Source organism: Schistocerca serialis, unplaced genomic scaffold (assembly GCF_023864345.2).
Source record: "Schistocerca serialis cubense isolate TAMUIC-IGC-003099 unplaced genomic scaffold, iqSchSeri2.2 HiC_scaffold_1402, whole genome shotgun sequence".
Taxonomy (NCBI): domain Eukaryota; kingdom Metazoa; phylum Arthropoda; class Insecta; order Orthoptera; family Acrididae; genus Schistocerca; species Schistocerca serialis.
In genome coordinates this window covers 2,785,210-2,929,388 of record NW_026047628.1, presented here as the reverse complement: position 1 = coordinate 2,929,388, position 144,179 = coordinate 2,785,210, and the positions used below count along the sequence as shown (strand labels likewise).

Genomic DNA, 144,179 nt, shown 5'->3' with positions numbered 1-144,179 from the left:
ATGATTTCCTTGCAGTTGAAGATATGGACTTGAACTTTTGGCCAAGCTTCATGCTTGTGCTAGACATAATGCAGCCGGATTTGCAATGATCCAGGCCATATGGTCGCCCTGCAGTATCTCTTCAAATTAGGCAGTGTCAGCACAAACGGTAAAATTTACCAAAGTTTCAAGCCAATTACTAAAAAATAGTTGGCCTGAATCTGCTTGTGAATAGTATCACCTAAAAGAGAAACTCTTGCTCTACAAGACTGACATTTGTTTTTTTTTGCAACGCGACCATTAAGTACTCATTAACTCACATCAAAGTTGTTATATTTTGTATGCGCGATGCACTAATTTTTCTTCATTTCTAGGAATTTGAATCTTAATAGTCGCTTAGAATTACTGATATAATTGGATATTTCATTCGTGTTTTATTCAGTGATTGGCCAGTGAGAGATGTCAGAAGTTAATGAAGAAGAAGAATCGTTGGCCCCCTGTTCAATTGGAAAAGATGCTGCTGCATCGAAGTGCCATGTTATCTTCTATGCTAAGAAGACTGGATTCAAAGCGTTTAGTGATTTCACAGAATGTGACCAGAAATTGCTTGTTTCGCGTTCAGAAGCCAAACTTGACGAAAATTCCATCATTTGCTTCCACCATGAAGCCCTCTTCCTACATGAATATCAAGCGATGCAAAAGAAATGTTGCAATCCATTCAAGAAGAGGAATCACAATGTAAAAGCTGGACTTAGACTGCTTGATAATGAAACAGCTGCCAAACTTTGCCTGTTAAAGAAAAAAGAAGTGATTGATATAAAACCTGGTCAGAAGCTTTGCCCTCGCTGCATGTCGGCACTGAACCAAAAGCTAGAAGATTCATCATCACTATCAACCCAATCTGAACAAGATTTCACAACGGATGAAACTGAACCAGCCATCAACAAAAGTTTATCATTTATTGGTGCTTCACCATTGAAAAGAAGACAACTAAGTAAAAGAGATAAGCAAAGCTATGCAAAAAGAAAGATCTTGGATGCACAAAGTTTAATTGGGAATCAAATTGCTGCTGCTGTAGGAATCAATTACGATGAACAGCCAAGTTCAAGTAAAAGTCGCCCATGCAATAATTGTGCAGATCTTGATAATCTTATAGAAGAGTTGAAAGAAAAATGTAAAGTGTCAAATCGTAGGACAAAAGTTCAAATATTGACCTTGGTTCCAAGAAGCTGGACAATTAAAGATACGACAACAGCATTTAATGTATCAGAAAGAATGGTAAAGCAAGCGAGAAAACTGAAGAATGAGCAAGGTGTTCTAGCTTTTCCAGCAAATCGGCAAGGAAGGAAGCTTTCAGATGAAGTTGTTCAGAAAGTACATGACTTTTTTCAAGATGACGAATTCAGCAGACTTTGTCCAGGGAAGAAAGACTGTGTGCCTGTGAGAATTTCAGGAACAAAGGTGTACAAGCAAAAGCGGTTGTTGCTTTGCAATTTGAAGGAAATGTACGTGTCTTATCAGAAGCAAAATGGACCAGAAATTGGCTTCTCAAAGTTTTGCGAGCTTAGACCAAAATGGTGTGTTACAGTTGGCTCTGCTGGAATGCACTCAGTTTGTGTCTGTACAATACACCAAAATGTCAAGCTTATGCTCACTGGTGCATCAATCAATGAAGACTACAAGGAAATTCTTAGCAAAGCTGTTTGCAGCTTGGAAAACAAGGATTGTATGCTTCATCGTTGTGAAAACTGCCCTGGTCCAGAAGGTGTAGAAGCAGTTATTGCAACATATTTTGAAGATAATGACCCTGAAGAACTGATTGAGTACAAACAATGGATTCATACCGACAGGGATACTTTAGAAACAAAGCAGCTTTCAACAGAAGAGTATGTTGAAGATATTGCAGCAAAAATTTGGAACCTGTCTTGTCATCACTACATTGCCAAGCATCAAAGCCAGCACCTGAAAGCTCTCAAAACTGATTTGAAAGAAGGCGAATTCATAATACTAATGGATTTTGCTGAAAACTATTCATTTATTGTTCAAGATGCAGTGCAAGGCTTTCACTGGGAAAACAGTCAAGCAACAGTTCATCCATTTGTAGTCTACTACTGTGAAAACGAAGAGGTGCAATGTGTGAATCTTTGTGTTATTAGTGACTGCCTTCGACACGATACGATTACTGTCCATGTTTACATTGGAAAAGTAATCAATTACCTGAAGATGCAATTTTCCAAAATAAGCCACATCCACTACTTCAGTGATGGTTCAGCTGCACAATATAAGAATTTCAAGAATTTTCTCAACTTATGCTATCACAAAGAAGATTTTGAAATAACAGCAGAATGGAATTTCTTTGGAACAAGCCATGGAAAGTCGCCTTGTGATGGCATTGGAGGCACAACAAAACGGTTGGCAGCAAGAGCAAGTTTGCAACGTCCATATGAAAACCAGATTCTAACACCCAAAGATCTTTTCAACTTCTGCAATGATAATATCAATGGAATCAAATTCTTTTTCATCAGCAAAGAGGAAGTTGAAGAAGAAAAAGCTTCTCAAGAAGAAAGATTCCTGCAAGGGCACACTCTAGCTGGCACAAGAGAAAACCACCATTTTTTGCCCATTGATATGACGACAATTAAGGTCAGTAGAGTTTCTAATGATGCGACATCTTTTTTGGCCAAAATTAGTGCTGCTGAAGTAGTAGTTCAAGTCATGGATCTTCAGCCTGGGCAGTATGTTGCTTGCATTTATGAAAAGAAATGGTGGATTGGAAACATCGTTGAAATCTCAGTCGAACAGAAAGATGCTTTCATAAGCTTTATGCATCCTCATGGTCCTGCAAGTTCATTTTATTGGCCCTTAAGACGTGATACTTGCTGGATTCCAGAACAACTTATCATTGGTGTTATTCCAGCTCCATCAGTGACATCATCTGGTCGGCAATACAGTTTTCCTGAAAGCATTCTCTTGCAAATCAACGATGCTTCCAGAATGATGAAGTAACTGAGGAAGACAGGCTTGGGAACCTGCATAAAGAAACCCACAATCAGGCTTGGGATCCTGTGGTAAAGACACCCTGTAATCAGGCTTGGGAACCTGCAGTAAAGATACCCACCCGTGGCTGTTACTGCATGGCTATCGGGCGTGGCCCCTATGGCGATGGGGATGCTGGTTTTATTGTGATAACCAGTAATGGCTCAGCCATCATGGACCAACGCAGGGCACTGCGCACACAAAATATAAGATACTTTGACCTGAGTAAATAAGCACTTAATGGAAGCGTTGCAAAAGAAAAATATATCCATCTCGTAGAGCAAGAGTTTCTCTTTCAGATGATACTATTCACAATTAAATCCAGGCTGACTATTTTGTAGTAATGGGCTTTGAACTTTGGTAAATAAAGCCATTTGCGCTGACACTGCCAAATTTGAAGAGATTTTGCAAGGCGACTATAAAGCCTGGGTAGTTGGAAATCCAGCTGTATTATGTCCAGCACAAAGATAAGACTTGGTAAAAAGTTCAAGTCCATATCTTTATCTGCAAGGAAATTATTGCAGTCTGAATATTGGTCAAAATTTGTCGCATTAAGTCACGACAGAATTAGGGGTACACTTTGAGTCGACTTGTTTGACCGGATTTTGCATCAGTAATCTTATAATTAATTTCGTTTGAATCAGCACAAAAAACTGTACAGGGTCTCATCTTACTAACCATTCTTATGAATTGGTTTCAATTTTATGAGACCCCAAAAATGGCATTTTGTCTGATGTCGCGCGCATGCGAACTTACTACCCTTCAGACAAGGGGGTGTAGATCAGCAAGTATTGCAGCTAGAGGCTTGAAATCTTGAGAAACTTAATTTAGCACTTGACTAGTGCTACAGATAAAATTTGAAGAAAATTGGAGACATGATGGTGGGAAGGTTTAGACCACTTGGCATGGAATGACCCAGTTACAACATAAGGAAACTGGAAGAGTTTGGCGGCTTTGTGGAGAGTTTCCAAACTGCTGTCCGAAAGTGATTGATAACTTATACATTTTAACTCATCTGTCACAGTGACGCAGTAGCTGATGGATCCACGTTCCGTTTCGACTGACTCCTCATATTGGAGTCATGTACGTGATCACTGTTTTGGTGCTATCCATCCCCAGAAGGTTTTGTGCCTCCACCAAACCTCTTTCTCCAACTCGAACAAGCGATGTCAGTCAATCATTATGTGGTAACCAACAGCGTACCAGTGGATGGATGGGGTGGAAAAGACACCCCTAATGAACTGAAATAATAAGTATCACAGTTGATACTGTGAGCAATTTTAGAAATTTTACAGTAATTTCAACACTGACCAATGATGTGACAGCATGTTTTCCAATTTCGGTATCATAGATAAACCACACCTTCCCCACTTTTCAGGTATCATTGCGAATGTGGATAGATGACTATACACTACATCCATTCATTGTTAATTCTCAAACACATACATCATCAAAGTATATCAGACAGCATTCTACATATTTCTAACTCTTCGAACATAGTGTTTAATTTACGATCTATCTTGATGCTGATGGGAGTCATAGAGTATTCTCGCAGTCTTAGGGTAAAATTAGAGACTGGATGACCCCGCCCCCCTCACACTGTCATTGACCAATCAACCCTGCAGCACAGTTACCGATTTAATCTGCAATCGACCACAAGTAGACGACTACATTCAACTTCTCATGAGTGAATGGAGCCTGCCGAGTACTCGCCCATCAAAGTGCGCAAGATTTCACGAGATGCGCCGATGTCGAGAAAGTTACCATTCATTGTCGATGTATAGTAACAGATTTGAAAGTGTTGTGATGTAATACCAGATTCTGAAGAAGAACAAGAACAGTTAACATATGAGTTGCTAGATTTGTTACTGGCAGTAGTAGGGCACCTTTGTGTCACCCCACTCTCCATTGTTGCCAGATGTATCCAAGATGGCGGTGATAAAGACATCAAAGATGGCGGCTGTGCCATCATCCAAGATCGCGGATTTGGTGGGAAGAGAGGTGAATTGGGCTACCGTCACTAACCTAACCCCCCTCCACTTCCCTCCCCCAGAAAATGGTAGGAAGCTCAAATTCCATCAGGACAATGGAACACACCTCTACTGACCTAAGAAAATCGCGAGAAAATATGTCACTTGGCTACCTCCACTAACCTCTCTGACTGCCACCTCCTCCTAGGGACTGGAGGGAAATTTGAATTCTAAGAAAATGGTAGGCAAGAAGGGGCACTTGAGATACCTCCACTAACCTAAGACATCAGACGGCCACCTCTTCATAGAAACTGGCAGGAAGTTTAGAAGGAGGATAAGGTCAATTGGGCCATCTCTACTAACCTAAGAAAATGGCAGGAATGAAAGGACAGCTGTGCTCCCTCCACTAACCTAAGTCATCTGACCACCACCTCATCCTAGGAAATGGCAGGAAGAGGATTTGATGTGTGCTGGACATGAGTCTTTATTTTGTATGCACTATTTATGTAAATAATTAGAGGCAGTACCACCATCAAGTGTAGTTCCATAGGGTCCAGAGTCCAACTGACCTAGTAAACTGTATTGCCACCAGAGGGCGCTGAGGTCCATACCATGATGTCATTTAAGATGGTGGGGAAGATGGAAAGAAACAGTGTGGTCGCCATTGGATCTGGAGTCCAACTGATCTAGTACACAGTACCAAAACCAGAGGGCACTGTTGTCCATTCCGTGATGTAACCCAAGATGGCGGTCTGGAGGGGAAAATGACTCAGCGTGTGCTGGGCAGCACAGGAAGGAGTGTACTTTATTTACTTTGAACAGTCTGTTTAAGTATTGGATTTGAGATAGTATATTCATCACATTGATACAAAACACACACTCTGATATTCTCGGTGTCACACCACACTGGCTACAGACCTGTAAACTACTCCTAAAGTACGGAAATAATGCTCTGCAGTCACGCAAGCAACTCCTAAATTACCTAAAAATTTCAGTACACACCAGACAGACATGCAAATTCCTCCTAAATAATGCTGTATAATTTGATGTGCAGACACGAAATTAACTCGTATACTGTCCAAATAATCCATAGCACAGCGTACAGACCTGCTCGTAAAATAATGCATCAAACACACAAACAACGCGCACAGCCACTGCCCGCCATCCCCTGTCCAGTAGACCCCACAGGAGGCTACTGCACGTACTCCCAGAAGCCAAGCCACGCACAGGTGCCCATTCGGGTCCCTCAAGCATGAGGCGGTGGCATCCCTTTCATACTTGACACCTGAGAAATTCCTCTTGAAATACGTGATCACCTAGGCACTGTTGCTGACGCGACCGGACAGGGGCGAAGACCTATGTGCAGGCCGACACCACAGCGAGTCACTGCTGGATGCAGGCCAGTGTGAGCCATATTCTCACGCTGCTGCTACCTACGGCAAGCAGGTGAAAGTTGGGTGTATTTTCGGGTGTACTATTAGAGTTCTTTGAGTATTACACTGATGTCGCAGAACTCCAAGGTGTGCTCAAGGTGGTTCCATATGCAAGACGCCCTTTGGCAGCACATATGTTTACCATTGTTGATACGATACCTGCGGATATGGATGTCACAGAATAACAGAGGGTGCATTGTTCCTAGTCATCCTAATGGGGCATGTGAGGCGCATCTTGTCATGCATGCGTACCCCGTGTGGCACAGGCATCGCGTGAAATGTTTGTCCTGCTCTCAATACACTCTCAGAAACATTAAACGTTGTCACTGCTATAAGCCTGTGCATGATCCCGAAAACGCCATTAATCATACAAGCATTCTTGTTGTTTGGAAAGAGAGCACTCTCTATACACAGACTGGGGGAAATCAGAACAATAATGCAAACAGAATTCGAAGCAATGTCTTACAGAAGAGAAAAAAATTGCCTGAAGTTTTAGTATCCTACAGCTACAGGTCGAAGATATCCTAATGCCACAGTGGCAGATGAGTGATGGAATTCCCGCCAGAGATGGATGATCTGCTTCAAATTGTCTTTGCTTTCTGAGAACTTTCTGTATGTACCTAGCCTCTATCTTGTTCAAATCTGTTTGCAGGTGCTCCTACTTCCCAGCACAAAGGTAGTGTTGTGAATGAATAGAGCATTATGATTGTATTTTGTACAGATCACCATATTGCACTGACAATTGAACCCTGCAAAGTGGCCTACAAATCGTCAAACATGGAAAGACTCGTACTCTTCCGAAACCTAGCTGCTACAGTAAAATTGCAACGTGATTTTATTCACTTCCCATACATCTTGCAACTGCTCCCATTTCTGCAGCTTTCCGCATGTAATCGTTCCAATTTAAGTCGGAACTGAGCAGAAGTCGGAGAAAGACGTACCAACCAGTGTAGAAACAGAACGACCTGAGTTAGGGCAACGAGAGCAGGTTTAGACCATTCGGCGGAAATGCGCGCAATGTAAACTACATACAAGTACTACAGATCCGCGTCCATTCAAATCAATCAGCCCAACATGCTATCATCGTTATTCTCTACCCTCCAACATAGAAAAATTACAAGCTATATTAGAACAAATAAGCCCTCGGTCATTAGTATTAAGTCAAAATTGACCAGGTTTCGACGTTACTATGAGCGTCGTCTTCAGAATTAAACTAACTGTTCTAAATCATGATAGGTATATAAAGCATTAATAAACTAAAGTGTGTACTGACTGGAAAGAGATGCAGTACTTACAAGTCACATTCTAAAAAAAAATCTAAGCCGGAAATGCGATGTCATGAAAAGTTGTAAATAAGATAAGGTGGCGAGCCGGTAAGGGCTGCTCGTACCTGCAACCCGTGCTCACTCAGGTGTCATGTTCTAGAACAGTTAGTTTAATTCTGAAGACGACGCTCATAGTAACGTCGAAACCTGGTCAATTTTGACTTAATATTTGTGACCGAGGGCTTATTTGTTCTGATATAATTCTGACACGGTCACTGAACCTTAGCAGCTCTGTTCAAAGTTTTTTTTATAAAATTACGAACTATAAACGCTCATCCCACTTAGAAGTCATCTATGCACCGATGCGGGTGCAATGACGCATAGCTGCGGCCCAGCCCAGCGTGGAGAAACAGATTTCGCAACGTTTCCCCAGAACAACGAAGCGTGCAGCCAGCGAACCGTTCCTAACGGTTTACCAAGTCCCTGACCGATTATACATCTCAAACTATTATTGCTACTAACGCTTATTAAATATACAGGCGCTGCAAAGTTCGACCAGCTATACTCTAGATGAACGATCTTATCCCGCAGACTATGCTAAGTCGCATGAGACACTCCCTGCGGTCCTGGTTCAAGCACTGTTTTGTAACACGCTTTTGTACAATGGCAAACATTTCGTTTTTCTGCCACGACTTCGAGGCCAGTATCAGGTTCTAAACTGACATTAAGAAGTCCTGATCTACGGCCTTTCGCAGGAAATCAGACGTTGCACGGTGTAAATCATACTCTTATGACGGATAGCATAACATGCCACACACCGGTTGATTTTAAATAAAAGACATTACAACATAAGCAAACTGCAACAGTTTTACTACGTTGACATAGGTCTCGAAACTACAGTCCGAAGGTGATTCACAAGCTCTACATATATACTCGTCTCTCACACTGACGGAATAGCTGCTGACTCTGCATTCCTTTTCTACTGATTCCTCATATTACACTCATGTACGCGATCGATGTTTCGGTGCTATCCATCCCAGAAGTTGCTGTCCATTCAGCAAAACTTTGTCGCCAACTCAAAGAAGCAATATCAGTCAATCATTATGTGGTAAGCAGTGCACAGATGGGATGGAAAAGACACCATCCATATACTCTATAATAAGCGTCACAGTTGATAGGGCAAACAATTTTGCAGTAACTTCAACACCACCCAGTGATGTGACAGCATGTTTCCCAATCCATTATCATAGATAAACCACCCCTTCTCCACTTTGCGAGTATCAGTGCGAACATGGATAGGTGACTGTGCAGTACATCCATTCCGTGTTCATTCTCAAATAAATAAATAATCTAAGTATACCTGACAATGCTCCAAATATTTCTATCACCTCGAGCATAGTGTTTAATTTACGATCTATCTCTCTACGCATGGGAGTCACAGAGAATTCTCGCTGTCTTAAGGTAAAATTAGAGAGTGAAAGACACTCCTCAAATTGTTACTGACCAACCTGCAATGCAACACCGTTAGCAAATTAATCTGCAACTGATCAGAAGAAGACCGCTACTCTCTACCTCTCGTGAACGAATCGAGCTTTCAGAGTCCTCACCCATCTCGAGATGCGTCCATGTCGAGGAGTTTAGTACTCATTATCGATGTATAGTAACAGATTTCAAAGTGCCGTGATGTAATAGCGAACAGTTAAGAAGAACAAGAAAGAAATGATTTTTATAAGTGATGGACCTCCAGACGGATGGAGTTCGACGCGTTTTTACATAAATAAACCAAGCTATCAACAATAAAGTACTGTTCTAGAGTCTAGGATCGGTACCTGGAAGGTATTGGTAAGAGAGAACATAAACGCATGCACTCCTAAGGATACAACGTTCTACACTTAAAACAGGCCTATAATGTTAGATCACGTGCGTTTCCGAACTATAAGATGTATGGGATGTTGCGTTGTTAATATTCCTTTGTGATAAATATATTTCAAGCACATGACAAACATCCTCCTTCCAGGTTTCTCTACAGAAAACTATGTTATCGAACTGTAAAACACTTGCTCTGCATGATACGAGCACAATGTAGCGTTCTGGAGACGTATAGTGTCCACTGTTCACATCCGAAATTATAGCGTTCAGAAATTATATGATCCCTGCATCAGACCTATATAAAATGATCGTTGGTAGCAGGGCATACATCCTGCAAGGAAACAAATAGAAGCATAGCAGTAGCGTCCGACATTTGAAAATTACAAGTCATTCCATCACTAACTCTGTAAACAGCACATCTCTCAGGCAAATGTGTACCTGGGGATTGCAGCGCCTCACAGGCTCCTATCGCTAATTTAGTTATGACGCTGAAGTCTCGATTTTACACCCAATATGCGATAGGGGGATGGAATACAATCACATAAATCAAAGTTCGTTTAGAGCTATGTTTCCAATTTGATCACACATGAGAGGGAAGTCCTCTTATGAGCGACATGTTTACCGTTAACAATCGCAAGTAGACAGTGCTTTAAATGGCATGCAGAACATGTGGTTGTATACAAGTAGAACGTGGGCTATCTCACGTGAGTGATGCATGCGGACAGAACACTGGAAAAAAATTGGCCTGCAGCAACTTTTCCTTCTCTAGAATGAACCAGTCAACCATTAAATCATACCTCGTTACAGCTCTATCTCAATCGATCAGCCTACCCACTCTCTGTTACCCTTTAAGCCAGATGCAGGTAAGTTTAGATGTGAATTATTCTCTGTCCTCCTGAAAAGCATCAAATACAGTAGTCAACTCGCACATATCACTGGTACGTCAATAGTCATACAGTATAATACTACCTCGATGGAAAATAATTTATTACCTCCATGATTCCCCTCGTTTCGATATCGATGTTTTCCTGGATTCCTCGCTGCATACGTGTTCCCATGTACAAAGTGTTCAGCGCAAACCAGAATATAGGCAAGTACTTCCTCAATTTCACATCATTGCAGTCTATATTCTGTCAATTTATACACAGACATACAGAAAACAGAGCAAACGCTTGGATTATCTCATGGAATAGACGACAGCACCCTCTGGTGGTGGAACTGTGTACTAGGACAGTTTGACTCTGGACTCCATGGCAACCACACTGTTTGCTTCCATTTTCCCCCACCATCTTGGAACACATCACTGAACAGACAACACTGCCCTCTGGTGGCAGTACGGTGTACTAGGTCAGTTGGACTCTGGACCTCATGGCAACTGCACTTGATGGTGGTACTGCCTCTAATTGTTTACATAAATAGTGCAAAAAAAAATAAAGATTTATGTCCAGCACATGTCGAGTCCTCTTCCTGTCTTTTCCTAGGTCTAGGTGGTGGTCGGATGACTTAGGTTAGTGAAGATAGCAAACCTGTCCTTTCTGTCCTGCCATTTTTTTAGGTTAGTAGAGATAGCCCAATTGACCTATTTTCCGTCCAAACTCCCCACCAGTTCCTAGGAAGGGCACTCCGAGTAACTCACGGACTTCGAACATGATCGGGTAATTGGGTGTCACTTGTGTCATACATCTGTATGCGAGATTTACACACTCCTAAACAACCATAGGTCCACTGTTTCGAATGATAGTGAAGTGGAAGCATGAAGGGACACGTACAGCACAAAAAGGTATTGCCAAACTCGTCTATTGACTTACAGAGACTGCCAACAGTTAAAGAGGGTCATAATTTGTAATAGGCAGACATCTATCCTGACCATCACACAGGAATTCCAAACTGCATCAGGATCCACTCCTAGACAGTTAGGAGGGAGGTGAGAAAACTTTGATTTCATGGTCGAGTGGCTACTCATAAGCCACACATCACGCCGGTATATGACAAACGACGCCTCGCTTGGTGTAAGGAGCATAAACATTGGACGATTGAACAGTAGAAAAACGTTGTGTGTAGTGACGAATCACGGTACAAAATGTAGCAATCCGGTGTCAGGTTGTGGGTATGGCGAATGCCCAGTGAACGTCATCTATCAGTATCTGTAGTACCAACAGTTTAATTCGGAGGCGGTGATGTCACGGTGTGGTCTTGTTTTTCATGGAGAGGGCTGCCACCCCTTGTTGTATTGCGTGGCACTATCACAGCACAGGCCTACATTGATGTTTTAAGCACCTTCTTGCTTTCCACTGTTGAAGAGGAGTTCGGCGATGGCGACTGCATCTTTCAACTCGATCGAGCACCTGTTCATAATGGACGGCCTGTGGCGGAGTGGTTACACGGCAATAACTTCCCTGTAATGGACTGGCCTGTATGGAGTCCTGACCTGAAACCTACAGAACACCTTCGGGATGTATTGGAACGCCGACTTCGTGCCAGGCCTCACTGACCGACATCGATACCCCTCCTCAGTGCAGTGCGATTCCCCAAGAAACCTTAGAGCACCTCATGGAACGTATGCCTGCCAAAGTGGAAACTGTGATCAAGGCTAAGGGTGAGCCAACACCATACTGAATTCCAGCATTACCGTTGGAGGGCGCCACGAACTTGTAAGTCATTTTCAGCCATGTGTCCGGATACTTTTGATCACATTGTGTACGTTGCCTAAATCATTTTGCAATCGTATCTGATCCTGTAATGACTTTACTAGACGGTAAACGACAGCATGATCTGCAAACAAATGCTGCTCAGATTGTCTCCAAACTCGCTTGTAAAGATTAGGAACAGCAGAGCGCCTACAATACTTCCCTGGGGACGACAGATATCACTTTTGTTTCACTCGATGACTTTCTGTGACTTACTGCTGAGTGTGACCTTTCTGATATAGGGAACCACGAATCCAGTTGCATGACAGAGACGGTACTCGTGAGGCACGTGGAGTGACTAGAAGCTGCGAGTGAGGAATGGTGTGAACGCCTCCTCCAACTCTAAAAATGTGGAATCAATATGAGATCCTCTTGCATGATTGGTACGTATGGATCTATCATATCAGCATACTCTGAAAGGAACCTAATTGATCTACAGTCCGGACCGGAAGACTTGTCAGTACTACGTGATTTAAATTGCTTTGCTACACCAGAGATATCTGCTCCTAAGTTACTCATCTTGGCAGCAGTTCTTGATTCGAACTGTAGAATATTTACCTCGTCTTCTTTGGTCAAGGATTTTCTGAAAACCGTAACATTAGCTTCGATGTAACGCAGTGAAGGTATTGATTGTGTACTGTCGTTTGTGTACTTTCCATACGACCAGTATCTCTTTGGATTTACTGCTGGGTTTCGAAACAGAGTTTTGTTGTGGAAAGCATCACGCATTGAAGATGGTGTTGAATTTCGAGCTTCTGCAAAACGTCGCTAATTTTGGGGATTTTGCGTTCTTTTAAATTTGGTATGCTTTTTACTTTGCTTTTGTCGTAGTGTTCACATCTATTCCTTGAACAATGTAGAATGAATACCATATTACACATCCGCCTGGCTAGCCGCGCCGTCTAACGCGCTGCTTCCTGAGCAGGAAGGCGTGGCGGTTCCTGTCAAGAATCCACCTGGCGGATTAGAGACGAGGTCCGGTGTGCCAGCCAGCCTGTATATGGTTTTTAAGGCGGTTTTCCATCTGCCTAAGCGAATACGGGCTGGTTCCCCTTATTCCACCTCAGTTACACTATGTCGGTGATTGCTGCGCAAACACTGTCTCCACATAAGTGTACACCATAATTACTCTACCACGAAAACATTGGGGTTACACTCGCCTGGTATGTGACGGTCCTGGGGGAGTCCACTGGGTGTCAAACCGCACAGTAACTTTGGGTTCAGTGTGGGGTGGCGGTGGGGTGAGTGAACTGCTGTAGCCTGTTGTGGGGTTGTGAACCACTGAGGGCTACGGCTCTGTCGATTCTAGGTCACCAGTTCTACACATACATACATACATACATACCATATTTCACTAATTTACTAGCGTAACTGTCTGTGTTTGCAATTGCTAAATATGCAAGGGAATAGTAAATACGTCCTCCCCACATGAACCATGGATCTTGCCGTTGGTGGGAGGCTTGCGTGCCTCAGCGATACAGATGGCCATACTGTAGGTGCAATCACAATGGAGGGGTATCTGTTGACAGGCCAGATAAACGTGTGGTTCCTGAAGAGGGGCAGCAGCCTTTTCAGTAATTGCAGGGGCAACAGTCTGGATGATTGGCTGATCTGGTCTCGTAACACTAACCAAAACGGCCTTGCTGTGCTGGTACTGCGAATGGCTGAAAGCAAGGGGAAACTACAGCTGTAGTTTTTCCTGAGGGCAAGCAGCTTTACTGTATGGTTAAATGATGATGGCGCCCTCTTGGGTAAAATATTCCGGAGGTAAAATAGTCCCCCATTCGGATCTCCGGATGGGGACAACTCAGAAGGCTGCCGTTATCAGGAGAAAGAAAACTGGCGTTCTATGGAAAGGAGAGTGGAATGTCAGCTCCTTTAATCGGGCAGGTAGGTTAAAGAATTTAAAAAGGGAAATGGATACGTTAAAGTTAGATATAGTAGTGGGAATTAGTGAAGTTCGGTGGCAGGAGAAACAAGACTTTTGGTCAGGTGAATACAGGATTTATAAATACAAAATCAATTAGGGGTAATGCAGGAGTAGGTTTAATAATGAATAAAAAATAGGAGTGCTGGTCAGCTACTACAAACAGCATAGTGAACGCATTATCATGGCCAATACAGACACGAAGCCCATGCCTACTACAGTAGTACAAGTTTATACGCCAACTAGCTCTGCAGATGATGAACAAATTGATGAAATGTATTATGAGATAAAAGAAATTATTCATGTAGAGAAGGGAGATGAAAATTTAATAGTCATGGGTGACTGGAATTCGAGAGTAGGAAAAGGGAGAGAAGGAAACATAGTAGGTGAACATGGATTGGGGGTAAGAAATGCAAGAGGAAGCCACCTGGTAGAATTTTGCACAGAGCATAACTTAATCATAGCTAACACTTGGTTCAAGAATCATAAAAAAAGGTTGTATACATGGAAGAATCCTGGAGATACTAGAAGGTATCAGATAGATTATATAATGGTAAGACAGAGATTTAGGAACCAGGTTTTAAATTGTAAGACATTTCCAGAGGCAGATGTAGACTCTGAACACAATCTATTGGTTATGAACTGTAGATTAAAACTGAAGAAACTGCAAAAAGGTGGGAATTTAAGCAGATGGGACCTGGATAAACTGACTAAACCAGAGGTTGTACAGAGTTTCAGGGAGAGCATAAGGGAACAATTGACAGGAATGGGGGAAAGAAATGCAGTAGAAGAAAAATGGGTAGCTCTGAGGGATGAAGTAGTGAAGGCAGCAGAGGATCAAGTAGGTAAAAAGATGAGGGCTAGTAGAAATCCTTGGGTAACAGAAGAAGTATTGAATTGAAGTGATGAAAGAAGAAAATATAAAAATGCATTAAATGAAGCAGGCAAAAAGGAATCTCAAAAATGAGATCGACAGGAAGTGCAAAATGGCTAAGCAGGTATGGCTAGAGGACAAATGTAAGGATGTAGAGGCTTATCTCACTAGGGTAAGATAGATATTACCTACAGGAAAATTAAAGAGACCTTTGGAGAAAAGAGAACCACTTGTATGAATATCAAGAGCTCAGATGGAAACACAGTTCTATGCAAAGAAGGGATAGCAGAAAGGTGGAAGGAGTACATAGAGGGTCTATACAAGGGCGAAGTATTTGTGGACAATATTATGGAAATGGAAGAGGATGTAGATGGATATGAAATGGGAGGTACGATACTGTGTGAAGAGTTTGACAGAGCACTGAAAGACCTAAGTTGAAAGAAGGCCCCGGGAGTAGACAATATTCCATTAGAACCACTGACGGCCATGGGAGAGCCAGTCCTGACAATACTCTACCATCTGGTGGGCAAGATGTATGAGACAGGCGAAACTCCCTCAGACTTCAAGAAGAATATAATAATTCCAATCCCAAAGAAAGCAGGTGTTGACAGATGTGAAAATTATCGAACTATCAGTTTAATAAGTCACAGCTGCAAAATACTAACGCGAATTCTTTACAGACGAATGGAAAAACTGGTAGAAGCCGACCTCAGGAAAGATCAGTTTGGATTCCGTAGAAATATTGGAACACGTGAGGCAATACTGACCTTACGACTTACCTTAGAAGAAAGATTATGGAAAGGCAAACCTACGCTTCTAGCATTTGTAGACTTAGAGAGAGCTTTTCACAATGTTGACTGGAATACTCTCTTTCAAATTCTAAAGGTGGCAGGGGTGAAATACAGGGAGCGAAAGGCTATTTACAAGTTGTACAGAAACCAGATGGCAGTTATAAGAGTCGAGGGGCATGAAAGGGAAGCAGTGGTTGGGAAGGGAGTGAGACAGGGTTGTAGCCTCTCCCCGATGTTATTCAATCTGTATATTGAGAAAGCAGTAAAGGAAACAAAAGAAAAATTCGGAGTAGGTATCAAAATCCATGGAGAAGAAATAAAAACTTTAAGGTTCGCCGATGACATTGTAATTCGGTCAGAAACAGCAAAGGACTTGGAAGAGCAGTTGAAGGGAATGGACAGTGTCTTGAAAGGAGGATATAAGATGAACATCAACAAAAGGAAAACGAGGATAATGGAATGTAATCGAATTAAGTCGGGTAATGCTGAGGGAATTAGATTAGGAAATGAGGCACTTAAAGTAGTAAAGGAGTTATGCTATTTGGGGAGCAAAATAACTGATGATGGTCGAAGTAGAGAAGATATAAAATGTAGACTGGCAATGGCAAGGAAAGCGTTTCTGAAGAAGAGAAATTTGTTAACATCGAGTATAGATTTAAGTGTCAGGAAGTCTTTTCTGAAAGTATTTGTATGGAGTGTAGCCATGTATGGAAGTGAAACATGGGCGATAAATAGTTTGGTCAAGAAGAGAATAGAAGCTTTCGAAATGTGGTTCTACAGAAGAATGAGGAGGTATTGAATAGAATTGGGGAGAAGAGAAGTCTGTGGCGCAACTCGACAAGAAGAAGGGACCGGTTGGTAGGACATGTTCTGAGACATCAAGGGACCACAAATTTAGCACTGGAGGGCAGCGTGGATGGTAAAAATCGTAGAGAGAGACCAAGAGATGAGTACACTAAGCAGATTCAGAAGGATGTAGGATGCGGTAAGTACTGGGAGATGAAGCAGCTTGCACAGGATAGGGTAGCATGGAGAGCTGCATCAAACCTGTCTCAGGACTGAAGACCACAACAACAACAACATGTATGTCCTAGTTTCCTTCCCCATCTTCTCTCCTTCCCCTCTCTGTATCCCTCTCCTCCTTCCCTCTCTCTTTGTTCATGATCTCCTCCCCCTATCTCTGTCCATCACCTCAGCCCCACTGCCTATACATCTCTTATCCTATCCTTTTCCACCTACCTCATTTCTCTGGCCATATCCTCCCTTCACTTCTTTCTATCCATTTCCTCCCCTTTTTTTCTGTTCACCACTTCCTCCCGTGTCTCTGACCATATTTATTGTTGTTGCAAACGGAACATTGGTTGGGAATATAAGTCAAAATGAATGGGTAAATCGGTTGGAATGTTTAGAACACGGGGTTTGAGAGAGACCTTCCACCTGCTGGACGTGTGAGGATAGTAACTTCATTGGCAGTATTTGGCATAGTTTTAACCTATGAACAGGTAGGATTATAAAGTTAGCCATAAACACGACTTTCCTCTTTTCTGTTAAAAACAACTGCAAAAGGGAAAACCAACCGCACATTTTCACGGCACTGCTTAGCAGGTTCCTTCTCGGATCCGGTATAACAGAAAGTGTTTATTTTATAACATTCCCATACTTGCTGGGGTTTACTATGCGCGCTGATTGTCAGTCAGCCAGTCATATGGTCGAGAAGGGATTTTACCACCTACATGTTATCTAAAGTGTGTGTGGACTGAAACAGTCCAGTTTCAGTTATATTATGAATTAACTGATATGAACGAAAGAGGAATTCATTTGTTTCGCAGTGATTTGTTTGTGTTTTTAACGTATTTTGGTGACGAGTGATATATTTTAACTTTCCGTCCGGAGGGAAAACGAATTGCAGCGATGGCCTACCGACTCTTCAGTGCGCCACGTACCCATGGGAAAATCACGGCACTTCAAGCATTGTCTGTGACAAGTGCTTTTGTATTTGACTTGTGAAGTAGTCGAAAAATAATTTACGTTAAAACCTCCTTCGTAGATAATATTGGCCCCATTTGGAAGGAACTGCTGTAGGCCTACATTTATGTATTAAGCAACAAATGCTTCGCTGGAGGTTCATGGACAGAAACCACCGATGCCAGTATCTTTGCTGGCGGTAGGTGTCTGTTGCGGTAATTTGACCTTTCCGCACGCACAACACAATCCTGGCGCTTCGTGTCGAAATCTCAAACAGTTACAGTGTTGACAAACACTGTCGATTGTCCCGAAGTCGACCAGTTCATCCGCGGCGTAATCGACTGTTCGATCATACCTGCACGCGAAACGTTCAGTTCTAGTTGCTTTGTTCGGCCGTCTGTTTTCCCCACGTTCCAAATTATTTTGTGTGTTAACTCCAACTGAACCAGTCCAACTCGACTAAACTTGTTGTTTCGAAGTCATAATGGATCGCGCTTGACGAAGTCGTATTCGATTTGCTCCAAGACGCTGTCTGCACTCTTCGTTATCCTATCTGACTAGAGGATAAACTAGGTGGTCTGCGTTGCGCTACACCCCCAGATATTTCGTCGGCTCACTCGCAGCATTTTTTTCCAAAGAAATTAACCACGAACTGAACTCAATTGATTATATGCAACACACCAAATTACTACGAACTGACACACCAAAAGTATGATCACCATTGATAACACACTGAAATATTGGTTTGCCGGCCGGAGTGGCCGAGCGGTTCTAGGCGCGTCAGTCTGGAACCGCGCGACCGCTACGGTCGCAGGTTCGAATCCTGCCTCGGGCATGGATGTGTGTGATGTCCTTAGGTTAGTTAGGTTTAAGTAGTTCTCAGTTCTAGGGGACTGATGACCTCAGCTGTTAAGTCCCATAGTGCTCATAGCCATCTGAACCATTTTTTTGAAATATCGGTTTCAATTGCATTCTTTTCTCAATATTTAATGCGAAATTTGTTGCTGTTGTGAAAACATGTGACAGCGGAACTGTCAAACTGAACGTCAAATTTTTTTAAATTGACATTTTCAGTAAAAAATACCATTCCACTTTTCTTTCATGTAAACCTTTTTCCGAAAATTGCGAAAAACAAGTCGCCCAAATCGGTCGAGCCTTTCTCAAGTGAGGACCTTTCATACTTGCGGCAACTGAGTTTTAGTCACATAAATTCAGTGTTAATCTCTCAATTGGCACCAGTAACATTCATTTGAATTTATTCCATATCCGGCCTATACTTCTATCGTCAGTTTTGGAGGACTGCCGCGTATGAGAGCATCGAGCGAACGTTTACCTGCTTTTTCATTTACTCGTAGATGAAGTTCGCGGTTATTCTTGGTGGATTTGAATGTTACAGTATTCAGTCTCAGTGCGACCTCGCGACCACTGATCCCTGTATCCGTCGTGATGCTCCCTATTTGCTCAGAATTTCTTGTACCTAAGCCTTCGAGTGCGCTCCTGAACTAACTGTTCAAAACAATTTTCAGAGAAAACATTTTTTAAGGTTTCGGACGACGTTGCGTGCCTACCACCAACTTTAAAAATGTATTTTCACCAACATACCTAACATACTTCGAAGTCATCGACAACTGTAATTGTGTAAGTGGGTACATATTCGAGATGATACGTTTTCTGAATCGTTCAGCAACTGTACCATCTGAGGCGGGGAAGTAGGTGTGAAAGTGTATTATCGGGGCGAATGACGAAGTAGTTTTGAGAGTGTATGACAATTGGTTTTGGGTCGACTTGCTGTTGAACAGTAATCGTTACATGTTGTGATACTGGTGGCTACTATACTCTGATAATCATAACAATAAACCTCATGTAGACATTACACCATCTATTCTTCCGCGTTTGCTAGAATCTCATGGGATTCGTTGCACGTGGAGCTGAAGCCAACCTGTGTCCAGTAAAGTACGATCATAAGGATATGTTTTATGCTGTGTTACACTCACATATACTGAGCGATAAAGCGGCACAACAGCTTTACCGGCGCATTAAACATGGACACCACTGGCCAACCAGCGGTACAACTAACCGGCAATGATGTGAGCAGTTGCAGTGCAGACTTTAAAAGAGACGAGGAAAGAAAGAATATAGCTTCAAATGTCTTTTAATTTTTAAGGAGAGTGAAATTATGCTCGGCCAAACTCCAGCACTACCGCACGCTTCTTTGACCAGACCGAAAGCATGAAATGCTCTCTTCCTCACGTACCATAGTATTCTAATTACAAACAAGAGTGATGAAAATTCCTAACTTAAACAGAGGGTAATTGTTGCGAGCGAGCTATGTATAATGCACAATCGTACTGCAGGGATTTCACCGTACTGTTGAATACTGAAGCCACTGAAGGAATTAATTAACTACAGTTAGTCGTCTGGTAATCTCTTTGCGCCGGCCGGAGTGGCCGAGCGGTTCTAGGCGCTACAGTCTGGAACCACGCGACCGTTACAGTCGCAGGTTCGAATCCTGCCTCGGGCATGGATGAGTGTGATGTCCTTAGGTTAGTTAGTTTGAAGTAGTTCTAAGTTCTAGGGGACTGATGACCTCAGAAGTTAAGTCCCATAGTGCTCAAAGCCATTTAAATCTCTTTGCTCCTTTCTAATCCGAATCCGAGAAATGCGTTTCAGTTCTGGAACCGTCATCTGCTACGTTCATAACGTGTCAGTCAACAACAGAATCCACGAAGCCACCCAGGTGCGGCATTTTCTTTTCTTCTTTTATGGCATGCCCTTCTATGCCCCGCCAGTCTTCGGCAGTGACGTGTGAAAAAGCTGCGTGCGCTAGTTCCAGGACGACTGGCAGTTTAACAGTCTCGTTATTACTCACGATAAATCTCTTCACTTGGCTCCAGATCAGTTCTGCTTGCTTCCCAATGCAATGGCATAGCGGAAAATGCAAAAATGCATGGGGTGGTCGATGCTGCGAAAACGATTGATTTCCATGTTTCTGCGAGACTTATGACCCTGGTTCGTGTGAGACTACATCTGAGGTATAAAGTAATGGACATAGTCCAAAGAAATAGTATTTGATTTTTAATTTCTGTCCTAACATATTGTAATACATTCTTAATTTAAGCAACCTTTATTAACAATTTTTCATAAAATATCGGTAATTAACAATTTATATTTGAAATGAAAACAGGAATTTCGCCTGCAATTTGTAATTTGAAACAAGAAGGCGTGCATTATTCATGCAAAATGATGATGAAATTTACAAGAGTAAGTATTTCAAATTGAACGATAAAGAAAGGAAAATAAGGATTGCCAAGGCGAGATTTGAAATTTAGAAATTTGTGGTAAGGTTCTATGTGACCCGACTGCTGAGCTCATCGGTCCCTAAGCTTACACACTAATTAATGTAACTTAAAATAACTTACGCTAAAAGCGACACACACAACCATCCGTGAGCGAAGATTCGAACCTCGGAAGGCGGGGAGCCGCGCGAACCGTGGCAAGACGCCCCTAGACCACGCGGCTACACCGGGCAGCACGAGATTTGAACCAGCGCTCCATGAACGAATACGAGACTTTCTGTCTACCATGCTACCGATTTTGCTATACATCGAGAGTGTATTTAAATCTCAATAATGTCATATATAGACCCTCGGAAAACTTCATAACCGATTTCTTCCTGCAAATTTATGAGAAAAAAAAACATTGAGAGCAACATATTTCTCGGCACCTTTTAACCGTGTTCCACACGCGTGTTTCATTACGGAGCAGGAAGCAGCTTCAGCCATCTTCATATTGCGTATTAACAGCGCGACAATCAGAGCACAACAGTACAGACACTGTGAGTGTGTACACAAGTTTTTAAATGAAACCTACATAACTAGAGCGTGATTAAGAAAAACTTTGATGGCTGTTAATACATTAGTATGTCTTACAGTTTCATCTAACATAACTTAGTAATAATATATCTAATATATAAGTAGGACCTACTTCCAAGTGCGTAACAACACCATAGAGTAAATATCTCTCTACGCATGTTGTCAACATTAAACCAGGATTGCCACGTGTTTTCGGGACTTCGCTGCGCGTGCGTGCTTACTGCAGCGTTTGAAGTTTATAACAGCAAGAGTTTTTGTTGTGTTTCACCGTTTGTTGATAGTGTGATAGCGATGGTGAATTACTGTTGTTGCTACGGATGCAAAGAAAACTATGTGAAAGGAGGGATAGTAACTTTTCATGGATACATATCATGTAGCTCGAATTATAGTTATCATGTATATACACTGTATATGTTTAAAAATTTCGAGACGCATTATAATTAAGGCTTGATTCTGTAGACTACTGGAGCAGAAAGGGAATGGTTAGTTGTTTCAGCAAATAGTATCATCCATGCATTTATCAGTGACTTGTCGATTATGTATATAGATTAGTCAGTCTACTATTTATTTAGTAAACCGGGAGCAAGTACGTAAAATGCGTTAAATAAATACTTCAAAGTGTCACCAGTAAGGAAAATTGCTTTAGGTCGCAAAAGCGAGAAAATAAATATGCAGAAATAGCAGAAAAAAGGACGAATTAGCAGGGATATAATCGCTAATGTGTGGCAAATTCGGTGTTTTTCGGACACTTACAAAAGTACTAGCGTACTGTCAAGACGTTTTGCAAGACTATCACTGCAAAAATGTACTTCAGGCTATGTAATATTATAAAGCGCCGTATCATACCGAAAACTACCAAAAATCGAGTGGCTCTGAACTGTGACACCTATCGCAAAGAAGCAGAATGTAATATCACTTGCCCTTAAAAGCTACGTAGCTGGTTTATCCCCGGCATCAAATGGATATTGTTAAAATGTCTGCGCAACATATATAAATAATCCACGACACGTACGAAAAGAATCCGTCTGCACTAGGGATGTAGTGACATTCTAAATATACAGCGCGCTATACGGACAAACAGACGACGTCCCGAGAACACGTGACCAGCCCGGCAATGTATGTTGACAACACAAAATCTGTTCTGCGCACGTGAATGCTCACTCCAGAGATATTTACTCTATGAACAACACCAGTGTACGTGTGCTACTGATTCTGACCAATCATCGCTTTTGTGTTTTTTGACATCAGGTTTATTCTTAGGATGGACAGACTATAGTCAGTATGCGTTACACGTTGTGGTACTGAACCGATATACCTGACCGTCTGGCGGGACTGGATGGGGGTTCGGAATGTGTAGATCACACAAACCAGCCCGTTAAAAGGAGACCTCCCCCGGAAGGCGATGCACTGTCCATTTAAGGACACATTCAGCCTTTACTAGGATGATTGGGCAGCAGGAAGGCGGATTCTCGCCTCCACGTCGTATCTGCGAAACCGGACTTCTGCGGTATCGCGCCAGGAATAGCGTCTGTAACCGACAGAAGCGCCAGCGTCAGATCCACGCGGCAGCTGGTGGATGGCGTCACCGCTTCCTGGTCGCGATTTTACCAGGAAGTGCTCTCCTCCATCCTCCTGGACTCTTTGGGTCTGCTTGTCCGGTTCACTGTCCAGCCTCATCAGTATCGACGCTAAACTTCCAGACTCCGCTGCTCCTGTGCCAGGGGTCGCTCCAGCGCACCCCGTCGGGTCTCGACCGGCGGTCCGGCGTCTCGGCGTCCCTCCTCTGTGAGGGCCCAGACAATAATAGATGGTCTTATAGATCTTATAAATAAATTTTCCCCGAGCCAATCAAGTCTCACCTTTACTCTGATAATAATGGAAGCAGGAGAAATGAATTAAAATTCATGCCCCAGCCGGGACTCGAATCCGAGTGTTACTAGGCAGAGTACCAACCATTACACCACTGCAGCACTATGGTCAACAGTGCTGCACGATCTACCCAAGTAGAGCGCCCTCCCCAACACAAATTTCAAATCCTCAGCTTATTTTCCCGCTACAGTTTGAGTATTGCCAGGGCTCTCTGGCATCGGTATAGCACCCCATCATTGGACGCGAGAGGGAAGTCCTATACAACAGGTGATCCTCTAGACCTTATAATTAAATTTTTCCCCGAGACATTTCTCACCTTTACTATGATAATGTAGGGGGACAATGAGCTGAAAATATGAATTGGAGTTTGTGTTGGGGAGGGCACTGGACTTGTGTAGCTCGTGCAGCAATCTTGGCCGTAGTGCTGCAGTGGTGTAATGATCAGCATTTTTGCCTACCAAGCCAGAAGACCCGGATTCGAATTCCAGCCGGTGCACAAATTTTAATTCATTTCTCCTGCTTCCATCGTTATCGTAAATGAAAGATGGGTCTGCAGCTCCCAACACTTTTGCTGTTCTACTGACCGCTTTTTCATCAAAGATTTCTCTCGCTTGATATTTTCAGAAAATAAAAACACGTTCAGATAGTGACATTTGATGTTAGCTTTTGTAGAAGCAGACCAATAATGGTCGCGCACACCAATTCTGCATTCTGGTCGCTTCTCAGATGAATGGACATTTCTCTATGGCAACCCCACAATAGTGAAGAAGGCTTTCGGAGAGGGTGCATAAATTTACTTCCCGCCAGGCTATAGAAACCCATTTCAGGTCTTGACACGATTGCAAAGTTGTATCACGGCGCCGGCCTAGGCACTACAGTCCGAAACCGCGTGACCGCTACGGTCGCAGGTTCGAATCCTGCCTCAGGCATGGATTTGTGTGATGTCCTTGGGTTAGTTAGGTTGAAGTAGTTTTAAGTTCTAGGGGACTGATGACCTCAGAAGTTAAGTCCCATAGTGCTAAGAGCTATTTGCACCATTTTTTTCTATCACGGAACAGCCAAGGTGTAGTATTCCTGGCTTTTCAGCCATCATATTCGGTTCCAAGAAGCTTTTCTTAGAGTAGTTGAGAAGGCAGCAGTTGCAAGATGACGTAGTGCGGTGTGAGGTGCCGATGATGTTTGGTTTGTGGGCACTCAACTGCGCCCTACAAAATCCCAGTTGTTATACAGTCCAATTTTTTCAAAGTCCGTTTTAGCCACTGCCATAAATTACCCAGTGCCCGAGCAGAGAAAATCTCCAACCCGGCCGGGAATCGAACCCGGCAGCCCGTGGTCCCGAGGCAGCAACACTAGCCCCTGGACCACGATGAGGTATTGATGACAAATTGTATATTATATACTGGAGTCGTCAGAAAGATCAACTAAATTGTGGTCCTTCTCCGCGGTTGACTGCTAGATTGCGCCGGCCGCGGTAGTCTTGCGGTTCTAGGCGCTGCAGTCCGGAACCGCGGGACTGCTACGGTCGCAGGTTCGAATCCTGCCTCGGGCATGGATGTGTGTGATGTCCTTAGGTTAGTTAGGTTTAAGTAGTTCTAAGTTCTAGGGGACTGATGACCTAAGATGTTAAGTCCCATAGTGCTCAGAGCCATTTGACTGCTGGATTCGGAAGTTGCGCTGCAAAATGGTAATCTGCTGTTATTAATATTTGAAAAATTAAACACCGTATTTATTTGAATTTCAAATCAAAGTGTCTCCCAATAGCGTGCTATCATTCCATTACTTCACAAGTATTAATAACCAGTGAATAATAAAGAACTGCAAAACGAAAAGGCAGACGAAGCACTTCGGTGATCTTCGGATCGCGACTAACTTGGATGGCGGGCGAGGTGGTTCGGCTGTAAGATCAGAGCTCGTTCGGCAGTCTCGGAGGACGGACATGTTGTCCGCCTCGGTGTCACTTAAGACTTAATTTGCAGTGTCTAGTTTGTAAACGCGAGAGCTAGTTTGGCAGTGTCGGAGGACAGACGTGTTGTCCGCCGAAGTAACAGTTAAGACTTTGTTTGCAGTATATGGTTATTTGGACACATAGTTGAGAAAAGTGTGATACTAATTACAGAAATATGCAGTCCAGTAATTTGCTGAGGAATAAAAATTCACTTGCGACTCTAAAAAGGACTGTGCAGTTTCTCGTGTTCTGCTAATGAAAAGCGAGTGACGTCCTGTATAAACAAACTGATGGCAAATTTAATCGTTTATTAAGCGATAGTTCCTCACTAAGAGTTTCTTACAGCCTCAAAATGACGGATTCACAACCTACATGCCGTTTTCTGCGCAGGGAACGACGACTGTTGAAGAAAAATTTTGTGGTAAGGTCTGATGGGACCAAACTACTAACGTCATCGGTCCCTAAGCCTACAAACTACTTAATCTAATTTAAACTAACTTACGCCGCGGACGACACACACAAACACACCCATGCCCGAGGGAGGACTCGAACCTCCGACGGGGCGAGCCGCACGGACCGTGGCAAGGCGCCTGAGACCGCGCGGCTACCCCGCGCGGCCACGACTGTAGAAGATTGCAGGTTGGTGAACGTCTGTTACAATTTATGCATTCCAATCAGGGGGTGGAAGCAAATAAGCACCTCGTGTGTACCGCAGCCTTAGTACAAACGAGATCAGTGACATGTCATCTGTGGTAACACAGATGACATGTCACTGATGAGAAAAATGTTTTGAGGGAAGGGGTTTATCATACGCACGTATATGTCAGCCAATCTCTATCCCTCCCTCTCTCTCTTTTTCAACTTGCCGTGAAGTTTGTGAAGATATGGAAACGCATTCCTAGCTGTATGGCTTCGAAAGGACCACTTCCTGCCCTACTTCGTGCACTGACTGTGCCTGAATCATCAATTTCCTTTCCTATTACAGGTGTAATTCTACCACGTCTCCATGGTCACCAAAAAAGTTGCTGCTAAGTAATGGTACATTGAGGATGGAGAAAGTCTGTAATTACTTTGTGTTTTAATTCATAGTAGCTGCTGGATCAAAATGGTGTCTGTTGTTCCGGACACGTGTGAAAGAAAAGATACCTCATAATTAAGTCGAGGATGCCCAATGATCTCATGAGTGCGGATGCATACCACGCTCGGCCTGTTACGGGAATCAGCGAAATGGCGCGAGTAATGAAGACGATGGGCAAGGGACATTGAATTGGTAGTGTGTGGATGGGTTGAAAATTTGGGTCTGCTGGGAGGTGTGCCATGGTAGTCCGTGCAGTTGTGATGGCCCCTGTGCCAGGATGGCGCAGTGGTCAGCGTATCTGCCAAGTGATCGGGAGACCCGGTTGCAAATACCTGTCCGGCACAAATTTTCAACTTTCCCCATTGATTTAAATCAATGTCCAGTCGCAGCCAATGTTTGTAATTCCTTTCTGTCTTAGCGAATAAGTGTAGCGTACTGCGTAAAAATAGGCTAAGTCCACTACTGCTCGATTACACCATAGGCGGCAAATTGCTGGGAACAGTGTCGACAAGAAAGTACACAAGAGTAGCCGTGAAGACGGACTCGTAGGCTGATCACCGCACAAAACAGGAATCAGGCAAAGCAGGTGGCAGACTGAGATTCACTACACAGTCTTAAGATGTAACTGATTCACAAAACACGCAGCTTACTCGTTCGACTGACTCCACAGTAGTCTCCATTAGCATGGCCTCCTCGACGAGTAGGATTAACAGAAGAGTGGCGAATTTCTTCACGGTATTGTTTACTCGGCGGGACAACTTCGCAGAAATGCTCAACAGACTCAAGTGCCACACGTTGAATAAGATACATTGTACATCATGGACATGATTGCTATTGAGATTTCTAAAGGTGACGTTTCAAGAAACATAGGACAACATATTACTTTCTCCCACGTATGTCTCCCGAAATGACCAGGACTAGTAACTTAGGGATATAAGATGTCATACAGAGCTTTATCGACAGGAAGTTTTCCCTAGCGCCAGTCGTCAAGACACTAGAGATGTAAGGCTGGGTGGCACGGGCGGGGAGGGGGGGGGGGGGGAGGGGGGGGAGGAGGAAGAGGGTGGAGATGTACCAGACTTACTCTCCGCCTCACACAGCTTTAGTGAACTAGGAAGTTTCGGTAAGGATGCTGTCTCTAAAATTTCGTGTCCGCAGCTCGTGGTCCAGTGGCTAGCGTTGTTGCCTCTGGATCACGGGCTCCCGGGTTCGATTCGCGGCCGGGTTTGGGATTTTCTCCGCTCGCGGACGGGGGGGGGGGGGGGGGGTTCCGACTTGTCCTGATCATTGCATCATCATTATCATTCATGAAAGTGGCCACATTTGACTGAGCAAAGGTTGGGAATTTCTACGGGCGCTAATAACCTCGCAGTTGAGCGCCCCACAAACGAAACATCATTTTCATCATCATCTCATCTAGAATTTTGTATAGTTCATACTGTCAGCAGACACTCCATACATAAACGAGTTTTCCCTTTCCTTCTTTCCGATAGGCTTTTTCGTAGTATTAATCTTGAATGCATCAGCTTTCCTGTCGTTCCCGTAAGTCTGCATTAGTTTTATTATCAATGTAGCACATATTTCTCTCCTTTTATTTCAGCCTTGGTTTTCTTTAATCTTTACCTGCATAAGGTAGGGCTCGAACTCACATGTTTAAAGAACTTGTTTATTGAATCTACAGGGCACAGCAAAATTCACTGACTACTGAGAACAGAAATTGCAGGTGAAATCTCACAGCGAACAGAGACTGTGCCATACACGGAAGGTTTGGACAGTAGCTGAGGACCAAAAAGGAAACCCCTAAACAAGGAGGATGTAGTCTTCAGGCACACTGATATTTACACTTTAAAATGATGCTAGACTATTTGTTTTTTTAATTTGAGTGAAAAGGAAACTGATGTTGCGACAGTAAGATAATACCGAAATTTTTGTGTCATCACATACGATACCTGTACAGATTGTAGAAAGATACAAATTGTTTACACTGTATCTGTCCAAAAGTAGCCAATGACCAGTGAAAGAAAGCCCCACAGATTTCCCAGAAAATTCGCGCACACAGTATACCTGTCTGTAACTAGTTGGCATAAATTATGGTGGTATAATCTTCCAAAACGCAGGAAACTATGACATACCTAACGCCTTTTCGGTTGATATTCACAACGGTCACGAGCTAGATTAACCTCTAATCTAAAACGTAAAGATTTACACGGACGACCCAAAACTGTAATGACAACTTCACTGTGGATGACTCGTGCTATTGCGCGCACGTGGTGTGGTAGGGAAATGTGCTAAACTGAGTAGAGATGCGTTACTCCAAGTATGGGATGGGTAACTTTTGAGGAAGCCTACTGACGTGGTCGACTTTTTCAAACAACACACTGTTGTGGCCTGGGGCCTGTGTTCAACCAGTGGCGTCGTCAGTTACGACTGTATTGGGCGTAGGGTCACTGGGACTGGATCGTGGATCAACGGGAATGTGTCACCTGGTCGGATGAATTCCGATTCCTGTTACAGCAGGTCGGTGGTCGAAACATGCATGATAATTTCCATCGATTTAAAGGCACTAAACATGTCGGTTATCTGTCCATCATTTCATTGAAAATTCACGTAAAATAATGTGAAACGGAAAAATGAGACTGGTCAGCTCCGGGGTCTGTGACCTTGTCGTCCTGGATGAAAATTGACGTGAAGGTAGCTTAAGACCTGTGCTTAAAAGTTAAATGGAAATCAGGCAGCTGGAAACTGCGGCTAGTCGCTGGAGAGGGGTGCCGGCGGTGCGGAAGCAGAAGTGGGTCCACAGCTGTCAGCTGTATCCACGTCAGCACCACTCAGTGATAGTCTACGGCCGGCCACCATAGTCATTGTGACTGAAATGTGCTCATAAAACTGACGAGTGTGCAGGCTAGAGATGTTAATGAGATAATTAACTTAATGAGGTAAAATATCTACATACATTTCATGGTAGTGCGGATGGAGAAAGTGGCTTGAGGCCACCTGAGGCATAGCTCCCAGCCACAGGCGCTGCTTGCATCCGCCCCTGCCACAGAATGCCGAGGCGCACTACGTTTTGTTATCGTATCCACTTTCCCTCCGAAAACATATGACTTTCTTAGCAGCTGTCCCATCGTCCACAAGTATCTGGGATAGGAAGGTGGTTCAGCCAGCAGCACACTCTCCTTGAGAATATGGGCAATGAGATGAGTACCACAGCTGCACTGGGAGGCAGTCTGGCTTATGTATGTGGAACAGTTGGGTAAGTCTGTTGTGGCCATTACATAGTGAGCACACTACGATGGTTTCTCTCTGAGAGGCTCGGAGAGAAGTATGCTACAGCCCGGTGGACCCTCCAATCCCGCACAAGTTGTAGATGGTTGTGACAGTCTGCTATTCTATACATCAGGTTTCAAGAATCTGATGTCGCAGCTGAAATTGCAGGGCTGTGCCTGCTACTCCGAGTTCAAATTTGTCCTTTGTGCTTGCTTCTGATGTGTGAATAAGTTCATTTATTGGAGTGCCCACATGGCTCAGTGTCCAGATAAATGTTAGGGTGCTTCCGAAGCTGTGGAGGCCAAGTAATAGGTGCTCGATGTTGGCATTCAGAAAGTTTCTGGGTCAGATCAGGGGAACGCTACCAACCAAGAAGTCTCTTGTTACAAGAGGTTTGACATATTGTGGAGCCCGTGATGTCACTACCAACAATATTTGCATAAAAGCAATAACATGAGATAATATTCAAACTAATTCACATTTTGCCACAAAAAAATCACGCACACACACACACACACACACACACACACACACGCACACACACACACACACACACACACACACACACACACGCACACACAGAAAGATGGTGCCCCTCTACACGCCCTCCCTCCCTCCTTCCATCCCTATCCCAACACCCTGTTCCACGCTCAGCCTTTACAGCTCCCACAATCACTCAGTCAGTCATGCAGCAAGTGAGCAGGAACATGTGCAGAATTCTATTGTGTAGCTGATGTGCAGTTAAATCAACCTACTGTTGATAAAAACCTATGCTCTGCATATCTAGTACGCAGAGGACAACACATGAATACATAAAAAGGGCAAAAAAAACAAATTTAGGTGTAATGAACACAACCATGAAGTTGTAAATAACTAGATAACTGAAACTAGGCCCCAAGAATCAGTACAGACCTCTTACTGAAATATGTATAGTTAAATGGTTTTCTTATCTGTTACAGGTGGCAGACGATGCCTACCATGAATAGCCGAAAAATATTTGGTACACATAAATAAATGACTCATTTGCAAAAGACGAATTCTTTTCTTGTCTTTATGATGTATCATAATTGTATACGATGTCCATCACTCGTCATTACTAACTTGAAAAGAAACAGCTAACTTATACTGCTCTTCACATCTACGTCAGAGCAGTGAATTAATTTTCCTAGCAGCATATACACTCAAGCGCAAAAGAAATTAGTATAGGCATGCGTATTCAAATACAGAGACATTTAAACAAGCAGAATACGGGACTGCGGCCTATACAAGACAACAAGTGTCTGGCGCAGTTGTTAGATCGGTTACTGCTGCCACAATGGCAGGTTACCTACATTGAAGTGAGCTTGAACGTTGTGCTAAGGTCGGCGCACGAGCGATGGGACGCAGCATCTCCGAGGTAGCGGTGACGTGGGGATTTTGTCGTACGACGATTTCACGAGTGCACTGTGAATATGAGGAATCCGGTAAAACATCAAATCTCCGACGTCGCTGCAGCCGGAAAAAGATCCTGCAAGAACGGGACCAACGACGACTGAAGAGAATCGTCCAACGTGACAGAAGTGCAATCCTTCCGTAAATTGCTGCAGATTTCACTGATGGGCCAGCAATATGTGTCAGCGTGCAAAACATTAAACAAAACATCATCGATACGGACTTTCGAAGCCGAAGGCCCACTCGTGTGCCGTTGATGACTGCGCGACACAAAGCTTTACTCATAGCTTGGGCCTGTCAACATTGAGTGTTGGTGACTGGAAACATGTTGCCTCGTCGCGCTAGTCTCCTTTCAAATTGTCTCAAGCGGATGGACGTGTACGAGTATGGAGAGGACGTCATGAATGCATGGACCCTGTACTTAAGCAGAGGACTGTTGAAGCTTGTGGACGCTCTATAATGGTGTGGGTCGTGTACAGCTGGAGTGATATGGTACCCCTGATACATCTAGATAGGAGTCTGGCAGGTGACACGTGCGTAAGCATCCTGTCTGATCACCTTCATCCGTTCATGTCCGTTGTGCATTCCGACGTACTTTGCCAATTCCAGCAGGACAATGCGACATCCCTCGCTCCCAGAATTGTTACAGATTGGCTCCAGGATCACTGTTCTGCGTCTAAACACTTCCGCTGGGCACAAAACTCTCCAGACATGTAGGTTCTTGAGCGTATCTAGGATGCCTTGCAACGTGCTGTCCAGAAGAGATCTCCATCGGCACGTACTCTTACGTATTTATGGACAGCCCTGCAGGATTCGTGGTGTCAGTTCCCTCCATTTCTGCGGGCTCGCGGGGTCCCTACACGGTATTAGGCACGTGTGTCAGATTCTTTCGCTCTTCGGTGTAATATGTTGATCATTAATCATTGTTATGAAGAAATTAACGTTTTCTACGAGGGTAGTTACGTACAGTCTGACTCAGTCCGCATTTCAGTTGTAAACAACGGCAGGAGTGGCGGTTTTTGCGTCGGAATAGCAAACCAGTATTGTAGCTGTCCCCCACAAGTCTGTTGTCGGAACTCGCTGTCACCCTAGGAGCGTGTGGCAGACAAGCGACTACTTTTGTGTGAAGACTGTGTGCCGGCAGCTGGTCACTCTCGCGCCACACACGATCGTGGCTGTGGTCCGGACGAGCGACGTCGCATTTCCTGTGGTTCAGTCATCCTGCGGCAGACTTCCGCTGCGCTCGCCGTTATATTGTGGCTGCGCTCCCAGCGATGCGCGCAGCTTGTGTTTGCTGCGAGCTACCAGCAGAAGACGATGAATGCAACGGCCGTAGTTCCTTCGCTGCTGGCTCTGTTCTTGGCTAATGGGACCTCGGTGCTGGACTGTCTCTGCAGTCACATCAACAACTCGAATGATCAAGGCAGACGCTGGAGAATGAGGGGTAGTCGGGGTGAATATCAACTATGGTGGCAACACTGCCAACATACGTGTAAGTAATTTTTCGTGCAGTGCGCATTCGCATGACTTGAGACTCGGCTTGGCTTCCACATGCTGCTGTGAAGGAAGACCATACGTTTTCAGTCTAACTGTGTCAATGACTATGTTTATTACGGGCACATTGCACTTCATGTTCAACCTAACATCTTAGGTCACTGTACTTTGTCCATCATTTCGCGAGCGAGGAGATATCGTGAAGTACGATCGGCGAAGGCCGTAAATTAACCATTTACATCCCTTAACTGAGTCCAAAACGTTTTCCAGATATTTCGGAAAAGCTGGAAATGGAAGGTTCCCTAATGTAAACAATAGGTTCTGTATTAACAAAGCATGATCGTGCAGAGGTTGTGACGTACCTTGTCATAATCAAGAATTTTCTTTAATCATGTTTTCTATAATTATGCAGACATCGGAATAGTCAGCAGCAAGTTGCGTGAAATAAATTAAATTTCTTAACTGGTTTCAGGCGCTTAGAGCTCTTCAACAAAATGTTATAACTATCACATTATTTTTTTTCGAACATCAACAACAAGATACAAGCAGCCTATTGCTGACGTCATTGTGTGGCCATTTTTGTATAGGCAGGATGAACCACATGAACACAGCAACATGTTGCGTGCATGTTATCGTTGACGCTCGCAAATAATGCGGTAGTTGTAACCTTTTGATGAACGGCTCTAAGTGCCTGAAACCAGTTAAGGAATTAAATTTCTTTTACACAGCTTGCTGCCGATTATTTCGATACACACAACTTCAGTTTCTGAAGATGGATCAAACACTAAATAATTTTGGGGATTCAGACATGACAGTACAGAACAACTCAAAATTAACGTAGAGCCTGAGAGAGTGCTCTAACTATTCAATGCTTAGTGATACATCGATAAGAATGACAGAGACCGAGACAGTAAGTACAAATTATCGATCGTTGCGCAAGCACAGTGAATCGCAGTCCGGTGCACGTGAGATGATGCGGTAAGTGGAATGTTCCGTCTGATAAGAGACAATGGCGGACGGCATTCTGCGTGCCAGAAATTAACAATCGTCATTTTGCCAGCATGGTGCAGAGAACGTGTGGTTAGTGACAGAAGAGCCAGTGGCGGCTGATGCCTAAAGTGTCGGGTACGGGGTTCTCTAGTTTTACTGCGTTGTGCAATTTACCTTTCCCAATAATTTAATTTTCTAAATTATTTAAAATATTTGTGTAGCTCTAAAGTTTCCGGAAAATGTGGGTGACTACGTTAGTAGCGTTCAATTGACAGTAGCGGTATATTTATAGAGAAAATCCATTCTCCTTTCCTTTTTCGTGGTGGATCTATGACTCTCCTCTTGAAATCTTGAAGCCTGTGAATAATTTCACTTCCCACAGAAAGCACAGCAGAAGCAGACAGCCTATCTTCACCCGTGGTACTCCTAACAAACGCTTAGATCTGCGACAGACCGGGGAAACATCTCTCTACTTCACACGTTGTCATTGGGATAGTAGCTGCTAATTTAAGCAATTTCATGACGTCTCCAAAAGGTTGTTGCAGGTTATTTAAAAAAAAAAAAAGAAAAAAAACTTGATAAGGGCTATTACACATTCGATTTCTTAAAAACTAATCTCCGCCCGAACAGGCCATGAAAGCCCAATCCGCGTCCAATAACGCCCACAGGACACGGATATAGGGGGGGGGGGGGGGGGCATGTGGTCAGCACACCGCTGGCCCAGCCGTATGTTAGTTTCCGACACTCGAGCCGATACTTCTGTATCAAGTAGCTCCTCAGTTTGCCTTACAAGGGCTGAGTGCACCACGCTCGCCATCAGCGCTCGGAAGACCGGGTGGTCACCCATCCAAGTGCTAGCGCAGCCCAATAGCGCTTAATTTCTGTGATCTGCGACAAGTTCGTTGGCTGTTTATAAGTTAGCTTTATTTGAAAAATGAATAGGACTGCACAACAACAGAAATAATTCTTTCGGGAAAATTATTTTTCAGTGAAAGGAAGAAGTAAATTAGAGGCCAATAAGTAGTTCGAGCATTCAAATCTCTGACTGCCGTTCTGAATTTGTACGTCACATATCGTGCTTCTCCTCTGCTACATTCCTTATTATACACATCTCCTCGCATTTTCTTTTTGCTACATTTGGTTCTTCCTCGATTATGATATCAACAACATTGTCTCTAATTTTCAAAATTTCATTTTCAAATGATTCTGTTGCTTGCTTTATTGAAACGGGATAACTGGTGCGCTTTTGTAATTGTCTGTACTAGATGTCCTCGCGTGGGACGTTCATACATATTATAAAAATGGATATATTTCTAATAGAAAATTGGAAAAATGAATAACTAGACAACGCTGGGTTTGTCGACTAGGAATGTTACACATCCCCTTCCTTCTTTTATTTCCAAAATTGGCCTGTTCTCGAAGACAACTGACAAGTTTGGAAATGAGAAAATTTTGCCCCAAATTAAAAAAAAAATTGAAGCTTCCAATCTCTTAGTAGCTCTCCTACTCTCTCATTCATGGAAATACGTTAAACAAAAACTATGAAATTGTTGTTGCTAAAATATCATCCCAATTAACCAAAACCATTGACTTACTACTGCTATACTTTCTCATCTGAATTCAATCAAAAAACCTTAACTAAACGCACATCACATCATGAACTTCTTCTTAATACAAAATATCGTTTATGATCTTCAGCATAGAGCTATTCTTTAAATTTTCTGTAGTCTTGGTATTCAGCACCTTGGCAATTAAATCTCTTTATAAACACTCGCTACACTTATTGATGTCTATATATCATAGGAAATAAACAATACATGTTATCGGTGCAGTGCCGTCCAGCTTTACACAAAACATGTTTTTCATCTAATATCAGCGCACTGACGCCCACTTTCACCTGACAACACTCACATTCTTATTTTTTACTTTATCTAATATGGGTTCAGTCGTATCTGCTTTCACCTAATAATACCGACACCTTTTTTTACTTTTGCCAGTACTAGGTCTTCTATATATATCGTTTACTATCACATAATTCATAAATACTCAGCATCATGTAAGTGTCCTGTATAAAATTCATACATATATGTTACACAGTTTTACAGTATACACAATGTTGCTTTGAAGTAATACAATACTATTTACAAATTCTCTGTTACTGCTGTGCCGACTACAGGGCTTTCATTTGAATTGTTTCCTCGTGTGGCTGGTGTTCCTAACCTTGACTCATTGGTCAGTGCACTCTCGCACCACCTGTTAATACCCGTATACTGCCATTACGCATCAGGCGTGACTCATCCCAGTCAGCACTCAAGTTTATACCGGCCCACGGCGCACCACTATCTTGAAAATGGAAATGATTTGAGAATAGCTCTCATTTTACACTTCAGGTTTTATTTTCATTTCATTCGATAACTTAATTAGGCATTCAAACAAGATTCACAGGTCTTTTGAGAGAACTGAAGATACTATATATCGTGATAACATAAAAAATAGCGAAGCAAATCCTGTTACTTTAATTTGCTCGTAGTTTATTATGGACTTTGCTGCTCAAACATGTAAAAACTATAGAAACATTTCTCATGTGCTATATGCATTTGTACCTCAGTACTTATTATTGTCTGTGTCCTATGTGAGACTCATGTTAGCTGTGAAGGTACCATTTCTGTGTCATGATACAATTAATAATAATGCTTCGGCGGAAATACCTAGCCTACTAATACCTAAATGTGTGGCCGACTTGTCTGGTCGATCCTAAACTCTTTCATTTTAACTGTGGCTCGACTCATCCTAGCCCATATATATATATATATACATATATATATATTTTACAGCGGAAACCTCATCACTGCTTGTAATCACTTTGTTTGTTCTAATTGTATCCACTTACTTGGTTTGGCGCAGTTCTCTTCCTCTGCAACAGCTGCAAGCTAGCTAAAGGAAGAAGTATAGGAGATTGTTTTCTCTGTATAGAGGCATATGTAATTCCTTTGTGTTTCATAAAATGTATGAAAAGTTTCTGTACGCAGTTTGTAGGGTGTTCTTCTGCCTGTATGGATGATGATTTTAGGTCTTACAGCCTGGGTCTGTACTTGTTTTGCAGACTTTATGCTGCCTGTTATCTTTTGTGATACATAAGTATAGTCTATGGTTGAATGCTTAACTATTCGATTAGTACGTCTTTTGCCTTTTTTTATCTTTTGAATATAGAGGAAGGATAGATGGCCGATATTAGTTTAGAATGATGAAGAAGGAAGAACTAATAGCGTGAAAAGAAAGAAAGTAAACTGTTAGTTAACTTGGGTACCTGGTAGGCGTCAGATACCTAGCAATGCAAAGAGTGCTATTGCCCCTGAGGTTACTATTCGTAATATATTTTCATTTCGCTGATTGACATTTCCTCTAATAATTGTTGTGGCGCTTCATTCACAACTCTCTCAAATTCAAACACGTGATCTACCCCCATAAGATGCTTTTTAGAACTGAACTCAGAGCTTCGTCTCTCATAGAAGAATGCAGTATACCTTTGATCATTTTTTGCTGGCGGCCTGTCACAGAAAGTGGCTGTCATGTCTATGTTTATTGATATCTTGAAGACACTAAACTTCGGTTCAGGACCTTCTAGTACCTCACTCCTATCCATTTGTGGTATAATGGCATTTTCATTATCAAACCTGTTGATAACTACTTCCTCCCTCGGTCTGTTTTGTGTGTTTCAAGACCGGTATTGATTCAAGAATGCTTGAACAAATCTTTTATATATTTTACATGTTTTACTGACCTCTGTACCCCATAATTTTGCTTCTCCTTCTAGCCTATTGTCCACGAATTGGATTTCCTGCTGTTCTGTCATGTTGTCAGCTATGATGCCCTCAAACTGACGAATGAAAGCGACAGGACGTATAGTATCTTTACTAGAAAAGTCATGCAATTTGTAAGCATTGGCATTACTGACTACTTCTTTAATATGAACAACACACTTAGATTTTTTTCATTCAGTCCACGTTTCGAGTTTCTGTTTTAACGCAACTTCCACATCACGTATGTTTTTACTCATCTCTCTTAGTTGAGGTATGTTTTCTACCTTCTGTTCCGTTTCTGTCAAACGACCCTGAATCATATTTGTATTGCCATTACAAACAAATTATATTCGTGATACTTTACGGCTAAGGACGGCATTTCCGTCCTTTAAGTCTCTGGCCTGTTTGTTTTGCCTTACGTGCTAAATTTGGTTTGTTTTACACTGATCATTACTTAATTTAATGACTTCATCCCTAACTGGCAATACAATTGAGCTTGTATGAGACAATTTATTTTCGCTGCTTCATCATCAGGTTATGATTAACCTCTTGCTTACACTTATCTAATTTTGACCCCATTCTTTACTCTCATGCTCCATTTTTTTTCACAAGTCCCTATTCTAGTTTCATGAGAATCAACTCTGGTCTCAAAGTATTTAAACTTACTATTAATTTCTGCTGAGTCCTTGTTTCTTGCTTATATTTGATCAGCAAGTAATTTTGCCCTTCCTTTAATTCATTTGAATCCTTTATTATTTCTTTTTGTCCAGATACTAACTCTTTTAACATTTCAGCCAGACTTTTATTATTATCTTGTGTAGGCAATGTATCAGCTGATGCTGTTCCATAACATAATCTACTTGTTGATTCATTAGCAATGATGGTGTCAGAGTCATCACCTCTCATATCACCATTCACCTTACTTAACTAAGTATCAACATTCATGTCATCCACATCAGAATCCACCTCTCTAATTCCACTATTGCTACTACCTGTAATTGTGTTTTCTTAGAAAACTTCTGTTTCTACATCAGATGATTCTGGTAAATAGCTACCATCCGTACGATTTCGTATACTTTCCTCTTTACCTATATTACTAATTTCATTTGGCATGCCCTGTAATTGGCTTGCCTCTTCGATTTCATTACCCTGATGCTGCACTGCCCCTCTACTTCTAAGATTGTACTGCATTTTGCTTTCCCCGACATTTTGTTATTAAGGAAATGATTACGAAATCATTTAACATTATTCTCAAAAATCCCTATGGTTGTTAATACTAGCTTCCTCTCGCTAGATGTAATGTGATTAGCATACACGCTACCTTCTTCTCCGGCGCAATGCTGTTGCTCGCCACATTGTCATTGTCACGTTGGGTGTCTTTGGTTGCCGTAGTCGACCACAGACGGCTATCCTTGCCGTTCGCCGGTCTCTGACGCTGGACGGCAGCTGATGGAGGCCACAGGGATTGCTTCCGAGTCATTCGCCTCGCCTGCTGTACGCTGCTCTGCTAACTGATCCCCGAAGCGCTGATTCTCGTAGTGGTGAAATAAAACGTAATCCGTTTGGACAGCGTACGGACTTATGACTTTACACTTCGATTTGCGATTCCGCGTTTTCACTTTCAAGTGTGTGATGCTGGTTAATTAGCGGCATTTATCGATTTTGTTTTGTAACAGTTCAAAGAAACTTACAAGAGTTCAAACAAGATATAATTTCACAGTTCACACAGTGTCGCTTTTCATCTTTTTCACTGTTCCTACACTATTAGTTTGGGCGTTCTATGATAATCATTACAGTTCACTGTTCTCACTAAGATTTTCACATCTCAGCCGGTTCACACTTCTCGTTAATGGATAGTAGCCTCTTCTTTAAATACAGTTTCCCGGCAAGGGATGCAATGTATAAAAATTGTATGTTGTCGTATTGGAAGTCAGATCTGCAAGCTGGAGAGATGTGTAGAGATTGAATAAGAGTCCCTAGCCGTTCTTTCCTCCGACGGCCGGAGTGGCCGAGCGGTTCTAGGCACTACAGTCTGGAACCGCGAGACCGCTCCGGTCGCAGGTTCGAATCGTGCCTCGGGCATGGATGTGTGTGATGTCCTTAGGTTAGTCAGGTTTAAGTAGTTCTAAGTTCTAGGGGACTGATGACCTCAGAAGTTAAGTCCCATAGTGCTCAGAGCCATTTTTCGTTCTTTCCACCAGCCTGTCGTCTTCTAAAGTTGGGTCCCCAGCGCAGAAGACAGCTCGTCAGTCGTCAGATTTTCTTTGGCGGAGGCTGCTATGCTGTCATCTCGAACTCGATTTTTTTTTCTTCTTTTTGGATGCCACTACCCCAGGTTAGTCTCTGTATCTACAGAGGGCCAGAGCTGTAGTACCGACAATGATGGTAATAGTACGGTAACTTTTCAGACAACTTCCGATATAGAATACGAAACAGAATACACGTCCGGCTCTGAAGAACACTCGTAGCACAGTGACTAGTGCAGCCGAAGTACTTCGTCTCCCAGGCGTGCCGAAGCGACCTGAAGGCGTCCGAAGCGCTTCACTTGTAATACCATTACTCTTATGTTTCTCAAAACTAGTGAAATATAATAAACAAAAACGGTAGGCTCGTAGAGGAAACATGAGAGATTGTCATTCTGAAAACTGGGTTAAATACAATGAAAAGTTTTGAAGCCAAAATGTGCCGACCAATCGGAAGAAAGTTCAGTACAACTGACGGATTCTCCCACAGGACTGGTACATACTGTAGGCTACCATCTGCTGCTTGTACCTCACTCCACTTTTGTACCACATGCTACTTCACGTATATCAAGCTGAATCAAGGCCAACTTCTAGCAAGGTAAAATACTGGCAGCCACAGCCAGGAATATCACAAGGGACTCTTCGTTATACAACTGCATCTGGAACGGCCACTTTTTGAATGAGAGAAGAATATTAGTACCTCTGCAATAGTTCTGACAAATAGTTTTATTTGTTTGGCTAGACTTCTAGCTTGGGCAAGAATTAAGTTCACTCGGTGTTCATAGCAATCCACATAATACATGAAATTACACTGTTCTCTCACAAGTGTTTGGATGCCTGTTGTTGGTCAAGTGTGACACAGGCACCATGATAAATCAGAGATGTTACGTTTTCTTTCTGTTCTTGGACACTGGTGAGTAAATTTTTAGTAGTAGCAGCTAAGGAGGAAGCACCATTACGCAGTTGATTTGGAAATATCCAAAATATTTCAACAGGCTCATCAGTAGATAGCAGGTAACTATATACTACAACCAAATTAAGTTAGAAGCTACTTCAGAAGTTTCGTCTGCTACTGCAGGCACAAAATCTGTCTTAGCTATTTCTGAGTTATTTTGCTCATGACACACATGTAACCTACACTCTAGTAAGTTATTTGGTATATCCTTAGATGTACCTTAAAGACAGCGCATGTGCTCCTTCACAACTGCATCTAAAGATGAAATAAAATAAACCAGCCCTCCGAATATTCTAGGGTTGTTAGATTCTATTGCTTCCTCGTGTACATGTCAGGTTAGTTCAAGCTCGCTGCAGAAATTAACACAACCAATTATCTTGGAAGGAATTGCGATTTTTCCTTACGTTACCATTGTGTCTGCCTGTATTGTGGCTGAAAGCTGAGCTAAGATGTTGCTCAATTTCTATTTTTCCAAGGATTCATATATCTAAATAAGCATTCTTATGTGCAATAGATTCCTAGAGCTTCTTACCCATCTCTGTGATATGGCTCGGATCTGACACGCCAGTGTATGTCCAGCTTGTATTCTTAGCCTCTGCCAACAGCAAACACGGAGAGCAATATAGGTTATTGAAAGGAATGCTGCCGGAAATCCAACTGTTCCTTTTACATTTACTTACATTAACAGACCTGCAGAATGCCTTACCTCGGCTTGTTTGCATTTGTCTTAATTCGAGCTGAGACACACGTGTCCTCGAAGCGTACAGCTGTCAAATTTTGTTTCTAAAAGTTAATGAATGCTCTTCATTCTTATTTGAAAACAAACTTCAAGAACAGACGAATATACATATGTACACTGAGGCGCCGTTAATACCTGAATACACTGTTTCGCGATCGCAGGAAAATCACTCCATTACGATGAAGGCGCACTTGCTAACTGCTTTATCTGTGGGTTGCAGCCTTTCCCTTCGGATTACTTCGTACATTTCCGTCAGAGTCCGACTCGTATCTGAGCTGGTGCTGTCACGAGCGCCAGTGCACATGGTACTAACGACGTTTGCCTTAGCCCTTCCCTGCCGAAGGCAGACCCATGAATTTACTCACGGAGGTTGAGAACAGAAACTGAACTTTGGCAGTGCATGGGCAACGCTTAGGCACGTATAGGGTGACAATTATCGAACCATATGAATAAAAACGTATATTAGTTACAAAACATGGCGTGCACAGACTTTATTGAACATGTAAACGTCACTACAGATATTCGCATTTAGGATGTGACAGGTTCGATATGTCTGCCACCATTGGCGATGATGTGGCTCAGACGAATAGCGAAATTCTGCATCAGATGCTGAAGCGTCTGCACATCGGTGCTATCGGTGACCTGCTGAATGTCTGTTTCCAGCTCAGCAATGGTTTTGGGGTTGTTGCTGTACACTTTGTCTTTAGTATAGCCCAACAAAAAGGAGTCGCATGTGTTCAGATATGGAGAACATGGCCCGTTCCAGAGGCCTCTGGGTACCCCAGAGCCATAATGCGGACCCCAAAGTGCTCCTTCAGGATGCCAAACACTGTCCCGCTTCGATGGGGTGGAGCTCCGTCTTGCACGACCCACATCTTGTCGAAATCAGGATCACTTTCGACAGTGGGGATGAAACTATGCTCCAAAACCTTCACGTAACATTAGGTAGTCACCGATTATTCCGTGACTGGACACTGCTCACAACACAGCCACCCGTTATGAGTAAAGAGGCTTCTCGATTGCGAAATGCGGATTCTCTGTACCCCAGATGGGCCAATTTCGCTTATTGAGGAACCCGTCCAAATGAAAGTGGGCGTCGTCTCTAAATCAAACCATGCATACACATACTAATTCCCATCATGCCCCGCCGTCAACGATGCCGTTTGAGCGTTCAATAATTGTCACACTGTATGCATGCTATTGAAACGACTTGAAAGTTTTTCGTACCATAAAAACACTTTGAAAATGCAGATAAAATGATTTCATATGAGAAACAATCGACGAATGACTGTTTAAACGTATACATTTGTAATTTTGACAATCAACTCTTATCTGTGTCTTCACTGAGCCACTGAACGCACATGACGCGCAGCCGTTGAATGAGGTACCTTTCGGACAGCGACAACTTTTGCTGACGGCGTCGGCAGTTTGAGGGAACAGGATGGTGTTGTAAACGAAGAACTGAAACGGATTACCTCTTAGATGTTGTCCGTGTGGCCGAATGCAATCATACCCCATTAACTATGTAACATTTTTTAACTTTCTCTTATGTGTTCTACAGTCCTTACCGTTGTACCGCTACGCATTAAATGGTTCCAGCCGTCTGCCATCTCTACCTTCATTTTAGAAAGCCGTGTGTTTAGTCGAGGAGCAACTTATAGAGATTCCAGGCTGTGTTGGGGGTGTGTCCCCACGGACGGAGAACGCGAGCAGCCAACGTGGCGAGTTTTTCGGTGCGGTGATCACAGCAAGCCTGGAGTGTGGGCCGTGGCTCGCTAGGAGAGGAGAGACTCTGCCTCAACCCAGTCATACAGGTCGGGTAACACCTTCAGAAGGCGCACTAAACGGCCGTAACTACAGTTTCAAATCTACATTACAATAGGTTCTTTTTGTTACAGAAATTGTGAGGCAAAGTCCCTCAGTCATGGACCACAACTGTGGCGATATTCCGATCGGGTAATCTTCAATGAGTAGAAGGAAAGGTCACCGGAGAATTGGGGCTTGCTACATGGAATGAGAGAGGAGAATGACTGAGTTCTGTAAGAAATTTCAACTAGTAATAGCGAATACTCTGTTCAAGAACCACAAGAAAAGGAGGTATACTTGGAAACGGCCAGGTGATATGTGAAGATTTCATTTAGATTACATTATGGTCAGACAGTGATTCCGAAATCAGATATTGGCTTGTATGGCGTACCCAGGAGCAGATGTAGACACAGACAATGTATTAGTGATGAAGAGTAGGATGACGTTTAAGAGATTAGTCACCAAGAATCAATGCAAGAAGAAGTGGGATACAGAACTACTAAGCAGTGATGAGATACGTTGAACTTCTCTAAGGCTATAGATACAGCAATAAGGATTAGCTCAGTAGGCAGTACACTTGAGTGGACATCTCTAATAAAGGCAGTCACATAAGTTGGAAAGGAAAACATAGGACCAAAGAACGTAACTGCGAAGACACCATGGTCAACACGAGAAATACTTCCAATTGATCGATTAAGGAAGGAAGCACAAAAATGCTCAGGAAAATTCAGGAATACCGAAGTACAAGCTGCTGAGAAATGAAATAAAAAGGAAACGCAGATGAAAGCTGCATGAAAAATGTGAAGAAATCGATAAAGAAATGACTGTAAGAAGGACTAACATAGCATATAGGAAAGTCAAAATAACCTTTGCTGAAATTAAAAGCAAGGGTGGCTACACTAAGAATGCAACGGGAATTCCACTGTTAAATACAGAGAAGAGAGTGGATAGGTGGAAAGAGCACATTGAAGGCCTCTATGAGCAGGGACAGTAGTTATGTCATGCCAATTCTGACGTCATGAGCATTTCCGAGTCAGATTTCCAGGATGCCAACCAACAATCCTATTTCGCAGTTCCCTCAGCCAAAAAATCTCATTTCCCCAGATTGAAAAAACTAAATTCAACATAAATACAATATAAACAAAAATGACAAACAAAGTTGAGCTATTTAAAAAACTTATCGAAAACCAAATTTCCATTTTCTTATTTAAAAATTTTCAGATCTAATGAATTTTATTCTTTGTATTTAAGAACCATCAAACCTAAAATCTCAAAAGATACATTTAACCAAAAACGTTTTAATTATATAGTCAAATTTCCTTCTCTATAAATACAATGGAAGAAATAGGCAAAGAAAGCTGAGCTATTTCATAGCTTAGAAAATTATTGTAAAGGAAAATATGAATTTAGTTTTGAAGATTTGGAAAATTATTGTAAAGAAAATGGTTACTAAAAAAATGGAAATGAATGTATGGGATGGTTGGGCAGGAGGCCCCATCCGGGGATGTTCAGTTGCCAAGTACAATCTGTATTTCACTTGATGCCACATTGGGCGACTTGCATGTTGGTAATCGGTGATGAGGATGAAACGATGGTGAGGACAACACAACACCCAGTCCCCGAATGGAGGAAATTTCCAACCGAGCCAGGCATCAAACCTGGGCCCACTTGCATGGGAGGCAAGCACATTACCACCCAGCTAAGCAGGTGGACAATGGTTACTCAGATGTAAGATTTGTTTTACTTAATTTATTATTTTAATAGGAAAGAAATGAATAGAGAAATGAAGAAGAGCAAACTAAAATCTTAAACTTTAAAAGACCTTCAATCAGTTGCTAAAACAGAATAATTGAAGAATTATTATAAACTTAAAAAACGTGGATTAATTTATCTTATTAAAGGAACTGAAGTTAAAATTAATGATGGTAACGATTTGAGTAAAAATGTCTTTAAGCCAACTACAAAGACCTGTAAACACAAAAATTTAAAAAATTATTCTGATCTTAAAATACAAAAATTAATCGATTTCTCAATAGATCTGAGAAAAAAATTAATAATGATAATGACAATGAGAACTGTTTTCAAAACTTTTAGTAGATAAATATAAAAAAAATTAAACAATAAAGTTGCCAGTAAAATTTACCAGATTTTAAATTTCTAGACAATGATGATTTTTCAAATCAACTAAACAGATTTATAGAAAAGCTTCTGCTTTTGCATCAAGAATAATAACTAATAGAAATAATAATGCTCATAATACTGTGGAATCAGAAGAATTTGTTAATCAAAGAATGGAAGAAATAATCACAAAATCAAAGAATATTTTAATTCAAAGAAGAAAAATTAAATTTAATATGAAGTCTTATAGCAATTTTAAAAGACAAGGAGAAATACAAGAATTTAATGTTAAAACATCTAATCAAGTATTATTAAGAAGAACTGAATTTGATTATTATAAAAAATCAATGAATAAACTATTATCTGAAATGGAAGAAAAGAAAATCTGGGCGGTTTTTATTTCATACAGATAATTTAGAATTAAATGTCAATAGACACAATCCAATTTAGTTTCATCTTATATCGATTTATCAAAAGTAATTCAAGTTAAAAAAAAAAGTTGTAGTTAATGTAAGAAACAAAGATCAAAAAGTTTTCTTTATCCAATAAAATCAGCATTATATCCCATAGAACATGATGCAGAAGGAGTTAGTAAGCATACAAACATTAGATTAGAATAAGACAAAATTTTTGAAAAAGAGAAAATAAATTTTCATTTTCAGTTAACAGATATTCAAGAATTTTAAAAGAAATCAAATATTTCAATTACTGTCCACACATATGAAAACAATGAAGAAGATAAAATTATATATCCTCTTTAACATACACAAAACAAACACAAAAAACATGTTAATTTTCTTTAAATTCGAAATGAAAATAATTCAGGCTATTTGTTGGATAAAAAATCTTTCTAGATTATTTAGTAAACCAAAAGTTACAAATGGACATCAAATTTATCTTTCTCATCGTTATTTAATATATTTTCATTCACAAGAATAATTAGACATTTATGAAATCGATTGTAAAGAACATAAAGATGTATAAATACATATGCCTTTTAAAGATCAAAAATTGTATTTAAAAATTATAGCCATTCATTATGAGTTTCTTTTGTAATTTATGCAGATTTCAAATGTTTATTAAAAGATATTCAAACTAACCAACCAGATCCTGAAAAATATTATATTAACAAAAACATTTACCAATTTAATTGAGTTAGTCAGTTAAATATTCTAATGGACATTATAAAAATCTAGTTACATAAACAGGTGAAGATGCAACAAAAAATTTCGTTGATATGTTAAAAGAAGAATCAAGAGAAATTGCTAGAATATATAGCCATAATGTTACAATTAAACTGAGTAAAGCAGATGTAATTAATTATAAAATTCAGGAAATTTGTCATATTTGTGAAAAAGAAATTGATATTAGAGAAAAGAAAATAAGAGATCATTGTCATTTATAAGGACAATATCGAAGCAAGATTTTTACATACATTTACATGTAAATTTATGGCTTCAAGTACTGATAAATTATTGTTGAGTCTTACAAAAGAACAATTTAGAGAAACAGCAAAATATTTTGAAGATGAACAATTATATTTAATTATTAAAAAGGAGTTTATACTTATGAAAATATGAGCTCTGAAGAAAAACTACAAGAAACTAAACTATCAAGAAAGAACGCTTTTATTCAAGAATTAATTAAGATAATACTTCTAATGAAGATTATCTAAGTGCAAAACTAGTTTGGAAAAAAATTAAGAATAGAAATTTAGATGAATAGACAAGACAATATAACAAATCTGATGTTTTAATTTTAGTAAATATTTTCGAAACTTTTTATAAACTTGATTCATCTTGGTATGTTACTGCAGCAGGATTAGCTTGAGATTTTATGTTAAAAATGACTTAAGTTCAATTAGATTTATTGCATAGTTATGATATGATTTTATTTCTTGAGAAAGGAATTTGAGGTAAAATTCCTTGAAGTATTAAAAGATATGCTAAAATAAATAATAAAAATATGAAAAGTTCTGATTAAAGTTCAGAACCGAAGACATTGGCTTATGACTACATTCTTTTGTGTATCAACAGGTCATGGAACTGTCCCAGTTCTCTGTGATCCTATTCAGTGACAGCAGTGAGTATTCGAACTGTTCGTCTGAGACTCTGATATTTGATGCTTACCATAATGACAAGTCCACATACTCAAACAGAGTTTCCTCTTCCACGCCAATTTCAGTCTGGAAGACACAGGTTATGCGAAACTGAAACAGAGCTTTTCAGACAAGTCGGAAATATTTATTAACTTTTGGACAGAATTTCACTAATTTTGCACAAGCATTTATTAAATAGAGAATTATCCTATGTGGTACTGAATGAAATTTGCGACGGGATTGAGATGGGGAGCACACAGTGTAGATGGAGGGTCGTGGGAAGTGTTTTGGCACTGTTACTGTTCATGTTATACATTAATTAGCAAACAATATTAATAGTAACCTTACACAGTGCAGTTATCTATAATGAAGTGCTACCTCAAAAAACTGCTTAAATACCCAGCCACATATTGATACGATTTCAAATTGGTGCAAACATTGACAACTAGTTTTAAATGATCAGAAGTATAAGACTGTGGTCTTCGCTGTCTGAAACGAGTGTTTTCACAGAAGTACTTGTGTGTGACAGCTTTTGGAGATATGGAATGGGTCGATGACATAGGCTTAGTCAAGGAGGAACTGGTGGTAGACTACGCTTCATCGGTAGAATACTAAGAAAATGCAGTCATTCTATATGGGAGCTTTCTTACAAAACGGTTGCATGAATCATACTGGAATACCGCTGAAATATATGGGGTGCACACTAGACAGCAAAGAGAGGTGATATAAAATGTTTACAAAGAGTGACAAAAGGACTGTTGCGAGTTGTTTGAGTCTCAGAAGAGGTGGCCAGGAAAGTTGCTTGAGCGAAACTGGCAGGAGAGAGAAGTCAGGTAGCCTGTGAGAGCCTACAAAGTACCAGTAATCAATATTAGGTGAGGAATCTGGGATTAACCTATGGATTGCAGCCTTAGCGACCAAGTTGACAGTATTGTGCAGATGCATAGTATTTGTAAGTCATTCTTATTGTGCATAGTAGAGAAATGGAAGGTCAACGGAAAGTCAAAGGGCCACATATAGCAAGTACAATGGAAAGCATCCTCTGCCAAGCACTTAACAGTGCTCGCCAAGCTACTGTGTACCAATATAATACCATTGCGGCACACAAAGGACAGGAAATAACGAAATTTGACTTGTAGTGGTTATACAGTAGAGTAGACAGAAAGGGTGATAACATCTCCAGGTGATAGGGGGTATACAGGGTAATTTAGTACACAATTCTACCACCAGAGCCATCAACAGTGGCAGTAATCCGATCAGGCATCGAGGTAAACCTCAGTTGGCTGACAGACATTGTCACGTCATTCTGTGCTGCTTCAGCTCTGTGCCCGAACTCAGTCTCAGCACCCAGTGACCAGTGTTGCGAATCTCAATCCAGCAAATCATATGAAGCAGAACACTTGAGAATTATTCCACTGGAGCTGGTACGAGCCAGCCTTGGGGTGGAAGCATTGCCTCAATATCTGAGAAGCGATAATGGCCAGCGCCAGCCGACTGGCGCCAGGGAACAAACATGGCTATGTGCCTAGCAGTGCCTGCAGTGCCTGGTCATGCCAGGGGAAATTTCCCCACCACACCTTTTGTGAAAATGGAAGTACACTGAATACGTGACTAGCCTCGCCTAGAGCGTCATAGAAGGTTCTAGAATCCTGCCTGTGACGCCATACGACCCATATAAAAAGGGCTCATGAGGACCCAGTAAGTAGTCGAGATCTGTGGTGTATAACAACGCAGACTCTGTATCATTCTGTACAAGACACGAGACTTGGAACTATTAGCTAGCCTTGCATGGAGGTAGATTCAGTAGATGGGAATTTGACTGATAGTGGGAATGAGCAGCAGTGGCAGTAAGATTCTTCATTTTTCAGATGAGAGGGAACTTGTGATTTATACCCTGCTTCCCAGACCGATCGTCACTGAGTTCTGTACTCTGCACCACCTGTTGGAGTTTCAGAAGCTGCCCAAACTACCTCCACTCGACGAGGAGGTCAGCAGAGGTAACACCCCGAGTTGTCGGAATGCGTCTATCTCACTCCCTCTCTGGACACGACACCGTGCCGAGAGATCTACTGGACTTTGCAGTCAGTCCAACAGTCGAATGCAATCTCTATCGAGGTAGGGTAGAGCTGCACTAGTGACATGAGGTCTACAATTCTTTTGTGGGAAGGTAACGTCTCAGAGACCTCAAAGACACGTCAACTGAATGGTCTCGAAGACTCAGAAACATAATGGCTGCAATCTAATTTACTGGTTACCTGTCGACTATCAAATGGCTCCCTGACTCCAGGTAACGGGCAAGGAGGAGAATGCCGAACGCAACTTGGCACCCTCAACTCTGCTCGGAGCCACGACACACGGGTGCGTCTACTGCGATGCTGTACTCTGAATGGGGGCTCATCAGAAAAGACGACACGGTGTGCTGTAGTGTCCCAGGGCAGAGTACTGTCTGCGCAGCTCTCTCTGCTTCCTCGTCAAGAGGAGCTACGGCAGTGGCCGCTGTGCCGACAGCCACCTGAAGTGCTGGTCATTTGTTCGTGAAAGCAGTGTCGACTTTCGTCGACTGGTGCTCTCTTAGCGTTTCACTTTGGGTGCCTGCTAGTACAGATGGAGGCAGAAGAATTCAGTGACAGCGTGTGTGAGTAGTCGGAGCGCAGACCTCTCGAGGTGACTGAACGACGTTCCACAGATGACGACACGCTGAGCGGAACTCGCGGGACGCTGGAGCCGCCGTCCGCCGCGGTGCCGGCCGTGGCCCGCCTGGCAGCCAGCATCTCCAGCTACGGACCGCCGCCGCCCCCTGCAGCAGAAGGGGAGGGCGAGGTCTGCGACGGCGCCCTGGCGGCTCTCCGCCGCCTCTCCTGGGACGAGGCCAACCAGCTCGGCGAGGGGCTCAGCTGCCGAATCTCTGCCGACTGTATCGCCTCCTGCCCTGTACCAAGGTGAGTACACCACTCGACGCCGTAACTACTGACCGTACGCCTAATCACATTCTCCTGCGCCCAGGTTCCCGGCTTCGATTCCCGGCGGGGTCAGGGATTTTCTCTGCCTCGTGATGACTGGGTGTTGTCTGATGTCCTTAGGTTAGTTAGGTTTAAGTAGTTCTAAGTTCTAGGGGACTGATGACCATAGAAGTTAAGTCCCATAGGGCTCAGAGCCATTTTTGAACATTCTCCTGTCCGTAAATTTGTTCTGTACGCTATCACCTACTTTCCCTGTTTTCCGAGACCAACCAGCCGCCAGTAACCACACATTGGTCAGATACAAGGAGACAGCAAGCTAATACGCTGCCTCCTCCGTTGACAGTGGCCACCGAACTGTCGACGAATGTGCCTTCTGGAATTCGTACCACTCTGCTCGCTATCTCTGTATATTGCTAAAGGAGACACTCTGTTGCCTGATGATGATCGTCAATGATTGAAACCGGTACCCATCAATAAAATATTATGCGGTTGACACTAATTGCTTTACTCAAATTGAATTTAGGTAGCTATTTCCCAATCCTTTAGCAAAAATCTATAAAATTACCGTGTTATTAGAGATGACAACAGTCACAGTGTAGCTTGATGTCGGTTTTATCTGTAAATAATTTCAAAAGTGAACAAAAAAACACCGCTAACAGCTAAATTAATTACCAGGATTGTCCAGGAAGTAATGCTCCGCATTTTCTTTTCTTCAACAATTCTTTATCGAACATAATGAGAATTAGACTCATGAAGGAGTGGTGTTTTATCTACACACCCTATTTTTCCACGTAATCTACATTCCGTTCTATGGCCTTGCTACAGTGCAAAACAAGGGCGTGTATGCCCTGTCGGATCAATCCTCGTCCTGGTGGCGGAGGCCGTGCTTCACTGTGTGGATCACGCCCCCATCGTCTTCAAAATGTCTTCCGCGAATGCCATCCTTCAGTGCCCCGAACAAGTGGACGTCCAGCTCGGCCCCGCTGCAACATGGCAGGTGTGACAGCGGTGCACGGTCTCCCCGATCGCCATCTGGTGACCTCACCCTCCGTGTCCAGCTACTAACTGTACTTCTACCGACAGCAGATGCTCCATAGACGATGCACAAGTGTTTGTGAATATTTCCCACAGTTTCTTTCTCTACAGTGAGAAATTCAACGACGGCACGTTACTTGTAACGTACATCGCCTACAGATATGATTTTGAAACTGTCCTGAAGCTACGCTATCTGTAACGGAAACTTGGCTCGCTCACTTAGTAAACTTCAAATAATACATACGTAACAACTCAGCTTTCGGCTGAGAAAAAAATGCGGTGCATTACTTTCTGGGAAAGAAGCAACAGTAGGGTCAACATTCTGCACCACAAGGTAGTACTAATACTGCGTATCATCTGCTATATATACGTCATTAAAATCTTGAACATGGCACTAGTCGGTAACTGTAAAATTATGGGAGCCATGGGAATGACACAGGCAACCAGTGGCACAAGAGAAGTTTATTCAAACTTTTACCTAGATATACTGTTGATTAAGCCTTATGGCAATGCCATAGCATTTATATTGATCATTTTACTGTTGACTGGGCCTTATAACTTGATGTCTCTTTTCAGACAATATGCAAGGCGTCTTACTACTTCTTCCGAGGAAGAGAGCTTTATACCTGTCGAAACCTATGTAAAGGTCTGAATAAACTTTTGACATGCAAATAGCTGGCTGTATGATTCCTATTGTTTCCATACGTCATTAAGTTATAGTAAGGCAGTCAGCTTGAAGTCAGCTTTTGCGTGAAGGATCACACAATGACATCACGACCGAGCGAGGTGGCGCAGTGGTTAGCACACTGGACTCGCATTCGGGAGGACGACGGTTCAATCCCACGTCCGGCCATCCTGATTTAGGTTTTCCGTGATTTCCCTCAATCGATCCAGGCAAATGCCGGGATGGTACCTTTGAAAGGGCACGGCCGACTTCCTTCCCCATCCTTCCCTCATCCGATGAGACCGATGACCTCGCTGTTTGGTCTCTTCCCCACAAACAAACAACAACAACAATGACATCGCGATATCACCGCCTCTAGCCTCTAAAATTCCGGCAGTTCGGCGAGGAAGAGAGTATTGAAAGTTTCTTCAAATAGGCAACATCCACTGTCCTCTCACTGATTATTGGATCCCATTGAGCTACCAATGTGCAGACATGTCAGCCGCTGTGTCTCAGTTGCCGTTCCAAGCAGTACCCTACAGTGTCAGCAGCGCTAAGATCGGACTGCCTCGTGACCATCTCGAGGTGCTGTAGGGTGCTGGAATGTTTGTTAAGCGAGGAACGTACACATGGAGACCTGGGAACACGACTGTTGCCATCTTCTACAATTCGAATGTCCACAGCATATTCATCAGGAAGAAGCAGAAGATAGTACAGCACTTCATTAGTAGGGCAAGGAGAGGGTAACCCCAGGGAGAGCGTCACCCCAGGTAGGGTGTCACCCCAAACTGCCGTTCTCCAAGGTGGCGGCTGTAACGTCAGCTGACGACGCGATTGACGTCATTCAAGATGGCTGCTTTTGGTGGGAAGATAGGTGAATTGGGCTACCTCCACTAACATAAGAAAATCACGGCTACCTCCACTAACCGAAGTCACCTCTTCCTAGTAAATGGATATAGGTCTTTATTTAAACAATTAGAGATACTACCACCATCAAGTGTATTCGCCATCCTCTTGGAAAATGTGCGCTAAGTTTTTAGAGCAAAATTAGCGCAGATTTTCCAAGAGGATGACGAACACAGTTGATGGTAGTACTACCTCTAATTGTTTAAATACAGACTTACGTCCACTTCCTGGTTCAAGTTAACCTTAATGAGTGAATACAAGATATGGTGACGGAAACACCGCCATAACACCGTGGAACCACCACCGGCATGGACCAAATCCTACACACACTGTAGCTAATTAGACGCCTCATTGGGCCGCCGGTCTACCGGGCACCTCGGTAATTCCAGAAGAGGCGAAATCGCGACTCGTCTGGCGACGCTGTACGCCCTCACTGTCCATCTCTGTGTTCTTTGGGCCACTCGACACGCGCAGCTGTGTGTGAGTGACGGTCTCCGACGCGAAATGTCGAGTCTGTGCAGCTGACTTCGCGATGAACGCTCGGTATCTGGTTCAGATGGACCTGCAGACACTGTCAGCGGCAATTCGCTTCTGGCTTGAAACTGATCGATAGTGACTTGAACATTCGTCTCCAGTCCCTGTCGGCTATGATCTCTTAACCTTACTGTTTTTATGCTACCTTACATCACTGTCAGTGGTTCACCATTCCTTGTATATACTTGGACAGCCCACATTGAGGCACCAACAAACCGTGTCACTCTACTGGTGCTGTGGTCGTGCACACGTCGGAACGCATAGTTCCTTTCTGCCGTTCCACGACTTCTCCACGTCGATCCATGTGACCGTGCAGATTCCACGCCAATGACTTGCATGCACAGACCGCGATCGTCGCCTCGCTCACCACTGACATTAGTGGTGGAGGGTCACATGACTGACTGGAACCTCCCCTGCACCACAGCATGCTGCACTCCAAAGCGACGCATGTGCTCAGCTAAAGGGCGACCGACATTTTGTCTGATGAGCTTACGTCATGCTTTCGAGATGATTTGGGCTTCGTAAACTTTTAGCCTATACTTAACTCGCCTAATGATAAGTATAGTGCTTGAAATCAGCTTGTGGCTGCCGAATTGAAGGAAACAATCTTTGCTAGTTTTCAATTTCGCTTTTAAGTTGTGTACCATAATCAGTGGCTTCATTTCTTTCTACAAACGAAATGTAGTTCTACAATCACCGCGCATGTTATGTTATTACTGTTAGAGGCATACGTGTACTGTTTACTGAATATTTCCAAACTTCAAGTCTTAATTCCTCTTTTGCAAAGAATTTTACTTTAATATCGCAAAGGAAACAGTTTCCTGATGTTCTGCAGCTATTATTTATTTAATCACAAACAGGGATTCAGCTTGTTATGCTATCTTTAACTGACAACAGGACAGGTTGCCATTCAGTTAATAACAGCTGCACAACATTGGGAAAATGTTTCCGTTATGTTCTGTCAATCATAGAACGATAATTCATTTATTTAATTTAATTTTCTGTCAAATGTGGTTATGTCCCCGCTATATTAATTAGTGAAATACATCTTGACATGCCCATAACGTATTAAGCGAGCTAATAAGGTTGCTAAAAGGTTGATCTGTCATATTCAAAAGTATAATTTGTTTAGCAAATAAGACACTAAAGCAGTAGATAAGTTATCCCACTTCGGCAGCAACGTAACTGTTGCAGGTGAAGCAGACAGGGTATAAAAGGCAGACTGGATGCAGTTCGAAAAGCATCTCTGGTTTAGAGGAAATTATTAAAGTGTAATATTGATTCAAATGTTAGGAAGTAATTTCTGAAGGTATTTGTCTGGAATGTAGCCCTATACGGAAACGAAACATGAATGATAAGCAGCTGCCACAAGAAAAGAATAGAAGATTTTGTAATGTGATGCTAGAGTAAACTGCTGAAAAATAGGTGGGCAGATGGTACAACAAGAAGGAGGTATGAATGGAATTACAGACAAAAAAGTATAGCACAACTTGACTAAAAGAAGTGATCAGTTGACAGGACGCCTCCTGGGGCCTTAGGGAATCGATCGTTTGGTAATGGAGACAAACTGTAGGCAGAAAAAATTGTAGAAGAACACCAAGTGACGAGTACAGTAAACAGGTCCAAATGAATAATGCTTGCAGTAGTTATTTGGAGATGAATGGTCTTTCATAGGACACAGTGGCATGGAGAGCTGCAGCAAACCAGTCTACGTGATAAACACGACAGCAACAAATAGCAACGATAATTATAACAATAATTATAATGAAGCAGTTTCACATTCGATATACGAATAATGGGACAAACAAAGATCTGAATCTTGCTGATAGATGGAAACTGTGTGTCAGGCTGGGACTCAAAACCACTGGTCGTCTCCCTTTTGTCGATATTGTTCTCACCAACCGAAATATCGAGACAGGACTCAAGAATTGTACTTACAGATTCCATTCCAAGAGGACCTTTCGCTGACACCTCACTCTCGGAATGGTACAAGGTCAACTATGGCGTTTTGATACAGATGTTCACTGCATCTCCTTTGAATGGTTTGGGTGAACAGTAGAAACCCACATCAGGGTAGTGGGATTAGGTATCCTTGTTTGATAAACAGTTAACCAGCTTTCCAATCAATTTTAAAGACTTACACCTCTTGAGGTAGACTTGAAGCGCTCAGGTATCAAATTTATTGTCGAATATTCCGTACGTTTAACTTACCTATACTCTTTCAATGCAAGTAGAGCTGAAGTACTTCTGCAAGAAATGATACATTGCCAGCAGCAATCTTTCAGCTTACGTTTGTAGAGTTTAGGTTCGACACTACCAGACATCAGTTCCTTCTTTTGCCTTGTCTACTCTGGATGCCTGCTGCTGTTGCTTTCAAACAAGTGCACATTGGCATCCAAAAATCTTATAAGTAATTAGATGTACTGTCGGTGTTAGGGCGAAAATGTCACACTCATTAAATGAATGTGTACATGATATGTGTGAATTACTCCACAAATGATATGGGTAGCTCGCATTTGGGCTTCATTTATATGAGTTCTTTTCAAATATTATCTCACATAACGTGATGATAAACAGTGTTCCAGGAAGTACTGGCACTATGGGCGGTCTTTTCATCGTAAGTGCAGCTTTATTTAGACTCTCGAAATGTTACTTTGAATCTACTTTCGGTCACAAAAACTCAATGTGTTGTGATGCATTGATCGCAAAACTACTGTAAGATTTTTATGTCAGCAAAGACTGATTTGTTCATAAGAAAGAGGGTGTGCAGAGTGTTATTCCAATCAAGTGTCAGCCCAGTAGCTATAAAGTGAGAGTTACTTCCCTCCAGAATAATATGTACTACATCATTCAGTTCACAATTTGAATCTATAACTATAGTGTTTGTGCAATTCCAACATTTTGTTGGTATCAGGGTCAGCAACTCAACATATTTATATTTTATTAATTAAGCTTTCCATCAGAGTGACAAATAATATTCTTATTAGTGATTAATTTCAAATGTTTTCCTTCACTGTCAAACCAATACCTGCATTTGTAATTTCGTTTACATCAGGCTACTATAACAAATGTCATTTGACCCTATTAAAACTGTCTTGACACGTTCAGTTGTTTACGCATAAAAATTTTACTGTTCTGTCCAAGAACATAACTACCAAGGAATAAAATAATACAAGAAATTCTCTAAGGGGATTAAAGAGACAAGTAAAGTCAATTGTTCACAGGGGCAGTTAACAACTAGCTATTTTTCTTAGACGGTAGTATTTCTCAGATAACAGAGAGTAGAGGTTTGGTGAACAAAGTAAGACAAGAAAATAATGATAAAATCACTCTGTCTTTTCCAAGTCACATTCGCACTATTTTTTACTGGAAATGCGAACATCTTTCTAAGCTCAACATCTCACTCATTACAGAGTGGTACAAGCTCAATTTCTCAGTTGAGTTAATCGAAAAAGTGAGACTACACATCATCATCGTGACCCTGATGTCTGTTGATGGTGTGCATGTACAGTATGTAGAGTGTGTAACACTAGATTTTTATGTTACAAAGTAACTTCATTGTAAGAATACATACACAAATAATTATTGTTCATTAGAAGAAAATAGGACGACGTTGCTCTGTTTCTAGTTTTGTATGCAGGATGATGGTGGCTAAGTCCCATCCGGATATTCTGAATTTCTTATTCTGTGATTTCCCTAAACTACTTCAAGCAAATACCCACTCGTTTCCTCTTATAAAGTCACGTCCGACTTCCTGCCCCATCCTTACCAAACTAATAATTATCCACATGTCCGTATGTACGAGTCACGTTTTCTGTTATCAACCTGTAAAGGAACCAAATGTTCAGCTGCTTTGTAAAGTGATCCTTGGGCGAATAAACTGGGTAGCTCAAATGCAAAAGCCCCTAACTGCATAGTGATCGATAAAAACTCGTCCCATCGAAACGACTAAAGTTAAAGATTTCATTTCTTTTCTAAAATTGAGTAAAAAAATTTAATTACCAGGTATTAATGGCTGAAATTTGCGATTATGTTTTATACGTTAAAATTTTAAGTGAAATATTGACTTCGCAGTTATTACAACCGATTTATGAAGTTAGTGGGTTTTGGAAACGTATCGATACAATTACAAAACAAACATTCGGTTGTACGACGCGCTATTTGGTGTTATGTTAGGACTGACAGAAATGTCGAATTTAAGTATTGCGAATATAAACAGAATATGTTTTATTTTAAAGAGAAGTCTAAACATTCTACAAAATTGGCTTATAAAGATAAGAAGGTGACATTATTTTACCAGGTGGAACTGACTTACTTAATGTCAAAAAGAGAACAAATATGAATGTTCAACATTAGATTCTTTTAAAAAATACACCATTGCTTTCTGAGATCAGAAAATATTTTAGAAAATTAATAATCTCCAAATTGCATCTTAGTGAAACATCAACACACTTTTAGAAAATAATAAAAGTGGCTGCAAGTTGCATCTTTGTTAAAACAGCGACAAAAGAGTCTGGAAAATGAAGTTAGCTGAAAGTTGGTTTTAAGTGACATGGACTTCAACACTGCCCATCAACTTAAAATTGCTTCCGGCTTTTATTGATCGTTGGCAGTGGCAGGAGCGACTGTAGAAGTGCTTCGAACTCGTCTAACAATTCGGCGTAGAATTTGAGTTGTCGAAGGTCACACAGTCTTCACAGAAGTGGAGCTCCAATAGCTTTTTCACGTCTGCCAGTTTGGCTTTCGAAAGTCCTGCACCAGATGTGATTGGTTTTGGGCCGTTTCCTCTGCTGAAATTTTTTCCCCTCTTCAGTGTGGTCTTCCCTTCTACAGCTTCAGTGTTGTAAAAGAGCCCACCATGAACGAGACAAATCATCTTGTTTTTTCTTTTCGTGAACACGAGTTTTTTGCTTTTTGAATCTGGAATTGCTGGTTACAAGTAACTTTCACTAATCCTTCCACGGATGCCATAACAAATAGTGTCAACATAATTTTCATTGCATAACATGGCTTTGGCAATACTTTTCATGTTCTTAGCGCTCTGTTTTGGAAACATTTCTTTTCCACTGATCAGGACGCCTCTTTCCTTTCTGGGAGGATCCCTCTATTTCAATTACTTCCACTTCGTTTGTACCACCTTGTGCATTTAAGCCATCCACAAAATCACTTACTTTTTCAAAACGCTCACGCAAAACACATCAACAAACATCCTAGTGATCAGCTGAACTGTGATTATCGGCGTGTATATCGACAACGCATCGGTAACAAGAGCTTAATTGTTGCGTAGTCATTCGCTACAGTGCAGCCAACCATACTCTGAATAAAGAAAAGTATCCCTTCTTAATGTAACAGACTGAAAGGTAGCTTTCAATGTCTAGATTGGTGAGTCTGATGTCAGCTGGCGTGCTTTACATCCAGACAAGGCATGGCCATCGCCATGCCTATTGAATTTGGCGGGTTTTGAAAACGTTGGACATTTAGCGGGCCTTGCGATCGAAGACAACGGGCAGTTAGCGGCTTTTGCAACCGAACAAGATTTTCTACAGTCAATTTCAACGGTTTATAGCGGTGTTTTGCACCCTGAAGCCTATTCCATCTTGAAAAAGCTGAAAAAATGTATACGGTAATGTGCTCAAACCGGAATGGAGAGTGTCTTGAAAGGAGGCTATAAGATGAATATCAACAAAAGCAAAACGAGGACAATGGAATGTAGTCGAATTAAATGATGGTGAGGGAATTAGATTAGAAAACGAGACGAGATGAGTTTTGGGCAGCAAAATAACTAAGGATGATCAAAGTAGAGAGGGTATAAAGTGTAGACTGCCGATTGCAAGGAAAGTGTTTCCTGAAGAAGTTTTATACACGTATCAAAAACAGTTTTGCATCACCTCGGTTGTCAGAACACCACGTTGACTGCGGATATTATATCACAGTCAAATTCCCTTTGACCGTTCAGCGTGAGCAGCTCCTATTAGACGGAGGGGTCCGACAGCCGATCATTTCCAGTCATTCCACCAGGAAGGTGGTACACGGATCGTGTTGTCTGTAGTTCAACCCTGCCAAGACTGTCCGCATTGTTGCTTTGTGCCAGGAAGGGCTCTCAGCAAGGGAAGTGCCCAGGCGTCTCGGAGTGAACCAAAGCGATGTTGTTCGGACATGGAGGAGATACAGAGAGACAGGAACTGTCGATGACATGACTCGCTCAGGCCGCCCAAGGGCTACTACTGCAGTGGATGACCGCTACCTACGGATTACGGCTCGAAGGAACCCTGACAGCTGAGTAATGCTTTTCGTGCAGCCACAGGACGTCGTGTTACGACTCAAACTGTGCACAATAGGCTGCATGATGCGCAACTTTACTCCCGACGTCAATGGCAAGGTCCATCTTTGCAACAACGAAACCATGCAGCGCGGTACAGATGGGCCCAACAACATGCCGAATGGACCGCTCAGGATTGACATCGCGTTCTCTTCACCGATGAGTGTCGCATGTGCTTTCAACCAGACAATCGTCGGAGACGTGTTTGGAGGCAATCCAGTCAGGTTTAACGCCTTAGACACACTGTCCAGCGAGTCCAGCAATGTGAAGGTTCCCTGCTGTTTTGGGGTGGCATTATTTGTGGCTGACGTACGCCGCTGGTGGTCATGGAAGGCGCCGTAATGACTGTACCATATGTGAATACCATCCACCGACCGATAGTGCAACCATATCGGTAGCATACTGGCGAGGCATTCGTCTTCATGGACGACAATACGCGCCCGCATCATGCAGATCTTCTGAACGACTTCCTTCAGGATAACAACATCGCTTGACCAGAGTGGCCAACATGTTCTTCAGACATGAACCCTATCGAACAGGACTGGGATAGATTGAAAGGGTCTCTTGATGGACGACGTTACCCACCAACCACTCTGAGGGATCTACACCGAATCGCCGTTGAGGTGTGGGACAATGTGGACCAACAGTGCCTTGATGAACTTATGGATGATATGCCTTGACGAATGCAGGGATGCATAAATGCAAGAGGATGTGCTACTGGGTAGTAGAGGTAGCGGTGTTACAGCAATCTGGACCACTACCTCTGAAGGTCTCTCTGTATGGTGGTACAACATGCAATGCGTGCTTTTCGTGAGTAAAAAAAAGGGCGGAATTGATGTTTATGTTGATCTCTATTCCAATTTTCTGTACAGGTTCGGGAACTTTCCGAACCGAGTTGACGAAAAAAGTCTTTTGAAGTGTGTAGATTTAAATGCCAGGAAGTTTTTCTGAAAGTATTAGTATGGAATGTAGCCATGTATGGACGTGAAAGATGGACGATGAACAATTTAGACAAGAAGAGAGTAGATTATTTTGAAATGTCGTGCTACCAAAGGATGCTGGAGATCAGATGGGTTGATAGCGTAACTAATGATGTTCTGAATAGAATTGGGGAGAAGAGGAATTTGTGACAGAACTTGACTAGAAGAAGGGATCGGTTGGTAGGACACATTCTGAGGCACCAAAGGATCACCAATTTAATACTGGACAGAGGCGTGGAAGGTAAAAATCTTAGACAGAGAACAAGAGATGATTACATTAAGCAGATTCAGAAGGATGTAGGTCGCAGTAGTTATTTGGAGACGAAGAGGCTTGCAAAAATGCATTTAGCGGCTTTTGTATCTGGGCTACTCAGTTGCACTACACCTGCTACATGAACAGGGATGAGGGTGGTTGAGATTGGCTGAAAGTGTCAGTACGTCGTGTTGGGAACCCTCTCCACACTCATCATGTGAGCTCGCGGGGGCCGCCGTCCAAGACCGTGGCGGTGCAGGCCCGAGAAGCGACGGCTCGACCACTGTGTGGACAGCACGCCGAGGGTCACTGGAAGGCGCGTCCCAGCGGAGCTGCTGGGCTTCTGTTGTACGTGTCAGACATTAATGATCTAGCAGACACAGTAGTGACGACAGATTCCATGCAGACGATGTAGTTGTCTGTAATAAAGTGCAACGTCAAAGCAAAAGCACCACTTATAACTAGTCAAATCTAGATAAGGTTTTAACTCTATAGTTGGGCAGTATCAGATATCACAAATTTCTTTGGTTCTGCATAGTGAACTGGCTTGCGCGCTTTCGAGAACTGCTTGAAGCTTCTCAAGTGTAAGCGTTGTTCTCCCATGTCCTTCACAATAAAAGCTATGGATTGAGCCACACCTTAGGGTGGCAGAGATGTTCTTTGCTCGTACACGTGTCACACACTGTTCTGTTTTCTTTGGCAGGCTCCTCAAATTCTCTCCACCCGTGCTTCTTTCTGTTTATTGACGAGTGCTATATCGGAAGGAAGAAAGCTGTTTCCACTAGCTGAGGATTCGTAGGGGAAAATTCTAGGCCTTCAAAGAAAATGTTCCTCTTCTTTTTGGGACTTACTTCATTTTCATGAAAAATGATTTCAGTTTTATTCCCGCTATATCCGTCAGAGCATCGAATACAACCATCGGCCATCTACTTGTCACCCATGCTATCGAAGTCGCACCTCCCAGTTGATCTTTTGTTACATTGTAATCCTAGCCTTATTGCAACAAGTTCATCAGCCGCTCTCCTTTTTTACCTTGAGCTCTTGTCGTCAAAGAGGATACAGCGTAGAAGGACACGACTCTTCTGTAGCTCATCAAAACACTCGTGATCCCCATACCAGTGCCGCCTGCTCTCCACAGTTCCGTGACATTAGTACAGTTTGTTCTCTTAATCCCAAAGATGTAAAACAACCAGAGATATGCCATTATTCCACATCTTGTAGTTTGTTTAGCGTCTTCTTCTCTGGAACATTGTACACGTTCTTTCTTCCACTGAATACAAACTTTTGTGCATCTTACTATCTCGTCAATTATTTCCAGGCTAAGTACTGTCATTTTCGCTAGGACCTTTAGAACCAGGAAATATTTTTACAATATTCTTTCTGTTTTGTTTCTGTGGCTGTACTGGCACATATTTTATTCCGTTTTCATGTTCCTCCCTCCCAATAAAAGCGTCATCTGCGGAGAGTGACTGTTAATGGGTGTCATCTGAACGGTGTTCTCCTTCAGAATGCGAATCGCTGTCAGTTCGCGCGGTGAGTTCCTGTTCTTCCTCAGAATCTTCGTCATTTTGGTTACCGGGTACGGTGTTGAACCCTAGATCCTCGTTGAGTTCACTCAAACTCGTCGGTTAGCTTTCATCTGGTCTGCACAGAGTGACAAGAACCCGCTTGCTGAGTTTCATACACCATGTGATCAAAAGTATCCGGACACCTGGCTGAAAGTGACTTACAAGTTCGTGGCTCCCTCCATCGGTAATGCTGCAATTCAATAGGGTGTTGGCCCACCCTTAGCCTTGATAACACCTTCCACTTTCGTTGGCATACGTTGAGTCTGGTGCTCGAAGGTTTCTTGGTGAATGGCAGCCCATTCTTCGTGGAGTACTGCACTGAGGAGAGGTATCCATGTCGCTAGGTGAGGCCTGGCACGCAGCCGGTGTTCCAAAACATCCCAAAGGTGTTCTACAGGATTCAGGTCAGGACTCTGTGCAGGCTAGTCCATTACAGGGATGTTATTGTCGTGTAACCACTCTGCCACAGGTCGTGAATTATGAACAGGCACTCGATTGTGTTGAAAGATGCAATCGCCATCCCCGAATTGCTCTTCAACAGTGGAAAGCAACAAGGTGCTTAAAATATCAGTGTAGGCCTGTGCCGTGATAGTGGCACGCAAAACAACAAGGGGTGCAAGCCCCCTCCATGAGAAACACCGCCACACCATAACACCACCTCCTCCGAATATTAATGTTGGGACTACACAGCCTGGCAGATGACGTTCACCATACCCACAACCTGCCATCGGATCGCCACATTGTGTACCGTGATTCGCTACTCCACACAATGTTTTCCCACCATTCAACCGTCCAACGTTTACGCTCCTTACACCCTGCGAGGCATCGTTTGGCATTTACCAGCGTGATGTGTGGCTTATGAGCAGCCGCTCGACCATGAATTCCAAGTTTTCTACCTATTACGCATTACGACCCTCTTCAAATGTCGACGGTCTCTGTCAGTGAACAGAGGAAGTCGGTATGTACGCTTTTGTGCTATACGTGTCCCTTGACGTTTCCACTTCACTATCACAGCGGAAACAGTGGACCTAGGGATGTTTAGGAGTGCGCAAATCTCGAGTACAGATGTATGACACAAGTGACACCCAATCACCTGACCACATCCGAAGTTCGTGAGTTCCACGGAGCGCCCCATTCTGATTTCTCACGATGTCTTAAGACTAATGAGGTCGCTGATATGGTAGTAGCTGGCAGCACAATGCACCTAATATGAAAAACGTGTGTTTTTGGGGCATGCTTTCGATCACATGGTGTACTTTGTTGTGCGTAAAAGATAGAGAAATGAAAGTAATATTATTTACGTGTCCGAGTGCGTCGCGTACCTTCTATACTAAGGGGGCAGATTGTTTTATATTACTGCTGCCCACTTGGACGCTTGACAACACATTTACCCCCGAGTTAGCTGAAGCAATAGTGAAGGAATAGGTACGGTTCACATTTATGTAACAATGATGGAATTTTTTTCATTTATTATGCAGAGAATTGTACAAGACAATGTTATTTGTGGTTGGCTCTCCTTACACTCAGAGTCGCCCACTCGATGTTTAAACTGCTGTAAAGACTGGCAGCTTTCTTTAACTGTGTAAATGTACAATTGTAAACTCCAGAAAAAGCACATAATAGGTATCCTGCAACTACCACATCAGTGAGTCATATTTGGAATCAGTCAGTTCACAGAAACACCTAGGCGTACACAATGCAGAAACCCGTACTGGCAGCATTTTTCGCATTTTTTCCCTTCAAAAATTATATTACAAGCAGCTGGAGAAGCTGTGGCGCAGGAGTTTGAGTTTTTCTTCGACATACCAGAGTTTATAATTTAAAGTTTTGCATATCCCATTACAAGTCAGTAGCGTCTTCACACTACCGCAACGGTTAACTGACAGCCGAAGCTTTCCGTTGCTCGCCTGGCACTGTCCTCGTTATGTACCAGCTGATTTTGACATTGATATGAAATCTGCACATCCTGGTAGCATAGCTGATGCTGCCAGCTGGTTTAGTGACGTTTCTCAAGGTATTACAGTGTTCCATGCAATTATCTATAGCTGATGGCTCTTGATACTTCTCTATTGTTTGATAATATTTCTTCATTTAATATATGTAATTCTGATGCGCTACACATTGGTTGTTTGTCTCTTCCAAAAAGTGTTCTTGTACCTGGTGTGTGCATGTGTATGTGCATTGAACCAGGTACCTAGATACGACGGAGACGCTTCGTCCCGGCCGCTGCCCTCAGTGGTACGCAACCCCACAACAGGCTACAGCAATCCACTAACCCGACCGCCGTCCCACAGCGAACCCAGGGTTATTGTGTTGTGCGTTTTGGACCCCGGCGGACCCCCACACCCCCCCTCTGCGGGAACGTCTCATACCACACGAGTGTAGGTGGCAGAGTAATTACGGTGTATGCATACGTGGAGACTGTCTGCACAGCAATCGCCGACATAGTGTAACTGAGGCGGAATAAGGGGAACCAGCTCGCATTCGCCGAGGCAGATGGAAAATCGCCTTAAAAACCCAACACAGGCCGTTCGGCACACCGGACCTCGACACTAATCCGACTGTCGGATTCGTGCTGGGGACCAGGCGCTCCTTCCCGCTCGGGAAGCAGCGTGTTAGACCGCACGGCTAGCCAGGTGGGCCCTTGTACCTAGTGAACATCATTTTCCTGGAAAACATAAAACAGACATATGTGAAAGTATTACATCCTTCATCCAGTATGTGTCCAATGTGCACCTCTGCCCACTGATGAACCTTTAAAGAGTCGAATGCATGTGACTGTGCAGAGGCTTTAAATGTTTCTCCCGTTTCTATACTCCTTTCTTTCAGGGTTCCTATAAACACCAACACCGATACTTGTACTGATAACTGATGCCGGCTGAGGTGGCCGAGCAGTTCTAGGCGCTGCAGTCTGGAACCGCACGACCACTACGGTCGCAGGTTCGAATCCTGCCTCGGGCATGGATGTGTGTGATGTCCATAGCTTAGTTAGGTTTAAGTAGTTCTAGGGGGCTGATGACCTTAGAAGTTAAGTCCAATAGTGCTCAGAGCCATTTGATAGTTGATAACATATAATTTACTGATGAATTTTGCATAATGAGTCTTAGGCTGTGGTTCAAGTCATATTTATGTGCCTAAGGCTTCGTCTGCTAATGCTGGAGACACCTCCAGAGGCCATAAACACTGAGACAACTTTACACAACTTAAGGGATGTCGAAACAAACCTCTCCGAAATTAAAATCCTGATACATTCTAGAGTTTCTAGCAAATAAGGGCAATGCTACAGTGACGATGAGGTACTAAAACTACTGCAGTAAAACTGAGGGTGTATTACAACCAGGAAGGTACAGAGACATTAAAAGAAATCTCCCAACATCAATACTTAGGGTATTACATCAATCAGTAAAAACCCCTTTGATTTCTCCCACTATCTAGAAATGTCTTACCATTTCAGAAGTGATCTTGTCAAGATTGTGCGGTATACCAAAAATTAACAAACTCGTCACTCCATTGAGACCAAGTTTTAGCGCTATGGACTGTCTGACAAATGTGGCTGCCAAACAGTGGGCCGGCCTTCTACAGCTATTTGTAGGAAAAACAGACGTATAAAAGGTATCGTTCATTTCATCGAAAATTAAAATCCTTTAGGTTGAGTCCAAGAGATATTAGATAGTTCAGATGTTGCATCACCACTTTCTATGTTTACTCTTAATGTGACGATCTCACAGATGAAACTTACGCTGTCAGGAAAAAAAGGAAAAGGAAAAAAGCGACACACGATGAAGGACCTATCCAAATGGAACAGAAATCAGAAGATGTACGTGCATAGGCAAACAAATGATCACAGTTTCATAAAAATGTGGTGGGTTATTCGAGAGAGAGAGCTTCACAGATTAAGCAAGTCAATAATCCCAGAATGTGATTCTCGTTCTGCAGCGGAGTGTGCGCTGATATGAGACTTCCTGGCAGATTAAAACTGTGTGCTGGACCGAGACTCGAACTCGGGACCTTTGCCTTTCGCAGGCAAGTGTCCAGCACACAGTTTTAATCTACCAGGAAGTTTCAAGTCAATAATTCATTGGTCCACCTGTGGCCTTTATGCTTCGCATCGATTGAGACAGTTGTTGGATGTCTTTCTGAGGGGTATCATGCCAAATTCTGACCAGTTGGAGCGTTCTATCGTCAAAATTCCGACATGGGTGGAGGTCCCTGTCAATATTCCTCCAGTCATTCCCAACTGAGAAAAGTAATGGCGACCTTGCTGGTCAAGGGGTGGTGTGGCAAGCCCAAAGAAAGCAGGAGAAACATTCGCCATGTGCAGGCGGGCGTTGTCTTCCTAAAACGTTACCCAAGGATGGCTTACGATGAAGAGCAACAAAACGGGGCGTAGAGCACCACTGACGTACCGCTGTGCTATAAGGGTGCCACAGATGACGATCAAAGAGGTCGTGCTATGGAAACAAATGACATCGCAGACCATTGTTGCAGGTTGTAACGCTGAATGGCGGGCGACCGTCAGGTTGGTATCCCAGCGCTATCCAAGGCATCTCCAGACACAACCTCAGCCAGGAATCTCATTGACTGGAATAGAATTGTCTTCAGTGATAAGTCTAACTTGTAGCAGAGCTCCGATGACCAGCAAAGACGGGTCTGGAGACCCTCTGGACAGTGGTGGGATGCCAGAGCGACTGTCGTCCGCCATAAGGTACGACATCCAAGAATGATGGTCTGGTGTGACATTTATTTTCTTAGTTGGACCCTTTCAGTAGTCATCCGTGGCACTTGTACAGCAGAGCGATACGTCCAAGGATATTCCACGTCCAGTTTTCCTGTCTTTCTTGGTAAACCATACTCAGATTACATTTCAACAAAATGATTCCCGCCCGCCCCGGCGAGAGTCTCTACTGCTTGTATTCGTACTCCCCACACCTTACCTTCACCAGAATGGTCGCCGGATCTCTCCCTAATTGACAACTTTAGAGCATTCTGGGCAGGGTCCTCCAATGATCTCGGGATTTTTAAGACCTCACGTGCCATTTGGATAGGATCTGGTACGATATCCCTCAAGAGGATCAGTGCCAAGCCGAATAATTGGTTCCATGAGGGCCGGAGGTGGACCAAAGCGTTACTGACTTTCTCAGTTAGTGAAGCTATTTCTCTTGAATGAGTAATCCAATTCTTCTTAAATTGTAATCGTATGCTTGCCTGTTCAGGTACATCACATATACCGATTTCCGTTCCATTTGGATTATTCTTTTGTGCTGAGTTCGTCTTTTTCTGTCTTAGAATATGTTTTTCCAAAGCTCAGGGACGATCTCTTTAAATATTGTCTCACATCGACTTAGTTTCAATAAGACAATAAACTGTATGAAAAAATGATAGTGTGACTATGGGAAAAACACACGGCGGAGTTATAGCGAGTTTTAATATGTAAAACTGGAGGAAACATCTCGTCAGCCTACCAAGGAAATTCACTAGCGTTGGTTTTGGTACATTGATGATACTCATACTTCATTACATAGCCTCGCAGAGAAAAAGAATTCTCAGAATTTCCAATGAGTGATGTTAATACAACATTAAGTCCAGTATGGAAAAAGAGAAAGACGATGAACATTTCTCAGTGTACAGGTACTTAGAAAATCTACAGATGTTGAGCACACAAGGTCTGCAGAATGCTCACTCACACATACAGATACCTTCACAAAAGTTTCTACCACCATCACAAACTGAGAAGGGCAGCGAATAAAAATAAACCCGATGGACTGGATTAAAATAATCTGTGATCACAGTAGCTGGAGGAAGAATCCGATCATTTAAGCACTACTTTCAGAAGAAATGGCTATTCTGAGAAAGAGATAGATAGGGCAATAAGTCCTTAAAGATATGGAGTCTCTCATGAAAAAGAACCAAATACTTACTCCCATTCGTAAAAGCAGTCGCAGTTCATATCATCAGAGTACTAAGAATACATGGGATCGACGCCGTGTTTATACCAGTAACAGAGGAACGTGAATGTTCGAACACTGTAAAGGACGTACACCCAACACTTGCTGTAGAACGAGTGTATAAATCGTCTCTCACACGCGGCCAAGCATACGTAGGTACTACAAAGAGATGAATTAAGTCCTTGCTTTAAGGAACGGGAGAGTAATTGTCACGTGCAAAACGCAGATAAATCAGCAGCAGCAGAACATATACTGGGAACAGAGAAGCCCCAAGTTCGTCTGTCCAATACAATGGTTTTATGAAGATCCAATATTACTGTGCTACAATTTACGCGGAGGAGGTAAAAAGTGTAAAGCACGAAAACAATTTTAATGGAGAATAAGAAGGACTTCAACTACATATGTTGTGAGAGCTCCAAATTTGTCTCTCTGATACAATGGTTTTATGAAGATCCAATATGAGCGTGCTACGATTTACGGAGAGGCCATAAAATTTCTGAAGCACGGAAACAACATAATTGGAACAGAAGCAGGACAGAAATCAGACGAGTTGTTGGTGTTAGGACTGAATACGCAAGCAGCGTCATCTGTTCCCCTTTAGGAGCTCCATAATACATACACTGGTGACTCGGCGCTCTCAGGCAGTTGTCTACGAAGGACGAGGACACCGGTCGTGAGCGCCTGCGTTGTAGGACCAATACAATTTGTTGCTCTGCTGCTACTTTGTACTGTTCCCAAATCTATAGCTCAAAGTGAATAAATGAAGAATGGAGTGTTGCACTTAATCTATTTACGTGGAATGCGCTGTAGACGCAACTGTGATGTCAACGCTCAATAACATACTAGTTTTTTTACTAATTAATTTCGGAAGTAATACCTCACTATTACGAAAATCAGTATCAGTACAAATCTGATTCCGGTAAATGACGTTACACTGTACAGAGTTGAAGCACATGTTAAGTACAAAATTGAACATTCTCTGTACGGAATATAATTCGCAACGTACAACACGTGTGCAGGGAATTCCTGAAGCAGAAGTCTGCCGTGGTGCGTCCCTGCAGACGGAGTCCCACAGACTCCCCACTTCCCACAGAGAGGGGCGGGTCGTGCACCCACTGGGCAAAGGCGGCGCGGCGAGTCGGATCCACGCCCGGGCATCCACTTCCGGATTTCCCGTGCTTTGAGTAGATTTCTTTTCGTGGAAGACTACATCTACATCTACATCTGCATGATTACTCTGCAATTCACATTTAAGTGCTTGGCAGAGGGTTCATCGAAAAACAATCATACTATCTCTCTACCATTCCACTCCCGAACAGCGCGCGGGAAAAACGAACACCTAAACCTTTCTGTTCGAGCTCTAATTTCTCTTATGTTATTTTGATGATCATTCCTACCTATGTAGGTTGGGCTCAACAACATATTTTCGCATTCGGAAGAGAAAATTGGTGACTGAAATCTCGTAAATAGATCTCGCCGCGACGAAAAACGTCTTTGCTTTAATGACTTCCATCCCAACTCACGTATCATATCTGCCACACTCTCTCCACTATTACGTGATAATACAAAACGAGCTGCCCTTTTTGGCACCCTTTCAATTTCCTCCGTCAATCACAGCCGGTAAGGATCCCACACCGCGCAGCAATATTCTAACAGAGGACGAACGAGTGTAGTGTAAGCTGTCTCTTTAGTGGACTTGTTGCATCTTCCAAGTGTCCTGCCAATGAAACGCAACCTTTCGCTCGCCTTCCCCACAATATTTTCTGTGTGGTCTTTCCGAATGAAGTTGTTCGTAATTTTAACACCCTGGTACTAAGTTGAATTGACAGCCTTGAGAATTGTACCATTTATCGAGTAATCGAATTCCAACTGATTTATTTTGGATCACCTCACACTTTTCGTTATTTAGCGTCAACTGCCACCTGCCACACCATACAGCAATCTTTCCTAAATCGCTTTGCAACTCGTACTGGTCTTCGGATGACCTTACTAGACGGTAAATTACAGCATCATCTGCGAACAACCTAAGAGAACTGCTGAGATTGTCACCCAGGTCATTTATATAGATCAGGAACAGCAGAGGTCCCAGGACGCTTCCCTGGGGAACACCTGATATGACTTCAGTTTTACTCGATGATTTCTCGTCTATTACTACGAACTGCGACCTTCATGACAGGAAATCACGAATCCAGTCGCACAACTGAGACGATAGCCCGTAGGCCCGCAGCTTGATTAGAAGTCGCTTGTGAGGAACGGTGTCAAAAGCTTTCCGGAAATCTAGAAATACGGAATCAACTTGAGATCCCCTGTCGATAGCGGCCATTACTTCGTGCGAATAAAGAGCTAGCCGCGTTGCACAAGAACGATGCTTTCTGAAACTTTGCTGATTACGTATCAATAGATCGTTCCCTTCGAGGTGATTCATAATGTTCGAATACAGTATATGCTCCAAAACCCTACTGCAAACCGACGTCAATGACATAGGTCTGTAGTTCGATGGATTACTCCTACTACCCTTCCCGTGAGAAGACACAGTCCACCTCCTTATCCAGCCTTTCCCATTCCAAATCCGTCTTCCATCTCTGACAAAATCTTCGTCGACGGGATGAGAAACACTCAAGTCTCTCGTCATGACTTCGAAGTCAGCGTTCCGACTGGCACTTTTTTCTTGAGTCATCAGTCTTCTGACTGGTTTGAGGCGACCCGCCAAGAATTCCTCTTGTCTGTCAACCTCCTAATCCCAGAGCAGCACTTGCAACCTACGACCTCTATTATTTGCTGGATGTATTCCAATCTCAGTCGTCTTCTACTGGTTTTGCCTTCTACAGCTACCTCTAGTACAGTGGAAGTCATTCACCGATGTCTTAACAGATGTCCTATCATTCTGTCACTTCTCCTTGTCAGTGTTTTTCACACACTCATTTCCTCTCCGATTCAGTGCAGAACTTCCTTATTCCTTACCTTGTCAGTCCACGTAATTTTCAACAATCGTCTGTGGCACCACATCTCAAATGCTACGATTCTCTTCTTTTCCGAATCTCGCGTCCGTCGGCCGTCGTAGTTTAATATATTATTATTATGTTGATTGTTGCCGACTTACGTGGTGGGCCTTAATAAGAATGATATTTCATTTTATTTTGATTTACAATTCAGTGCTTTCTGAAGTTCTCCTTTTTAACAATATTAATCTTCAGTGTAAATTATTTTTTACGTTAATGAACGTTAGACTCACTGAATCTTAAAGCATGAACATATAAGTTGAACAATCGAATAAACTTTTCATATTAATGTCCTCGGCTAGTCAGCTCATTTTAAAGCAAAAAATCTTTAGTTATTAATTACAATTGCGGGCCACACACGCGCGAGAGTATTTCTTCTTCTCACCTCCGTTAACCACTGCATTGTAGTCGGAGTCCTGGCTCTGGCTCTCGGCTGTTGTACTGAAAATAAGAGCCTTAAAGCTACGTATTTTCTGCAACGTCGGGCGGCTGTGGCGAAAAATGTATATTATGTTAATAGCGGGCGAGTTTTTCGCTTCCGCTAAATTTTGTAATTTAATATCGCCACGTAATGGCGTCGTTGGCTGCATCGGCCACATGAAATGTGGATCACCTCTTACAAATTAAAAGTGAACAATAATATTAAATCAATATATTATCTGCTTAATTAGTACAAATATGCTTACATTTGCCAGCTCTCGCAAGATGTCCGTCTACATGCTACCAACACAAGAGAAGAAGTGAAGACGACTAAAAGAATTAACAAAAGAGCGTATCTTGTCGTCTCTTTATATCATTTTGTTATATTTCTTTCCACTCGAAGCTTACACAGAGAAATTATTATTTTATGGGTACATGATAAAAATATATATTATTCAATTTTTAAATGTCTCTTCTTTATAAATACTGTTTTTGAAGTCTTTTCGTATTATTTCACTGGGAACGCTATACGGCCGCGCGGGATTAGCCGAGTGGTCTGAGGTGCTGCAGTCATGGACTGTGCGGCTTGCCCCGGCGGAGGTTCGAGTCCTCTCTCGGGCATGGGTGTGTGTGTTTGTCCTTAGGATAATTTAGGTTAAGTAGTGTGTAAGCGTGTGGACTGATGACCTTAGCAGTTAAATCCCATAAGATTTCACACACATTTGAACATTTTTTTCTTCTTTTCTGGTTTACCCACAGTCCATGTTTCACTACCGTACAATGCTGTGCACCTTACAATCGCTGTCTGACCATGATGTAATATAACTGCAATCTCCCCGTATCACCCGGCCTTTTCCTAGTATACCTCCTCCTCTTGCGATTCTTGAACAGAGTATTCGGTATTACTAGCTGAAATTTATTACAGAACTCGATTAGTCTCCACCTCTCTCATTCCTTATCCCAAGTTCGTATTCTCCTGTAACCTTTTCTTCTACTCCTTCCCCTACAACTGCATGCCACTCCCCTGTGAATATTAGACTTGTATCTATCTACTGTATTACGCTTTCAATATGTTTATGTGCTTTCTCTGTCTCTTCATTATCAGCTTTCGACGTCGGCATATATACCTGAACTATCGTTGTCGGTGTAGGCTTGCTGTCGATTCTGATAAGAACAATCCTATCTCGGAACTGTTCACACTAACACACTCTCTGCCCTACGTTCCTATTCATAACGAATCCTACTCCCGTTATACAATTTTCTGCTGCTGTACTCATCTGACGACAAATCCTTGTCTTCTTTCCATTTCACTTCATTGACGTGCATTCTGTAAAGCCATACGATAATATTGGCCCATAGGAACAACAGCACGTGCTTGTCCTGATACAGCTACGGCTGAACGCGTGCACGAACGTTCTTGTTCTTCAATAGAGACCACTCAGTTGATCAAAATGTGTCAGGCAGACTGACTCAGTCTAATACATTCATTCGTCTCTGATGACATGGCCGCCTCTATCAACGGGAAGCGTATAACCATGAAGGAGGTTCAGTTTAGCATTCGCTCTCCTATTCTACAAAGTACAATGACTCCATTTTATTTTGAAAGGTTGAACGACGTGGAGTGGAACGTGACAGCGCTGCAGGCGGATCACCTGAGGCACCGTGTCCTCTCCCAGTCACTGCACGCTGTCGGACGAATCACAAGAGCCATACTCGCCAGGGGACGATGTGAGATCTACAATCGGCTTAATTTTAAGCTGAGGTACTCGAACGAAACTGGTGAGTATCTTATTTGGAACTACGTTATTGTTAAACAAAGCGTAATGTGCTTATGAAGGTGTTCTGTGAACAAAATCTCGTCTAAGTTGACTAACAAATCAGGATAGGAGTTGTCCTGGGGCTGAAAACTGTGTCCTAATGAAATGACACAGGAGGAAACAACCTTAAAGCTAAGTAATAACCACACTAGAGAAAAGAAACTGTAGAGAACTGACTGCATCTGTCAACGGAGATCATGAATTTTATCTCTTATATAAGGTGAACAAAGCAGACTCGCAAGATATCAGCCTCAGTAATCGGTCCATCGCGGAGCTTTGGACCATGATTCTGATAATTTGTTTGTCGCGCACTGAAGCAGGCCAACACCGGAGCGCCAAAGTATTGTGCGGTAGAGATGGTGAGAGGCTCGTGTTCATGATGGCTGGGAGCCGACGGGTGATAGTGCGTCACCTCTAGGAGCGGCGTACAGTGATGATCAGACCGCAGCGCTTAAACATCACAGCTCTTGAAACTTGTTACCTGTAAGCATCGTTACATGTGGCTATTCGACTAACGACTATACGAAGCAAACGAAAGCGCGTGAATGTTTCGTTGTGCTCTTACTTTTACCTCTCGCTTTACTTGCAAAAATCATAGACAAGACCTGCTAAACGTAGAGAAAAATAGTGAAATGAGGTTAGATCCTTCTTTACGAGAGGATGGCGATGAGGATAAGGAGGCTACCGTTGCACCACAGTCACTTTCGTCAAACAATCCATCGGTACGACGACAGGGATGTAAAATCAGGAAGTGATTAACTATGAACCTTGAAGATGTAATATGATCGAATACTACTTTCCCCCTGTCTGTAACAACAAAAGTTCTGCAGGATATCAGTACAGGAATACTGCTAATTAATGCTGAACGTGAAACATCCTGGCAGATTAAAACTGCGTGCCGGACCGAGACTGGATCTCGAGACCTCTGCTTTTCGCTGGCAAGTGCTCTACCGGCTGAGCTATCCAAGCACGACCCACGACCCGTCGTCACAGCTTCACTTCTGCCAGTACCTCATCTCCTACCTCCCAAACTTCACAGAAGCTCTCCTGCAAACCTTGCAGAAGTAGCACTCCTGGAAGAAAGGATATTGCGGAGACACGGGTTACTCACAGCCTGGGGGATGGTTCCAGAATGAAATTTTCACTCTTCAGCGGAATGTGCGCCGATATGAAACTTCTCGGCAGACTAAAACGGTGAGGCATGTCTCCATTTATCCATGTCTTCCAGGAATGCTAGTCTTGCAACTTTCTCAGGACAGCTTCTGTGAAGTTTGCGATTGGGAGACGAGATACTGGCAGAAAAAAGAACTATAAAGACAGGTCCTGAACCATGCTTGGGTAGCTGAGACTGTAGAGCACTTGCCCGCGAAAGGCAAAGGTCCTGATTTCGAGTCTCGGTCCGGCACAAAGTTGTAATCTGTCAGGGAGTTACATATTAGCGCACTCTCAGTTGCAGATTGAAAATTTCATTCTGGAAAGTCGAACGTATATTTGTGGCACATTGACATATTACATACTCATATTACTTACATCTTTTTCGTGTTAAAGAACATGTGTTCTACCTCTAGAGCGAGATTTTGAAATGCATAGGGGAGTAATGACCGGTTTCGCCCACCTCCTCCCTCGCTTTCAACATCCTCTCAGTGTCAGGGCTCTGATTGTCACTCCACTGTACGGTACTTGTGCTCGGGCATTATGCTGACAGACAAATGGCGTGGGTTTCTTTAGAAACTGTACATTCAGCAGGACGTAACTACGTACCATACCATCAGAATTGTGGTCAAATTTTTGTTTAATTTGTGGGAAGGGGGGCGGGGGGCGCCGGGTGGATTGGTTGCTACGGTAAATGTACCTTTTTCTACTTACATCACTGGCTCAACTTGGTGATCTTTGCTTGGAAGATGCCTATTACAGCGTTAAGGACAGATATCAGTTAATGTCAGATAACGAGAAATAGTGCTAACACAACAGTATAGCACACCGCCTCCAGCCTTGGTGACGGACTGAGTTCGCCACAAGTGTCTCCAGATATGGCGTTTTCAGCTGAGGTCACTCATGAGAAACCGTAGAGCAGCCAAATCGTAGGGAGACAGCCTCATTCCACTCGCTGTTCCCAGACATTTCCTGTGAGACTGAGACTGATAGATCGATTGGTTCAGAGGGCACGTCGAGATACGACAGGACACCTGAGTGGCCATCAGGCCAGGATCACGTCCACGCGGCCCTGTGGACACTATGAAGGTAGGGCACAAGCCCGGAACCAAAAATCACTGGGTGATGTGATTCGGTCCAGAATGCACATACACAAAACTTCCATACAAATCTGCGACACCTGACTTTTCAACATTCTCGCCCATTGTCGTTCTGACAAGAGCGATAATGCAGAAAGGTGTTGCCGTTTTCTTCCGGAATTCCTATACCTTTGAGACCATTTGATACCGCTGGTGGCCCGCTGACACATATATGCTACGGAGAGTATGGCTACACGACGCCAACGCTAACAGAATAAACACTGTAAGTCGAAAGATGAGGTAGACCCCGTGTCTTTAAAACCAGTTAACGTGGATAACAAACAATAGCGGATTTCGCACATACTTCCCTATGTATTTATTTCACCTGACAAAGAGGCCTTCGTACACTCTCTTGTAAATAATCTGACATACATAGCGAGTCAACATTACAACATGCATAGTACATAAGCAGCACATGTGATAATAGTCATACTACTGTTAATAATAATAACAATAACAATAATAATGGACACAAAAATGAACACATGTTGACATTCATCATCAATGTTCAACCCTACTACAGTTGAAAAATTTTACAACTGTAGCGCCTTTGTCATTGCTGACATAAATGAATGTATGGAGCTTAATAAATTCTATACATTATGTTTTTATGTCAGAATACACATTGTGGTAGATTCTTTTATGTGTTTGTCTATTTTTTGTTTGTCTGCTGTCGATTTATTATGCTCCCAGTAAAAGGTCGTAACAATGTTATAAAATTTTCTGTGATAGTGCTGTTAAAACAATTACTGTTTGTTGCACGTATGAAGAGTCTTGGGAGAGACGGCTGGATATTTTTAGCAACTATTAATACATGAGATTGCAGGTTCGAGTGCTGTTGTCCACGTCTCTTCCCGTACACGTCGCATTCAATCTGAAACAATTCTGCTATTTCAATACTTCCAAAAATACTAATAAAGGTTGTGACACTCACCTTTGTTCTCGTGAAATAATAACGGTTTATTGTGTCTCTTGTACAATTCTCCACATAACATCAAAAGAGGCGAACAGAAAACTCTAGTTACCCTTAGTTACGAGTAAACCACAGAGAGAGTAATATTCCGAGTCAACGATATAATTGTCATAGAGTCTCTCAGATAACGTCTTTGCCACTTAGCTTTCTCACAGTCGATTCAGTACATTACATATTTATTACACTACACATGCCTCACTAGGAGTACATAAGAGTACTGAAGATCGATTATGAACTCCTTCCCACAGTTGTTCATTATTTAACACACATGTATAATATCAACAGACTGATAACACTTTAAAAATATTTGTTTTGTGAATGATGGTATTGTATGGTGTGTGTGTGTGTGTATGATTGTGTCTCCACTACAGTTCTCAACACTGGAAAACAAAAAGACAATCTTAGATTTATATCTTACCTCCTCATTCGAGCATGGATAACGGGAAAACCAAGCAAAAAACCGCATCGAGGCCTTCAGTATCGAGAATTGCAGTGGTTTTCTATATTTGTTTGCATCATGACACATTGATCTTTAATTATGCTGAATAGAGGAAAACTTTAGATGTTTTACAATCTTCTGCTCCAGTACATAAAATTATTCGCTTCAAACGTCAACGAACGATGCTGGTCGTGGATGGCGACGTTGCAGACGATGGGAAGATGAGACCAGGATCGGGATCGAAGTTCTGGTTCAGGGTTGACATACATGAACTCTACTCTTGCATGGGATTGGTTTGGGACTCAGCTCACGGACAGGACATGAAACATTCGAAATTAAGTATTAGAGTTTGGCAATAGTACTCCATACACCTGTAAGAGATGGATGAACTTACATATCAAATTCATTCTCAAATGACGAATCTGTGATCTTGGGAGATTCGGATTCAGAGTTTATTGTCATTAATTCCCCAGACAACACTGTAAGTGTTAATATTCAGTTCGCACAGTTGAGTGAAACCAAAACTCAATAAAGTTAGTCAAAATTAAACCAAAAATTGTCAAATGTCACTATTATAGATTTCGTAAGAAATTATAGCTTATCACTTTAGGAAATGCGATGATTATTGCAACACGACTGTTCACTCGAGTTTGTGTGAATGGAGTTTGAATCATATCTCATGGCACTGTATGAGCGTTCATGTCAAATCACATCAGACTGTGTGGCAGCACATTCTACCACCAATACTCTGTTCAAACTTTGGACATAAATACAGTTCTCCACTGAAACACTGAAGTCATCCACTGTACAAACTTTTAACACATAATAATGTGTCCATTTAAGTCATTGCACTGGAATACAAACAACACAACAATCCTTATCAAACACTGTGTCCGAATATCTGTAGATAACAGATGGTCCCACATTCACAATTTTCGGATGGTCTATTACTCTGTCATATAATTAAATTAAATCTTAAATAACATGAATACCTTTGATACTACATTGTGTACGTCCCCATATCCATGTCTACCGACTCATCTCAAGGGCAAAAGACTTCCTAATACGTCAAGTCACAAAAGGATTAACTCCTCCCCAAGAGAGTCAAATAAGTATCCATCTCGTTTCCATTTAGGTTAAGGATAGATAGACACATGCCTAACTTAGTCTCCTTTATGTGCTGTGTATGAAGTTCAATGGCAAAGCGCTCATATTCATAACTACTAAATTATAGAAACATCACCTTAAAAACACTTAACACTAACATACAAGATCAAATAACACAATACCACTAGTACAATATACCAATTAAAATCAAACTTTTCACAGTTATCCTAGATAATTGACTGTATCAGTCTTCTGAGAAATGTGGTTTTAAATTTTTATGCAGGTACATGTCTTTGCAATTTTTAAACTTTCGTTATAACAAATTTTTCTCTGTTGAGCTTTTCTTTTAGTCACTGATAGTGCCTGACGAATCTTTGCCTCCCTAGATTCTTCATTGATTGATAATTTAGGTAGACAATTTATCAAAACTGGCTCTGAGCACTATGGGACTTAACATCTGAGGTCATCAGTCCTCTAGACCTTAGAACTACTTAAACCTAACTAACCTAAAGACATTACACACATCCATGCCTGAGACAGGATTCGAACCTGCGACCATAGCGGTCGCGCGGTTCCAGACTGAAGCGCCTAGAACCGCTTGGACACACAGGCCAGCAGACAATTTATCCACTCATTATTTTCTTTTCTATTAAACATCAATTCTGAGGGTGTATAGTTGGTTGAAGTGTGTGGTAAATTATTGTAAACTTCTTCAAATTGTTTTAAATAATCCACCCACAAAGTTTGTTTATGTTGGCAATAAGTCCTTATAAATCTGTTAACTTCTCAGAATACCCTCACAATTGGATTGGCTTCTGGATGAAATCTAGGAATTAATAGTTGTTTAATCCAGCTTTCCTTCAAGAATCTTTTCCATCTGTATCAGGTAAAATTTGATGCATTATCAGATAATAAAACGCTGGGTTTTCCAACACCTGGGATGTAATAAGTGATGATTTTCTTAATAATTGCCTTTGCAGTACAAGTCTTGATTGGGTACAATTTTACACACTTGGTGGATAAATCGTAAAATCCGACAATGTACTTAACATTCCCTCTGACTCGTGGTAGGGGTCCCATTACATCAACCTTCAAAGGTTCCTCAACCACAATCGGATGCAACAGTCCTCTTGCTCCATGATTCAAATACTTTGCCTTTTGGCAAATCTGACAGCTCCTTATGGTAGTTTGTACAACCTTTCTCAAGTTAGGAATGTGAAAGTATCTACCTAACTTCTCTGTACATTTACTTACCCCACAATGTCCCCAGACTATGTGTGTACGCCATATTAATTTCCTTTCATAATCGTGTGGAATGCAGACACACCATTGGTTCTATTGGGAATGTCTTCTGTGGAATAAGACATTGTCATGTAACTGATACATCTCTTTCAGTTTAGGTGAGTCATTTGCCTGTATCTTCTGAATTATTTGTGTCCATCGAGGATCTTCTAGTTGTAAATGGGTCATATCTTTGCATATCTTAATGTAACCGCTTCTGTTTTCAACATCCTTCATTAATAAGATTTTGAATTCTGTTGTTTGATCTTCTATTTCTTCAGATTCAGTTAATCTTTCTGGTAGTCTGGAAAGAGCATCAGCTATAATATTCTCTTTTCTGTTGACATATATCACTTCAAACTGGTACTCTTGAAGTATTAGTATCCATCTTGCTAATATTGGATGAAGGAGTTTACAGTTGTTTAGAAAACTTATTGCCTGATGGTCACAGTACACTGTTGTATAAGCACCAGCTGGGTAATAGTGGAACTTTCTAAATGCCCATATAATTGCTAAGGCCTCAAGCTCTGTGATTGTGTATGCTCGTTCACAGTGAGTGAGTGTCCGGCTTGTAAAAGATGTGGCACAAAAAATAGATTTATTGTCAACCATCTGAATTTGAAATAAGTAAGCTCCTAAACCATATGACGATGCATCTGTCATTAGTTCAAACTCCTTTGTCATGTCCGGATGGTGTAGTAAGGGTGCATTGACAAGTGCCACTTTGATTCTGTTGAATGCTTCTTCACAATCTGGAGTCCATTGCCATGACACATTCTTCCTAAGTAAGGATACTAATGCTTCTGAATTAAGATTCTGTGTCGGTATAAAACGACGATAAAATGAAGTTAATCCCAGAAATGCCTTTAATTGTGTTCGGTTGCGTGGTGATGGCGAGTTTTCTATTGCGGCAATTTTCTTTTGAGCTGGCAAAATCCCATAGGATGTAATTAGGTGTCCTAGGAAACTGATTTCATTCAAGGAGAACTTGGATTTCTTCAAGGTAGCAGTTACTCCTGATAACCTAAAACTTTCTAAGACTCTTCTTAGGATTACAATATGTTGCTCCCAGTTGGTTGTAGCAATCAACATATCATCCACAAATGGGGTAACCAATTCACACAGCTCAGGTCCCAAGACAGTATCCAATGCTGAAATAAAAACATCTGAACTCACGTTTAATCCAAATGGTAATACTGTGAATTGATAACTGCAGCCTTTTTAAAGGAATGCTGTGTACTTCCTTGATTCCATGTCTAATGCAACCTGCCAAAATGAGGATCGCAAATCAATTGTAGAAAAAAATCTTCACACCAGGAATTATGGATTAGTTCTTCTATATTGGGAGGTTGGGTTCTCACAGGAAGATTAATTTTGTTAATCTGCCTCGAATCCAAAACCAAAGGTACACTACCATCTAACTTTGGTACTACATGTAGTGGACTGCAATAATGACTGTTGGATGGTTCAATGATGTACCAGCTAATCATTTACTGCATCTCCCGATCGGTAGCAGATCTTAATGCCCATGGAATGGAGTAATATCGGCGACAGTAAGTTTTGTGTGGCCTAATATTTAAATGGCAAACATAATTTTTGATAACACCCAGTTTGTTATCAAATACCATGGTGTAATTGCTTAACAATTGTTTCAACTCATGCTTCTGTGGAGATATCAGGGCATTTGCTTCAGTTACTTTAACATCAATCTGTTCTCCTATAGTTAACTCTGGTTTTTCGGTTAGAGGGTTAGAAATCTTCCTGTTGAAACTTATCTTTATCAGCTTAATTTCGATTCTAAGGCAGCAGCGTTCATGCAATTCCTGCTTTTGAATTAAATTAACTGTCAGAGGTACACCATCAACAGTCAACATGAGTTTACTGGAGGCGAAATCAATAATTGCATTTAACTCTCTTAGTAATTCATGTCCTAAAATTAAGTCTATGGCAAGATTTGAGACAATTAGGCTCGTGCAATCAATGGCTCCATTACCTAAATTAGTTTTAGTTCTTGTCTGTAGCTTCACTGACTTGGAACGTCCTCCTACAGCACCTAATATTTTGCAGTTTGCTATGGGTAAGGTCGGTATATTTGCTCGTTCCTGTAACCTCTTCATGAGGGCCGTGGAGATAGCATTTACACTTGCGCCTGTATCTAATATTGCTGTGAATTTAAAACCCTCATTATTAACTTCTATAGCCGCTTGTGGCATGCTTCGTGGCTTAAAGTTACAAGTTTTATCACCTTCAAGCAATTCTTCCCTGATATCAGCATGGTTGTATCTAATCAATTTTATTTTATTGTCACGACCCCATTCACAAGTTCTGACCAGCCTTTCGGGGCTAAAGTTGGTCGATTTTAGTTTTCCTGTCCATTGTTAGTAAGTTGTGTTCATCACTAACATCAGTAATTATTGGGGAATAATCTCTCCAATTACTGCTGTTATTGTTGTGATTGTGTGGAGCATTGTTGTTATTGTGTGACTGGTTCCAATCTGATGTTCTGGGATTTTGGCGATATCCCTGTTTCCTGTTGTTATGGGACTTGTAACCCTGGTTGTTACCATTATCCTGACGGGAATTACTATTTGATCTGTAGCTCTGTCCTTGTTGCCCATTATCGCTATTTGATTGTTGTTGCCTGCTGTTGTTGTGATTACTATTGCTATGGTTCCTTTCATTTAAACCATTGATCTCGTGTGGATTGTAGGAACTAGCTTTAATATCCTCTAATAGAATATCGACTGCATCGACTGCAGTTAAGAATTCTTCCAGGTTATTGTCTTTGACCTGCAGCAATTTTGTTTGTATGTCAATCGGCAATCTGGATTTTAATACTCTAACCAAGCCTTTGGAAAAACTGCTTCAGAAAAATGTTTTGTTTTGTTGAGATATCGCTCAAAATATTTACTGAGTGTTCCAAGTCTTGAATTATAATTCTTGCTTTCTTATCCTTTCCTGTATTGCAGGAGACCAATACTTGTCGATAAAAGCCTGCTGAAAATCTGAGTACATAAGATAAGTGTCTATTGCCTCAGTACTCCACATAGCTCCGTCTCCTACCATATGTCCACTTACATAACTAATTTTCTGTCTTTCTGGCCAAATCCTGGGTAAAACTCCTTTAAACGATTTTATGAACACGATGGGATGAATAGTTTTCTTTTCTGGATTGAAAGTTGGAAATTGTCTATATTTAATAAGTTTTTCCTCCATATCAAGTATTGCATAATCTGATACTCGATCCTACACGCCACTACTATGTGGGGAATTGTCAGTATGTCGATGTTCATGTACACCAGCATTTTGTTGGATGCGAGATGGGTTAACTCTGTCTCTTGTGTAGATGTTCTCGGAACCTACTGACTGATAATCTTGGTCAGACTGACGCATATCGTCAATTTGTTTACGCACCTCTTGCAGACATTTGAAAAATTCTTGGTGTGCAAGCTCTGTGTCTGTCAATACTTCTTCGAATTGTTTCCCAATTTTCAATAAGTCGTTTGATAATTCTTTGTTCCGAGAATCTCTGTCATTTATAGCTTCGGTGACTGCAGACTGAACTTTCTGCTCAACAGCGTCCGCTAATTGTGAATCACGCTCACCGACCCACTGATTAAAAACATCGGAAAACTGTTCCAGCTCATGTGTACGCTGTTCAAATGGTTCAAATGGCTCTGAGCACTATGGGACTCAACTGCTGAGGTCATCAGTCCCCTAGAACGTAGAACTACTGAAACCTAACTAACCTAAGGACATCACACACAACCATGCCCGAGGCAGGATTCGAACCTGCGACCGTAGCGGTCGCGCGGTTCCGGACTGAAGCGCCGAGAACCGCTTGGCCACGTCGGCCGGCTGTGTAAGCTGTTGCTTAACCACGTTAGCTTGCCCTATTGTAACGTTATGTAATTCCTGTGACAGTTCTGTAGCAGTGGCCGATAGCTGCTCTTGCTTTTGTGACGCTTTGTCAAATTCTAACTGAATATTGTTAACCGCTTCGGGTAGGTGCTTGTATGCTTCCTGAAAACTTTCAAACTCTGTTATTGAAGCTGTCTGCGTAAGAGAAACGTGTTCTATTTTAGTTTTAAGTTCCTCTTGCGTATTTACAATCTGCATTTGTAAAGCTGTTTTCATTATATTAATCTCTGATTTAAATATCGACTGTGATTCTGCTATTTGTTTTTGCAGAGCAGACTGTAGTTCGTTATGAGACGCAGCTTGACTTTCTCGAAATTCTCGAGAGATTCCCTCTATTCGTTTCAGTAAAACTGTCATAGGGTCAACTACCTCCTGCACATTAGTCGGGGGCAAACTAGTTTCACCCGATTGAGCCATCTTGGTCTAAGATCGTGTCTTAACCATATAATTACACAATAACTAATACTAAATGATCCGTTAAAAACGTGTGTAACATATATTGCTTACTCAGTAGCTAATGATTTGCTAATGGCTATGCAGATGACCGTTTTGTGACAAATAGTCGTATTGAACTGACACACAATTTGTAACACAAACTACCGCTAATCTACTAAGGAAGTATGTGCCCGTCTACACCTAACTCTTTGCTGCTACCCGTAGACGAATCAGCAGAATAGAATATGACAACGTACACTTACTCCTTGTAGATAACTGCGATATAGACTGGCATATCTCCGCTATTTATCTCCTTTGTGGTAACTTTGTTCTCTCGTTTCGTCACAAATGGTTACATGAAAAAGAAAGTACAATTAACATCATACAATATTAATCACAATGCACATACAAACTTTTGTTGCTATGACAACCGTGTGTGTGCGGTCATGTATGGTGTCCTGATCATCTGTCGCCAAATGTGGTAGATTCTGTCGATTTATTATGCTCGCAGTAAAAGGTCGTAACAACGTGATAAAAGTGTCTGTGATAGTGCTGTTAAAAGAATTACTGTTTGTTGCACGTCTTGGGAGAGACGGCTGGATATTTTTAGCAACTATTCATACCTGAGATTGCAGGCTCTTCCCGTACACGTCGCATTCAATCTGAAACAATTCTGCTATTTCAATACTCCCAAAAATACTAATAAAGGTCGTGACGCTCACCTTTGTTCTCATGAAATAATAACGGTTTATTGTGTCTCTTGTACAATTCTCCACATAACATCAAAAGAAGCGAACAGAAAGCTCTAGTTACCCTTAGTTACGAGTGAACCACAGAGAGAGTGATATTCCGAGACTACGATACAATTATCATAGAGTCTCTCAGACAACGTCTTTGCCACTTAACTTTCTCACAGTCGATTCAGTACATTACATATTTATTACACTACAATGTACTACCCGTATTCTTCAGCTCACGCAGATGTAAAACACCGCAAAACATCATTTTCAGGACAAATTATTTATATAATGATGTTCAAGCTTTGAATCCAATACGTTTACATGTTTCTACGTCGTTCTGTTATCAAATTACATATTTTGAAGAAACTTTCTTAACTCGCAACTGTCGCTAGCTATGGAAAGCACTTTCTCCTCAGAGGAAGTTGCAAAGAAAATGAGTGAGGAACAAGAAAATTCCAGCTAGGCGGTACCATGGTCAGACAGAGATTTCAAAGTTAGATACTGAATTGTAAGTGCTACCCATTGCCAGATATAATTTCGGATGGGGTAATAATGAACAGCAGGCAGATGTTTAAGAGAATACTCTGGAAGAATGAATGTTCAAACAAGTGGGACTCTGAAGTGCTGAGCAATCCTCAAGTAAGTTTGAATTTTTCTAAGGCTGTCGATACTGTCTGAATGAATACCGCAGTAGACAGTTCAGTTGAATGGGAGTGGACATGTCTGAATAGAGCATTACAGAAATTGGAGAAACAAACATAGATATAAGAAAGTAATGGGCAAAGAATCCTTGGGAAACAGAAAGAAAAACACTTCCACAAATAGCAAAAATTAGGAGGTACAAAAATGTTCAGGGACAGATAGGTATACAGCAATACAGTCCATTTAGGAATGAAGTAACTAGGAGGTGACAGGAAACCAAAGCGAAATGGCTGTTGGAAAAATCTGAAGAGAGGGAGTAAGAAATATTCGTCGGAAGAACTGATTCAATGTACAGAATACTCAAAAGAACATTCTGTGTAATTAAAAGCTAGTGCGGCAACATTAAAAGTGAATGTTGTTGTTAAATGCAGAGGAGAGGTGGAAAGAGAGAACTGAGGCCAACTATGAGGGGAAGATTCGTCTGATGACTTGGCAGAAGAGGAGATGAGAATAGCAGTGGAAGACATGGGAGGTCCAATAAGAGAGTCAGAGCTCAGCGGAGCTTTCGACGGAAGAAGGGATAGGTAAGACACATTTGGAATATCTGAAATCTTTGGGGGAACTGTCAACCAAGCAACTACTCAAGCTGAAGTGTAGAATATACGTGACTGGTGATATACCATTAGACACAATCCTGAGACATCAAGAGCAGGTAAATGCGAGATCTATCGCACAGTCAGAATAACAGCTCATGTATACAAGTTGTCGACATGAATAATATACATGGAAGAATGAAAAAGAAAGTAGAGGATCTGATAGATTACGATCATTTTGCCTCTGAGAAGCACAATAGCACAAGAGAGAGGCACTTTTGTCGTTGCGATTGATAATGGAAACAATGCCTGAGATATAAAAAAAAGGTAGATACATAGAACATGTCGACCTAGCGAAAGCTTTCTGAACTGTAAAAATGGGAAAGATGTTCGAAATTCTGAGAAAAGTAAGAGTGAGATACAGCGAAAGACGGATAATATACAATAGGCACAAGAACCAAGAGGTAACAACAAGAATGGAAGACCAAGAACAAAATGCTGTCCCATCCTCCTGTCAGTGTGCTCATTCTTCAGCGATTCTGCTGAGAACCTCCTCATTTCTTGTCTTATCTGTCTATCTAATTTTCAAAATCTTTCCAAAGCACACATCTCAGACGCTTTGATTGTCTTCTGTTCCGATTTTCTCACTGCCCATGAGTCACATTCATACAACTTCATACTTCAAACTTATATTCTCAGTTACTGTTCCTGAAATTAGTGCTGACGTTTGATACTGGTTGACTTCTTTTGGTCAGGAATGCCCTCTTTGAATGTTTTGGTCTGCTTTTTATGTCTTCTTTAATTTGTCCGTTATGAGCTATTTTGGTCTGAAGGTGGCAGAATTTCTTCAGTCCACAATTTTGATGTTAAGTTTATCACTAAACATATTTCTCTTATTCCTCATTAATATCATCCTTTTTTGGTTTACTCTCACTTCATAGACTGTGCTCATTAGACCTTTCATTCAAGTGAAGATGTCCTACACTTATTTCTCACTTTCAGTGAGAACAGCAATGTCATCAGCTAGTTTATCATTGATAGCTTTTCAATATAGTTTTTTTCTCACTTTTAATTTTTTTTCTCACTTTTAATTCTGCCATCATTGCTTCGATTTTTTTTTGTTGAGTTATTAGTCTTCTGATTGGTTTGATGCGGCCCACAATGAATTCCTCTCCTCTTCATCTCAGAGTAGCACTTGCAACCTACGTCCTCAGTTATTTGCTGAATGTATTCCAGTCTCTGTTTTCCTCTACAGTTTTCGCCCTCTACAGCTCCCTCTAGGACCATGGAAGTCATTTCCTAATGTCTTAACACATGTCCTATCATTCTGTTCCTTCATCTTGTCCATCTTTTCCACACACTCTTTTGCTCTCCGATTCTACAGAGAACCTCGTCATTCCTTACCTTGTCAGTCCACCTAATTTTCAACATTCATCTGTAGCACCACATTTCAAACGCTTCCATTCTCTTCTGTTCTGGAATGAGATTTTCACTCTGCAGCGGAGTGTGCGCTGTGTGCAGCGGAGTGTGCGCAGATTAAAACTATGTGTCGAGCCGAGACTCGAACTCGGGACCTTTGCTTTTCACGTGCAAGTGCTCTACCAACTGAGCTACCCAAGCACAACTTACGGCCCCCTCCTCACAGCTTTACTTCTGCCAGTACCTCGTCTGCTACTTTGCAAACTTTACAGAAGCTCTCCTTTCATATCAGCGCACACTCCGCTACAGAGTGAAAATCTCATTCTGGAAACATCCCGCAGGCTGTGGCTAAGGCATGTCTCCGCAAATCCTTTCTTTCAGGAGTGCTAGTTCTGCTACGTTCGCAGTAGAGCTTCTGAAAAGTTTGTAAGGTAGGAGGCGAGGTACTGCCAGAAGTGAGGACGGGCAGTGAGTCGTGCTTCGGTAGCTCAGACGGTAGAGCACTTGCCCGCGAAAGGTGAAGGTCCTCAGTTCGAGTCTCGGTCCAGCACACAGTTTTAATCTGCCAGGAAGTTTCTCTTCTCTTCTGGTTTTCCCACAGTCAATGTTTCACTAGCATACAACACTGTGCTCCAAACGTACATTTTAAGAAATTTCTTTCTCAAATTAAGGCCTACGTTTGATACTAGTAGAATTCTCTTGGCTAGAAATGACCTTTTTGACAGTGTTACGCCCTCCTTGCTTCTTCTGTAATCGATTATTTAGCCGCCTAGGTAGCAGAATTTCTTAACTTCATCTACTTCCTGACCATAAGTCCTGATGTTAAGTTTCTTGCGGGTCTCATTTCTGCTGCTTCTCACTACTTTCGTCTTTCTTCGATTTAGTCTCAATCCATATTCTGTACTCATTAGAGTGTTAATTAAATTCAGTAGATCTTATAATTCTTCTTCAGTTTCAGTCAGGACAGCAATGTCATCAGCCAATCGTGTCATTGATATTCCTACACCCTAAATTTTAATCCCATTCCTGAACCTTTCTTTTATTTCCACCATTGCTTCTTCCGTATACAGATTTAACAGTAGAAGTGAAAGACTGAATCCCTGTCTAACACCCTTTTTAATCCGAGCACTTCATTCTTGGTCGTCCACTCTTATTATTCCCTGATGGCCCTTGTGCACATTGTATATTACCCGACTCTCCCTATAGCTTACCCCTTTTTCCCCTCAGAATATCTATCATCTTGCTCCATTTTGCATTGTTGTACGGTTTTTCCATATCGACTGATCCTATGAACGTGTCTTGGTTTTCCTTAAGTCTAGCTTTAATTATCAATCGCAAACTCAGAACTGCCCCTCTGGTGCATTTACCTTTCCTAAAACCAAACTGCTTGTCATCTAGCACCTCTTTAAATCCCTATTCCTTCTTCTATAGATTATTCTTTTCAGTGACTTGAATGCAAGAACTCTTAAGCTCATTGCGCGAATGCTCTCGCACTTATCTGCCCTCGCAACCTTCCGAACTGCGGATGGTATTTTCCCGAAATACTGATTGTATATCTCCAGAAGCAGAGAGTCTTGAAACCAAGTTTTGCTTTCCATATCTCTCAACGATTTTCGAAATCCCGAAGGATTGTTCTCTGTGCCATCCACATGATTTGGTCAGAGGTCTTCCTACGCTCTGTTTCATTCCATGAGTGGCAGAGGTACGAGTCTCGAGGACCGCTACTTCCTACGACCTCTCACCACGTCGTCTGGGGACAAAGGCTCAGCACCGAAGTACGCCGCTGACCATCCCAGCCGACTTCGGCCCTGCAACGTGCAGGCCTGCGTTCTCTATGGTGAGCGACACGCGGTAACTCGACACCTCAACCCAGGTCCCACTAGTCTGTTCACGACGGTCAGTGGTCCTCTCTCCATTGTCTCGACCCCGTGTCGTCACTACACGCTCTGCAGTCATTACCGTCGTGCGGGGTAGCCGTGCGGTCTGGGAGCCTTGTCCTAGTTCACACGGCTCCCTCCTGTCGGAGGTTCGAGTCCGCCCTCGGGCATGGGTGTGTGTGTGTCGTCCTTAGTGTAAGTCAGTTTAAGTTAGATTAAGTAGTGCATAAGCCTAGGGACCGATGACCTCAGCAGTTTGGTCCCATAGTCCTTACAACAAATATCCAAATTTGTTGCAGTCGTTACCCTACAGCCAGATGTCTGTGTTATCTGACGGTATGATGCTGTCAAGTTCCATATGCCAAATATTCGACCTTTCTCAAAATCAGCAAGAAGTGATAAACTGAACATGCACGTCCTTAGGACATTCTCTTTTGCTGTCTTTCCCTGAGTAATTCCAATAGTATTAGACACACACAGTAGTCATCACGTACTCCCAACATTCTTCGTGGAATACGTGTGACTTTAGTTGTTCTTGGGCCTTGAAACAAAACAAAACCATTCTTCATCTGCAGGTATGACCTTCTGCACTGTAAATGACTCACATAAGAATAAAATTCAAAACATATCATACAGGCATAAAGGTAATCAAATGTGATTTTTTAAAAGACGTTCTAGCTACCATAGACTGAGAAACTTATTTATTTTCGCAACTGCAATGTCGGTCTTATGGGCACTATCAAGGGGTATACAACAAAATCTGAAAAATGAAGAAACATGTGTAGAATAGCTCCATCATGCCATACATACAACCGTTACGTTAAAGAAATGCTAAAGATGACACATCACTTATACTGCGCTTCAGTAGATGGCAAAATTAACGAACCTTCTTACATGCATACATCGGTCGTATCTGTATGTTGAGTTTACTAGCTCTGAGATTATCAACATTTAATGAGCGCGAGGATCGTAAAAATGGCATAAAGTAAATTTGCTGTTACTGATGTTCACATATTTAACACGAATCCCACCAAATCACTGTTCATGTACACAGATTACATAATTGTGGCAGCTGGTGGGAAAAACATCCACCCTTTGCACTCGTGAGCGATTGCACATCCCAGAGTAAACGACTGATATAATAACATCTTCATATCATGTTTATATTGTGTTAACAGTATTTGACATACTGTATTATGATACAGTGATATGGCATGACGGGATGGGATACGAAATTTATTTATGGTGGTATGGCGTAATTGTACAAATAGTATCCATCCTAAAAGACTTGTAGTAGCTTGCATTGTCATAGAAACAAGACATAAATAATTGAAGATATCATTTTACATGTGAATACACTGTAACATAAAAATTTTTGGGGGCGCACATGATTCTTCCTTGTTCTCATATAAAACAATACAACTCACTGGAAACTCCATGAGGACTACCCATATTCTAAAACCACGATACATGGAAGACAGACTTCCGTACAGACCTTCACATCCCATGCATATTACTAAATCAGAATCAGACAGGCAAACTAGGCATCCTGAGGTATTTTACTTTCTACTATTAGCACATAAAGCTGACTGAAAATTATTTAAAACTCTCTTATTTCTTATATCTGTCTAATAGTTAAGCAAGTCATTTGGGTGGTTTTTGAAGCAGTTCCATTTCTTCAAGTCCCTTAATACTTCGACTCTCAGGCAATTTTTGTAGAATTTTTATGTCCGAATGTACGTTAGATGATCTCCTCTCACTCCAGCTGATGTGCTCTTTCAATGTATCACTGTAGTAAGGGTTGTGTAACAACAGGTTAAGGCCTCCATACTGTGACCCTTACTATTACTGACAGTGTATATCGATCTAGTTTCGAAAAGCAGATTCTACTTTCAGACACTGTGTGAGCAGGTGAAGGCAGAAAGTGAAAGCTGTGCTGCTACAGGAATCACATTCACTGGTTTGTTGACTAGACCGCCTTCTTGTCCAGGCCTCCAGGTCCAGCAGACGGTCTACCTGGAACAGCTCTCCAGCTACTGGCGAGACTTTGAACACCTATTTTCACTCGCTGTGACGCATGCATCACGACTGTTCATTCCTCTCGCATTCGAATACATGGTAAGTGGTATTTTTTTCTCTTCCTTTAATCTGTGTTTTACGTATGAGGGGTGAGAAAGCGACACACAGCGCCTGGTCAGTTCTTGGAGTTTTTTTCCTGGTTTATCTGACTCACCCTGTAGCTATCTTAGGTTCTCCTGCTCTAATGTCGGCAAGAAATCTGACCCCACCTCTACTTCTGTGAGCCTTGTGGGGTTATTACGCAGAGAGACTAAGCTCAGAATAGTTAAGGACAGGAAAGAAAATCGTTGGTACCTTTTTTTGTATTTTTCCAGAACTTCCTCAAAAATTAACGGAAACATCAGATCCTACTTTACAATCCTAAGTTTTATGGGTACATACTTAGAGGAGATTGGTCTAGATTCTACTATATGTTATTTTATGTCACCATCTGCACCTTTTGTTATTCGGAAAGTGTTATTCCTAAAGAAAGGAGAGAGGGAGGGTGTCACAGTTTACATAGACAACGTAATTGTAGTATTTAATAAGTCGGCAGACAAATAAATTTTTATGCACCGGTATGGACAATGCCATAAGGGTAGTTCGCCAAGGGTAAACAGAGGTTGACATATAAATCTTAGCATTTGCAGAAGATGTGATGATATAAGAGGACAATGAGCAGAAACTGGAAGACCAACTAGGTACCTGGCAGTTGGTAACTGGAAAAGGAAGCATGGGAATAACATAAACATAAATTGAGGTAATGAAAATCAGCATCTAAAAGGAAAAAAAGTAAAGGATCTGAGCTGTAACGAAAAAACTATTAAGGAAATAGACGTTTTCAAATATCTAGGAAGTAAGTTAACCATGGCAGGAAGCATCTAACAAGAAATTTCTGAGACGTTGTAAAACGATTCAAAATTTTTTAATTGTGTATCAGACGTAATCAGGTATTGGAAAATATTTTCCAAAGCAATTATAATTATAAGAAAGTAATATTGTCTGTCAATTTTGAGCTATGCATCAGAATTTTGGATCCAGACAAAGAACGATCTGAGATGAATACAAGCTACAGAGATGTACTTTCTACAAGTGATCAATAGCAAGATGACAAGGAACAGTAAAAGAAATGAAACAAACGAAAGACGTTCCAGATCCATCGGCTAAAAGGAACTATGGGGAGAAGTAGAATGGAATGGTTTTGCAACATAAAAAGATGGTAAAAGAAAGACTACTAAGAATAGCTCTGGAATGGGCAGAATATGGAAGAAGACGAAGTGGAAGACCAGGAACGATAAGGGGAGACCAGTTGAAGGATGTCCAGAATTAAAGAGGGTTATTGTGGGAGAAAATGGTGAACGTCAGACTGTGGGGGGAAAGAAAAGGTAGGAGAAGGCTTTGTGGACAGCCTACGGGAGCAGAAACGTTTCAGGGAGAAAAGAAGATAAGGATGCTGTAACGGATATTCTTATCCTTTGCAGCTCTAACGAGCTTTTGGAATGTAACGTATATTCTTCAGCCACTGCCGACAGTGCCAGGAGCACTGACATTTTATTTTACTTAAACTGCCAAGAAATGGTCTACATTGTTGAAATATATGTGACTTACTGGTAGTAGACGTTCTATTGATGTAAATTAATTCAACCCTTTAGTACTATGAAAGTTTTCCTTTGTACATAAGAAACTAATCTATTCGCTTAAAATTTGGGGCAAATACGAGGGCTATCCACAAAGTACATTACGTTTTCGTTTGTCTCCGTTAGGGGCTGGGCTAGCGCGGCCATCTTGGTGTCATGGCATTCCGCCGCTTAGTCAGCATCCTGCCGTGCTAGTGAGAGGTTCGTGCTGTACTCCATTGAGTTACTGTGTCAGTTTGAAATGTCAGCGTTAATTGAAAATGCCGCGAAGTGTGAAGTGCGTGCTGTAATAACGTTTCTGACTGCAAAAAACTGTACACCGATAGAAATCTATCGGCAGCTTTGTTAAGTGTATGGGGACAACATAATCACTGAAGGTGGAGTGCGTCAATGGGCCATAAAATTTAAAAATGGCCGAACTAACGATCGCGACGAAGAGCGAAGTGGAAGGCCCAGCATAGTGACTGCCGAACTTGTCGAAAAAGTCGATGCCGCGGTCCGTGAAAACAGTAATTTCACAATAACGGAACTCTCTATGAGTTTTCCACAAATTTCACGAAGTTTGTTGCACGAAATCACTACCGAAAAGCTTGGTTACCACAAGTTTTGTGCAAGATGGATACCAAAAATCTTGACAGAGATTCACAAAAATCAGCGAATGGCTGCAGCGTTAACGTTTCTGGACGATTACGAGAAAGATGGCGACTCATTACTCGATCGCTTAGTTACTGCTCACGAAACATGGGTTAAGCATGTGAACCGCGAGACAAAATTGCAGTCAATGCAGTGGGGGCACACAAATTCCCCCCAAAAACCCAAGAAATGCATGCAGACAATGTCGGCAAGGAAGGTGATGGCGACTGTCTTCTGGGACAGAAAAGGTGTGATTTTTGTGGATTTCTTGGAAAGAGGCACTACAATAAACTCTCAAAGGTATTGCCAAACTCTGCACGACCTCAGAAGAGCAATACAAAACAAGTGCAGGGGAAAATTGGGCTCCAAGATCTTGCTGATTCATGACAACGCCCAGGCCCACACGGCAAATGCCACTTGTGAAGTTCTCGAATCTTTTAAGTGGGAGTTGTTTCCTCATCCGCCGTACAGTCCCGACCTGGCACCGAGCGACTTCCTCTTATTCCCAGCAATGAAGAAGTGGTTGGCTATGCAGCGTTTTGATGACGACGCACAGCTTCAAGAAGAGGTAACCACGTGGTTGAAGGCGCAGGCGGCCGAATTTTACGACGAAAGAATTTCCAAGCTCGTCCAACGCTACGATAAGTGCCTTAATTTAAATGGCAACTATGTAGAAAAGTAGTATTGAAGTGTGGCTTTTATCTGTATATAATAAAAAAAATTCCAATGCTTTATTTATTTTTAATTCCAAAACGTAATGTACTTTGTGGATAGCCCTCGTATTTGAGAAATAAATTTTTTAGTATATGGTTGTCGCTTTTCAAAAAATTATGATATCCTTATCAAAATTTTCTTGAATTTCACAAATCTTAAAAGATTGTGATCGTGATAGTCACTGCACCAGTTTTACTTCGAAAGCACTGAACTGAGAACAAAATTCAGATATATAAATCATACAAATCTACCTACTTATTTTGTAATTCCTTTATTATGGAGTCATAACGTCATGATAAGCAAAGAATATAACGCACACCCTACAGTACAGGTAGGATTTGTCTACAAAACTTCAGACTGTATCTACTCCTTTATGGTTTCATTCTCTCAATAAATATGTGTACCGGTAAGTAGCTGTGAATCGTATTAAGTTCTCCACAATTTCATTTGAGGACAGTCGGACCTTTTGAAGGGAGACAACTTAGAAACACATCACACATGTCAATAACACCATGTGCCCACTGGCCGTGGCACACATATGATTAACTGCCACCCAGAAGCAATAACAAGCGATGACCCTTTGCAATAGAGGACGACGTCTGTTTCATTGGTTCATTAATTTGCAAACAGTAGAACATGACCAACTATATCTTCCTCATTCAGAATGGTATAATTCATTAAATAAACTCCATTTATTGTAGAGAAGCCAAAGTTGGTTGATACTGGCGCAGCACAAATCTGATTATAAGAATTGCAGTGTTCGCTATATGAGTTACACCATGTGACGGTTGTTATATCTTCGTTTGCACGCTGTGAGATTCTTTAGTGGGCGCAGGAGTGAGGAACAGAGGCCGTTCGTCAACAGAGAATTCAGATGTTAATTTATTCTACATCTAATATCAAATTGTAAAAATAATACATAACTGTGCTGGTGTAGTCGCAACATCTATGGCTAACAGCCGATTTTAATGTAGAAATATATTCAGATACAATAGATTTATAAATCTGTCACTCTTCAGTGTCATGTCTACTCAAAAGACGTCCGTAAATGTTATTCAGCTGACAAACACACAAGAAGGGCTCAGTGCACGGATGTTCCGAACTTAACCCATTAAGTCCCAAATTAATTTTTTTAAATTGAATTTTTTATTCCTTAATTCTAATGTACATAGTGTATGAACCACAATAAGTACAAAAATAGCCAAAGCATATTTATACATGCTGATATAATGGCCGTCCTCAGAATAGGACCCTGGGATCTAACAGTATCGTATAGCATACTAAACTGTGCACAAGTGTTAACTATTTATTTATTGGGAAATGGTACAAAACGCTTCACACACAGTGTTACACGGCATTTAACACAATATGTTTTTGGTTTTCCGTTGCATTTAGCTCTTAAACATCTTCTTTGCGTGCTTCTTTTGTCAATCATATGACCAATTCTATCAAACCTGATGTCTGGTATCACTCTCAACTGACTTGATGGGTATTCCACTGGACGTCTAATATTCGGTCTTCCAGTGTCCGATTTCAGATATGTAACTGTAACAGCACATCTGAAATCCAGTATATCCAGTGCATTTTTCCCATTTGCTAGTCTGTAGAAGAGCCAGGCAATTACAAGGGCCATTTCCAGCATATGTGTAAATAGGATCCAGTATCATTTTTGCCCTCTAATTAACGTCGCATATTTTCCAACTAACCAGTCATGGTGGTCAACACCTCCCATGTACGCGTTATACGACTTCAAAACGGCAGGTTGTTGCACTTGTGTCTTCTTACTTGCTTGTATACTGCACTGCATAGCTGCTCCCAAAGGTTCAACTTTGTCAAAATTTGTACCAATTGTAACGCATCTGTTGTCGTGCCATCGAACAAATAAGACTTCACCATTCCTGTCGAACTGGTAGTCGTAGTTTCCTCGAACTGTCTTTTTCAGTTCGTTGCAGCTCAGTAGTGGACAGTCACCGACTCGATTCTCTCTGACAGTCCCAGTTGCTCGAAAACCCAAATTTCTCCGATGAATCAGAAGATCTCTACTAGTGAAGAAATTGTCAAAGTAGGCACAATGATTCTCGGGTTTTTCAATGCAGTCCAGCATGTTTAGGACTACTCTTGATCAGTATAATCTATATAAAATGAAATGAAATAGAATGTAATAAAATGAAGTGAAATGAAAGAATAATACATTAGCACAAAATGGAATGTGTAAATACCTCTGTCTATCTGGAACTGTATTATTTACTAATGGGTAACATATTCATAAATATACTTACATAATATGCTGCAAATTTCAGAGTAACTTCATATCCTGCAATATATAATAAGAGGGGTCGTTACTTACCTCAGCAACAAAATCTGGTAAAATTACCACGTTCTAAAAAGAAAATACATCAGCAGTAGCAGAGCTTCATATTCGAACGTGCAGCAATACAAATAGCTGAAATGATAACACCAAGTCCCAGTGTCCTATTTCGTGTACACCAAATTTTATAACAATGGGAAACAATGAATATAACTCCAATTAAGCTGACAATGCAAGTAGTTTAAAAGACACATTGTTGACTGTAAATAATCACAAAAAGATCTTTGCCACATATTTCAAATATTACTAAATTATCGATAAAGTAAATACCTGTAATAACGAAAAGTGTGCCTTAGTATTCAATAATCAATTAATGGTAGGAGTTATTGCTTTTAATTTCCTGTAATTACACATTTGTTATAAAAAGCATCAACAAATGATGTAGAACAGTAATAGTTGCAAATTAATAAATTTATTTATAAATAAATATGTGGTCTGTCCTCAAAATAGGACACTGGCACTTAATGGGTTAAGTATGCCCATGGCTGGAGCTCCGCAGAGGGGACGCTTGCATCTCATTGGCAGCGGCGTAATTGTTCGCGGCAGGCAGCGCCGTCGTGCCACGGTGACAGCTACAGGAAACAGGGCGGCATAACGGACGGCGCGCGTATTTGAAAATGCGGCTGATCGGATATCGGCTGATACCGCACACCTCCCCGCCAAACTTGGAAGGTGTTGGAAGAGGCCTGCGCCGTGGTTAGTGATGAGGCTGGTTGCTTGACTGGGGGCAGAGCAGATCAACCAGCATCCTGCCGTTGTGTCTTGCGTGCGCCAGGGAAACTGCCCTGCGAAACAAGGTGCAAGGCACATCCGAGAGCAAAGGGTGCTGCAGACGGTGACGGCGTCTATGTCTACGGGAGAGGCGACCTCCAGCGTTGGCGGTAGCGGCGTGGTAGGTGGGTGGGCAGAGACTTCCATCGGTGAGACGACTGTGGGTGGAGTGGAGGCATCCGTTAAGGAGGCGGCGTAGGAGGCTGCTTCGCGGCGGCAGGCGTCGTGCAGTGAAGAAACCTGACACTGTCTGATCTACTGCAGGATTGCTGCATTCATGGAACCATAGCTGATTTTGGTGGCGCTGATGCGTGCCTGAACTGCTGCTAATAATACAGTGCACTCTGCCAGGTGATCTGAGAACAACGCCGAATTCCCATAAATGAGGTTTTTTGTACACTCGATGTTGAATTCTGACGTTTGGGTGAACCTTGCCAGTGAAGCCAGAAGCTGGAACAGAATGGGAAGGGGGAAACTAATGCTGCAAGATCCCCTGGCTTCCCCATGCAAAAGTTGCCAGTGATCACTGAAGTGAGAGGCATGGGCATTGTCCTCACATCAAACATGTCTGTTGCAGCTGTTGAAGACACCGCCATAGGTAAATGAGGTCTCATCTCTGAACAACACAAACAGTGTAAAATTTGGCTCTGCTGCACTACTGTGGATAATCCACTGACAGAACCGAAGGAAAGTTCAAAATCTGTTGGTCCCAGTGCTTGTACACATTCCTCATGACGTAGGCGTAATACTTGTTCCGCCAGTGCCCTCCAAAGACAAGGTGACCAGTGCTTAATGAATGGTGGTCGGCCACTTGATCCAACACCATCTCCTCAACGTCTAATGTTCAGAAATATCTTTGGCAGGAACCTCGGCTGGCTCTCTGTGGTGTGAATGACACCATCTCTCTCGAGTTTTCACCCACAGTGGTGAACTTAATCCAATTAGGATGACTCCTGCCAATTCATGATGCAGCACAGGGGCTTCATCCTGCTGCACTATACATTAAATGCACGTGCCCAACAATCATGACAAGTAATGTTCCATCTTTGACTATGTATCATAGACAACACTAACACTCCTCAGCATGAATACATCACAGGCTGTAACTATGGATAGTGGTGTGTGTGCAGCACAATTAATGGGTATGTGTGATACATGTGGTTACCACGCGACGAATGTGCTATGAGCAAAGTTGTGAACAGTTTCTCTGTTTGGTGGTCAGTGGTGCACGCTGTTAATCTCCTGCTGGCTGTTCCACTGTACAACAGACACCAGGGATCTTTGCAAGAGTGCAGCACAACTGCATGCACCATTGCAATATATGCATTGAGACTGGAAGTCGTCGTCTTGAGCAGTTACTAAGAGCTACATTGTTGTTATGCAATATGTGCTGTATGTGTGCACTAAACAGTAAACATGCGTTTTCGACCACTGGTACCTCAATATAATCGGTTGCGGACCCACTATCGCCTGTTTCAATTTGACCTTCAAGGTTTCAAACACACTGCATAAATCACAAGAGCATTCCTCTCTCTTGCCGTCCAGAACAATGCAATGGGTGCTCCCATTGTATATAAAAATCATTCCACAGCATTCTCTTCACAACCAATGGAGATATTTCGAGATACTTCACTGATCTCACGTATCTTTTAACATCAGCTAGAGCGACAGGGACAGTCATTTTTTTCTGGTATGGGACTAATAAGAGCAATGAACTGTGCTACATTAATTCAAACCTCCAAATATCGAGACATGTTCAGATGTAGACGACATCATGCCAAACGACGAGAATCTTTGGCGAAAGTGAGCAGTGAGACAACAGAAATCTGCTATCAAATTTTGAATCAAACTCACATTTCATATGTCTGCAAGTAATTCAGATAAGTTTTCTGATATGGAGCAGCTGTTACCCATTATTACGTTTTTAAATTGTCGCAACATGTATCCAACTGCCTCACAGCATGGGTAACGAGTGAGATTTCAGTGGAATAGACAATGATCTGTGTATGTTTTTTCCAAAATCACTAAAAAGTTTGAATAAAACTTCTCAGAGTCTCAACTCAGAAATTTGGAAATTTGTGGTAAGTTCCTATGGGACCAAATTGCTGAGGTCATCGGTCCCTAGACTTACACACTACTTAATCTAACTTAAACTAACTTATGCTATGGATATCACACACACTTTTGCTCGAGGGAGGACTCGAACCTCCAACGGGGGGAGCGGCGCGAACTGTGGCAAAGCACCTAGACCTGGCGGCTACCCCGCGCGGCTCTCAGCCAGAACATGTGGCTCTACCTGAGGGAGCTTGACGTTGGTGGTAGCCCGAGAACATTTCAGTCTGACATATTTCCCTGAGAGCATGCATTCATATATTGAAACGTTGTACTGTTACTACCGAGAAATATCTACAGTTCTCTTGTGGTATAATTAGAAAAGACATCGCTAGAGATTTTCTTTACATTAATGATGTTATGGAGTTCTTTGTGTCTGATGCGACGCACCACGAATTCCTCTCCTGTACCAACCTCTTCATCTCAGAATAGCACTTACATTCTACACCCTCAATTATTTGTTTGGTATATTCCAATCACTATGTACCCATATAGTTTTTACTCAGTATAGCTCTCTCTAGTACCACGTAAGTTCTTTCCTGAAGTCTTAACTCATGTTCTATCATCCTGTTCGTTCTTCTTGTTAGTGCTTCTACATATTTCTTTGCGAAGTCCCCTCTTCGTGGGAAACATTTCCTCTTCCATAAATGTAGTTGTGGGGAGTCCACTCCTGTAAGACCTATCCTACGAATTTAAGGTGTACAATGTCTAATGGATAACGTGATCTTAGACCCTACATATAGATACTAAAGTGGAGGATTTACACAGCAACTTAATGTGACAGAAAGATGTCTGATAAAAAGAATGTATTATTTAAACACAAATTTATTCATTAAGACATACACCATCACAGCTCTTGAAAAAGAGGAAGTCAAGTAGTTGACAAATGGTATCTGAATGAAAATTGTAATTAGTGATTATAATGGATTGGAGGGTTACTCGACTGCCTGATATAATAGCTCCCTGCTAACTTCAAGTGATGGTCTGAAACTCTGTTTCAGAATTCGCAATTTTCTGATGGGAAATAGTGACTGAAATCTCGGAGACTGTTTGAATGGCTCACACATAGAACACATGAAAGTTCTACCTGAGGCAGGCTATCGTATAGCATTCTACGAGTGCGAAATGAGGACGACCTAACACGACAGTGTTGCTGATAACCCCTCACCGTATTTTCGATGGGCATGATGGACGCTGCGGCGGTGCAAATAGTTCTCAGGGGAAGGCAAGAGCACGCTGCTACGACTCTAATGCTGTGCTCTGCACCTCGTTTCAGCTGCGAGACAATGAACACTACTCCACCTCACAGCCCCACGTATGAATTATTTTGGCTCTCTCCTATGCTCTGCCATCTTTTCGCCCCAAACTGTGCAAATCGCCAACGGAGAATATACGAAAACACTGCAGCCCAATTGCGAGGTTTCTTCCAGCATACAGAATCCCACCAAAACGATGCATCGCGATCACTCACGAATCACACAGCCCATTACTTTTTGTGTAGACCGTGTTTTCTACAGTGGCTGACGGCTGTCTGCAGACACTGTCCACGGGATATTAGGCAGCAGGCGCCGCCTACAGCTCGTGGCGCGGCCACTCTCCACCCCTAGGCTGCCACCACCCTGCGTGAGGCTGTAAAGCTGGACAATGGTTCGCAGCCCCTTCGGAAACCCTGGCAGCGCTTTTCCGCATAATCAGTACCCGCCCCTCTCGTCTCCATTCTCAACAGAGTCTCGTTTTCCGCGGCATTTTCTGTCCACCCTGTCTCAATTCCAACATACTGTCTCTTCCCACACACACAGGAACCATTCAGAAACCAGTGAGTCCTTCGCCATGCTGAAGAAAGGAAATGAGGTTGCATAGGGTACCTTATTAACAGTCACAGTGATCCAAGATCTTCGATGAAACATTCTCAGTCCATTCACCGATCAGTATCATTACCTAAATTAGAAGACTAATCTCAAATTTTATAGAAAAATCAGCCACAGGCACCTGCAGCATTTCGTCTCTCCTTCTCTGAGTCTGTGGAGAACCTCTTCACTCCTGATTTTATCGATGCAACTAAATGTCAACATTCTTCTGTATCACATCACCTCGAATTCTCTTCTGTTCCATTTTTCCTACTGGTCACGATTCACGACCACAGAGTGCTATGCTCCAAATGCTCACTCTCAGAAATTTCTTCCTCAAATTAAGGCCAATGTTTGATACTGGTACTTTTGGCTAGGAATGCCTCCTTCGGGTCTGTGCTAGTCTCCTTTTTATGTTCCTTGCTTTGTCTATCATGTGTTATTTTGCTTCCCAGGTAGCAGAATTCCTTAACTTCGTCTGCCTTGTGATCTCCAAATCTGATCTTAATTTTCTCACTATTATCATTTCCGCTACTTCTCATTACTTTCGTCTTTTGTCGATTTTCTCTCAATCCATATTCTGTGCTAATTAGATTGTTCATTCCATTCAACAGATCTTGAAACTCTTCTTCTTCTTCTTCACCTTCACTAAGTATAAGAATATCGTTAGCGAATCGTAACAATGATATGCTTTCACCCTGACTTTTAATTCCACACTTGAATCTTTCTTTTAGTTTCGTTATTGCTTCTATGTGTAGATTGAACAGTACGAGAGAAAGGCTCCACGCCTCTCTTACTCCCATTTACTTCGTTCTCCCTTCCAGTTCCTTGGTCTTATTGTTCGTATTATAGGAAGGGCTTATTTCAATAGTGGTACAAGTCCATTTTTGTTCATACTGCGATACAGTCCTAAAGTTAAATGAGCGATGAAAAATCTGCAGTTGAGATACCAGAAGTATTCAAGCATATCGCTTCTTGATAGAGATGAACCTTTCTTTCTGTTTGTCAGAAACATTATAGGCAGAAAAGTGGAGGTGATGGACTTGTACCAATATTGAAATAAGCCCTTCATATGTTGCCCATCTTTCCCTACTGCTTACTCGTAGTTTTGTTAGAATTTCGAACTTCTTGCATAATTTTAGACTGTCAAATGCTTTTTACAGGTGGCCAATCCTATGAACGCATCATTTTTTTTTTCAAGATTGCTTCTATTACCAAGCACACATTAGGAATGCTGCTCTGGTGTCTTTACCTTTCATCAAGCCAAACTGACCTTCATTAGTAGATCCTCATTTCTTTGCATTCTTCCATATACCATTCCTGTTAGCAACTTGTATGCATACGTCATTAAGCTGATATTTTAATGTTTCTTGCAGTTGTCTGCTCTTTCTATCTTCGGAATTGCATCATTGATATTTTACAGTCTGGTGGTTTGTCTCCACTTTCGTAGGTACTACACACCGCATTCGGGAGGACGACGGTTCAATCCCGCGTCCGGCCATCCTGATTTAGGTTTTCCGTGATTTCCCTAAATCGCTCCAGGCAAATGCCGGGATGGTTCCTTTGAAAGGGCGCGGCCGACTTCCTTCCCCGTCCTTCCCTAATCCGATGAGACCGACGACCTCGCTGTCTGGTCTCCTTCCCCAAACAACCCACCCCAACTACTACACACTAATTCTGATAGTTGTTTGGTTACCGCTTCCGTCAGTGATTTTAGATATTCCTATGGAACTCTATCTATTTATTTCACTTTATTTGATCTTAAGTTTCCCAAAACTCTTTTAAAGCGTGACTCTAATTTTAATTCTTCTGTTTCTTCGGTATTCAGTCCATTGTATTCTTCTGTCACATCACCAGGCAATTCATCCCCCTCACAAGGGCCTTTAATGTACTCTTCCCACATATCCGCTCTCGCCTCTGCATTTAACTACGCTCCTACTGTAGATAAACCAACAATCCACTGCATGCTATTTATACAGAACGGATGTATTTCGAGATATCTTCTCCTATTTTCCTTTTCTGTTATCGTAAACGAGAATAAGTGCGACGGAGTAATTTTTCACTTTCTGAAGCTGATAGGATCCATAAACTTCAACATTCATTGCAGTCTGCAAGTTTTGTGACATGTTCAAAGATAGACGATCTCGTGCCAGATGACGAGCAACAAATGGAAATTTTCAGAAAAAGCGAACAGTGTGACAACAGAGAAATGCTGTAAATATTTGAGACAAACTGAAATTTCATGTATCCGCAACTAATTCGGATAATTTTTCTGATATGATTCGGTTGCTACCCATCGTTATGCATTTAAAAGGTCGCTAAATGTGTCCATGTTTCGCACCTCATTGCTAACGAGTAAGATTTTCACCCAACAGTCAACGATCTGACGATTCTCTTTTCGAAAAACCTTTCAAAAGTTTGAATAAAATCTCCTTGGACTGCCAGCGGTGTCACGTGGTTCTTCGTGTAGCAGGACTGGAATATTTCGGTCAGGCACACTGCCACGACAGCATGCATCCATACATTCAGACGTCTGTACTGTTAACTATGGTGAAATATTTGTACCTTCCTTACCTGATGTCATAGATTGAGACTTGTGTGTACATCGCTGGACACCTCCAACCAATTAATGTTTTAATGCGTTTACAAGAATGAATGTACAACACTGACGCGCCGGCAATAATTTGAATGTGATGTAGTAGTGGTAAATATAGGTGTAGATAATACTTTCTACTAATTTGAACTATTCTCTGTGTGTCTCAGGGTAACAACACGACTGACCAGCGACTCCATGGGTGGATTAAGAACATGGAACGTGTGCAAGACATGCTGCACACGAAATTAAGCAGCTGGCTAAACGACGTGCAATCCGTCAGAGACCAGATAGCGCACTACGAAGTAGAAGACGACAAGAACAGGACTGGGTATTTTATACTCAGGTATAAACCAGTGTACATTCAGACCTTTGTCGAACTCACTATGATTTGTTAAAGTTCACTAATCAGTCAGAACATCATGACCACTGCCAACCGCAAGGCTGAATGCGTTGCGGCGACTTAACGAAGTAAGAAAAGCATGTAATCCAAATAAAGATGGACGGGGGATTACCGCAGCGATAGATGCTATTAATGGAGAAATCCACTGAGATAAGCGACTTTGCTGAAAGGTATATTATTATTAAGCCTGTGAACGAGTGTCTCAAAAGCGGTGAGCTGGTCGAATTTTCACGTGTTACTGTTGTGAAAATCTACGGAAAGTGGTACAAGGGCAGTGAAACTACCAGTAGGCGCTAAGTGGTTGGACGTCTACGACTCTTCACAGAACGTGGGGTCTGGAGGTTTGTCTGCTCTGTAAAGTAGGATGGATGGCGATCTGTGGCAACTCTGGCGGAAGGGCACAATGGCAGTGCTTCAGAGAACACCATTCAGCGCACATTACTGAACAAGGGGCTCTGCAGCAGACAACCCCTGCGTGTCCACATGTTGGCCCAACGACATCATCAATGACGATTGTAGTGGGCTTGGGAACATCGAGATTTGACTGTGTACCACTGGAAACGTGTCGGCTCGATGGATGAATCATGTCTTTGCCCCAGCAGGTCGATGGCCTTCTCCACAAATGCTGTCATCCAGGCGAGAGGCTACTCGAAGCATGCACCACGCCACGGAAGCAGTGGCCGCAGTATTATGCCACGGCAGACATTCTGCTGCATGAGACCTGTGGTAGTAATCGAAAGCACCATGTCAGTTGGAGACCACCTGCACCCCTTCATGCTTGTGGTCTTCCCTGATGACGATATCGTCTTCCAGTAGTACAACTGTCCGTGTCTTGAAGCCCAAATCGTGCTAATGTGGATCGAGGGACATCTAGCGAAATTACGTTAATGCCTTGGCCACCAAAGGCGCCTGATGTAAATCTAATAGTTCCCATCTGGTTCGCTATCACTGCGGACATAAGTCAGCAGTCCGTTATTTTAGCTCCACAAATCTACCAACGAATCGATGATACACAGAATCGGCGATGTATTGCATCACAAAGGTGGCCCAACAAGCAATTAAGCAGGTGGTCATAATGTAGTGGCTCATCGATATATACTACATTTTTTTTCCCAACGACGTATTCCCTACTGTTGTAGAAACTACTGGGGTCATTTAGTTACGGATGAAGTAAAAAATGTGATTCCATTGGGCCTTCGTTTTCTTGGTTCGTGTTTTGTCTTCAAGTATGCCCCATATTACGCATCAGACGAATGAAGCAAACCAACACAACGAGTAGTGTTAGAGCTTTGATTAGAGAAAGTACCAATACTTGTACACACTTCCAAAATTTTCATAATTTCTGGAAACAATGATGGTTGGGAAACCTGTAGTACCTGACACGAAAATTGAGCATGTTCTCGCCACAGACGACTCAAACAGATAGTCACCTCCTGGAGAAATAACGCTAATACGGTGTAGCAGCACCTCTAGCCCAGAGACTGGCATGAATTCGGCGGGGAAAACAGGCAACAGGTCATGCTGATCTTAATATACAATAGGAAAGCGTTAGCTGCGATGATTATTAAACTAAAACGGGATGATGTTAGCAGAAGGAAGTGAGGGTATAGCCATAGTTTTTATATTTTTTGCTATGACTGATGTGTTTGAATCTGTTGATAACATAGAGCTTAAATATGAGAAGTAGCAAGCGAGAGGGCAATGGAATTCTCCCTCGAGCGGTGGATATATGGGTCCATGCAAGGCGTGTTGGAGATATGTTGGTAGTGTGCAGGATGAAAAAATCCCTTCCAATGTGGGTTTGAGTAGGCTCCCAGTCTGCATCCCAGATCATGCGGCGCTGTTAGGTGGCTATGTGGGATTCCTATGAAGGTGAAAAATTTGGATTAGGATGGACAGTTGGACTGAGTGATGATTGCTTCGAATTTGATGAAAGACCTGTGCAGTTATGCGTCTGAGAAGATTGGCAGAGGAGTCACTTTGGAGATGGGCATGTCGAGGAAGTGGACTAGGTCTTCTGAAAGGAGCATGATCAACTGATACCCACAAAGAAGGTCATCATGGAAATTGATGTGGAAACACAGGTCAGCTAAAATAGTGTAGATGGAGAAGGATTGGGCAGTGTGAGCAAACAAATTACATGGTATAGAAAGACTCAGTCAAATACACACAGTGGGACTGGTGACTGTTAGGGTTGTACCTACAAAAGTATAAGTGGAGAACGATTGGTCAGAGTGAACAAAGAAATTACATGGCATAGAACGACTCAGACAGATACATGCAGTAGGACCAGAGACTGTTAGGGTGGTAAAATACATGGTGAGGATAAAGTGTTCAGCAGAGTGATTGAACATGATTCGTAGCCAATTGGGGACGATTTTATGGAACCCTGTAGCTACTTCACAACAGGTTATTCTGTGGGGATTTTTGGTTCACTACTCCACACTGGTCATGGATACGATATTGAGTGTGGGTTATTGGTTTACTGCAGGTTATGTGGACATCCAGATAGTGTAGTGGGGTGAAAGCATGGATATTCTGCTGGACAATGAGCATGAAGGTATGAATGTTTAGGAAGTTGAACTGAAAAGTGGAGATGTGTGTACTGGAAGAGGATAGTTGAGGGGAATTATTGTTTTCATGTCCATGAATTTAGTGAAGTCTTTTGTGATTTGGTTTTGTTTGGAACGGATGGTGAGGGCTCATCTGCTCTACTTTGTTGGTGTGGTCTTATGGCTGTATACAAGAGATCTGTGGGGTAATAGGTGGTGCTAGTTAGGTTTAGATAAGGACGTCAATTTTATGACGGTGGTAATGTCAGAACAGTGGTGGTGGTTAAGGTTCGAACTCCAGGCACTGGCAGTTTTGCTGGAGATTGGGCCTGTCACGGCTCTGGGACTGATGATGGTACTGGTGACAGAGCTAGCGACGTTGCTGGCTATTGAGTCGACGATTGTGTAGGTGGCAGTGAAAGCGCTGGAGTATTTGACGGTAGCAGCGGTAAAGAAACTGCAAAATGTAAGCTCGTGTGTTGTAAAACAATAGTGAAGATGACGAAGGGTGGCAGATTATTGGCGAAGAAACATTAGGAGAGTGCAGGTGCAAGAGCTGAGGAAGTCACATAAGTTAGTGTGTTTACTGTCGGTTAGATGTCAGTATAAAGTCGAAAATCGGAGATGACTCAAGAGGCACAGAGCTGCAATGGCAGTGGTGGAGCTTTTATAGTGTCCATCTTCTTCAACACAGACCATCATTTCGCGTATCTTCTGTAGTGCACGTTACAGTTGGTCACCTCTAAGTTCCACCAGTGCACTTAATTACTGCAGTTGCATGACCTCTGTAGCAATGTCTCCAGTGCTAGAAGCCAAAACTATGGACCACTCACAGACCCCTGGGGACAGCCTTTGTACACTCACTGACGACGATAGTCTTCCATGTAAATAGTGTGCTACGCATTCGTACACATCTTCTGGACACTGCAATTCCCTGAGGCGAGTCGTTATTGTATCCTCTGTTGGCTTACCACCTTGTGTGCCAGTACACATACATTGCAGTAGTGAATATTGTATCGTTACTGGTATGTAGTTGACTGGCGAACTGGCAAATTGTGAGTTTCGAGGGTTTTCCTTGCATTTTGTTTTAGTGCAAATTAATGCTCACCTCCATCCTATAGTTACATGCACTGTTTGGTTACTTTACGGAAAGAACCTATTACATTATGTTACAGGTATCTCCTTCCCGAAATTCACTCCCCCCCCCCCTCCAAACCTCCTTATAATGATTATTCAGATCATTGTCATTATTCACCTAGTTTCTCCATCTGTGGCGAGCGAAAGATGAATATCACCAAGGCATGGGTTATGAGTACCCAGCTTGTAAGTGAGTTGATGCTATCCCATATGTCCAAGCAGAACTGCAATACATTATATAGAAATGATTTGTGAGCCTTAGCCCGATGACATCACACGACTTGGAAAGGATTGCTTTCCGGTATAACTGGGGACACAGCAAGAGCGCCCAAGGGGTAGTTTGTCAGGTGGGGCGAACTGGGAGGGGGATGAAGTATTTTTAATACAGGTATTCTGAAAGATGAATGGCGACTTATAATTAGCCATAAAAGTTTTCTAGTTCCGACCCAGTTAAAAACCTACGCAATACTGGATAGTAAAATACATTTTCTTCAAAGAAACACACCTCACTACACAATACTTTTTCCTCTTCCTGAGAGCCTTCCGCTACCCGCCCTTTGCCCTCAATATGGGTGCCCTTGGGACCCAGAAGAAACGGAGTTTGCATCTTCATTCCTTAATTGAGAATGGTGGTCTCAAGTAACAGTGATATCCAGAGACAACTCAACAAGGAGTGCGACATGTTCTGCATTTCATGTGGCAGTATGCAAAGTTTCCATCGTTGATACGCCTATGGGGAATGTAGTCGTAGATTCACTAGGAAAAAAATTTTCTATCATTGCAATTAAATGCTCTTCATTTTACTGCACCAAGATCGATTTTCAGCCTTCCATTCTCAGCATGTGATGTACCTGACACATATGCGTAGAATCGATTTACAGAACGACCACATCTTACGGCCAAAATTTGCCATATGATAACCTGCACTGTCAAACAAGAGGCGTTCCAGCGAATGGTTCAAAATCAGATAAAGAAACATTTGTGTGGAACAGTGGTGTGTTATTTCATTATATTTTATGTCAGTAAACGTGTATCCTTGCACGTCAAGGTGAAAATAGGCCAAAAATTCCAGTGTGAAATGCTGGAATACGTGACAAATGTGCTCGCAGTCCACACTTCCGGAAGTAAGCAGAAACCTTATGGAAATGCAACCAATTATAATGGTTTAAATGAGTGAAACGAAAGGCGTGCTGTGGAATAAACACATATTTTTAGTAGTTGCTAAAACGGACTTGAAATACCTTAAGTCATCATAACATGCTGCCCCCAACCGCTGGATTAGCTGCAAGGGATTGAATAAGTTGAACAGCTTGACGGTACATACATGCTTCTCGATAGACATCGTCTTTCTCTGAGAATTCTGCTTTCAGCTGCCCTACTAGTCTTGATAAGCAGAGCTATAGTAGCTATCACATGAGTTAATCCAGATACGGAACTGCCTGGCAGATTTTGAACAGTGTGCCTGATGGGGACTCGACCCCAGATATTAGAAATGGCTGCACACTCTGCTACAGAGAGAAAATTAATTCACAAAGCAGTTCTCCATGCCATTACTCTACAGTTCATGTAGGAGCGTTATTCCGACAAGGCATGCTGGAGAGCTTTTGTGATGGTTGGAAGGTAGGAGATGAGATACAGGCAGAGGTAAAGATGCAGTAGGGTGTCAGGGCAGGGGGAGGTCTTGATACGTGCATGGTTAACTCAATGTGTCTTGTATATCATACCTTAATGACATTGTGCATAAAGTGCAGTTAACACAAATCTCGACAAAGTTACCTTCATTTATAATAAATATGGACAAATCATTCCTATCATTCACATGAATACCACATGTTGAGTTTCTTGAAATGCGTGTGAAATTCTAATTGAAAGATAAAATGTATTCTGGATCAATTGTTGCAGTTCTGCTGTTTAATGTCTCTAATTTACATCTGAAACCATTTCAATCGATATATCACCACTGAACAGAGTGAGTGTTCTGCAGGAAATAGTTAAAAATCAGTATCTCATTCAAATGCACTGGAAATGGCTATTTGTAGCTGAAACCTGGATGAGCGAGAATAGTGGAAACCCAATGGGGTTGTGACTGTTTGCTGTGTCCCTCTTCTTCCTTTAAAAAATGCAAAGGTTCCGGATCCGAGTCCCAGCCCGGCATATGCTTTTGATCTTCCAGGAAGTTTGTAATACATTGCCGAGAGGAAAACCATTTTAGTTACTTTTAAATTTTTCTCATACGCCATGCGTGGATGGTTTTTACTTTTAACTACAAAGCTTCTGTGTTACAGGCGGCCGCTGTGGAATGATATACTGCTCGACCATCAGCCAAAGTTCATTTTTTTTCGAGAGGACTTCAGTGCTCCATGCGAGGAGCGGCAGCCAGAGGCGTCACAAATGTTCGGCCTCGCCGATGCACTGTATGCCTTCTATTATACCGAGTGGTTTAGAACAGGATGGAGCTTCAAGCAACGCTTCGCAGATGATCCCAAGACTGTGGGTAAGTTCAACACTGGGACTCATCCACTTCATAGTTAGGCACTGACAACTGACCACTGTGTCGGTTGGCAACACTGCATCTGCATCTGTTACAATCCAACTACTTGATTTCGATGTATTATTGCTTTCTTTATTATACAGGATGCAAAAAGACCTATTAATGCAACATTCAACATATTTTAGAGGAGAAAAAAAAGGAATATTTTTTATTTGATAGTGATGTCACAGGTGCACCGTTTCGCTTCTAGAGGTCAGCGAAGGTTTCGACGCTAGTGATGTTCAGAGATGACGTTGAAACTTCCACGTGATGAATGTTGTTTTAGAGATGTTGCTGAAAATGTCTTCGGCTTACATTAACGCTCAACCGGACGCTGGGTGCTAAAGATTGTCTAACACTCTCAAAACAAGAGGGTGTTTCAGGGATAACGGCTGCTGCCTCAGACTAACGGTGAACCATCTCACCTGGAGTGCCTGGCACTGTCGGTAGACCGAACACCTTGTCTCCCTCACAAGGAGGTCAGCGAAACCTGTAAGGCAGTATCCATCGGAGGGCAGTTTGAACAGCGTCTCGAAACATCACTAGCGTCAAAACCTTCATGGTCCGCTACGGGGGGAAACGGTACATCTGTGGTATTTGTGTCACATAAAAATAAGTTTTTTTATCTCCTCTAAACACTCAAAATTTTTGTACATGTAGCTTTTCACACGCTATATAGGGCTCATTTTAAAAACGACGATTGATTTCTGTAACATTAGAGCTGCAGCAGAAATAATTTTTTTGTTAACATGGTAATTAGTGTAGTGTCCTATACTTTTCATATAGAGTGAAGAACCAAAGAAACTGGTACACCTGCCTAATATCATGTATAGCAAGTTGATGTGGCATGGACTCAACTAGTGTCTCATGTAGTGCTGGAGGGAACTGACACCATGAATCCATAAATCCATGAGTACAAGCCTCTGGAGATCATTTCTGAATAGCATGTTGCAAGGCAGCCCGCGTATGATAAAAAATGTTCATATCTGGGGCGTTTGATGGCCAGCAGAGGTGTTTAAACTGAGAAGAGTGTTCCTGGAGCCACTCTGTAGCAATTCTGGACATGTGGGGCGTTGTATTGTCCTAGAATGGCCCAAGTCCGTCGAAATTCACAATGGACATGAATGGATGCAGGTGGAGAGACCGGGTGCTTACATACGAGTCACCTGTCAGAGTCGTATCTAGACATATAATGGGTCCCATATCATTCCAATTGCACACGCCCCACACCATTACAGAGCCCCTCTCCAGCTCGAAAGGTCCCCTCCTGACATGCAGTGTCCATGGATATATGATGTTGTGATGTCTGCACACCCGTACACGTCCATCCGGTCGATAAAATTTGAGACTAGAGTCGTCCGACAAGGCAAGATGTTCCCAGTCATCAACAGTCCAATGTCAGTGTTGACGTACACAGGTGAGGCATAAATCTTTGTGTCGTGCAGTCATCATGGGTACATGAATGGGCCTTCGGCTCCCAAAACCGATGCTGATGATGTTTCATTGAATGTTTCGCACGCTGACACTTGCAGATGGTCCAGCATTGAAATCCGTAGCAATTTCGGTTGCACTTCTGTCACGTCGAACGATTCTCTTCAGTCGTCAATGGTCCCGTTCTTGCAGGATTTTTTTCCGGCCGCAGCGATGTCGGAGATTTGATGTTTTGCCAGATTCCTGATATTCACAGTACACTCGTAAAATGGTCATACGGGAAAATCCCCACTTCATCTCTATCTTGGAGATGCTGTGTCCTGTCGCTCATGCGCCGACTGTAACACCACGTTCGAACTCACTTATATGTTAATAACTGGCCATTGTAGTAACCAATCTAACAACTGGGCCAGACACTTGTTGTGTTATATAGGCGCTGCCCACCGCAGCACCGTTTTCTGCCTGTTTACATATCTCTGTATTAGAATACTCATGCCTACACCACTTTCTTCGGCTCTTCAGTGTATGATCTATGCGTGATTTTCCTCACATTTATTAATTTCCTTTAATGAATAATATTTCTATTTGTAAGTGAATAGTTAACTGGACATAATAAACTGTTAGTATTATTGTCACAAGCAGTGATAGCCTGCGCTGTAACGAGACTGAGAAAATTTAGTATGAACGTGTAATCGTGGCAGAGTCGTTAGAACAAGTCTCCGTTAGTGCGCTGCACGCAAGCGAGATGGTCAGGCGCGAGACGCCGGACTGTACGCTACGGTGGGCGCGCGCGAAGCTTGCCGTGACGGGCGCACAGTGGGTGTGGCTGACTGGTGGGGGGCGGGCCGCCCAGGCGGAGGCGGCAGTGGGGGCTGGGGGGGGGGGGGGGGGTGTTGGGCCACACTCTGCCACGCGTCTGACTGCGTGGACTTTGTCACTGCCACATTCCAGCAGTGTGCCGCCCTCCAACTGCTTCGATTATGGTGATCAGATCTGAACCGTAGAATGGGCCACTCATTTGGTCTGTGAAGACTAAACCCAATATATATTACACTCCTGGAAAATGAAAAACGAACACGATGAATTCATCGCCCCATCAGGGGCAAATCTTATTTTGACATTGTTAAGGACGAATGCTTTTTGCAGCAATAGCCACGCAGGGAAGCCACACGGTCTGAGGCGTCTTGCCACAGTATGCATGGCTCTCCCCGTCGCGGGTTTGAGTCCTCCCTTGGGCATGGGTGTGTATGTTGTCCTTAGTGTAAGTTACTTTAAGTTCGATTAAGCAGTGTGTAAACATAGGGACTGATGACCTCAGCAGTGTGGTCCCTTAGGAACCACAAATTTCCCATTTTTGCAGAAATGCAGGCTGCAATTCCACGACGGAGACGATCATAGAATCGCTGAATGTAGTGTTCCAGAATGGCCTGCCATGCAATTTCTGCCTGGTCCCTCAACTGAGCCACAGTTCATGTCACTCATGCAGATCGTGTAAGATGACGTTTCATCCAGTCCCAAACATGCTCTGTGGGGGACAGATTCGGTGCCTTTTATTTCCGGGATAGTTGATGTACATCTTCAAGAACATATTGGGGGGCATAGGATACATTTGTATTTGCATTGTTCTGTTGGAAAAGGACATTACCTTGACGGTCTATGAACAGTAGTGTGATGGGTTGGATGATGGTTTGAATGTACCATGCAGTGTACAATGTTCTCTCGGTGATCACCAGAGGAGTATGGCCAGTGTAGGCTATTGCTCCCCACACCATGAAGCCAGGTGTAGGCCCTTTGTGCCTCTGTCGTCCACACTCCTGATTTTGGTGCTCACCTGCACGACGCCACAAACGTGTATGGCCATCATTGGCTCCAAGGCAGAAGCTACTCTCATCACAGAAGACGACATGTTTCTATTCGTCCTTTCATAAACGCCTATCACGTCACCAGTGGAGGCGGGGTGAACGATGTTGAGGTGCAAGCAGAAGATGCCCTAACAGTATACGGAACTGTAGCCCTGCTTCGTGGAGACGGTTGCGAATGGTTCTCACTGATACCCCTGGCCCAGAGGGGTCCCTAAATTGTCATTAAGTGATGGTGTGGTCCAATAAGACACTTGGTAGGATGCGACGGCCTCGGTCTGCATCTGTGTGTCGCCACTGTCCAGACACAGGTCGATGGGCGCGTGCACTTTCTTCTGACCACTGGAGACAACACCGATACACTGTGGAGACCTGGCGCCCCCTGTGTTGCGCTGCTTTGCCGTACGTCCACCTGGCCTCCCACAGACCCACTACACGCTATGGCTCAGACTCCGTCAGTCGCACCAACGGTTCACGTACACGCTGTCGCGGCATGCTAACAACGTAGCAGCCACAGACGGAGCTCCATACGCCACGGCAAACTGACTGCCACTGGTTCTGGCGGTGACCAGCCGCTGCGTAGTAAGCAACATTCCACAGCCGGTCATGCAGTTCGTGGTGTTTAAAATGGTTCAAATGGCTCTGAGCACTATGGGACTTAACTTCTACGTTCATCAGTCCACTAAAACTTAGAACTACTTAAACCTAACTAACCTAAGGACATGACACACATCCATGCCCGAAGCAGGATTCGAACCTGCGACCGTAGTGGTCGCGCGGTTCCAGAGTTCGTGGTGTGTCCGCAGCGCTGAGCGTTTGATCACTACATGCACTGGACTCTTATAGTGTCCGGTGCAAATTTAACGGGTCTGATTCACTTGCTTCAACGTGTTCGTTTTTACTTCTCTGGGACTACAGTGGCAAACCAATTACATCACACAATTACTCTTTTCTATCCTGGTCAATCAGTTAAACATTAAGTGCTGTTAGAAAAGCGGATCACATTCATAAGCGAAAGTTAAAAAAAAATTGCCAAACACACTTTCTCTACTTTTCACTGAGCAGGTAAAGTGGTTGATGTTATCTCTATTATCTATTCTAATCGCCGTTCCGTCCCAAATGCTCTTCTTCTTTCCTTCGTTCTACTGTTCCGTCTACTATTTCACAAGGAACAGGTTGCGGTGTGCTGTGTGACCTATCCACGCATTCCGTTTTGTATTGTTTTGCCTAAATCGATCATGTCAGCGAACAAGAAAATCTGCAACCCCTACGAAACTCACATACTGGAATTTACGTACGTCCTGCCGAGACAACGAAAGTAAACACTTGTTGGCAACTTTCAACTTAATACAGTTGAACAGTGACCATGAGAAGCCACATTCAATCAAAATACGCGGAAAATGTCTCGGAACAACGTTGCAAATTTTGTCAAAGGATTTCAGATACTTTCCCCTGCGATTTCTTTAGAACAGAATCCCAGGGCCGTCAGACGTTATTTACACTCCGAGTTAAGAAATTTGTAGTTCAGAGTACTATTTGTATGTATTCTGAAGGCATGATACAGTCGAATTAAATCAGGTCAAGCTCAGGGAATTAGATTAGGAAATGAGACACAAAGTAGTAGATCAGTTTTGCTATTTGGGAAGAAAAGTAACTGAGGATGGTCAACGTAGAGAGGATATAAAATGTAGACTGGCAATGGCAAGGAAAGCGTTTCGGAACAAGAGAAATTTGTTAACATCGAGTATAGATTTAAGTGTCAGAAAGTCTTTCCTGAAAGTTAGCCATGTATGGAATTGAAACATGGACGATAGATAGTTTAGACCAAAAGAGAATAGCTTTTGAAATGTGGTGCTACAGAAAAATGCTGAAGATTGAATGAGTACTAATGAGGAGGTACTGAATAGAATTGGGGAGAAGAGGAATTTGTGGCAAAACTTGACTAGAAGAAGGGATCGGTTGGTAAGACACGTTCTGAGGCATCAAGAGGAAACCACGGAAGCTCGGGGAGGTAAAAATCGTAGGGGGAGACCAAGGGATGAATACAGTAAGCAGATTCAGAAGAATGTAGGTTGCGTTAGTTACCCGGAGATGAAGAAGCTTGCACAGGATAGAGTTGCATGGAGAGCTGCATCAAACCAGTCTGTGGACTGAAGACCACAACAACAACAATATACGTGCTACCTTGGACAGTCGGTCTGTTTACAGGTACCAGGAACGAGAGGCACTTAAAAATATTGGGCTAAGTGCTGACTTTTATGAACATGCTACACAATACCATTAAAAGTAAATAATCAATACTGCCAGACAGTTGCAGTCGGCAGTAATTACCTCTAGGACGCTTTCAATTTCGCAAAAATATAACTTAAGTTTACTTGCAGTCTGAATGTTTATTTTTGTACATTATACTTAAGGAACTATTTCAGTACTATTTTTAAACATCCAGACCAATCGTAGAGGCCAAACGTCCCTCAGACACATTTATTTAAAATGTCGCCACGAGCTTCAGCGCGACATCATTATTCGCACGCTTAAGTATGAGCGAGGTATCGATGCGCGTCGATATCCCCCTCCTTCGGTCGGCTCCAGTATGTGGTATTCAGTGGTACTGACTGGGTTCAGCGCAACTCTTATTATGGTTACAACGCGTGTGCGTGAAATACAAATATTTGCTGTGTTTTAAAAAAATATCGTGGCAGGGCTATTGAACTGTGTTTCCAGTATTGATTCTGAAGATGTGCACTTAATATTATTTACGGAAGAGACGTTGCAAAAGTGTCAAACAGTGTTAAAAAATGGGACCTAAAATTTAAGTATGTTGTTTTACCGGTTGATCTGTTCGAAATGGGGTGTCATAGATAGTGTTATAGGTCAGGAAGATTAATGAAAAAATCGGTTGCCAAAATCGCCAAATACAGAAAAGGCTTCTCCAAAGGACAAATCTCAAATAATACAGAGAATCCAACAGCAACTTGTTCATCAAGGACTCGGTTGGATATACAGTGTACTGAAGCACAGTCATCTGTTTCACAGCTTCGAATTCCAGTAACTTCTCTTATCCCTCTTCAGTACAATAGCTGAGCAAACGAAAACGTCTGAGGTAGACAAACTAGTCTGAATAAATCTTTAAGACAATATTGCTTCCCACTCTGACATTCATATCTCTGCTGAAGGCTCGGCTCTGAGCACTATGGGACTCAACTGCTGTGGTTATCAGTCCCCTAGAACTTAGAATTACTTAAACCTAACTAACCTAAGGACATCACACACATCCATGCCCGAGGCAGGATTCGAACCTGCGACCGTAGCAGTCGCACGGTTCCAGACTGCGCGCCTAGAACCGCGAGACCACCGCGGCCGGCCCTGCTGAAGGCTATGTAAATATTGCTGCAAACAATGCTTCTTGTATGTTTTGTGGACAATGTATTAAAACATATCGGTCAAAAGTCTACCGTTATTTTGATCCACCAAACAAGATTTTCCTTCTACAGTTGATCAAGAGAATGAAAACATTAGGGTGTTAATTAATAAAGTAACAAATTACCCAGATTTGAAAGTATACTATCATAATACCTATCAACTGAACTTTTCCTGTAAAGCATCTTCAAGTAAAACAACAACTAAACATCGTTGCCATGATCTTCCTTAGCATGGTCAAATGGCTTTTGGAGAAATATATGCTTTTATTGAAGAAAAAGTAATAAAAAAAGGTGGTCTTATTTTTACTTATCTCTACAGATATTACATATACTTATTGGAGGAAAACGAAGAAAAAATTATGGGGAAATCAAGGGTAATTTCTCATGACACAAATTAGAACTTAATAAAATCATTTCATAAACAGATTAAATTTTCTATCACATAAAAAAAATTATTTGCTCCAAAATTTTTGATAAGTATTAGTGAACAATCACATGAATCAGTAGTACGGAAAAACGGTCCAAGTTGCAAATTTTTACTTTTCATTCATTCGATGACTAATTTCAGGCCGAGACCCATTTCCAAACCGTTATAACATAGTCAAAAACTGCATTTCTGAAGAGGTCAAAAATGTGCTATGAACATTTACAGTGCATAAAGATAACTGTTATATGTATGCACTGTAAATGTTGATTGGACGTTTGTGACATCTTCGGAAATGTCAGGGATCCCTTGCCCAATCTTTCAATGTGTCTACTGTGCACCAGATCTAAAAGGAGTTCTAATCGTTTATTTCTCTCTTTGGAAGTGTTTGATAGCCTGTTGCATGGTAGAAAGAGGCTCCATTTAAATGAGAGGAGGGGAGGGCGTCCATGTTGTGATCTGTCTGCGACAAAATTAATTATGCCTCCCTGTCTCACTCTTGGCTGCTTCAGGCAGTCGAACTCGTTCTTACTTGCAAATTTTTAGTGGGTTTGTAAACTGGTTAATCAAGAAACCGAGGAGGTCGACAGGGGTTATGACAGAAAAAAGAAATAAGTTATCATTAGAACATGCGTGGATTAGAACCAGAAACTTTAACATTGACAAGAACAGCCCTTACAAAAGGTAGGATGTCGCCAATAACTTTTTTGCACACAAGCTAAGCATGATACTGGCACATAGAGGGTAACACGCATTTTTAGCAACTTACTAGACAGATAAACGTGTTTGGGAATAAGAGACTATTACGCCATCTGTTGCTAGTCTCTGCTGCTGTCTGCAGCGTGCGTTTGGAATTGTGACTGAGACAGCAATTGACGCTGTAGAAAAATCTATGAGCTGAAGTAACTGTGTTGAACTGCTTAAAATACTAGTGAGTACAGACAAGATTTTACAGACTTCTGGACAGCATGCAGTTTATCTAGAAGCTAATCTTAAGCTTTGCCCTAAATATATTGTTAGGGGAAAGCTATCGTGATAAACGAGAGAGATTTAAGAGATCATTGCATTCATGACAGTTCGGTATAGACAACAAACGGGGAGGGAAGGGGGAATGGCTGGGAATCTCTTCTTTACACGTGGTGATGCTGAATGTGTCGTGCGGCACCCACCAGGTTGCTACAGCGCTCCTGTCCGAAACAAGTACCCTCGCCATGGCGCTTCGCTGAGTGCATCTTTCCGTATCACTGTTCAGCAAAACTGTAACGAGGCTGTAGGCGGCAAGTCCCTGAGCCAAACGCGGAAACTCTTCGACATGTCCGGGTGACCGGTCCGCAGTAATTAGGTCTCATTTCGACTGGTGATAATCGCAGCAGCAAAGCTCAGAAAGCTGATAATGCCTTAATTCCTCAGAGATTTTCCATCAAGCCTAAGCCGCAAGTACACTATGTGATAAAAAGTATCCGGACACCCCCTAAAACGTACCTCATCAGGTGCGTTGTGCTGCCACCTACTGCCAGGTACTCCATATCTGTTGCCGGCCACGGTGGCCGAGCGGTTCTAGGCTCTTCAGTCTGGAACCGCGCGATTGCTACGGTCACTGGTTCGAATCCTGCCTGGGGCATTGATGTGTGTGATGTCCTTAGGTTAGTTAGGTTCAAGTACTTCTAAGTTCTAGGGGACTGATGACCTCAGATATATAGTCCCACAATGATCAGAACCATTTGAACCATTTTGAACTCCGTATCTGCGACCTCAGTAGTCACTAGACATAGTGAGAGAGCAGAATAGGGCGCACTGCGAAACTCACGGACTTCGAACGTGGTCTAGTGATTGGGTGTCACTTGTGTCATACGTCTGTACGCGAGATTGCCACACTCCTAAATATCCCTAGGTCCACTGTTTCCGGTGTGATTGTCATGTGGAAATGTGAAGGGAGACGTACAGCACAAAAGCGTACAGGCCGACCTCGTTTGTTCACTGGCGGAGACTGCCGAGGGTTGACGAGGGTCGTAATGTGCAACAGGCAGACATCTATCCAGACCATCACACAGGAATTCCAAACTGCATCAGGGTACACTGCAAGTGCTGTGGCACTTATGTGGGAGGTCAGAAAACGTGGATATCATAGCCGAGCGACTATTCATAAGCCACACATCACACCGGTAAATGCCAAACGATGCCTCGGTTGGTGTAAGGAGCGTAAACACTGGCTGATTTGACAGTGGAACAAAGTTGTGTGGAAGGACGAATCACGGTACTCCATGTGGCGATCCGATGGCAGGGTGCGGGTATGGCGAATACCCGGTGAACGTCATCTTCCAGCGTGTGTAGTGCCAACAGTAAAATTCGGAGGCGGTGGTATTATGGTGTGGCCGTGTTTTTCATGGAGGGAGCTTACACCCCTTGTTTTGCGTGGCACGATAACAGCACAGAGCTACATTGATGTTTTAAGCGCATTCTTGCTTCCCACTGTTCAAGATCAATTCAGGGATGGCGACTGCATATTTCTGCACGATCGAGCACCTGTTCATAATGCACAGCCTGTGGTTACACGACAATAACATCCCTGTAATCGACTGGCCTGCAGAGACTCCTGACCTAAATCCTATAGAATACCTTTGGGATGTTTGGGAACACCGACTTCGTGCCAGGTCTCACCAACTGACATCGATACCCTTCCTCAGTGCGGCACGCCGTTCCCTAAGAAACCTTCGAGGATCTGATTGAACATATGCCTGCGATAGTGGAAGCTGTCATGGGCCAACACCATATTGAATTCCAGCATTACCGATGGTGGGCGCCACGAACTTGTAAGTCATTTCTAAATCTACATCTACATTTATACTCCACAAACCACCCAACGGTGTGTGGCGGAGGGCACTTTACGTGCCACTGTCATTACCTCCCTTTCCTGTTCCAGTCGCGTATGGTGCGCGGGAAGAACGACTGCCGGAAAGCCTCCGTGCGCGCTCGAATCTCTCCTCGGGGGGTATAAGTAGGGGGAAGCAATATATTCGATACCCCATCCAGAAACGCACCCTCTCGAAACCTGGTCAGCGAGCTACACCGCGCCTCTCTTACAGAGTTTGCCACTTGAGTTTGCTAAACATCTCCGGAACGCTATCACGCTTACCAAATAACCCTGTGACGAAACACGCCGCTCTACTTTGGATCTTCTCTATCTCCTCCGTCAACCCGATCTGGTACGGATCCCACACTGATGAGCAATACTCAAGTATAGGTCGAACGAGTGTTTTGTAAGCCACCTCCTTTGTTGATGGACGACATTTTCTAAGGACTCTCCCAATGAATCTCAACTTGGTACCCGCCTTACCAACAATTAATTTTATATGATCATTCCACTTCAAATCGTTCCGCACGCATACTCCCAGATATTTTACAGAAGTAACGGCTACCAGTGTAGCTACAATAAAGGATCCTTCTTCCTATGTACTCGCAATACATTACATTTGTCTATGTTAAAGGTCAGTTGCCACTCCCTGCACTAAGTGTCTATCCGCTGCAGATCTTCCTGCATTTCGCTTCAATTTTCTAATGCTGCAACTTCTCTGTATACTACAGCATCATTCGCGAAAAGCCGCATGGAACTTCCGACACTATTTACTAGGTCATTTCCCGCCAGGTGTCCGTATACTTTTGATCTCATAGTGTATTGTAAGAAATGACATTTTCCGCATCAAGCTGCCTCTGTGAGAATTAGAGGCCGTTCATATTTTCATCGGATTCTAATAGCTCTCGCTATTTGGGAAAAATTACTATGTTCTCACGCGATCATCTTATCATAGATCAGATTCAGGAATACTGTCCTTCAGCATTTAAGGATTCTGGCTCCGATTGTCTATTTACTCTCTGATTTTTCTGTGATGGAGAATATAATGAAGCAATCCTCCACACGGCCAGACAGGATGGCTACAGATTACCGATAACCTGGCAGCCGGTCATGACAGTATGACGAGCCGCCTTCGATCGCCGTCAGAAATCCCACGTGATCCGGTTTCAACAGCATAAACAAGCGACCGCAAGAACTGTCGTCCGGTTTCAACGCCCCGCTGCGGGAAAACACTACGCCTGAGTATATGCTGACAATTCGCCCTTGTATGTCAGTCAGCTGCTAGAGCACAGCCTCCTCCCAACCTACACGTCAGGTTGTCTATTGATATCCCTGGTCTAGGGGTAGAGTCTTTCATTCATAATCAAAACGTCTTCGATCCCGGGTTCGAAACCCTCCGCTGATTAAACTTTGATTTGGCTGCCGAACACTTCCGGCATAAGAAGTCACCCTCATTCTGCCAACGGCCTTGTCAAAGACTGCGGAGGAGCGGACAGAGGTTCAGGGCACTCTGTTGTCCTTGGGGTGGGAAACTGGCCCTAAAGGTGGAAGAATCAGCAATGACGAACGGCATGAGTATGCAGAAGGCAGTATACACCAATAAGGTGTATCCACAGGACATGTGGCCTGTAATTGGAAAAGTGTCATGATGATCTCTCCATTGGCAAAAGATTCCGGAATGGTCCTCCATGCAGATCTCCGGGAGGGGATTGCCAAGGGAGAGGTTACCATAAGAAAAAGATTGAATAATCAACGAAAGGATAACGTTCTACGAGTCGGGGCGTGGAATGTCAGAAGCTTGAACGTGGTAGGGAAACTAGAAAATCTGAAAAGGGAAATGCAAAGGCTCAATCTAGAGATAGTAAGGGTCACTGAAGTGAAGTGGAAGGAAGACAAGGATTTCTGGTCAGATGAGTATCGGGTAATATCAACAGCAGCAGAAAATGATATAACAGGTGTAGGATTCGTTATGAATAGGAAGGTAGGGCAGAGGGTGTGTTACTGTGAACAGTTCCGAGATAGGATTGTTCTTATCAGAATCGACAGCAGATCAACACCGACAACGATAGTTCAGGTATACATGCCGACGTCGTAAGCTGAAGATGAAGAGATAGAAAAAGTTTACGAAGATATTGAAAGGGTAATACAGTACGTAAAGGGGGATGAAAACCTAATAGTCATGGGGGACTGGAACGCAGTTATAGGGGAACGAGTAGAAGAAAAGGTTACAGAGGAATAAGGGCTTGGGACAAGGAATGAGAGAGGAGAGAGATTAATTGAGTTCTGTAACAAGTTTCAGCTAGTGATAGCGAATACTCTGTTCAAGAATCACAAGAGGAGGAGGTATATTTGGAAAAGGCAGGGTGACACGGGGAGATTTCAGTTAGATTACATCATGGTCAGACAGCGATTCCGCAAGCAGATACTGGATTGTAAGGTGTACCCAAGAGCAGATATAGACTCAGATCAAGATGAAGAGTAGGCTGCAGTTTAAGATATTAGTCAGGAAGAATCAATGTGGAAAGTGGGATACGGAAGTACTAAGGAATGACGAGATACGGTTGAAGATTCTAAGGCTATAGGTACAGCAATAAGGAATACCTCAGTCGGCAGTACAGTTGAAGGCGAATGGACATCTCTAAAAAGGGCCGTCACAGAAGTCGGGAAGGAAAACATCGGTACAAAGAAGGTAACTGCGAACAAAGCATGGGTAACAGAAGAAATACTTCAATTGATCGATGAAAGGAGGATGTGCAAAAATGTTACAGGAACCTCAGGAATACAGAAATAGTAGTTGCTGAGGAATGAAATAAATAGGAAGTGTGTGGAAGCTAAGACGAAAAGGCTGCAGGGAAAATGTGAAGACATCGAAAAAGAAATGTTTGTCGGGAGAACAGACTCAACTCACATGAAAGTCAAAACAACCTTCGGTGACATTAAAAGCGAGGATGATGACATTAAGAGACCAATGGGAATTCCACTATTAAATGAAGACAAGAGAGCTGATAGGAGGAAAGTATACACTGAAAGCGTCTATGAGGAGAAAGATTTGTCTGATGTGATAGAAGAAGAAACAGGAGTCGAATTAGAAGAGATGGGGGATCCAGTATTAGAATCAGAATTTAAAAGACCTTTAGAGGACTTAAGATCAAATAAAGCAGAAAGTACAGATAACATTCCATCAGAATTTCTAATAATCATTGGGTGAAGTGGCAACAAAACGACTACTCACGTTGGTGTGTAGGTTTATGAGTTTGGCGACATACCATCTGACTTTCGGAAGAGCATGAGCCACACATTTCCGAAGGCGGCAAGAGCGGACAAGTCCGAGAAGTATCGCACAATCAGCTTATCAGCTCATGCATCCAAGTTGCTTACAAGAATAATGTACAGAAGAATGGAAAAGAAAATTGAGGGTGCGCTAATTGACGATCAGTTTGGCGTTAGGAAAGGTAAAGGCACGAGAGAGACAATTCTGACGCGGTTAATAATGGAAGCAAGAGTAAAGAAATATCAAGACACGTTCATAGGATTTGCCGACCTGGAAAAAGCGTTCGACAATGCAAAATGGTGCAAGATGTTCGAAATTTTGAAAAAAGTAGGGGTAGGCTGTAGGGAGAAAAGGGTCATATACAATAAGTACAACAGCCAGGAGGGAACCATAATAGTGGACGACCCAGAACGAAATCCTCGTATTCTTCTTCTTCTTAAGTCGCCAATCCTAAGATCGATTTGCAGCAGCTCTCCATTCAGTGCGATTGTCGGCCAGCCTCTTCAATTCCGTGAAACTTCCGCATCCTAGGTCCTGCATTATCTGGCTTATATACTTTCTTCTAGGTCTGCCTCTTGCCCTTTTGCCCTCCATAAGGCTTTCCGTTATAGTGTGGAGAAGACTTTCATGTCTCAGAATGTGTCCCATTCATATATCTCTCCTCTTCTTGACCGTCTTCCAAAGAACTGGAACTTCCTCCGCTCTCTGCAGGACTTCCTGATTTGTCATCCTGGTCGTCCATGGAATTTTTAACATCCTTCGCAGACACCACATTTCGAATCCTTCAATCCTTCTTCTTTCGTCCTCTACAAGTGTCCAGGTTTCGCTTCCGTAGAGAAGCACACTCCCAACAAAGGTCTTTATTAACCGCTTCCTTAACGACAGACTTATCATGTTAGATGTGAGGAGTCCTTTCCTTTTATAGAATGCAATCTTTGCCTGATTTATTCTACTTATTACATCTTTCCTACTACGACCATCTGATGTTATTCTGCTTCCTAAGTAGACAAAGTCTTGTATTTGTTTCAGCTTCTCTCCATTCAGCCTTATATTCGTAATTGCTTGATTATTTTGTTTGCTTGCAACTAAGATTTTTGTTTTTGACTTATTAATTTTCATGTTGTACCGTGCAGCAAGAGTGTTTTCCATTTCCTCCAACACTACTTGTAATTCTTCCTCATTTTCCGCTAGGACAGCAATGTCATCCGCAAAACGCAGCATATCAACTATTTTTCCCTGGATCCTGATTCCATTAGCTTGTCCTAACTTTTCTCTGACCTCGTCTATTGCTTTCTGTATGTACATATTAAAGAGGACAGGGGAGAGTGCACATCCCTGTCTCACACCCTGTTTAATTTTTGCTTATTGTTGATGTTCCCCACATCTCACTATTGCCACCTCTTCTTTGTATATGTTCCATATCGCTCTCCTGTCCGTGTACTTAGCTCCAGTTTCCCTCAATATCTGGAATAGTTTTTTTCCATGCTCGTATTAAAAGAGTGTAAGACAAGGATGTAGCCTCTCGCCCCTACTGTTCAATCTGTACATCAAGGAAGCAATGATGGAAATAAAAGAAAGTTTCAGGAGTGGAATTAAAATTCAAGGTGAAAGGATATCAATGATACGATTCGCTGAAGACACTGCTACCTTGAGTGAAAGTGAAGAAGAATTACATCACCTCCAGAACGGAATGAACAGTCTAATGAGTACAGAATATTGATTGAGAGTAAATCGAAGAAAGACGAAGGTAATGAGAAGTAGTAGAAATGAGAATAGCGAGAAACTTAACATCAGGATTGATGGTAACCAAGTAGATGAAGTTAAGGAATTCTGCTATCTAGGCAGTAAAATAACCAAATACGGACAGAGCAAGGAGGACATGAAAAGCAGACTAGCAATGGCAAAAAGGACATTCCTGGATAAGAGAAGTCTACTAATATCAAATACCAACCTTAATTCGAGGAAGAAATTTCTGAGAATGTACGTCTGGAGTACAGCACTGTATGGTAGTGAAACATGGACTGTGAGAAAACTGGAAGAGAAGAGGATCGAAGCATTTGAGATGTGGTGCTACAGACTAATGTTGAAAATTAGGTGGACTGATAAGGTAAGGTATGAGGAGATTCTGCACAGAATCGGAGCGGAAAGGAACATCTGCAAAACGCTGATAAGGACTGATAAGGAGAAAGGGCAGGATGATAGGACATCTCTTAAGACATGACGGAATGACTTCCATGGTACTAGAGGTAGCAGTAGAGGGCAAAAACTGTAGAGGAAGACAGAGATTGGAATACATCCAGCAAGTAATTGTGGACGTGGGTTGCAAGTGCTACTCTGAGATAGGTTAGAACGGGAGAGGAATTCGAGGCGAGCCGCAACAAATCAATCAGAAGACTGATAAAAAAGAAAAATACCTGAAAATGTGAAGTCAGTCACCTGACAACAGCCATTAGACACTGTACACGGAAGACCATCCACATAGTCTACAGCTTATCGCCCTGAAAAGGATAGCTGTAAAGACATCAGTAGTATACCTGGATCAGTGTTTTATAGTGACATGACCTAGCACCGTAAATCAAATTCTTCAAAGGCAGAAGATACGTTAGGCGACGACAGATCCATAGCCATCCAGTCTCGATTACCATAGTTGACTGGACCACTATTTGTGAAAGTATAATTATATTCAGTATCATCACACATCATTTTACTTTATTTACTGTTAGTTTTGTTTATACACAGAAAGAAAGATTTATATGGTTATTGTGTAATCATGAGAACAGTATACCTTTTGCATGTTGGTTACTGACAGAAATGCTCACTTCTGGCAACACATTTGGTCGTCGCTCTCTCCCTCCAGCTGTCCCACGAACTACCTCATAGTCCAGCCACAAAAGCTGAAACGGTGTATCAGTCTTGATAAACTTCGCAACCCACAGAAAAGGAAGATATATCTCATAATATCAAATACATATATTCCACTCCCATTTCTTCTCGAAATCTCTCTCCAATGACCTACTCTTTTGTCTAATACCAACCATCCAATAAATTACTTACATCTAAACCCTTATGGCCTAATCTAAAAATGCACTCAGCAAGTCTAAACATCTAACAGATAATTCTTAGGAATGCTTGTACCTTTATAATTTCACAGCCCAGTGAGTCACTTGGGAACCCATGCTTCCCTCAATTCCACTCAACTTCAATCTCCTTCACTCCACTTATTTTTCACCGCTGTAACTGACGTTGGTAAACATGAGACACAGTGGATGATGTCGAGCAGGAACGAAATTCCCATCCGAGCTTCCAAATTTTCGTATCGACAATGATTCCCATATTTTCTACCGAATCGTCGTCCATAAGAGACCATCACATCAATAACGGAGACTTGATGTGCTATCGCTGCCATTATGTAGAATCATTTAGATTGCAACCACAAGCCTACAGATTTTCGAAATTCTGAAAAAAAATAAGGGCAAACTAAAGGGAAAGTACCAAGAGCGAACAATAATACTGGAACACCGGGGACGAAGTACTTGGATTAAAATGTGTATGCAAGGGATGTAGCCTTTTACCCCACTGTTCAATCTATACATCGCAGAAGCAGTGACAGAAATGAAAGTAAGGCCCAGGAGTAGGATCAAAATACAAGGTGATAGGTTATCAATGGTAAGATTCGCTGATGACATTGTTATCCTAGGTGAAAGTGAAGAAGAGGTACGGGATCTGCTAAATGGAATGAACAGTCTAACGAGTACAGAATACTAATTGAGAGCAAATCGAATGAAGGTGAAAGTAATGAGAGGCTGAAGAGATGAGAACAGCGAGAAACTTAACATCAGAGTTGGGAAACCCGAAGTAGATGAAGCTAAAGAATGCTGCTACTCAGACAACAAGAAACCAATGATGGACGGAGTAAAGACATAAAAAGCAGAGTAACAAATGTGAAGAGTGCATTCACGGCCAAGAGAAGCCCGTTAGTATCAAATATAGGCCTCAATTCGAGGAAGCAATTTCTGAGAATGTACATTTGGAGCACAATAGTGAAACATGAACTGTGGGAAAACTGAAACAGAAGAGAATCGAAGCATTTGAGATGTGGTGCTACAGAAGAATGTAGAAAATTAGGTGGACGTTCTCTGCAGTGTCTACAGCTTCAGACTCTCAGCTTCAGGCTGTCATAGCTGTGGTTACACAGCTTGAGGCTGCAGTGGTTGGACACCACTGTTGTGGACCGTGGGGATCCAACGGACGTCCAGCACGTCAGAGTCCTCTGATCGCTCCTCACCAGTGGCCAACCTAGTTGGTGCTTCAACCGAGGCTGACCCCTCACCTGTGGTCAGTAGGAGGTCACCCCGGGGTGAAGCAGGCGGCGTAAGACTTCCTAGGCGGCCACACGTAAAGCCTCCCCAGTTTGTCTGACAAACAGATTCCAGGTGCTGTCTGTGGCTGACACTATCGCCGAGCCAGATGCTGTCGCCTGTCCTGTTTCAGAGGAAACCACTCAGCCTGCAAGTTCCGGTCAATTGCAGAGGGTGGGATTATTGGTAGTTGGGAGCTCGATGTTAGGCGGGTTGTGGGGCCCCTTAGGGACTTGGCTGACAAGAAGGGTAAGAATACCCATGTGCACTCTGTGTGCATACCGGGTGGAGTCATTCCAGATCTTGAACGGGTTCTTCCAGATGCCATGAAGAGCACAGGGTGCAGACAACTGCAGGTGGTTGCTCACGTTGGTACCAATGATGTGTGTCACTTTGAATTAGAAGAGATTCTCTCCGGTTTCGAGTGGCTAACAGAAGTGGTAAAGGCTGCCAGTCTTGCTTGCAAGATGAAAGCAGAGCTGACCATTTGCAGCATAGTCGACAGGACCGATTGCGGACCTCTGGTACAGAGCCGAGTGGAGGGTCTGAATCAGAGCCTCAGGCTGCTCTGCGGCCGTGTAGGCTGCAGATTCCTCGACTTGCGCCAAAGGGTGGTTGGGTTTGGGTTCCGCTGAATAGGTCAGGTGGCGGCTACTCGGTAGCACGGGCTGTGTGGCGTGGAGTGGGCGGTTTTTAGGTTAGAGGGTCTCGGGAAAACACAAGAAGGGCTGCAGTCACAAAGGGTGCAGGCTGAACACAGGAAGAATGTAGATACAGGAACCATTGGTATAACAGTTGTAAGCTGTCGTAGCTGTGTTGGGAAAGTACCAGAGCTCCAAGTACTAATAGAAAGCACTGATACTCAAATCGTTATAGGCACTGAAATCTAGCTAAAGCAGGATATAAGCTCAGCCGAAATTTTTGCGATGAACCTGTGTTCCGAAAGAATAGGCTAAACATGGTTGGCGGTGATGTGTTTGTTGCTGTCAGAAGTAGTTTAACTTGTCGCGAAATTGAAGTAGATACTTCCTGTGAGTTAGTATGGGCAGAGGTCATTGTTGGCAACCGGAATAAAATAGTAATTGGATCCTTTTACCGACCTCCCAATTCAGATGATAAAGTTGCTGAAAGGTTCAAGGAAAACTTAAGTTTGATTTCAAACTTGTACCCGACTCATACGATAATAGTAGGTGGTGACTTTAATTTACCCTCGATATGTTGGCGAAAATACATGTTTAATTCCGGAGGTACGCATGAAACATCAACCGAAATTGTGCTAAACGCATTCTCTGAAAATTATTTCAAGCAATTAGTTCAATATCCCACCCGATTAGTAAACGGTTGTGTAAACACACCAGACCTCTTAGCAACAAATAATCCTGAGTTAATAACAAGTATCAAAACCGATTCAGGGATTACTGTACACAGGGTTGTCATAGAGGGATTGAATATTGTAATCCCCAAATCCTCGAAAAATAAGCGGAAAATATACCTATTCAAAAAAGCAGATAAAAATTCACTTGACACCTTACTGAGAGACAATCTCTACTCATTCCAAATTACTAATATAAGTGTAAACCAGATGTGGCTTAAATTCAAGGAAATAGTATCGGCAGCAATTGAGAGGTTTATACCAAATAAATTAACAAACGACGGAGCTGATCCTCTTTGGTACACAAAACGGGTTAGAACACTGTTGCAGAAACAAACATGCCAAATTTAAACACACGCAAAATCCCCAAGATTGGCGATCTTTTATAGAAGCTCGAAATTTAGCGCGGACTTTAAAGCGAGATGCTTATAACAGTTTCCACAATGAAACTTTGTCTCGGAACCTGGCACAAAATCCAAAGAGCTTCTGCTCGTAAGTGAAGTATGTTAGCGGCAAGAAACAATCAATGCCTTCTCTGCGCGATAGAAATTGAGATACTATCGAAGACAGTGCTGCCAAAGCAGAGTTACTAAACACAGCCTACAGAAATGCCTTCACAAAAGAAGACGAAGTAAATATTCCAGAATTCGAATCGAGAACCGCTGCCAAGATGAGTAACGTAGAAGTAAACATCCTCGGAGTAGTGAAGCAAGTTAAATCACTTAATAAAAGCAAGTCTTCTGGTCCAGACTGTATACTAATTAGGTTCCTTTCGGAGTATGCTGATGCATTAGCTCCATAGTTAACAATCATACACAACCGTTCGCTCGACGAAAGATCCGTACCAAGAGACTGGAAAGTTGCAAAGGTCACACCAATATTCAAGAAAAGGTAGCAGGAGTAATCCACTAAATTACAGGCCCACATCGTTAACGTCGATATGCAGCAGGACTTTAGAACCTATATTGTGTTCGAACAATACGAATTACCTCCAAGAAAACGGTCTATTGACACACAGTCAACATGGGTTTGAAAACATCGTTCCTGTGAAACACAACTAGCTCTTTATTCATATGAAGTGTTGAGTGCTATTGACAAGGGATTTCAGATCGATTCCGTATTTCTGGACTTCCGGGAGGCTTTTGACACTGCATCACACAAACGGCTCGTAGTGAAATTGCGTGCTTATGGAATATCGTCCCAGTTATGTTACTGGATTTGCGATTTCCTGTCAGAGAGGTCACTGTTCGTAGTAATTGACGGAAAGTCATCGAGTAAAACAGAAGTGATTTCTGGCGTTCCCCTAGGTAGTGTTACAGGCCCTTTGCTGTTCCTTATCTATATAAACGATTTGGGAGACAATCTGAGCAGCCGTCTTCGGTTGTTTGCAGATGACGCTGTCGTTTATCGACTAATAAAGTCATCAGAAGATAAAAAAAAAAAAAATACAAAACGATTTAGAAAAAGTCTCTGAATGGTGTGAAAAGTGGCAGTTGACCCTAAATAACGAAAAGTGTGAGGTCATCCACATGAGTGCTGAAAGGAACTCGTTGAACTTCGGTTACAGGATAAATCAGTCAAATCTAAAAGCCGTAAATTCAACTAAATACCTAGGTATTACAATTACAAACTACTTGAACTGGAAGGCACACATAGAAAATGTTGTGGGGAAGACTAACCAAAGACTGCGTTTTATTGGCAGGACACTTAGAAAATGTAACAGACCTACTAAGGAGACTGCCTACACTACGCTTGTCCGTCCTCTTTTAGAATACTGCTGAGCGGTGTGGGATCCTTACCAGATTGGACTGACAGAGTGCATTGGAAAAGTTCAAAGAAAGGCAGCACGTTTTGTATTATCGCGAAATATGGGGGAGAGTGTCACAGAATGATACACGATTTGGGCTGGACATCATTAAAAGAAGGGAGTTTTTCGTTGCAACGGAATCTTCTCACGAAATTCCAAACACCCACTTTCTCCTCCGAATGCGAAAATATTTTGTTGACACCGACCTACGTAGGGAGGAACGATCACCGCGATAAAATAAGGGAAATCAGAGCTCGTACGGAAAGATATAGGTGTTCATTCTTATACTCGTAGGGGTCGAATAATAGAGAAAAAAAAACCCCTCTGTCAGGTACTTAAATGTGATTTGCAATCCATGTAGATTTAGATGTAGAATCGGCGAGGAAAGTTTTATACGGTAAATACTGACAAAAAGAAGGGACAGGATGATAGAACATCAGTTCATACGTCAGGGAATAACCTCTGCACTGTACTAGAGGGAACTGGAAACAGGAAAAAACTGTATACGAAGACAGACGTTGGAATACATCCAACAAATAATTGAAGATAGCGGCTACAATTGCTACTCTGAAACGATGAGGTTGGCACAAGAGAGAAAATCCTGGGTGTCGCTTCTAAACCAGTGAGAAGACCAATGACACCAAAAAGAAAAAAAAAACAGTGTTGTAGGACTCCTTCAGAATATACTCTCACTCCGTAATCACAACGAAAATTGCTATGAATCCTGATCGAACAAACCTATTAGCCTGGCTTCTATCGTTAGTAAAACGCTTCAACCCATCCTAGTTCACAGTTTCGAGGAACACTTAGAACACCACCTGCGCCATCACTGCATCCCGCATGGCTACCACCACAAGTACCCCATAAGTTATCAGATTCTTAAACTTATCTACCTGTTTTTGCGCTAAGGAACAAAAGCTGTTCTGCTTGTTTGTCTTTCCCCAGAAAACGAAAATCTTTGATGAAATTCACTGAAGCGCCAAAGAAATTGGTATAGGGTAGCGTATTCAAATACAGGGATATGTAAACACGTAGAATATGGTGCTGCTGTCGGCAACGCCTATATAAGATAAGAAATGGCTGGTGCAGTTGGAACACCTGACACGTCTACATACGACTCTGATAGATGACACTATGTAAGTATTCTGTCCACCTGCATCCATTCATGTCCATTGGGCCTTCCGACTGACTTGGGCAATTCCAGCAGGACAATGCAATGCGCCACACGTCCATAATTGCTACAGAGTGGCTCCAGGAACACGCTTCTGAGTTTAAGCACTTCCGCTGACTAGCAGACATGAACATTAGTGAGCACATCTGTAGCGTTTTGCAACGTGCTGTTCAGGAGAGATCTCCACCCCCTCATACTCTTACGGATTTATGGAGAGCCCTGCAGGATTCATGGTGTCAGTTCCCTCCAGCACTACTGCGGACATTAGTCCAGTCCTTGCCACGTCGTGTGTGAGCTCGAGGGGGTCCTACACGATATTAGGCATGTGTACCAGTTTCTTTGGCTCTTGAGTGTGTAACATATGTTTATACTACAGATCTATGCTGTCCCAATCAGTTATTTTGGCCGTATAGCTCCTTGTCTGATACACCACACTTCTTTTGGCACTGTATATCTTACTCAACAGAATATCTTCATCAGTTTACAGTAATACGTCGAGAATCAGTTCTGTACCTTCTCCATCTCCTCTACAAACTTGAAATGCACCAGCCAGCTGATCCGTCTGCTCCATATTTGCCGACAACATTCCCTTTTACGCCCCCAACTCCAAGCTTCCTAACATTCCCTCCGGATCTACCTCAATAACTTATAAATGCTACCAATCGTTTCTCTCTTCCTCATAGAAACGTGCCTGCGTGGTGGCAGTCGATTCAGAGGTAATCTGGTTCGAATCCAGGTAGGTGGAAGAAATTTCCACCCTAGTATTTTCCCAGTAATGGTAGAGGGGTTCCAACATCAAGTTCCTCATCATTAGACCCTGCATCAGCGTCCTACATTAAATGAACTCTGTTCAGTGTCTCATGGCACCAGGTCCTGTGACACTGTTGAAGGTGACAAGTGCTGAGTCGTTGATAACCGCCTGGGGCAAATCGTCAGCCGGCCTCCCCAGAGATGCTGTGTGTCGAAGCAGCACCGCCAGGCGCCAGTGAGGAAGAAGCTGTAAGCCACACCTCCCATAGTTACGAGGCATCACACGGAACAAGTATTTCCAGTTCTGTCAGTATTTGCCAGCAGGTCTGTCGAAGTACAGCCTGAGTTCTGTTCTGTCTATGAGGCTATCAACAGTTCCATCACGAGTGCAGACAGGCGACGGAGTTCCACATGTGCCTTCAGAGGGCAGTGTCGGAATACCGTCGCTCGGTGAATCCTAGTTCGGGCTGACATGTACAGTTTCGAGTGCCTCCAGCGGACACATATTTGTCGTAGCTGCAGTAAGCGTTGGTGTTCGCTATCTGCAGACAAGTGCGCTTATGGAGCTCACTGTATCCAGCCGCTCTACCGTATCTGAACCTCAATTAACGTGACATGCACTCACATAGCTGCAGCAGCATAGAGCAAAAGATAAGTGTATTGCTTTTGAATCAGTAAGGCGTTCTGTTCGTTGACTGTTTCATTTACCTGCTTTTAAGTGTGTGCAAAGCAGGACACAACTTGTCTGTCAGATGTCTTCGTCCATCTATTATCGCTTGCAGTACAGTCACCTACACTCGAGAGGTGCATTCAAGTCGCAATGCTCTCACAATTCAAGCATAGTGGGCTCTGTACATGGAGGAAGATAAATATTTGCAGTCAGGTGGAGAACATCCCCCTCCAGTTCTCTCAGCTGACATGGACAGACGACTCTCACTTCCCTTCTCCAATCTTGGACTAACCATGCACCCCCGCCCTACAACAGACTCAAATTAAGAAAACAGCAAACTGGTGATATGTGGTGGTTCCATCATTCACTCATCCTCTGTACTTGGAAAAACTCACCAAATGAGGCGATGCTGTTGTAAGACATGGTTGAAAACCTAATTTCTCTGTGATATACCTGAACAGCTTAAGGTGAATGATAGGATGATTCCTTTGGAGGAACGCAGCTGTCCCGCTTCCCCGTACATACCAGTTCTAGCTCACACTCTGTCTCTAATGGCTGCGCCATCAACAGGATGTTAAACCCTAGTCTTGTTCTCTCTTTTGTTTTTCCAAAACCCTTAACTTCCCCAGCCCGATTAGATTGATCTCTCTTCTGAAGCTCCTCCAAATATCTCGGCTTTTGCTATGCCTGTAGCGACATGTCAAACCACCTGACCCCCTTCCTATTCCAAGGAAACTTCAGATGGCTGATTCTTCCTATCCCAGAACAGTGCTGTCCGCAGCTTGTGGTCTCGTAGTCGCGTTCTCACTTCCCGAGCACGGGGTCCCGGGTTCGATTCCCAGCGGCGACAGGGATTCTCACCTTTCTCGAGATCACTGGATATTTGTGTTGTACTCATCATTTCATCATCAATCATGAAAGTGGTGAGATTAGACTGAGCAATTGTTAGGGATTTGGACGGGTGCTGATAACCGCGCAGTTGAGTGCTCCACAAACCGAACATTATCATCACCATCACAACAGTGCTGTCACTTACCTGACCAACCACTTGTTATCCTAGCATGTATATCTCCTTCCTATGTCAAGGTTCCCACTTCCAGACTCCTGACCACTATAATCCGTCCCTCCACCTACCCGTTACTGCACCAACTCGTCAGTCACACATCTCAGCTCAATCCCGCACCTTATAATACAAACATCCTTTTTGGTGCTCATGTCCATCATACTAGATTACCCTTATAGCAGTTATTGGGATCTGACCCCGAACCATGTGCCAGAAGTAGCAGCTTTATTTTCACCAAAGTCACATCATCAAATGGTTCAAATGGCTCTGAGAACTATAGGACTTAACTGCTGTGGTCATCAGTCCCCTAGAACTACTTCAACCTAACTAACGTAAGGACAGCACACACATCCATGCCCGAGGCAGGATTCGAACCTGCGACCGTAGGGGTCGCGCGGTTCCAGACTGTAGCGCCTAGAACCGCTAGGCCACTCTGGCCGGCTGGCATCATCAGCATCAAAGACGTGTTTTTTTACTTTATTTCAATTCTGTTATGTTATTCATTCTATATGTAAAAGCCAACAAGTATTTTTAACGTCAGTGCGATGAAGAGTATTAACACGTCTGCAGCTTGTCCACCACCACATCATGTGGTGAGAGTGGAAAAGAAGTCGTAATCCCCCCCTCCTTCCCAAATCCAGTTATTGTCCACCATAAGCAAAGTCTTTTACGAAAAATTTTAGAGGATCGAACATTACGGTAAACTTTATAGTTTACTTAGCTTTTGATGTACAGTTGGCTCCAGTTCTTCTTGTCTATGGGTCTTATTCTTGAAGTTGAAGATCTCACAATTTAGATCCTCATGGTGGAATTGACCTAAATAAATTTGAAGATTCTTGTTACAGAAGTTTTTGTTACTTTAATATGTTTTGTCACATTTTGTATATCATACAGTCTTTTGAATTTTCACATTAACAGAGCCGAAATTACATTGTTCACCCAAAATACAAAAATACGTCGGATCACATCAGAGGCATGCTTACTACCACCTCACTCTGCGGTAATGACCATATTGCAAAGGGTTTACAATTTTTCTTGAAAAGCGAATTTCTATTAATTTAGATTATTATTTCATAAATGAATCCAGAAATAAACATAATAAGCAGTAGTAGATTGCGTAATCAATACTAGAAATTTTAAGTGTGCCAAATAATTCGTAATTTCAAATGTTAATAGAAAAATTATTTTAACTGTACATTCGGAACTAGTATTTATCGATTATAACATCCAAAATAAAGTAATTCCTTTTTACAAATTTTAGCTTCTAATGTAACATATGGCATATAAAATTATATGAAAGTTTTCAGAAAAGCTGTTGAGATACTGTTGACCTGTCCAAAATTTTAAAAATGATACTGGTATCGACAACTACTGTTGAGGAAAAGTAATGCTAGAGGAGGGTGCCCCGTTATAAAGCGGCAACGTCAAAGTTCGGCCTTTCATAGAATCTGCCCATGTATAAGAATCTTTTGAAAGATATTCTTCCTGGGTGTACACTTGCGCTCAACACACCAATGAACTATCTACGTTGATGTATAGCATATTTGTATAATTTTCCTTTGATTCGTATTTAGAACGCGAATGATGTTTGAGGAAAACGCTGTCAGCACTTCTCAGTATATATGCTTTTACGGTTTGTGCATCCAAACCTTAGATGCATGATAGAAATATATTGAACCTTTTTTTTTAAAAAAAAAAAGCTATTAGTATGTGCTAAAAGAATTTTTGGTTGCCGCATTAGCTGTAAGTAGTTGCTTTATTACCAGTTCAAACACATCTGATTTCCCGATGATCCAACCGTATCCTCGGGTGTATACACCTATGAAAAAATATAATATAAATAACTATAATAATGTTCAATTGCGGCAGTTCAGAAGACACGGGAACAAATATTCATGTAGATAAATTGACGTTGATTCACTACAAGCACACGGTCTCCCAGCATTCGAAAGGTGTTGGTATAGCCAGAACTGTCTACGTTGGATGGTTACAAGACGAAATATCAAAAATTCCAGTGGGTAGGAGCCGCAGGCAGAGTACATGAGCGCTGCCTATTTTGATTGCCTATACCCAACCCTGTCACCAAGTTCCGCACCATAAGTTGTCCCACGAGGTACCGTTTCCCTTTCTCTTTGTGCATATTGGTTCTTGCAGTTTATGATCCCTTTGTCAGTCCATTTCTGTATATATAGCACTATGTACGTTTGGTATTAAGTTACTTGTCTACACTTAAATGTTCTCCTAAAGGAATTTGTTACAATTTTAAGCTTTTATACTGATCACTCTGTAACTCCACACTGTTCACGTTTTACTACAGTAAGTTTATGTTCCATTTGACAGCCCACTTATCTATGTATTTGTACTACCTAGGCTTAGTATTAATTTATGACTATGGGACTATTACATGTCTCTATTTAACCATCTACCTAATGGGCTTTGTTACAGTTTTAAACATTTTAGATATCACTTACCAATTTCATGTTATAATACAGGAACATTTTAGATATCACTTACCAATTTCATGTTATAATACAGGAAGTTTTAGTCCCCTTCCACAGCCTGCCCACATATGAATTTGCACCACATAGGTCTAGTATTATTTTATGACTATGGAAAGGATACTTGTCTTTATTTAATGTGTTCCAATCATTGATTTTTCTGCAATTTAAACCATTTTTATGGATCAATCTGTAATATTTATATTACTAACGTTTTATCACATGAAGTTCTTGTGTAGCACTTTTAGTTTTAATTTTATCTTAGCGGCTCTTACCGTGCGCCCTATAATTACTTTCTATGTGTTTGTTAAATTACTCACGGTATTTTTCCTCCTCAATTTATTTTGTAACCGTGCCCAGCCTTCGGCTGTTACGTAATCCTGGTTCTTCCATGTCCATCTTTGCACACTCTACTGGTGTATTCCCATATTTCTTGTTGGCTTCTTCTCTTGGGCGTAGTGTGTGCCAGTAGTTTTAATAGCATTACATCAACTGGGCCGTTAGTTGGGCTGGCCTTTCGATTCCAGGTATTGTCACGGTCTCCACCATGTGGCTTCTCCAGGCATCTGTTAATTTTTCATCGCCAACGGCTCTGCCACAGTGGTAATACCTGTTCCCGTCAGATCGCCTAAGTTAAGCGCTGTTGGGCTGGGCTAGCACATGGATGGGTGACCATCCGATCTGTCGAGCGCTGCTGGCAAGCAGGGTGCACTCAGCCCTTGTGAGGCAAACTAAGGAGCTACTTGGCTGAGAAGTAGCGTCTCCGGTAACGAAAACTGACATACGGCCGGGAGAGCGGTGTGCTGACCACATATCCGCATCAAGTGACGCCTATGGGCTGAGGATGACAAGGCGGCCGGTCAGTACCTTGGGTCTTCTTGGCCTGTTCGCGAGGAGTTTTTTTAATCAGTTAATTTTTCATCACTATTGAGTCTTTATATTTTTCTACACAGAGACACGTAAATTTCGTGTAGTTGTCCTGTGGGTTGTTGTTTCAACTCCTTTTTTAGCTCCAAACCGTGGCCACCAGCGCTCATGTACAATGTCTGCGGCTGCTACACATTGAAATTTTATTTTTTTTATCTTTTAACCATCAATTTAGGAGATTCTGGTGTTTCGAATGCCTTCTGGGCGTTGGCAGACCGCGTGTTAAATTAGTTAAGCGAGTATCTGTTCCCCTGCCTTCTGGTTAATTGCCTTATTTTTTTACCATTGTTGTAGCTTCTAATTTATATACAGATGCATACACCAGAGGATGCGATTAAATCATCGGGGCCGGCCGGGATGGCCGAGCGGTTCTAGGTGCTACAGTCTGGAACCGCGCGACCGCTACGGTCGCAGGATCGAATCCTGCCTCGGGCATGGACGTGTGTGATGTCCTTATGTTAGTTTCTTTTAAGTAGTCCTAAGTTCTAAGGGACTGATGACCTCCGCAGTTAAGTCCCATAGTGTTCAGAGCCATTCGAACCATTTTTTTTAAATCATCGGGAAACCGGCTGTGCTTGATCCTGTAATGAAGAAACCACTAACATCTAATGTGGCTACCTGAAAGATTTTTACAAGAATTTGAAGAGATTTTATTAAATTTAAATACAAGGTGTTTCAAGAAGAATATACGTACTACATAGCATTCTTTGGTCCAAACTATCGATCGCTCCACCTCGGCTTGGCTTTTGGAGAAACGAATACATAGTCTAGTTCACATAAATAGCCGCTAGATCTTAGTTGTCTCCTGTTTTGCTTGGTACTCGTCCTATGTTTAAAATGGTAACTCCGCAACAGAAATCATTTTGTGTTCTCGAGTTTGTGAAGTGCAATTCCGTGATTACATTGCAAAGACGTTTCAGACTGAGGTACCAAATTGATCCTCCCAATGGGTGAAACATTCGCTGATGGTATCGACAGTTTCTAGATACAGCATGTGTATGTAAAGGAAAGAGTCCTGGCCGCCTTCGAGTTCCTGAGGGAAATATTACACGAATTCAAACTGCTTTCCTAGTCCTTCAAAATCAACTCGTCGTGCCAGTCGGGAGTTACAGCTGCCTATAACAACAATTTCCCGTCTTTTGAGACGTCGGTTGGTTACGAAGCCGTACGTGTTACAGCTGTTACAAGCTCTGCGTCCTGATGACAAACGCAAGCGTGTGGCATTTTGTAACGAGTTTCTTGATGCTACTGACAGTGATAACACTTTCGCACAACGCATCGTGTTAACTGATGAAGCGACTTTCCATGTTAGTGGTCAGGTAAACAAACACAATGTTCGAATTTGCAGCCATTGAACATGTACGAGATTCGCCCAAAGTCACTGTGTTTTGTGCGATATCCCGATCATCTGTTTACGGCCCATTCTTCTTTCATGGAAACACAGTTAACGGTCAGCAGTATCTCCCTATGTTACAAAGCTGGTTGTTTCCGACGCTGCAGGAAGACCATTTTTCAACGATACGGGGCACCCCCTCACTGGAGTCTTCAAGTGCGTGAATATCTGAATGAAACTCTACCGAACCGTTGGACCGGTCCTCAAGCAGCTGGCAACTTGATATGTCTCAGCTGGGCTCCACGGTCACCGGATCTGAGGCCCTCTGACTTCTTCCTGTGGGGTTTCCTTAAAGACAACGTTTATGTGGAACCACTCCCACAGAACCTTGGAGAGTTGAAGAACCGGATCCGTACTGCCATAACATCAGTGACGAAGGACATGCTTGCCCGAGTATGTGAGGAATTTGAGTATCGATGTGATATTGTTCGTGTCGCTGATGGAGGACATACTGAACACCTGTAATCTGAACTTGAGAGGTTCGTAAACAAGTGCGTAAAGTTTCATATTCGTATGTCTTAAGGTTCAATAAATATATGCATTCGAAATACATATATTCTTTTTGAAACACCCTGTATTTCCCTCAGTTCTCAGAATGTGGTAGGTAAAGCTCTCCGCAAGCTGGTTTTAAGACTTGGAAGAAGAACGAAAAAACTTAAAATCTGCCGCATCGAATACAACTATTGAGGTTCTGGGGAAGAAAAGGAAATACAGGAAATGTAGAGGAGTAAGGATTTCGATGCCAGAGATGGAAAAAGCAATTACAGAAGAATGAGTAGCTTTCAAGACCAACATAAATAATCCTACTAATGAAAGTATAATGAATATAAAAAAGAGGAATAATGCGAAATTCATAGATCGGGAGATGCACGCAGTATCATAGGACCGCTTTATTACCAAAGTAGACAGACGGTCAATTGTAAAGTGATGAAATCAGTCAACAGAGAAGAAAATGGTCGTATGCGCGTTAATATTATAGGATAGAATGAATGGATAGCTCATTATAGAAGATTTTGATACGATCATGCTTTAATTCAGACATTACCTGAACTGAATGACACAAAAAAGCCTGGACGAAAATTATACGAGAGAACTGACGGTAGCTATAAAAGCTAGGAAATATAGTAAAGCCACAGGAAATATAGGAAAGCCACTGGTTTAGATGGCGTTAATACGGAACTGCGGCAATGTGGAGGGCTAGTCCAACCTCTAAGACTTCAATGTTGGAGAAATATGAATACCCCAAAAGACTGACTGAGAGCCAAAGTAATATCTATCTTTTAATAAGGGCGATAAAAATAAATGTAGTAACTATCGAGGTAAAAGCTTCCTGGATTCACACTGTATATTATATGCTAAAATCCTGAATGCAAGACAAAAATATCGTGGAGAAGTTAACGTCTGAAGAACAATCACGTTTTAGAAAAGGACGATCAAGTATTGATAAAGGTTGTAGAAAAAGAGACGAGGGTTCAATACGGAAATTCATCTTGCTTTTGTTGAGTCTGTTAAAGGTTTCGATAATGTGAATACATAAATTGTAAGTGGGCTGTTTATGTTTTCTCTATGTAAGTAGGCTGTTTATGTTTTCTCTATGTAAGTAGGCTGTTTATGTTTTCTCTATGTAAGTGGGCTGTTTATGTTTTCTCTATGTAAGTAGGCTGTTTATGTTTTCTCTATGTAAGTAGGCTGTTTATGTTTTCTCTATGTAAGTAGGCTGTTTATGTTTTCTTATTGGCAACGTTACGTAGCGCTCAAAATGAAATCACTGGCTGTGCTGTGTGCAGTCTGTGGCTAGTTTGCATTGTTGTCTGCCATTGTAGAGGGGCAGCTGGATGTTAACAGCGCGTAGCGTTGCGCAGTTGGAGGTGAGCCGCCAGCAGTGGTGGATGTGGGGAGAGAGATGGCGGAGGTTTGTAATTTGTCATGAACTGATATATATATATTATGACTTGTGATGATATCAAGGTAAATACATTGTTCGTTCTCTATTAATATCTTTCATTTGCTAACTATCCCTATCAGTAGTTAGTGCCTTCCATAGTTTGAATCTTTATTTAGCTGGCAGTAGTGGCGCTCGCTGTATTGCAGTAGCTTGAGCAGCGAAGATTTTTGTGAGGTAAGTGATTTGTGAAAGGTATAGTTTAATGTTAGTCAGGGCCATTCTTTTGTAGGGAATTTTGAAAGTCAGATTGCGTTGCGCTAAAAATATTGTATGTCAGGTTAAGCACAGTCGTGTATAAATTGTTCAAAGGGGACGTTTCATATGTCGACCCTTAGCCGAGGATACCTCACTGGAATCTTCTGATTTTTTCTTGTAGTTTGTGTAATTAGTGTAGATTTTGTTTATTGCTAGCGCGTAATTGTAGAGAAAATCTCCTTTGTAGTTGTAGCCTTTCATTGTTGTACAGTAAAACAGTTGTGGCATGCATATAGATTTGCACCAAGTATTTCGCAGCTGCAATTAACTAGATATTATTTTCAGTGCTATTTTAATGTGTTCTCTTATTTTTGCTCTTCAAATTGTGTTTTTCTGTGTTGTCGTGTGAAATACTGTGACAATAATGGCGTGTGAAAAACGTAATACTAGGCTCCAAAGTAAACTGAGAAATGACAGTGAAAATGAAAGCAGGGTGTTAGCGCCACCGAGTAATGAATTAACTGATGTTCAAAGTAGTAATTTGGTAATTGTGCATAGGGAAATGGAGCGGGCGGCAAACAATGGCGTGGACAGTGAAACAATTAGTGAAGAGGGAAGCATTATCGATCGATCGGTCGGCAATAGCTCGCCTCAGGAAGCCGAAATGACACGACACGATCTCGCAAATACTGTAGATTCAGGTTTTGGATCCTCACCGTTTTCTCAAATAAGTCAAGACACATTTTCTGCTTGTCAAAATGTGAATGTTTCCGGTGCAAATTCACTGCCGAAAAGCACTGAGGAACATGTTTCAGACACCAATGCATTGTTATTACAATTAATACAACAAATGGGACAAACACAGCAAAAGCTTCAAAAGTTAGACACAATGGAACAAAATCAGAGACAAACACAGCAAAAGCTTCAAAAGTTAGACACAATGGAACAAAATCTTAAAAAGTTAGACTCATTGGAGCAAACTCTTGAACGAACACGTGAGGATTTAACTGCTGAGTTACATCACATTGAATCGAAATGTCAAAAAGTCTGTAATGACGTAAAAACACAAATTTGTGAGCATTTCCAACCTATTTTTTCGCGTCATGAAAATGCACTACAGCATCACGAAGCAGCCATAAAAGAACTGCAAACTATTGTTCATGAAAATCATGAGACCTTACAAGCAAAATTTGACTCAGTTGCATCTACCGATACGGTTATGCAACTTGCAAAAACTCAGGAAAACTTAAAGGTCACAGTAGACACGATTTCAACACAAATGGACACTCTGAAACTTGGTTCAGAAAAACATACAGAGGAAATAATTTCACTATCGGATAAAGTAGCCGAACTTTCAGATCAGTTCACTAACTTATCTACAAAGGTAGATGATGATCTGAATAACACAACACCTGTAGCCTTCACTGACACTGAAGAGTATGAACAAATTAGAAAATTCAAACAAAATCAAAATCAAATCAATACACAGTACAAAAGAGAAATCCGGGAAGTGCAAGATCAGTTGGCACAAGTAGTACAAGAATTACGTATTTCAGAGGACACTCGCGCCCCAATACGGGAAGAGGGACATACAAATACGGAACAGACACAAAATAACAACACAGGGCACTTCGGAAATTGTGAAAGAAGTTGGCAAGGTACGCCGAATTTTGAGATGGAACCGCCGAAACGACGTAACAATGACCGACATGCGACTTGCCGACATGATGATTTTGACTATAAGCTGTTCATTACTACACGTAAATTCAAAACATTTAAGAATTCTGCCAACGACATTCAT

At 42.3% G+C, this 144,179-nt stretch overlaps 1 protein-coding gene across 1 annotated transcript; it reads left to right on the top strand.

Moving 5' to 3' along the window:
- Positions 1 to 23,110: 23,110 nt before the first annotated feature.
- On the top strand, positions 23,111 to 134,148 carry LOC126442761 (uncharacterized). The gene is made up of 8 exons (XM_050090794.1): positions 23,111 to 23,453; positions 32,403 to 32,750; positions 50,188 to 50,440; positions 73,691 to 73,863; positions 91,610 to 91,737; positions 104,523 to 104,698; positions 110,730 to 110,938; positions 134,012 to 134,148. Exons 1-8 carry the CDS (start codon positions 23,111 to 23,113, stop codon positions 134,146 to 134,148), a joined length of 1,767 nt encoding a protein of 588 aa, XP_049946751.1.
- The last annotated feature ends 10,031 nt before the right edge of the window (positions 134,149 to 144,179 follow it).

Coding starts and splice junctions, on each gene's coding strand:
- LOC126442761 (XM_050090794.1), top strand. CDS start 23,111: ATGATTGGGCAGCAGGAAGGCGGATTCTCGCCTCCACGTCGTATCTGC. Junction 32,751..50,187: donor GCAACACTGCCAACATACGT/GTAAGTAATTTT, acceptor GACGTTCCACAG/ATGACGACACGCTGAGCGGA. Junction 91,738..104,522: donor CTCTCGCATTCGAATACATG/GTAAGTGGTATT, acceptor TGTGTGTCTCAG/GGTAACAACACGACTGACCA.